This window comes from Parasteatoda tepidariorum, chromosome 6, assembly GCF_982258835.1.
Source record: "Parasteatoda tepidariorum strain Cologne lab strain chromosome 6, Ptep-v5.0, whole genome shotgun sequence".
NCBI classification, from domain to species: Eukaryota; Metazoa; Arthropoda; class Arachnida; order Araneae; family Theridiidae; genus Parasteatoda; species Parasteatoda tepidariorum.
The window spans coordinates 29,124,431-29,236,804 of NC_141760.1; the positions used below are offsets into that span (position 1 = coordinate 29,124,431).

General features: G+C 29.7%; 5 protein-coding genes and 1 long non-coding RNA gene across 7 annotated transcripts in view; 5 read left to right on the forward strand and 1 right to left on the reverse strand.

Annotated features, from left to right (window-relative positions):
* LOC107443203 (uncharacterized) overlaps nucleotides 1-3,707 on the forward strand; it is a 14,482-nt gene extending 10,775 nt beyond the window's left edge. Inside the window, exons 6-8 of the mRNA XM_043055400.3 lie at nucleotides 942-1,030; nucleotides 2,463-2,612; nucleotides 3,556-3,707. Coding sequence (XP_042911334.2) covers nucleotides 942-1,030; nucleotides 2,463-2,612; nucleotides 3,556-3,654 — 338 coding nt within the window. The 3' untranslated portion in view covers nucleotides 3,655-3,707. The remainder of the gene's footprint in view (nucleotides 1-941; nucleotides 1,031-2,462; nucleotides 2,613-3,555) is intronic.
* Nucleotides 3,708-24,061: 20,354 nt separating this feature from the next.
* Nucleotides 24,062-50,308, reverse strand: LOC107443197 (uncharacterized). Of its 2 annotated transcripts, none has more exons than XM_087166616.1 (7): nucleotides 50,215-50,308; nucleotides 32,408-32,548; nucleotides 30,626-30,962; nucleotides 29,284-29,409; nucleotides 28,457-29,203; nucleotides 26,053-26,223; nucleotides 24,062-24,706 (listed from the first exon to the last, which is right to left on the reverse strand). In XM_087166616.1, exons 2-7 carry the CDS (start codon nucleotides 32,510-32,512, stop codon nucleotides 24,204-24,206), a joined length of 1,989 nt encoding a protein of 662 aa, XP_087022742.1. In that variant the 5' UTR covers nucleotides 32,513-32,548; nucleotides 50,215-50,308; the 3' UTR covers nucleotides 24,062-24,203. The 2 variants fall into 2 exon arrangements, with proteins under 2 accessions (XP_087022742.1, XP_087022741.1); XM_087166615.1 differs by lacking the exon at nucleotides 50,215-50,308 and adding an exon at nucleotides 35,741-35,852.
* Nucleotides 50,309-53,611: 3,303 nt separating this feature from the next.
* LOC107443199 (chymotrypsin inhibitor) lies at nucleotides 53,612-59,786 on the forward strand. The gene is made up of 2 exons (XM_016056992.5): nucleotides 53,612-53,771; nucleotides 59,545-59,786. The coding sequence occupies exons 1-2, from the start codon at nucleotides 53,717-53,719 to the stop codon at nucleotides 59,736-59,738; spliced, it is 249 nt and encodes an 82-aa protein (XP_015912478.3). The 5' UTR covers nucleotides 53,612-53,716; the 3' UTR covers nucleotides 59,739-59,786.
* A 9,758-nt stretch (nucleotides 59,787-69,544) lies between these two features.
* Nucleotides 69,545-76,204, forward strand: LOC147807746 (chymotrypsin inhibitor-like). Its single transcript, XM_087165579.1, has 2 exons — nucleotides 69,545-69,754; nucleotides 75,967-76,204. The coding sequence occupies exons 1-2, from the start codon at nucleotides 69,700-69,702 to the stop codon at nucleotides 76,158-76,160; spliced, it is 249 nt and encodes an 82-aa protein (XP_087021705.1). The 5' UTR covers nucleotides 69,545-69,699; the 3' UTR covers nucleotides 76,161-76,204.
* Nucleotides 76,205-78,957: 2,753 nt separating this feature from the next.
* LOC107452548 (chymotrypsin inhibitor) lies at nucleotides 78,958-90,821 on the forward strand. The gene is made up of 2 exons (XM_043048570.3): nucleotides 78,958-79,059; nucleotides 90,591-90,821. The coding sequence occupies exons 1-2, from the start codon at nucleotides 79,005-79,007 to the stop codon at nucleotides 90,782-90,784; spliced, it is 249 nt and encodes an 82-aa protein (XP_042904504.2). The 5' UTR covers nucleotides 78,958-79,004; the 3' UTR covers nucleotides 90,785-90,821.
* Nucleotides 90,822-93,570: 2,749 nt separating this feature from the next.
* LOC139425319 (uncharacterized) lies at nucleotides 93,571-98,911 on the forward strand. The gene is made up of 2 exons (XR_015434566.1): nucleotides 93,571-93,795; nucleotides 98,675-98,911. It is a non-coding gene; the product is annotated as an uncharacterized LOC139425319 (long non-coding RNA).
* Nucleotides 98,912-112,374: the final 13,463 nt, after the last annotated feature.

A 112,374-nucleotide genomic window follows, 5' to 3' on the forward strand; every position in this document is an offset into this window, starting at 1 on the left:
TTTCAATGCAGTCAGATTCTGAGTTAATTCACAATGAAAAGTTCCTAACACCTGCAAAATTACTCTTCTATTACTGTACAATTTTTCTTCTATGTTCTAAATTGAACCATACAAAAAATGTCCCTTTTTTTGAATCTCCAATGTTGTCAGCTATGTACTAGTTTCTTGTTACATCAGAATCATTTGTGCTAGCGTCCTAATATTTGAACTGTGAATATATCCGGCAATTTTACACTTTGATCCTTAAGTTTAATTAGTTCTTTTTGGAGGGATGCGCTTAGCATTACCCAATGTTGCAAATTAAACTACAGACTATTCTGTTTCCCCCTAGTTATTTAAAAGAAAGGATTAGTAATGTTTAGTTGCTTATAGCTTTATATAATCAAAACTTTATTACATTGGGAGTTTACTGCACATTCTTCAGTAATTATTTTTTTTATTATGTCTTGTGACATTCATTAAGTAAAAAAAAATGGATGGTATTTTAGGGACAATTATTATTATGAAAACTATATCATTTGCCAATTTCATTTACAATTAAACTTTAGAAATACATTCAAAAGTTTAATTGGAATTATTCTTTTAAATAAGTTTTCGAAGTTATTCCAAAAACATACTTTTTAAATCTTATAAAATTATTAAGAAAGGTAACAAGAAATTTATATTTTAAAATTCTTAAATGTGTTAGTGTAATGCGCTAGTCTCATGTATGATTATGTAGTGTTAATTATTTACTATTTCTTAATTATTTACCATTATTCAAAGAATAAGTATTCGACTAATATTATGTTAATGCTTTTTATCACTGTTATAGTTATGCAATTATATTTTTTGGGACTGTAACATTTATCTATATTTCTCAAATATTTTATTTTTGTTATTTAGAAACTGCACTTCAAATGAACAATATATAATAAGTTTTTATTCAAATATTTTTTTAGGAAAGGACTTGTTTGAAGTTCAAACAGATGTCTCAACCATGATTGAAGGTAGACGTATTGTTGGACATGACCTAAAACATGATTTTAATGTAAGATATCCTGAAATTTTAATTCAATTAAAACATCTATTAATAAAATCTTGTTTAAATAATTATACTTATTTAAGCTTTGATGTGCTTTCTATAGCTTAATTTTGTAAAATTTTTGTTTTAGCAAAATTAATAAAATTACTGATAGCATTCAAAAGTTTAAAAAAGTTTTTTGTGAACACAAATTAGTGAAATAATGGTAGAGCTTCACTTTTATTTAACTTTTTAATTGTTTTACGCTGGGCTTGCTGCTTTAAATCAGTTTGATTTATAACAAATGGATTTTTTTTAAAAATCCGTGCTGTTTTTTTTTCTCTAAAAAGTAAAAAGTTTTCATTTTTGCGTAAAATTTTATATAACATGAATTTATTAAATTATTTATTTAAAATAAAGTTTGTGTCTATAAAATATATATATATTTTTTGAGGGAAAGGGAAGATAATTTCAAAATGCATAAGTTCAGTAGCCTCCTCCATGTATTTATTCTATTTAATAGCATCAGAATTGTTCTTTACATTTTTTATTATTGTCATAATGTTATCAAAATTACTCTTCACATTGTACAAAAAATAAATAAATAAATGAAAGAGTCAAAACATGTTCTTTCTTAACAACCAAGTGATATTAGTACTTTCATTTCCTATCTCATTTGATTGATCTACATTCTAGAGGTAAAAAAATTAAATAAATATTAAAAGAAAAGGGCTTTTAACTAATCTCTAAGCTGAAATATTCTAGTCATTTGATATCATTAGTTATGAAATTTATAGCTAGGCTAGATCCTTTATATATCTTTTTAATGAAATGTGTTGTATTTCAAGCATCTCCCATAGAATCATGAAACGCATAATTGAAATTTTTTTTTATTTTTAAGCAATAGTAGAAAATGCTCGTAAAATGTTGCCTATTTCTGCCTCTTTGAGAAGCTTCATGGTCTCTCCAAAATTTTTTCTTCAACACAAAGTCTACAGAAAAAGTTCTGTGCCTCCCAAAACTAGTCGCTATATAGTGGTGGTCTTTCCTGGAGGTTATAAATCAGTTTCTAAACTAAGAACAATGGCGCATAATTTTCCACAAAAATATAAATATTTGTAACTATTTATTATTTAAAAATATAATGATTTAGAGCATTTTAGAAGTATTCTTATCAGACTTAATTTAAAATACATTTATTTATTTTATAGCTATAAAATAGGTTAGGCAAACAGTCTGAAATTTTTATGCACTTTTTTCTCCCTTTTTTTGGAAATAAAACAAAATACTTATTGTTATTAACTATTAATAATACTTAAATTATTTTAATAACTATAATATATATTATAATATATATTATAATAACTATTAACGATACTTATTTATATTATTATTTGTGAAATATTTATTCACTATTTTATCATTATTTTAAAATTTTTGTCTTATTTTTTGTATTTAGGTCTTATTCATCAGCCACCCACGCTCATTAATCAGAGACACATCTAAGTATAAGCCTTTCCGAGAAATTAGTGGAGGGAAGACCCCATCATTAAGGAAATTGACTTCAATGATTCTTGGATGTAACATTCAAAGTGGAGAACATAGTTCAGTAAGTAACAGAGTGCCTTTATTTAGCTATTACAAAAAAGTACAACAGGACAAATTTATATTCTTATGTTTTATTTTATTGATCTACCCACCATTGGAAATTGAATATTTTTTTAATAAAAAGCATACAATGTAAATTCTTTCCTGATTGAAAACTTTATTCACTTCAGAAATAAGCAACCAAGAAATAATAGTCATCATGTTTCAAGCCCTTCAAAAATTGCCGCCCATCTTCAAGACTTGCTAGATGAGAATGTAAAGAAACAAAAATGATTTGAAATTAAAAACATTAAGTTCCCAACGAAAAATAAAGGTGAGAAACGAAACTAGAAAAACCACAGAAGCAGAGATAAAAAGAAGATTAAAAACAGAGCAGAAAAAATCTAATTGGTCAAAAGGCAAATCCGGGTAAAAAATGCATTTTTAAACGTTATGGGTAGAAACAAATGGGAATCAGCATTTAAGTGAATGAAACAAGATTCCAAGGCATCAAGATGAGCTGATGTAACTGGGGTGGAAATAATTTTAGCATTTTCGAAATGGAATTTATGTTTAAGATTCCAACCAAGTAAAGCAATTTATGAATTATTGATAACGGACATATCTGTCATGTTTCTGAAGTCTAAATTTTTATGACAGATTTATAGTGGATTGATTGCGCTACAAGCAAAGTGTTAATGAAAAGAACTAAGGATTTGGACTACAGTAGATTAATGCAAATTTATAGGATGGATACTTTACCTTATTAATAGTTCTTGATTACTTTTCCAAAAATCTACAAGCATTTTGGTCCTAAGTTTTTATTACCTCCTGTAAATAAATAAAATTTTGTATTGCAATTTATTTTAATTTTACATAGCATAATATTGAAAATGATTTATGATAATATTGTATTTTGTCTGATACTCCTCATTAATTAGGTGATTGTTTATTAATTTGTTTAGGTAGAAGATGCTCAAGCTGCTATGTTGCTTTATTTAAGGCATAAAAAAGACTGGGAACGCCAGATTAAAAATCTAAGGAAAAGAAAACCAGCGCAATAATGTAAAATGTATATGATGTCAATGAAATAAATATTTGTATATATTATACACAATTGTATTTTAGGATGTTTTATTTATATTTCTACTTCTCACTATTAAATATGTCACTATTCATGATATCTTCTTTACTTTGTCTTTGGTTTTTATGACGTACATTAGTTGTCATTAAATATCATTATTTTAAGACAGGTATCCTTAATTTAATACTCTGTTTATGTTTTTTCATTCTAGGACTTTTTTTTTTTTGATGAAAATTCGTAAATTGTAAACTTAGTTGCCTGAAAAAAATGTCAACAAAGCATTTTTGTTTGAATGAGTTCTTATATTTTTTAATTATTTATTATTAATAAATTAGTTTAAATGTGTATAAATTCCTATATTATAACTTATTATTTAAATGAGATGGAAAGAAAAAAAAGAGTTTTTGAGCTCTACCCAATGTTTGCACTGATAAACAAATTTCAAAATGTTGCGTTTATCTTAGTACCCTATACATTTTCGAAGATAAAATTTTCTAATTCTAAAATATGCAAACCATTTGTTTCTATCACCTGTCTCTTTTTAGGTATACTTCTTCAACCATTAATGTTTCACTAGAGCCAGTTACTGTTACAGTGAGTACTCATGAAAATATCATTAGCTAAGAAAACACTCACATTGCATATTTACTCTATCGAAATTTCTAGTTCAAAATATAGCACATAAATCTATACGATTGAAAATACATCCTTAATCTAAGGTATACTTCATTATTGTACATCTTTAGTGTGCAAACAGTAACTTAACAAGAAAAAAATGTTGACCTCACCCCCCCCCCCCCCCCCGCCAAAAAAAAAACTTTTGGAAATAATAATTTATTAAATACTAGAAAAAAAAACATCACTTTATTTAGTATTTAATCCATATAATTACAATTATCACTTTATTTATTATTTAATCCATATAATTATTTAACAATTATATAGATATATGTTCAATTTGATTTGGGCTGTTAAATAATTTAAAGTAATGAAATATTTAATCTTATAAAATGAGAATTATTTAAATATTAGGATTAATTTAAAATTCATGGAAAGAACTTTACGCACTTCATATTATTTAATCTTGGGAAACTTGTTAATTGATACATTATATGTATAATAATTGTATTGAGTATATAATGTTTTATTTTGTACAGTAAAAAAAAAAATTATAATATGCATTAAAACTTCTTTTCTCCAAGCTTCAAATTACACTTTGTAATATAATGAGTTTTTGTAAAAATATCAATTTACATTCAAATAATTAGTAGCCTGAATCATATCGGTCATTAATGTAGTGCTAAAGTATCAGTTGTTAAAATAGTCTTTTTTGGCGCGATGCTCTTTTTCCTTGTTTTCTCTTTTAGAGACTTTTTTCTCCAGTGCTTTTTACTGTGGTTTTGGTACAAAACGTCACTCATTGCAAAGAAATTTATCAATTTTCAGTGTAATATGTGGTATAGTTGTTAAAAATTTGTAGTTATACCTAGTGCAAGCAAGTTCCATTAAGATTTATAACTAAACTTAAAACAATATTTCATTAAAATTAACAATGTTTAAACAGTATTACTTTGAAAGTACTAAAATTTAAATAGTATTCTATTCTATGGAAATTAAACAGTGTTCCATGAAAACTAATTTTTGTCAATATCTTAAAAACCTGACGTGATAGAGCAAAACGGTTTTCAGATTTGAAATCAGCATAACAAACTACCATATTAAAGGTAAACACCACATCAGATATCTGTGTTGGTGGCAATGAGAGCAAGTTGAAATTATTTAACACTATTTTATTTTAGGATAATACTTATAGGCAGTTCTTAGAGGAAGGGAAATGTAATCCTGTCTCACTAAACAAAAGACTGGTTATTGATGATTTTAATCTCTTTGTTCTTTCTGACCTCAAACTAAATTAAGTGAAGAAAAAATAACAAAAATACTGTTGATATCTGACAAATCAGGATGAAGGAAACTGGGATTTATTATTTTTTCCCCTTATAGAATTCAGGTATTTAAAATTTGATGAATAGTTTCTACTGTACCTGTGAAAGGTTGATTGTTGTAACAACACGTTAGAATGTCCGAAATCCCCCTAAAAGTATTATGTTACACATTATATTTGGGTTCTGGAAATGCAAGTAAATTAATAAGAAGTTATTTTAGAAAGGAAGCTTATTGCTGCAACTTAACACTTTATTCATTCAATCATTCTTTATTCATTCAACCATTCATTTATTCATTCTTTATTTATTCATCTAAAAGTATTACTTTACATGCTAATCATGGTTCAGGGAATAAATAGCAGCAATAAATAAAAAGTTATCCCTGAAAAGAGGTTCATTGTTGTAATTTCTTAAAAAGTTTGAATGACAGAAAATCATCTAAAAGCAATATACTCTAATCATCTTAGCATTATAATAATCTGAATCATACTACAATTAAAATGGGGTCAGGAGATGCAATGAAACTCGAGGTGGTGTCTCCAATCAAAATTTAAATCTCTATTGCATCTTTTTTATTTATCAATGTGTTTTTTTTCCTTCCAAGAACTGTTAAATATGATATAAAATGTTAATTTATATCTGCACAAAAATTTAATTTTTGCAAGCACCGTGCTTCTCTGAATATAAAGACTATTTGCTCCAATCTGCTAAAAAAAAAATTTGCTCCAATCTGCTCAAAAAACCAAATTTATTTGTTCTAAAACCCATTTTTTCTGTTCCAATATAAGTATGCTGCTGTTCCATCTCTGAGTCAAATAAATTTTTCTAAGTTTTAATTAATTTTTTTTAACGTCAATTTAATTAAATACTTTTTTTTTTTTTTTAACTGACCACTCGTTCTTCGGCTTGGAAGAGCCGGAAGTGCTGCTATCGGGAGCGCACCTGTGAACCTGTCACATGGGCGAGGAGTATTACCCACGCCACATTGACGCAGATACCCGTTCATAGAGTGGGTCACATTCACACAACAGAGAACCCGTAACCATTGGTTTTGCAGTCAGGCATGCTGACCGCTGGGCCACCTGACTGGCTTTTTATTTCCTACCCGATTAACACTCGGCATTCAGGTATCAGTAGGGCAGATTTGTTGGCCACTTTTTCACGCGCACCATATTAGGTGGGTCAACGACAACGTTGCCCCCACTGTAAGGGCAGGTAGTACCAGAGAATGAAAGAACACCTATGCTTTGTCCGGGATTTAAACCCAGGACCTTTCTGATGTGAGGTCAGCTCTCTGACCTAAAAAGTGGATGGCACAGTTCGGTCGGCTTTCACATTTAAATCACTCAAACTGACGCTTTCTTTTTTTATTTTCCTAGACGAAGAGCTATTTTTAAAAAAATAATTATTTGATTAAATTAATTTGATTAGTCCCCTTTAAATAACGATCATTAAAATCAATTAACGATTTTCATTTTTTTTTTTTTTTTTGTTAGATCCAAACGTGCAGCGTTGGAATAAGTGTTAAAATCTCAAAAAGTTAGATCACATGCGCTATGCATATTTTATAGAAACAATAAAATCACATCACTTTTTATTTTCATAAAACACTAGTTTTTCTTCTAACTAATATTTCTTGGAGCCATTTTATTTTTAATTATTATAGAGAGAACTCATTGGCTAAAGATTCGTAAAACTGAACCTTAATAGTCAGGAATTGTAATTGCTAACTCGAGATAGCAATAAATATAAAAAAAACTACACGTTTTTAAGTGGAACTTAAAATGAGATAATCATTCGTTTTTTTTTTATTTTTCATATCAAAAACGAAAAAAGTGAAGTTTATTACTTTCGATTAAGATGAAATCTGTTACGAAGTTTATTATGCGGTTTCTTTTGTTTGTTTAAGATGTGATTAAAAGCGAATTTTTAAAGTTTCTGTTTATTTTAGTTTTTTGTGTCAGCCAGTTTTTGTCGGAAAATGGTTGAATTTTCGGCAATAAAATGGAGACACATAATGCCTTTTGCTTGCGATATTTAGAAAATTATTTTAATTTAACAAAGAGCTGTAGTTGAGATTTCGTCACTCTAGCTAGCCTGGATATGAATGTAATTTTTTTTTCGTCGATAAATTCTACTTACAGCGGTCTGGAAACTTGATACGTCATCATATCTCAGATCACGTAGTAAGATTTCATTCTAGACTTGTCAGTTAATGTTTCTTGATTTTGGATTATTCCCATTGGCTATAATATGAATATTCTGCTTGAAGTTATCAGAAAACGATTGAAACTTATGAGGCTATACAGTATAAACTTCAAAAATGTAATGATACATTGCATTTTGGAGATACATTCTTTCATCTATTTGGCGCAAAAAACATTGAATCCTTTATTATCATACACCACAGTGCTTCCACAGAGATTTAAGAATTCTAGTTAGCCACAATTTCGATTGGCGGTAAATTTTTTACGGTTACAATAACACCGCAAATTCTGCTGGTAGCGGTCTGGAAACAATTGAAATATGCATTGTCATCAAGTGAAAAGTTTTAGTAGAGATTTGAGTGTTCTTGCTAGTCGTAAGACGTCGAAATTATATTATTGAAAGATTCCACCCTCACACACACACGAAAGCGAATTAATAAAAGCGTAGTGAAATAGCATATTATTTAAAAGTGAGATTTCATAAAATAGTGTATAAGAGGGGGGGGGGGGTCCATCTATTTAAATTTTCTGCAAGGATTTTCAATGGATGAAGAATTTTTCCTTGGTGTTTTCTCAAGCATTCAGAAAAAATTTTGCTGGAGAATAAATACAAAATATTTGTATTTTTATCATACATAATGTATATGACAAAAATACAAAGGAAAAATATGTTGTTAATGTTTTTAAAAAAGGAAGAGAAACTATTAAAAATTAAATTTTTTTCAGAGACAATTGAAGAAATTAAAATCTTACACTATTGTATTGAAATTATTTGCTTTGACTACATTAAGACAATATTAGGAAGTACTCTAATTTGCGGATGTAATCGTGTAAGCTGACGACGACATTATAATCTTTCCATTATTTTTATTCTAACCTTTTTAATTTTTTAAACATTTTTTTAATAAAAAAAATTAATTTTTTATAATTTTCCTTTTTTTTAAAAATATTTTTCCTTCTTATCTTTATATTTTTATCTTATTTTATGGATTCTATGTACTTGCCGCTTATGCGCAGTTCATAAATTTCATATTTGTTAATTTTCTTCATTAATGTCTCTTTTCTTTACTCCTTTTTGCCTCTTTATTGTTATATATATTTGTTAATTTTTAATACTATTACTCTTTTCAACATATTAGTTTTATTTTATATTTATTATTTAAAATATTAAAATATGTTTCATTAATTACATGTTAGTTAATTATTTTTTTCATTTTCTCCATATAACCCTCAACAATGAAAATAAAAATAATAATATAACTTCTCTTAAGTAGTCTATTTTTGACCTATTATGATAATTAACCCATTTAGATTATCGGCAATATAGTTTTATGAGAATAAGTTAGTGACCAAAATCCGAAGAATAATTACGCAAAGGAAAAGTAAAAACATAGATTTCTTTGCAATTCATCCGGCCGTTAAATTGTTAGAAAGTATAATATAAGTCTCTAATGGTACCGGATGGTCAATAGGGGGCAAGTCCAGACAATTAAAACCTGTTATTAGTGAGCGGTGGCAGTAGTATGTTTCACGCTCTGTTAATAAATAATACAGTTCCCTTCGTCCCCGAGGCGCTCGTTACAAAAGTCACTAATTTGACATTAATAGGTTTTAGAGGGGTAATATAAAAGATATTTCTGCCATTAAATGGATATAAGTTGAAGTTACAGTTTTGTTTGGGGGACATTAAATATTTATACTTGTTTGAAAATATTCAGGTTTGGAGGAGAGGTTTCCTTGTTATGTGTAGTATTTTTCTTCTTCTAAATTTGCGACTGTTTCTATGAAGGATGTTCTGCAATCATTGCTTTTAATTTATATTTTTAGAAACCTTGTCAGAAATGAAGCTAAAATTAAAGATAGGTGATCAATTTACAGGGTGTTCCAAAATTATCTTTACAACTTCAAAAATTCATAACTTCGAACATAAACAAGATATTTATATTCTGTCTTTTGCAACTAATAAAGTTTTTTTTAAATAGGCTGAAAAGTTATAAGTGAGGATGTGGACACCACAACAGAAAGCTCAATGCGTCTCATGGCCGTATTCGCTCCACATTTTCTGGACTTGTGCTGGGACGTCCGGCTCCACTTTTATGCAATACTGATTCGGTGCTCATGAAGCTTGTGTGCCATGCACGGATGGAGGGTCTGGATTGTATTGGGTCTCTTTGGAAATTTGTCCTGAAGTTCCGTTGAACCTGTGTATCTGATTTCGTCTCTATGAACCATGAGACGCATTGAGCTTTCTGTTGTGGTGTCCACATTCTCACTTATAACTTTTCAGCCTATTGAAAAAAAAAACTTTATTAGTTGCAGTAATACATGCAAAAGACAGAATATAAATATCGTGTTTATGTTCGAAGTTATGAATTTTTGAAGTTGTAAAGATAATTTTGGAACACCCTGTATATTTAAAGCGTTTCAAAAACAAAAACGTTATAGTAATTATGCGAACCACATTCGAGGAAGGCGGTGTTAAAGACGTTGAAAAATGTATGATTGTCCGAAGAAACAGCAGGGAGTTGAAAATTGATTATTGGAAACTCTTGCAAGTTTCATCAATTAATCAACAGCTTTAATGTTTTCACTCTTGTTTTCTTCAAGAGTCATTCATCGTATTTCGAAGACGTAATTCTTTTTTCTTGCTTAAACTGTGGGTCCTTTTGCGCATTAATTTTTGCTTTATTTTTAGCAAGGATTCTAAAAATGTATATTATTGTTGGGGAATACAGAAAACCCTGTTTACGGCATGGGCAATTGGAATGGATGTTGTAATTCTTCCTTCTATGGACAAGCTTATCTCATCAGCCTTTCGCCTTTTGCAATTAATTTGCAAAAGGCTTCTGTTGGTGTTTGTTTAAAAAGAAGGTGTAGCTCATTGACAATAAGGCGCTTGTTCGTCGAGAAGGAGCGCCTAACTTTTGGCAATAGAGCGCCGCAAGGGTGAAAGGACGCTTTAGCTCAGAACCCCACGGATAGATGGTAGCCCTACTCATTCGTGAGGCCACTTCCTCAATTCAAACCTAGGAAAATTTCTTCAGATATCTGCACCCAAGGCTCTGCGAAAGACCACCGGACATTGAATTAAACAAATTTTATGTGCACTTATATTGCACGAACTCGTTGAGTCTTGGTGGAAGGATCGAACCCCAGCACCTCTGGACTGGAGTCTAACCTTCGAGCAATCACTGCCCTTTCTAGGTATTATTTACTCCATAGATTCTTTCTCTGTGTCGGGTGGTGTCTCCTTATATTTGTTTTTTTCAGTCTGGTAGGCTTCGAATGATTATGTTAAGTATTCTAAATTATTCAGAAACACATCGTCCTTTGTGTTAAGAGGATGCTATACCACTGGAGAAACCCTTCTCGACAAATTCTCTTTCACCTCCATAAGTAATTAAAAAATTTAAGTTTAAAAAAAGTGAATTCAAACATACATAGTTTATAGAGTAAGCGATGGAGTTTCAATCTGTGAAATTTTTTCTTCAAAATATCGAAATGCGAATAAATTATGAGAAAATTACTTAGGATTATGTTGGGGAAAGTTTTCCTCCAATAATTTGTATTTGTCCAATAATTATTAATATTTTGAGAATATATTTTTTCAGCATTTTGAAGTCTTATGGCTTACTCTAGGTATGTCTGAATTCAGCTTTTTCTTAACTTTAAATTTTAATACACAAATGGAAATCAAACAGAATTTGCGAGCTCTTAATTTTTGAATATTCTTCTTATCTAATACAAATTTAAAATCGAACCATTTTACATTTGTATTTCTTCCATATGGTCGAATTTAAGGTTTTAATTTCAAAGTGCTTAAAATGAAACAAAATTAACTTGTTATTTTAAGTGACGATGATTTTTCGCATGTTCAAATAGGTTTTACATTATTAATTAAATTATATAATGACAATTGTATTTCAATTTCAGAAAAGCTCTTTATGCTACAGAAAGTAACCCCTGTAAAATATTGTTTTTCTTTCCTCGAAATAATAATGACAAGCATCGAAGAAAAGCATTTAACTATATTTCCCTTAATAAGGTATTATTAAAGGACATTAGATGTTTATTTAATTTTGAAATCTAAATTATCTTTTAGTAAGCAGTTTCATATAAAAGGTTAAGAACAGATTTTTATTTTTCTTCGATCACCAGAAACTAAAGCACGCCATCTTTTCACTGAACAGAACGAAAATAAAACCTTTATAATTTTCTTTCCTTTATAAAAAGTTCTTGAATTGATCCAAAATTCCCTGGCAACATAAATAATTTAATATTTTTTTACGGTGTAATTCAAATAACTATTAATTAAAGGGCATTTTAATCAAAAATGAAGTACCTTGGGACAAGATATAAATATTAATTTTAGAATGCCAAAATTAAATTTTAAAATGCCAACGAATTTCTGTAGGCTAATCAGTGGCCTATAAGTTTAGATTTTGTACAAACAGTACAATCCCTCAGCTAATAATTTCTTTACGTGAAATCCCAATCGCCTGAAAGGGCGTGGTCATTGACAAACTACTTTCAAAAATGGTGTTTAAAACGTTCTTCTAAATGGCATTAATGAGGTTTATATTAGATGATGATGGAAGCCTTGGTCGTACCTCGTTAGGGATTACGCATGCATGAAATCTGCTTGTCCAATCATCTTTTTTCCAGATCACGCGACTGAAGAGAAAATAGCTTTGAGAATATCAAACCATGAATAAAAAACGCTTTTTAGCCACAAGAAAATTAACTCTATATTATTAGTACTTCATTTAAATAATTGGTCCTGATTTCTTTGAAGTGACACTTCTTTAGTCCATGCAATTGTCTGATTGAAAATGCTCAGGTGAATTTGTTGAACTCATTATTGTTCAAACAACTGTGCTCGCCAATTCTCGGAACTGCGGATTGCTATGCATTTCGAGCTCGCGCATTAAGTACTTATTTATATTTTAGTCTAGCTTTGCTTGTATGCTGGTACTCTTTTTAAAATGGAGTTCTGAAAATATCCAACATAAACATCGCGTGATTTATAAACATTTCATTCAATTTTTATGCTTTGCGATTTGATTTATACACATTTTATTCAAATTATATGCATTACGAATTGATTTATATACATGTCAAAGTTACTTGAATATCACATTTGGAATAAGCATATCTTAAATTTTTTTTTTATACATAACAGGATCCGCGCTAAGGACTTCAAACTATTTTCCAGTAAATTAGCCAGATATCAAAAGTATCTGCTAAATTCTAAAATTCTTAGCCAAAAGCAAATCTCAACAGTTTTTTATGATTGATTTTTTCCCGTAGAAAACTACGAATCAGAATACAAATTTACTATAAATTAAATTATTTTGTATATTGCAATTTATAAATTCGCAAGCGAATTAAAATCAAGAGTCATTTTGCAGTTGGGAAGGAGTAAATGAGCAATAAATGGGAGAGAGAGGAGGAAAATGTTGTTTTATCGTCTTTGAGGAAAAGGAATGGGAATAGGTTGGGGTTAATTTTTGATAACTTCAGACTAGAACAATAATATAAACATAAACCTGAATCTACATTACGCTATTGTCCCGAGAAAACTTATTTTTTACAAAAATAGTTGAATGATAGTTTGCAACTTGCTACCACTTAATCTGTTTGATTGAAACAAACTGTAGAAAAGATCGCGATATCGTGTGATCCGGCAATAAACTTGGTCATCTGTATTTTACAGTAGTTTACATCATGCTTACATAATTTCTCTTGTTGCTTACATTATCTGAACTTAATATAATTCTAATTGGTGATACGACGTATCTAACCGAAATTATTGCATCCGAATAAAAAATACCGGATTTGTTCAGAAAAATTCATTTGCCCTTTTGTTTTCAGTCTGGAGGTGATTATATATTTTCTCTTCATTAGAAAAAACCGTTCTCCAATACTTTCACCCAAACACAGTGTTTTTCGCAGAATTTACGATTTTATCGCATTTGCCGAGGGGGGGGGGACGAATGCTTAGCACGCATCCTGCATTATTATAAATTTTATTGTTTGGAGACGCAATAGTTAGAAATTCTCTATTCTAACATAACTTCATAATATGTATAAACCTCCCCCCCCCCAAAAAAAAAAGAAGACATAGTAATGAAGTTTATTGTGAATTTATGAACAACGTTTCAATGAGGCCGATAAAACGCATATCTCTCTTAAGATCTCTCTGATTATTTAGCCCTATCAAAATTAAATGTAGTCGTTCTAAGTTATTATATGCCTGATGAAATTAATAAGCATAGTTAAAACTAAAATATAAAACTGTCTGTATGTTCATTTTTAACCTTTCATTTCATCTCTTAAATTTCAAAGTCTTATTATATGTTGTTTTTATGACTTACTCATAACTGCTCATTCGCTTGAAATTTCAGTTTTTCGTTGCCGACGCAAAAATAAATTTTATCTATTCTATTTTTATTTAATTTTTTTTTCACTAAAAACTTTCACTGATTGATGTCAGTGACCGACAAACATCATTCCAGTCACTGACCTTAAAATTAAATTTATGTCAGAAAAGCTATCATGACCACAAATATGCAAGTCTCCCCGTAAATTTCTTTCTGTCAATTTTGTGGTCACTTAACTGATAGAATCAAGACGAAATAGTATAGTGCTACCATCTGTCGACGAGTGAGGGATTGGAGTGTTCATTGTTTAATGGGCACCAATGTAGGAGGAGGGTAAGAGAGATGTTCTTTGGCTCCAACTGAGTGTGAACCAGGGACCTTTTTGTCCGTAGCCTGTTGCTGTAACCACCATGAAAATCCCCGAATTGAGTTAGGAAGCTTTCTATAATAATCTCATAAATTAACGGTTTGCTCTTGTAATTATGTTTCAGTACATTACAATTACGGGTATTGTTGTTTTTTCCCCTCACAGAAGAGAATTCTAGAAAAATGCAATATAAGCATCGCCGCGAGAAAATTTTGATTTATTAACTTTTCATTCAATTTTCACGCATTATGATTTGATTTATATAAATGTTATTAAATTTATATACATTACGAATTGATTTATATACATTTCAAAGTTACTTGATAATATATTTAATCAATCAGTCTTATATATTACATTTCAATCGGTGGAATTTTTAAATTGGTGTAATTTGAAATTAATTTTCCACGTAGAATATTTTGTCTTGAAAGAATAAATGAAGCTGTGAGAGTCACCTGTTATAACCATTTGATTTTCTCACAATTTTTTTTTATAAAGAGTTTGAGGATTTACTGCTAAAACAGTTTTGTTGAAGAATATCCTAAATTGGTAAAATTTTAAACATATTCATTATTGAAATAGTGTGTTTTAAGAAAATTAAAGAATATTAACTTTTTTCACTATATGCTTCAACTTATGTCATTTTTTTTCATTGAAAGCAACAAAAAACTGACTTAAAAAGGATTTTATTGAATAAAGATTGTTTGAGGAACTCTAAAAGGGATCAAATGAAACATTCATTAACTGTTGCGGTTTTAGGTCTTTCTGGCTTAATTCGGTTTGAGAAAGTGAAAGTAGTCAGGATAAGGAAATAAGATTTACGGACCATTGTCAAAGAATACAGGGTGGTCCCGAATTCATGGTATAAACTTTTAGGGTAGGTACAGGACATTATAACAATAATTTATTATGTAGGAATGTGTGGGCTCAAGTGAAGCTGTGAGGCGCAAACACAAAAAATAAGAAACGAGTGTTCCTATTTTTTGCTTATTTAAAGCTTTTTGACAAGTGTAATGCTTACAATACCTGTTCAAAATTGCGTCCACCAGTAGCTATCTATATATGCTTGACAGCGTTGCTAGAGCGATTGGCGTACTCATTCAAAGATGCCAGGTATTTCACGCACATGTGCAGCAGCTTCGAATATTCGAGCATGAAGAAGGCTAGTTTTAATAGACATAATGTAAACCGGTTTCTCAAGAGTTGGTGTGGTCCTTCAATAGGAAGGAAAAAGTAAAATTTAGGGGCAAAGCAGCAGAGGCTTTTTAGGGGCACAGCAGCAGAGCAGAGTTTTGATCCTCCTCATCTCGGAACTACTACTGAGGTTGGGGGGATGAAAATTTTCTCTTTTTATTTATTGTTGGTTTGTTCTGCATTTATGCACTATTTATAAACAATACTGTTCTTTTAATTAAGATATTTCTTTGATAATACATCTGTGTTGATTAAATCTGCCAACATATTTTGAGATAGAAAGTAAGAATAAATTTAGTAAGAAGTTTGAGAGACAGCGTGCGCAACTATACACGTAGATGGTATAAACCGGCTCACAGCTGATGTACCTACTAACTGTCACTTTGCTTAGTATGTTCTGGATCCCTCCTATCTTTGAATAAGTTGTTTTTCTGGTATATCATACCGCACCTAGCAGTTGCCCGCATCAGTTAAGTATTCGAAGAGTTGGACTTTTATTTTTTTTTTTTTACAAAACGAACAAACATCTGAAACATTTGAGAGTAATCAACTTATTTAAGAACTGAATTATTTTAAAATTTTAAATGCTATTGTTAAAACGAATAGAAAATGATTAGGTTTGTTTGTATCATACAACTTTTAAAATTTTCATTTCTGTATTCAGGTATTCTATAAATAATGGTCAAAAGCTGTAATTATTAATAGTTTTAAAAATGATCATAAAATAATTTATAATATACCTAAAAAGTAAACAAAAATATAGTTAGTTTTTCTGAATTTTTACTGTGGTTCTTTTATTTATTTATTCACAATACTTCTATTCTCAGTATAACAGAACGGCTTAATGTGGATGTTAGAGAGATCTTTTAAAGAAACCGATTTCTTTTATATAACTCCACAGTTCGCACATACATAAATATTCTACTAGAATAATTCTAAATTCAAATTTATATGCAACAACTTTATGATAATCCATAACAGTTAAATTTCAAATTCAAGCTTTATACTAGATATTTCGTGCCGATATTTTCTTTTGAATCGAAAAAAGGAATGGTTAACAATTCTATTAATTTTAACTTAAATAAATTTTCTAGTATCTATTATACTTGTCTTTGTTTTGATTTTATACTTAATTGAATTTATAAATTTCAAAATGAAAAAATAAAAGATAATTGGATACATTAAAGACTATGCATTTTATTTTTCTACAGATTGGTACGAAATTTTTTCATGATATATTTCAGAAGTAGTAATATATTATAATCCGACATTTAATGTCCAATATAGAGACCGCACCTTTTCAGAGTTACTCGTGACCGTAACATCAGTCTCAGATTAGAAGCCAGCGGCAGTATGAAAAAAATCATGTCACCAAAATGAAAACTGATTACGACTTCCGTAACAACTTCCACAAGAAGTTCATTATCGAAGTTGTCGGGGCTTCGAATTAGAATTATTACTGCCTTTGCGTGTCACTGATTTTGTTAATAACAGAAGCTGGGTTGTGGTGTTTGATGTCCGAGGAAAAAAAAAGTAATTTTGTTATGCGTGCTACAGAAAAATGGAAAAAATTACATATTTTCATTATCAATATATTCTCGCAGACGATTGGAAAATTGAATTTGTTGGTAGAATCGTTTTCATCATTCATCGTAATCGTTTTACTATTTACTTTTTAGAATTTCGTTTCAGACACGGAAACCAGGCTTCAATTTATCTATCATACGGAATGAAATCGGTGTAATTTGTTGAAATGAATACTTGATTGAATAATAGTAGAGCATTTTTTGTGCCAAATTTTTAGTGTTTTCCAGAATTAAATTTGTTTTAGTATTTTCTTTTTATTTTTGTACTTAGATTGATTCCATGAACATGAAAAGTTTGAGAGTAATAATTTACTTGAACAAGAATGTTATTATTAATCTTTAATAATACTTTTCATTGAAGCGTTGTTAGTGTTAATGTTCTGTTTTTCTATTGTATATTAAACTACAATCCTTTTCGCTTGGAAACGAAAACACTTTTTTTTTTTCATTAAGCGAATTTCAATAGTGACACATTTTAATATTACCTTTCTCTTTAATTTTTTCTAAAAGCCGATGATTGTTTTTCTTTACACTTCAACTCAAAACCTTTGCCGAATAAATAAATAAAAATAAAAACATTTCATTCCTTTATTATTTGCACTTTGAATGTTAGCATACATCGATCGATTTATTTGATTTGCTTCAAAAATATTTTTTTAAAAAAGAAGCAGTACATTTCATGGATGTAATTGGTTGACTTATTGAATAGTTGTAATAAAGAATTTTTATATTGATTTTTTGTGTCTTCTATTATCAAATTTGTTATTTATTTATTTATTTTTGTACTAAGGGACTTGATTCCACGAATATAAAAATTTCTAGAGCAATAATTTATTCGAACTATTATTAATCCTTGATAACACTTTTTATTGTACGATGTTAATGTTCTTTTTTTCATTGTGTATCAAATTAAAATCATATTTCGATAGGAAGAAAAAAACGTTTTTTTTTTTCTTCACTAAGCAAATTTAATCGTGAGATACTTTAATATTCCATTGATTTCAATTTATGCTAAAAATCGATTATTATTTTCTTTTACACTTTAAACAGTGAGACTTTGTCAAATAAAAAAAAAGTTGAATTTTTTGAAGATTATTTGCAATCGGATTGTTAGCATATATCAAACTAATTATTAGTTTCAATTATTTTTAAGCAAGATCAAAATTCGACTTCGTATTTTAGACTGAAGAATGCATATAGTTGTTTTTTTTTTTTACTTAAATTATAAAAACAAAGATAAATAATTAAATTTTTACTATTTAAGAAGACTGATTAATATTTTTCTTTTTATCGAGATATATAGTTATTTAAAATCCTTGAATACATGATCATACTATAAAATCTGAGGTTGACAGTTAATACTGAATAGAATTAATAAATATACATTTTATAATTATGATTGAAATTATGAATTTAGTATAATTTCAATGCTATAGTTTGAATCATATCCTAATATAACATCCTATTGTATTCAATAAAACTTGAAATATATTTGTATTAACAGAAGCTAGTACAAGTGTAGAAACTAGTACAAGTATTCTCATGAGGTAGAGAAAGCAATCAAGAAAAATGCCTATGGCTACATTCCTCTCAATAGATGGATTTAAAAATCGGTCTATGTATTTTATGTAGAAACTTCAAAGTTATCAAAAAATGAAGAAAAAAATATCAGTCGAAGACAGAAAAGGTTCATAATATCCAATTTCCTCTCATCTTTTGATTCACTATATCCACAAAAAATAATATTATATATATTTAGCAAGGCACGGGAGCGAACAATTTGTTCATTTTATCCTGCAGTTCACTATAAATCATGTTCACTATAACTGGGTTTGACTGTATTTTGTATGTCATTTCCTGTTAAAGTATTTTGGATTTACATTATTGTGGTAATCTATTCGGTAACTTATTTTGTTTTATTTCACCTAAAATTTTTCAAATATATTTTTTTCTTAATATATTCTTCCAGTTTTGGCGTTAAAAGCTTGGTGCTGTCAGGATTAGGAATTGTGTGTTTTGTACTTTTTCTCTCCAAACCGTTATAAAGTCTAAAAATATTAAAAAATAATTGGCTAGCAAAAGCATGAATAAAAGTAAAAATATTAAAAAAATAACGGGCTGGCTAAAGCATGAATAAAATAAACTAAACACATAAAGAGATAAATAAAATAAAAAAATAGTGCGCGGAGCCCCTCCGCGCGGAAGAAGTTAAACTTTGCAACCTGCGACGTTAATTGTTGAAGAATCAGCAGTCGTAGAAGGATCACTAGTTCTATTCAAAGACTCTTTTTCCCGCTCCGCTTGCTTCCGTGCTCTGTAATCACGGTAATATTGTGCATTTTTCCCTCGTCGACCTCTTGAACCAGTGGAAGTGCTTGTGGTTGCCTCATCGTCTCGCCCTGGAAAATGTATTTGTATTAATAATGTATGTGAATGCGTCATAATGTAATTTCAGAAGAGAAAACCTAACAATCAATTGATATTCACAAGAGACGTACCTTGACATAACCTTAAATCCGTCGCATTGTCCGTGGGATTATTTTCACTCATTTCTTACAATTGTTATCCACTAAATTTGAAAATAAAAAATACTACCCTATTAAAATATACGGGTATCAAAACAAACTAAAAAAAATATTTATAGAAAAACAATTCGCGATCGCAACGCTCGAGTACGCCGTCTAGCGGTAGCCTGTAAATATCGGACATTAATTTATCACGTTTTCATTTAGTTCCATCAAAGTCATTGACTGAATCAGACGCCATTTTTTAGCAGCAAATAAGAAACAAAATTTCCCTAAGGAAAAGGCCGAAGAACTTGAAAAAAATCTCCAGAATATTAGTAAATCTTTCAGGAACAGAACACGCCAAACATTTGAAGAAAAATTCCTCAATAATTTTTTATTTCTATTATCAACAAACTTGCAACTGATGACTTCCGATTTCGGATACTGTTACAGATGTGTGTATTAAGGTAAAATGCATTTCTTCTGTCTTCAATTCATTACGAATTAAAGTGCAGTCAACATTGCTTTCGTCATTCCAGTGAATAAATATGAATTCAGAACATACAGAATTGTAATAGTTATAGCATATTCTTCTTCGTTATAGAATAGTATATATTTCTGTATCCATATAATTCGGAAAACAACAATAAAAAATTATCCAAGTTACTTGAAATAGTGCCATTTGTGCTGATTCTTAATTAATTTAAATCGTTTTCTTGGTAAGTTTTTTTTAATTTTGAAAGAATAAGTTCAACTAGAATTCAGCTATTCTGTTTTTAGCTACATATTCAAATTCATATCAATTATAAAATTTTGCTGTGTAGTATGTTATCTAAAAGTAATGAAGGTATAAACTATGTATCTATTATTTGAGAATAAAGTTTTCAAACAAGGAACTTATCATTTTGGAATTCTCCGGGAATCATAAATCAGGTAAATGCAATGATTTTTACAATAAAAAATTTGCTTGTAAATATTTTTTTTTCATTTGATGATGGTTCTCTACAGAATGGTTTTTTACGTCTGATTAAGAACTATAAGAATAATAAAAAAAGAAACAATATGAAAGTTTTTATTTCAATGTTAATAATTCTTAAAATCGTTTTTTTTATCCTAAGAATTCTTTATTTTCTGTTTTTTAGTTTATAATTTTTTGATAAAAATTGTTCTCAAAATACTTTTGAAAAATTAAATGGTATAACATTATGTGTTTATGTATACTTCTTGTATATTCCAATGTTTGAAATAATATGATTCAGAAAAGTATGGAATAAAAATTCGGTACTTACGACGTATTAACGCCACCGCCGCTACAGATTTGGCGGTTTTTAAGTGCCGCCAATCTACACTTAAAATTTTTGCGACAGTTCATAAAATAAAACACTTTATTTAAAATCAAAATAGTTAATTGGATTTCGGTGGAAAATGAGCCGATATAGAGTTTAGCATAGATTCAAAACAATCATATCGCCATATGAACTCTGATGAATAAGATTCCAAATGAAATAACATTTCCAAAACGTACGTTTGCCAAGATAAAGTTTTATGTTGTGGGAATTGGTACATTTTCGTTTTTTCGGTAAAATATTTCCCTCCTGAAGAAATAAAATTGCATCTTGTTTTGTTTTTGGCAAATCCCAAAGACGAATATTCGTAGCACTAAAAATGGCGACAAAAAAGAATTGTTTTTTTTTTTTTTTTTTGTTTTTGTTTCGTCAGCATTCTTTATTTTACGTTTCTTAGTTTCTAAATAATGATTTTTATTGAAACTTGAAATTTTTTGATAAAAATTGTTGTCAAAAAACGTTGTTTACAAAATTAAATTTCATAAAATTATGAGGCTTATGTATACTTTTTGTTCATTTTAATTTTTGAACTAATATGATTCTTAAAACTATAGAATGTAAAGTTTAAATGGGCCTTTCATGTTATATCATTAAATTTAGTAATACTATTTCTCGGGCATTAGGTTTTAACTCTTATAAGAATATACATATTTTTTTCTGTTAATGTACAAATATTTTTCCGATGTGTTTTGGATATTCCTTCTCTAATAAAAAGAGATACCATTTTGTTTTCGGTTGTACAAGAAAGAAGATCAAGCATTTTTCTTTTTTAAATTTAATAAGCCACATTAAAGAAGGAACGTTGCAATGCTACACGCTACATTAACGACGTCTCCAGAGTAACTGAATGACGGTTCATATGGAAATCGCAGGTAAGCGTCTCATACAACAACGCCCCCTATAGTTCGTTGCGATCGCGAATACTTTTATGACTTTTATTATTCTTATGCTAGTGAGAACCAAAACAATATGGAAATGAATGAGGGAAAACTGGATCCTACCACGTGATTTCCCGGCCAATAAAAATGTAGCGTTAAACGTTTAACGCAACCTTGTTGGAAGTCGCATAAGAAGTATAACTTCAAAAATAAAAGCAAGCAATAATTAAGCCCAAATGAGACATTTGTAGAACAACAGAGATTTTTTTTTTTTTTTTTTTTTTTTTTTTTTTTTAGGGATTAGTTTTGTTTTGGATTTTGAGTTTTCTTATAACCCGTTACGGGTTTTTCTAGTTTGTTTTACAAGATTCTAACTATTCGGTAAAAATATACTTGAGGGTGCCTTTTGGCGAAACTGGCGACTTATGTTTGGCGGAACACCGTGGTAACAGGAATGGCGGCCAAAACATAATGATATTTCAATAAAACATTGGAAAATTTCAACAAAACATTGGTCAAAACTCTATAAAATTGCAATGAACCCAATATAAGCAAAATTAATAAGCCCAATAAAATGCATTTTGAATCGAAGCAAAAATTATTGGAGTAAGCACAGAAAGAAATGGAAAAAAACAACAACAAAAAAACAACTCACTTCTTCATTAAGCTTGAATATCCTCAGATTTAAGTGCACAGAATTCTCCAATAGCAGTTAGATACTGACTAAATTTATCATGAATAGAATCTGTGTACCTCCATCGCCACATAAATTCGGCGAAATACGAATCGAAAATGGCGTCTGTGGTACCGAACTGGCGGTGACATTTTTTTTCTAAAGTCCTTTTTTATGACTGCCCACATACCTTCGATCTTATTGAGCAGAAGCAAAAGAAACCTTACCAGGTGGTATCCAACGTAGAACTAACGGACCTCTGAAATTACATGTACCGTTGAACATTTAAAAATAACGCTAAAATCTAAACTAAACAGAATCATGATTGGGTTTCAACATCGCCCAGCATCGCTCCGGCGATCAACAGCGAGCACAACTTGGCGAGAATCAAGGAGCACCCTCAAATATAGTCTACCCAACTATCCCGTTACGGGTACTTTATATATGTTACTGTTTGTGTTGCTTGTGAATAAAAGTTTTTTTTTAAATAAGAAACAAAACTGTTATTTGTATAGCTTGATACGTTACACCGCCATCTCCTGTTTTACTAACAAAACACTAAAACCAAATTAAAGTTGAAGCTCTGATATGCATGGCAGCTGCCATAGCCTGTTTTGGTACTCTCAAGGTAATATTATGTATGTTATTTCCTGTTGAAGTTACCCGATTACCCTTTCAGTTCTCTTACGAGGTAATAACTTATTTTGTTTTATTTCACCTTAAAAAAAATGTCTTAATATATTCTTCCACTTTTGACATTATCAGCTTGGTGCTGTCGCCACTTGGAATTCTGTATTTTACACTTTTTCTCTCCAATTACTCAATATTATCGTGTATAATTAATGTAAAAAAAAAAAAAAGGCCCGAGTCTGAGGCCTTATTTTACGAACCCAGGTTTTTTGTTGCAGATTAGAGAGAACTGTTCCTTAAATGTATTGAGGATATTCTTAGTTTAAGTGGACTATCGCTTCGATATTTAAATCGTGAATAATATAAATACAGTGTTAAATAAATAAATAAAAATCGTTATAAGTTACTGAGTACTGAGATTTAAACTAGGGATAGAACCAAAAAATAGACACCCAAATTCTTTGATAGAACTATCGACCTTGTATTTTCTCTAATGTATAATTCATAAACAATGTATTATTCATTAGCTTTTTTAAGCTAAATAATATTTTTTCAACTGGCAATAAATAAATTTTTAAACTTTTTTGACACCATCTTTGCCAGACATATTAATCATAGAAAAGTACATATTTAATTCTCAATATAGTATATATTGAAATTTGAAATGAAATGGATTAAGCAGTTTATTTTAAATCACTACAGATTAATTTATAAATAACTTTAAATGCTCCTAATTATTTAAAAATTTTAATTGTAATTAGTGATTATTGTTATGAGATATTTAGCCCAATTTCTTGTTTTGACAATATCCGGCTTTACATATGCTTATGACTATAAGATTTCTCTATTTGCTTTATGAAATGTTCTCTAGGATATGATGGTATTGGCTTTATATCATCCCTGAAGCAAAGGCATTTTCCGTATCTCCTTTGGAATTCTCGTAAAGCATCGTTATTCACCATGTTCTTCATGATGAACATAGATTGTAATTCGTCTTCTGGAGACATGTACGAATTTACATTTTGAATAGATCCACGAGTAACAGCAACTCGATGACGTTCTTTGTTGCGTTGGTGGCATTCTGCAAAGCATTCCATATCTACTTTGGCTGGATATTCATTGTGTTTTGGCTGTGATTTTGGATGGTACTTTTTGTCCCTGCATTTCTTAGTATGATGGCAATGCCTCAAGACTTCGTCGATTTCTGAGCAGTTTAGGTTTTTTCTTTGAGATTTTTTGCTTTTAGATTTGTTAAAATTATGAAAAAGACCAACATTTGGCAAAGATTCCTGTCGCTCTGTGATTTTCTTTCTTTCACCTAAAAAGAATAAATTAAGATATAATGCTTAATAGTTAACTCACTCACATATATAGAATGCAATAATTAGATTTTTTAAGAGATAAATTGTTTTTCCTCAACGAAAACTATAATTTATCAATCTTAAAATAGATTAAAAAACAATTATAAACGATAATACTTCAGGCATTACGTGACTTTATTTAAAAATTTTCTCACCATAGTGGTCCCCTGTGCCCTCTTTTAATATAAAAAGGAAATGATTAGTTGACAGTATAGATTTGAAGGGTTTGCAATGGTTTATAATTTAGTGTCTGTATCAATTTTTTTTTTTTACTTCTTTACGATTGTATTTGTTGTGTGAATTAATAATACCGCATTGAGGTTTATGGTTCTAAAGTTGAGTTTTTCATATAATTTCAATAGAAGGTAGTGAATAAAAATCAGACTGCGTGAATTTGTGTGAGTATTTTTTTTTTCATATTGAGCATTTATGTATGAACATAAGATTTTCTTCTCAATTCCAAATATTTTATCTTAAATTTTAGTTTTACTATTCGTAAAAGCGTTTTTAACCTTTTTATTTACTCCTGTTTATTTCATCAAAAAAAAACCTGTTTATCACCTGTTTCACTCAAGGAAAGAAAAGAAAAAATTTAAAATAATAAAACTTTTCCTAGTTTTCTTTCTCCTTGAATTTAAAGAGATTAATGCATGTCATCCATATTAATATGTAATTTATTCAGCATTGCAATAAACTTGAGAACAAGAAAAATAGTAAGAAATGGAAATATTTAAAATAAATCATAATTTACTTTTGTCTTCATTAACGCGCAGCTTCTTCAAAGAGCCTGTTTGGTAAGGCGTTGGACTCGTGTTAGTGAGAACGGGAGTTTGAATCCAGCCGGACGAAGAATACCCGCATATTAAATGGTGACTGATGCATGTTAAATCTTTCGGGGTCACAAAGTCCTCCAAGTTCCCATACCAAATCAATACCTCTGGGGGTACTGATCCAGAAGTTCCTTTGTTTTCTGGATTGGGTTCAAAATTACAAAGCTACTGAGTTGAACATTAGTAGTCGTAAACACAAAATTGGGTCGGCTGTTCAACGACGGTAATAAAATAATAAAATTAAATATATTTCTCTATGGAAACAACCAAAGCAATGACTAAGTTTCCTATAATTTATCTTTAAATGATACTTTCTGACTTACTAATATAATTTTCGGACTGAGTTTGGATTAATTTTATATTGTAGGATTGAAATGACTTTACGAATGCGAAAGTGAGTATAACTCACTGTTCTAATAAGTACGATTGGACTACTATTCAAATAATTTTTAAAACGAAAAAAACTTAATCACCTGATTTTCTTTTCTCGTGATAACAGTGCGTTTGATTTTCAAAATCGGAATTTATTCTAAAAGTAGGCGAAGTCCTCTTGGTGTATTCACTCTCACAGTCATAATATATGGTGCAGATACTAGTATTTGAATCACTTGAATATACTTCATTGTCGCCAAGAAAAATGTCACCTGAAACAGAGGTAGCTTAATTAATATTACGATTTAATTTGCATATCTGTATGACTAAAAATAGAGACTTGTGGTAATTATTTGGTAGAAAATTTAACAATTTGCTACGACGAAATGTTTTGTTTCATTTATTGACAGAGGTTCACCTATTTTTTTTGGATCGTTTCTGAGAAAAATCTATCTGTAATTTATGTACTGATAGTAGTTCCTTTTACACGGAATAGAAACTGGTTAATCTCTCAATCTATTCTTAAAAATATATCTATATTTAGTGATTTAAAAAAATGAATATTTAGAGCATGTAAACCACTTAAGGAAGTATATACTAAATATGGGTTGCGTGCAATAAATATGATACTACTCATCACTTATGTAATACCTGTTTCATCACTTAATCGACGTTTATTTTAATGATAGGTAAAAGACCTGTTAGTGTACTCTCATTTTTTAAATATATCTAATAACTTACCTAACGCATATTTTTCTATGATCATCCGCTATTTCTATAGTCTATATATATCGCTAAATATCTGAAATTTTCTTGTAAAATTTCCTTTTGCAATTAGCAAAAGTGACGATGTACTGTTTACTTTGTAGTGTGAAACACCGCAAAGTATAAGCAGTTCATCTTCATTAAACTTATAATGCTACTTAAAATGATACAACATAAAATTATGAGGTGAAGATACAATATAGATATAATATTTTCCCCCTAAAAAAGGTGAAATATAATACTGAAGTATTACTCAAGTTGAAAATAAAATGCTGAAAAATATAATGCTTTCTTGAGGTGAAAATATAATGCTGAAAAACATAATGCTTTCTCAAGGCGAAAATATAATGCTGAAAAATATAATGCTTTCTCAAGGTGAAAATATAATGGTGAAAGATATAATGCTTTCTCAAGGTGAAAATATAATGGTGAAAGATATAATGCTTTCTCAAGGTGAAAATATAATGCTGAAAAATATAATGCTTTCTCAAGGTGAAAATATAATGCTGAAAAATATTATGCTTTCTCAAGGTGAAAATATAATGCTGAAAAATATTATGCTTTCTCAAGGTGAAAATATAATGCTTTCTCAAGGTGAAAATATAATGCTGAAAAATATAATGCTTTCTCAAGGTGAAAATATAATGCTTTCTCAAGGTGAAAATATAATGCTGAAAAATATAATGCTTTCTCAAGGTGAAAATATAATGCTGAAAAATATAATGCTTTCTCAAAGTGAAAATATAATGCTCAGTGTATCACTCTTTTTCAAAGTAAAATCATTCCAGAATGGGTTGATCTAGCTAACAGAAACGAACAGTAAGGTGTGCCAGATGGTAAAGATTTGAATTTTTCTTGAAAGGGTTTATTTAGCTAGCAGAAAAGAACAGTATGGTGTGCCACTTGCTAAAGATTATAATTTTTCTTGAATGGGTTTATTTAGCTAGCAGAAAGGAACAGTATGGTGTGCCAGTTATTAACGATTTGAACGAAGGGTAGTCAAAAGTCAAGCTAAGATATCGTAGTCTCTTTTTAAAAACGTTGGACTTAAAATAATTTTGTTTATAATTAAGATTTGGTTAACTTGCGATCATCAATTGAGATACAAGTCACTGATACACTGATAAATATGTATTTGTAGTCGATAATCACCAACCTCAATTTATTTGTTTAAAATCCTATTAAAAATTAGATAAAAAAAAAACATACATACTGGAAGTCGCAACAGAAAAAGCCGGAAAACAAATCATGATAAGTTAGGGGGAAAAATTCCTACTAATCTGACGAATCATAACTAGAAAAGTAAGATTGTTATGAAGTAATGTAATAAGAGAGTAAATAATATGAGAAGCAATGAAAAAAGCTAAAACAATGTGAAAAAAGCACAGATAATGTCACCAAAATTTTTTTTCATAAATTCATCATTTCGATGTTCACTTTATTCACGCACTGTACAAAGTTGACCCTTCCTTAATCTAAATAACAAACAGTGAAAAAAACAGTTAAACTAAAAAGTAAGCACAAATTATGGCCCAAAAACAGATTTACTATAATTTCGGTTCTATAAGCAAAAACCTTCCTCAACACCAAAACACAGACTGTGTTTCGTAGAACCGAAACTGTCTGCTTTTGTGCTTTATTTATGTTGTTCAGCTTTATTTCTATGGAGCTGATATATTTTGGGCTACATTATATTGCACAGAATATACATTATCATCATTTGAATAAACAATACCTTACCTTCGGCACAACAATGGCTAAATACACGAGGGACTGGTGACACTCTTTTAGTTCTATCTGAATGTGGTTTATGAGTTTCATGGCGAGGCTTGTGACTTTCAGCATGAGATTCGAGAGTTTCAGTATACCTAGCACCTTCTTCATTTGTCTCTAAATGGGAGTGATGAAATTTTGATTGCCGATTTAGTTCTTTATCACGTACATTGTAGGGATAGCGGCACTTCTGCCCTTTCAGTCTTTCAGGCCATTCGTTTTCACAAGCCACAGCATGCCGTTGATATATACGCGGGTAATCAGACGATTCAGATGATTCATCCTGCAGGCATAGTTCTTTAATTGTCGACCGCGAATACTTTCTACTGGCTTGAAGTTGGTCAGTTCTTATGGACTTATGCTCTCTCGGTGATTGTAAGACTTTTAAATTTGTGGCATCCTTTAATGATTGCTCCATTGTGAACCGAACTGTTTTGGAAGGCGATTTTTGTGGAGATCTTTGTCGCCAAGCAGCGTGATATATTTTCTTACCGACTGGTTTTTGCTCTGGAACATCTTGTACTTCATGCTGCCAATGGTCTTTAATGCTAGCCTCCTCTTTTACATAGCGATCACTTTTGAAATCACGCGACTCTTCAAAATATTTTTCTATTCGTTGGTTTCTCAAATCATTATCGTACGTAGTTTCTTTCTTTTCACAGTAACATCCTGGTTTGATCAGCGGCTCTCGATGTAACAATATCTTATCCTTCTCTAGAAAATGTAAAAGACTTAAGAAACGTGTTAATCTTTAATATGTTAGTAAAATTTTATCAAAATTAAAAATTGCTTACTTAAAGTCTTTCCATAACGTTTAAGTGTTTGTTCTCTGTCCAAATCTGACAGCATGTCCATAAGTGATTTTTTCTTTGAAACATGTGAGATGTAAGACGGAGGCTTTACTTCTACTTCTTCTTTATCTGAAAAATAAATATCGCATGTAAATCGCATAAAAATCGCACAATGATGAGATTTTAAAATAAGAAACGTAACTATCTGAACAGCGTTTGATTTAAGCACTCGAATTCCATATATTCATATTCAATTGTTTAAGGACATATACAACACTTTGGATATAATGATTGGTTTTTATATTCAATTTAAATTGTTTAAGTGGTAAAACTTCAAAATTATGTTCCCCTAATTTAAATCCACAGATTCGGATTTATCCCCAAAATGGCGTTGAGGTCTATTGCATTCTATTATCAGAAGCATATGCCCCTAAACGGTAAATTTAATTTTTAAATATTTCACCGTATGTCATAAACTGAAATCAAAAGATGTTTGCATACAATTACAAAATTCGTTTTTCCAATGAAAATTCTTCGCAAAATTTATCTATATCTATTGGTTTAAAAATGAACGAAACAGTTTTGAATATTTAGGAACATCAATACATTTTTGATATAATAAAATGGGTAATATTTAGTAACAGAATCTAACATTTAAACAGAATCTGTAGAATAGTTGTTTCGTTTTGATAATTTAAAAAGAAGAGTGTTTTTCAAGTTTTGTTGTTCAGAAACTGTTCGACCAATTTCTATCAAGCAAAATTTCAATTATCCTAAAGGTATATTCATTAAGTGATGCATCGTCTTATGCAACTTCTGCTCACCTGACCAAATTATTTTGACCATATTACCTAGATTGCGCGGCTACCCCTATATTTTGACTATAAAAAATCCAATTCCGTCGAAAAAAAAGTTGTGTTTATTCAGAGAAAGTACGTTTTTGTGTATAATTTCGTAATTTAAAATATCGTCTGCACAAATTAATTAGCATATCAGATATCACCCTTTTGAACCATTAAGATTAAGTCCTAGAACGTGAAAATCTGATCATTAGATTTTATATATTAAGCTAGTTTATATATATATATATATATATATATATATATATATATATATATCCACCCCTCCTGCATCGGACCAGTTTTGTAACATTGTGTATTTCCAATTACCCATTCAGTTGCAGTTATAAAGTTTTTAGTTGCATTGAATTGTGTTTAAAATGACCATGCTGCGTCAACTCGAATAGCTTAGGATACTAGAGGTAACGAAATCAAACGGTGTTATAAACTAAGATTGACGTAAAAAATGCAGAAAATGTTGAGTATGGCACTCACAGGAATATTACCTTTTATCATTTCAGGGGAACATTCTAGTTGCCACCGCTTGTTGAACTTTTCAACTTCCTCTGCCACTTGAGGTGCAACTTCCTGCGTTGTCGCATAAACCAACTTCCCGTTTCGAAACTTATGTGTTGAGGAAAAAAGTTTAACAAGGTCACCTAGGCGAGTTTCTTCTGTGTAAAATGTTACATCGATTTCAGATCCTGAACATTTCTTTGTATTTGAAGCTTTGTCTATGTTTAGAAGACCATGATTATGCAGCACTGATATAGGATCAGATTCACGTGTGTAGATCGTCGACCCTTTTTTCTTCTGGAGGTTTACTGGTGCGTTTGATATTACCTATAAATTTAAACATATTTTAGGAAGAGAAATGAAGCTTTTAAGCGTAGTTTCAAAACTTCGTAGACGGTATCCAAATTATTTTTCACTGCAAGAGAACACAATGGACGATATTTAAAATCTCTGGAATAATATCAGATATTAACTTTGAAAAGTTCATTTTATTTATTCAAACATCAACAATTTAAAAGCTCAATTTATACAATAATTCCTACCAAACATGATGTAATAAAAGTGCTTTTATTGATTGTAAAATAATTTGTTACCCAAAAAGTGCTTTAGTTCATTTTATTTTGTTTAAAACAATAAACTGGACGAAAAAATATATAAAAATTATACTTTTTGAACACGTGATTCAAAATTAGTGCATGATTGGAATGTTTTTCTAATTTTCTGTTTTTAATTCAATTAATTTTAGGTTTAAATTCGCTTTTAAATTTTCGGTTTAACTTATGTTTGATATCAGATAAATCGCAACACTTCTCGAACAAAAAACACATACTAGAACAGTAAGTTACGGAATCGTTGTGGCCTTATTGGAATCGTTTTATAATTTTCTGTTTTTACTTCAATTAATTTCATGTTTAAATTCTCTTTTAAATTTTCGATTTAACTTCTGTTTGATATCAGACATATCGCAACACTTCTCGAACAAAAAACACGTACTAGAACAGTAAGTTATGGAATCGTTGGGGCTTTATTGGAATCGTTTTCTAATTTTCTGTTTTTACTTCAATTAATTTTATGTTTAAATTCACTTTTAAATTTTCGGTTTAACTTCTGTTTGATATCAGACATATCGCAACACTTCTCGAACAAAAAACACATACTAGAACACTAAGTTATGGAATCGTTGTGGCCTTATTGGAATCGTTTTTTAATTTTCTGTCTTTATTTCAATTAATTTTATGTTTAAATTCGCTTTTAAATTTTCGGTTTAACTTCTGTTTGATATCAGATATATCGCAACACTTCTCGGAGAAAAAACACATACTAGAACAGTAAGTTATGGAATCGTTGTGGCCTTATTGAAATCGTTTCCTAATTTTCTGTTTTTACTTCAATTAATTTTATGTTCAAATTCGCTTTTACATTTTCGGTTGAACGTCTGTTTGATTTTAGATATATAGCAACACTTCTGGAACAAAAAAAACACATACTAGAACAGTAAGTTATGTTAAATTTATCTAATCTCACCATATCTGAACCATATGCAAATTTAATTAATCTTACAATATGCGCAATTAATTGATCTTATCATATTTGTAACATAACAAATGAATACAGAGGTGAATGCTTGTGTTTAACAATAGTAAAGCTTATCAAGTTTTAAGTTGAATAATTTACAAAAAATATATATACAAACTCATTGTGCCATATAAAGGAATCGTTTCATAGTCAGAATCGAACTACGATGAAAGTAACAGAATCCTGTAAACTATTACCTGATCAACGAATTCCGAAAATGTCTTGGGATCCTCATTCCTGGTAACTGAGATAAGGTGATCCTCGGTATTAGGATCTTTTATTAAAATCTTGGCTCTGTTCATTTCAGAAGGTAAATACCAAAGATTATTCTGAAAAGACTAATAATTTTTAACTTGATTAGTTTTTTATAAATAAATTACAGCTATATTAACTATTTATAAAATTAAGTTTGAAATGTACGTTCGTCATGAAAGAAAAATTTTGAGATATGATATCATTGTTGCATTGTAGGACGCATAACAAACATTTAATAATGATAAATAAGAAAAAAAGTAAAAACATTGTTGAGTCTAATTTACATTGCTATTTTAAATAAAATGTGAACATCAGAAACACATCTCTTGGAAATTGTTGAAAAAATATAAGAATAACTTCTTATAAGAATATATTTCAACATAAGAAAAAATATTAAAAAACATTTTTGAATTAAAAATATTAATTTATGATTTGGAACATTTGTTTCCAAATCACCTCCGACTACCCACAAATCCTGAAATTTTTCGCTTATTAATTAGATTATTAACGCCCGGTGGTTGAGTAATAGCACTTCTTGCTCTTGGTCCTGGGTTCAATCCTCGGGCCAGGCAAGGTTTCATCTCTTTAGTGGGTGGATAAAATGAGTACCAAGCATGCTTGTGGACTAAATACTGAGAGTTCAGCGTTCGGCTAATCACCCAACCGAAACATCTGCTCCTACAACCCAGAGCCCAAGGTCAAGAAAACTGAGATGGGTACAGTAGGCTTTGGTCCTCTATGGGCTGTCGCGCCACTGAGTTCAGTTTAATTAGGTTCATAAATTTGAAGGAAATATTAGTGATTTTTCAAACGTAGATTTGTTTAAAAATCAGATCAAAAATTCACAAATACCGAAGGTATTTGGAAAGCTCAAGGGTTTTTAAGCACCATTAGTGTGACGCATTAACTAATGGGTTAATCTCGTTTCGTGCAGGCAATATTTTTTCAACAAGTATTTTATAATAGAGGTGGGGCAAATATTTTTCTTTACACTGAATAAAAAAGTATGGTAAAAAATACCAGAATATGATAAAATTTATCGTGTTTCTGGTTCTAAGGGAAAACCAAAAAGCTGGGTAAGTTTTACCTTTTATAATGATTTTGGTAAAATTAACAGTAAACTAATGTTTCATAATATTTATTAAAATTTGGTAAATTTGATTATTTTATTATGATACCCTGCTTAGAGCATAGCATGAAGACCATTGAACCATTTAAGGTATTGTGCAAAAGATGAATTTGAGCAAAATTTTCGAAAATGAGTTTTTTTATAAATTGGTCCATGTACTCTTAGTTTTTCTCAAAATATTTTAATTTTGTTTGCACTACAAAGTAATAGCAGTCTTTGAGCAAGATGATAACACTGGATAGACTAATGATTTTAAGTCCTTAAATGCGTTTATCTCAAAATCAGATTCTTTTACATTTTACACCAGTTTAAACACGATATCTCATGTTACTTTAAATAATTTTTAAATAACCAATTTTTCAATGATAAATAAAAAAACAAACAATTTTTTGCTAGTTTTTTGAGTTATTGCAAATATTAAAACAAATAAACTAGTTTCGTAAAATTTCATATTAATAGTGAAAAAAAAATTTTGAAACTAGTTGGATACCTTGAATTTATTTATTGTTGCATTTTTTACTGAATGCTCTAAATAAAAACTATAATTTTGAAATTCAGAATTTCCGGTAAGCAGTTAACATACTTAACTAAGTAGTAAAAGTAACTAAGTAGTTTAAATATTGTATATTTTTATTTCAATAACCAGCATTATGATTTTTTTTACCAGAAACGTCATTATTATACAGTAGGATAATTTTATCAAAATTTACCCAGTCTGGCATTGTCTGTTCATTAGCAATCTTTTGATCTGTATGTATAGACTATCCTTAAAGTTTTCATTTGCATTTATCATTTAATCCTAATTACATACACATAATACATCAGTTATTCCTAATCCCTCACACCTCGATTGCGTATATTGTTTATTCGTATTATTCTTAACACATACATATCAAAATAGATTCTGGTTAAGATTTAGTTGGTGGAAAATTATGGATAAAATATTAATAGGACCGTCAGTTTTTTTACATATGAATTTAACTATTCCAGCTTACTTGAGTATAATGCTTTACATATTCTGAAAGTAAACATGCTAGATTTGAGCAAAACAAATCATTGAAGTTATTCATGTCTAAAAAATCAATTCAATTTACTTAGGCGAATTAAATCACTGATTCTAATCAATATGCATTAAATTATCTGATTAGTTCCTATGATTAAATACTTTTTATTTGTGATAAATTATTGTGTTTGATTGTACTTGAATAAATACGAAAATGCTGGTGATATAATTTTGCTTTCGGATGTGGATTTAGTTGAGAACGTTGAGCGGAAAATATTTATTTACAAAAATAAGTAAATAAATAAAAAAAATAAATTGAAATAAATAGGAAAATTTGTTTTTATGATGTTTTTTCACACGAGACTTTAGTAAAATTTGTTCCAAACGCTGCTAAGAAATTGAGATTTAAAAAAAAGCAACATAGTTTTCAGAAGTTTTTAATTTTAAGTTGCATAGCATTAAGTTAAAAAAATAATAATAATAAAACTAAACGGAAACAGTTGGAAATTATTACAATTTGAATATTCAATAAAATATTGAGACTTGAATTAATGAATCGACTGATTCAAAACATAAGAAAAATGGCTAAATCTTATAAAAGTAGAATTAGGTGATTCAAATCAATTTCGAAATGATGTATCGAATCATTGCTTCTTTGTTTTCAATCAATTTTAAAACGGTAATTCGAACCATTTATTAGGTGATTTGAGTCACTTTGAAAACAATATGATTCAGTTTCAAAATGAGGATTTGATCACGAATCATCACCCATCTCTAAGACCGATGTAAACAAAGGCGATGTTGTGCTTTGAAATTATGTTTCGTGAAATATTCAAAATTAAAGTAGTAAAATTATAATTATTATCAAAAGTATACGTGCTGCTTTTTTCCGTTTAAAAAACAAAATACTTTAATTAAATACTAAATTTAAAGTATGATCAAAATCCAATTTAATTTAAAATAATATTTAAAATACATTCCTTTTGAAAAGTTGGAGATCTTTAAAAGTTTTGAGCTAAACAATCAAACCATCAGAAAAAGTTTTGACGATTTATTAAAAAAAGAAATCGATTAAATAATGTATCATACTTTTTGCCTTCTACAGTTTTATCGAAAGTACAAGATATCAAGAATAAACATCACTTTTTATACGGTGGCTCAGGGACAGACAGCGCACTTCCTAATCAGATGACACTGGTTCAAATTCTAACGATGGTGATGATAGCTAGCGGCGAACATAGAGCTGTCATAAAATATGGGTTTTCGTGGTTACGGTGGATAATTTTAGTGGTTTTCTACTCCATGTAAAGCAAATGCGGGTCAGTTCCACCAAAAAGTTCCTCAATGCTTGAACCAGGAGTTTCCTTATCTTTTGGTTGGGTTCAAAATTCTAATTCTATGAAGTTGATTAGTTAGTGATCCAAAAATGGAATAGTTTGTTCCATGCCACTGATAAAATTTATTAAAATGAACATTACTCTTCAAATAACTAAAAGATTGGATAGTTATTCGTTTAGAATTCTGGGATTTTCATGTTTGCCAAAATGCTCTTGGAAGAAACTAAAACACCTGTCAAGTTTATAAATGGATTTTTATGACCACAATCATCAATACCAGTTTATTTTCCAGCGTTTCGGGTATATAAAAAAAGAATTCCTTTTTGGAAAGTTTTATTCCGTAAAATAATCGTCATAAAGCAAACAAAACATTTGAAATCTATCTCGGCCTAGCAATGTTGAATCGGAACTTGAAAAATGAAGCCGTTTTATTGGCCAACTGTATATCGAGAAATAAAAAGCTTACTTCGGGAGGGAACATATACTAAGTTCTTCCGGAATAAAAATCTAAACAATTTTAATTAAAAACATATATATTGGTTTTGGTTGCTACTTTTTTTTTAAATTTAATATTTTCAATAATATCAATTAATATTGCTTTTCCTTTCATTTTGTAATTTTACTTATACGTAATGAGCCATATTGCATTGCAGATTCTTTATTAAAAATGCAATAAAAAATTTACTTTATCATTGTTTTGTTGGAAATCCAAAATTATCTGATTATTGATAGAATACAACTTCACATAGGCTGTACAGGTTTATGTGTACTCAATTAGAAAATTGCATTCTAGAAAGAGTACTTTTTCAATGGTTTCCAGTTCAATTTAGAAGTTAATCGTTCTTAAAATGTCAAAAACTGTTAAAAATTATTATTCATTCTTTTAAAAATATTATAACAGTTAGAAATCAACTTTTACCAGCCAGTGCTAACATTTTTTATTAAATTCCATTTATTAATTGTGACTTTTACAACATAGGTTCTATTAACATGAAACAAATGGTTTCGAAAAAGTCACAAAATGCCTTTTAGTTTCGTTTTTAGACGCTTAAAGTATTTTTATAAATTCCAAAAACGTTTCTGTTTTGATATCAAAAACATAAAAATTATCAATAAAGTTTCTCAAAAAAAGCGAAAAATTTTTTTAATTAAAATTTTTTTATTTTATTTTCTGAAACGTTAAACGTTTTTCTGAAATAAAACAAAAATGTTTATTTATTACATGATGCCTTTTTTTTCTTCAAGATAGCATCATGAAATTTAATAAAATTATTTCTATTTCAATAAAATTAACTAATATTATTATAATTAATAATTTTAAATCTAATAAAATTGCTCTGTTTTAAATTTAATTCTGTTTAGGGAAGATTAAAACATTCTATTTTTAAACTGTTTGAAATTTTACGGAAAAAATTATTAAAGAACAATTCCTTTAAGTGTTATCTTACCATATTCAACCAAAGAAGTCAAATAAACATAAAAAAGGTGGTATTGAAACAGTTAAAACAGAGAAAAATCGTTTATTGACTGTTTTCATCTGATACGGATAAACAACCTGAATTTTTTTCCGCGCCAATTAGGCCCACAACCAATGAAAATCTAACTAGCGTATTTCGAGAGCTGGAAGCTAAGCTATATGATAGAGATTACGAATTCATATTTGTATTTTTCATCGTCGAATGCCTAACATAACAACGGATGCCCAATAATCTTAAAGTAATAAGTGTCATGTGAATGCCTTAAGAAGCTGCTGCTCTTTGCATAGCAACCGGCTGAACTGTGGATCGATTATCAGCGATGGCACTATAATACTTCCCCAATTCTTCATTTCATGAGGAACTTCAAGCGTCCTGCACTCCTCAATTAGTGACCCTGAAATATTGGAACAAAAAACCCTCATCACTCAGAGATCGCAGCACTATGGAGCTCTTTAACACAAAAGTCTAGAATTTCCCATCGCTGGAGATAGAGCGCACCACTAGATAAACTAACTGAGCCGCATTCCATTGTTTACTGGACAAAATACGACTTAACCACTACCTAACTCAAACAAACATTACTTAACGAGAAGTCTAACATAACCTAACTGCAATGTCCAGTCAAATTTAATTTTGACGGTCTTGAAACCATGCTATTTGTAAATAGTTGCAAAACCATATAGTTTTGTAATCACGGTTTTTTTTAACTTTACCATTTGCAAACGGTTTCAAACCCGAAAAGGTAAAGAAATATTTCGAACTATAAACTTAGCGGCTCTATGGATGGGCAGACTGCTGTTGGTTATTTTACCGTAATTTTAGAATAACAATTCTAACAGTGCATTCTATTTTTAGAAATATTCTATTTTTAAAAATATTCTATTTTTGGGAATCAAATATATTTCTGATTGTTTTCTGTTTTAGAAAGACTAAAAAGGTTTCTGCGAAGCAAAAATGGTTTATACTCTATTGGAACTGACCTCATTTTTTTTTTTTAGGATTTTGAGAATGCGCCGTTAGTCAATTAGTACGTGTTGTAAAAACAAATGAAATGATTATGAGTGATAAACAATAATAAAACAATTAAGATTTGAACTTTGTTGCTCGACTTCAAGTTAAGACATATAACTCAATAAATAATGAATGATTTAAAACGTGCGCATGAGAATGGTTTTTTTATTACAAAAATTGCATTTGTTTGCTACGTAATACTTTGTACGCTTAAAGTACTGTGTACGCTAATTGTACAGTACGCCTAAAGTAAGTATTGTTATATTTTTACTAAAAGTAAACGAGAGGAAATCCTATAAGCTATTTTGCTTTAAAATTATGGTAACTGATACGTATTTAATTAATCTTCACAAATACTTAACAAATAGTTTTCCAAAATTAAGTGATATGCATAGAAATAATAAAACCATAAACATCATAATACCGTAAATATTAGCAATTTCTGAATCTTCGCGATTTCTTTATTACTACAAAACACCCTATTTCCTTTCATCAGATATTATTTCTAATTTACGTAAACTGCCTTTCAAGGGGAGAAAAAGGGCAATTTTTAGGCAAATAATGGCCCCTTTCGTGAATTCTCTTTTCCGGAATTCTCAACTCCGGACTTAGTTCCGGCTCATTTTTCTCCGTTTTATACCGTCGTTGGTGGATGATGGAAAATTGCCTCTTCACGATGCGATTCTAAGGCAACCAATCGAAAAAGGGGGATTTCTAGACCAGCCCCCTATTTTTTCCTTCCCCCCATTTTCTATGCCAGTATCTATACATTTTGTTGTTTTCGATAAGACTCATTATAAAACCTTAGTCCCTGTTCGCCCGTTCTCGCCGACGCTTCCACTTTAATACTCGCTCTCTCTTTTCTCTGCTTGTCAACTGAGACTAATAGCTGGGCCCCGCTTCGAATGGTTGTCGCAAATTTTGGCGACAATTCCCAACTATCGCCAAAACAAAAATTATAAAACAATTCTGCTATAGAATGTTGATGTTTGTATTATGCATCGGTATTAACACAAGTCTTCTATTTCAGTTGAGAAAATAAAATGTATGCTAATAAAAGATAATAATAATTAAAAAAACTCTATAAAGGATTTGATTTTATTAAAAAAAACTCTTTCAAAGGGAATGTTTGATTTCATTTGATAAAAATTTAGGGTGTTCTGTAATCACTACTCTCAATACATTTTTGTAGAATCCTTTTAGAAAATAAAGTAAGAAAAGTATACACATAAAAATAGTATTTAGGGGAGAAAGAAATTAAAATGCTTTCGGGGAATTGCTAGTGGTGAAATCGGAATTAAAATTAAAAAAACTAGCTTGAATGTGTGATCATCCTTGGAAATGCTTCTAATAATCGCATAATAAACCTATCTTTTTCTTCTAGCAAACAAACAGGTTTTGATGATTTTAAACTTTCTTTTTTCATAAGTAATTCGTTAAATTTCTACAGAGTATTTTGTTTTTTTCTTCTTCCTAGTTTAAATATTATTTTATGACCTCTAATAAGTATTCTTTTTTTATTTCAATTGCGGCAAAGATTTCATGAATATATTATTAGAAATGGTTATTATAATGCACTCGGAATGAAAAAATAATTACTGATATAACGGATTAAAGAGATTTGGACTGATTGGTATAGTAATTGAATCTACTATTTTTTTCCGTAATAGTTTTTTTTATATATAACCATCGTTGAGCAGCAGACTCAACTTTTATGTTTACGACAACTTATGTTCAACTGAGAAGTCTTGTAATTTTGAACCCATTCCAGTAGACAAGGGAACTCCTGGATCAAGTATTGGGAGAAACTCGCTTTTGTGGAAAACTTTTTTGATGGAACTAACCCACATTCGCGTTACAAGGTGGGGAAAACTATGAAAATCTCCCACAGTTAGCCTGATGGAAAGGGAACTCTAGCCCATGATCCGTCTCTCTGAGGCTTTTACGTCAGCACTGTGATCGGTGCTAGTCATCGCTAGGATTGGAATCCGGTTTATCTCATTGGAAGGTGAACATTCTATCCCCTGAGCAATCACGACTCTCTTGTAATAGTTATAGAAATTTAACCAAGGTTGAAAATATACAATCTTTGAGTATAAATTGAAAACGGAGTAGTTTTGCGAAAGTTTAGTACAAGGCAGAGACGGAGTTAGGTTTTCATGAAAAAACAGATTTTGGAGTCGAACTTTTCAACTACCGACTTCTCAGCCCAAGTTTGGACTTTGTTTTATGATGGCAGGAAACGGGTTGTTTTACGATGCCATCAACAAAAGCTATTTTTGCATTTAAAAGAGGGCAGATTATGTTTAAACGAAAAAACTGTGTAAAAGTATATGACACTTTAAAACTACTTAATACATCAAACAGAAGCTTAATAAGGATAGATAAAGCATATTAGAGCCGCTGTGGGTCAGAGATTAGAGCATCTCATTGAAATATGACCTAAGGTCGTCGTCTACCAGCTATGGCCGGTCAATTCGTATACCAACACTGGCTGACTTAAAATATACCTAGTGTTTAACTGCTATTTTTATCTTCGGGTTACTCCTAGGAAGTTTTAGGAGATTTTTCTTAAAATGTAACGCTAATGCGAGTTATTTTTTTTATCAAAAAATCTTTTTCTGTGAAGTTTGTTCCAAAGCTTAAGTTAGGAGTTCCTGTGTCTTGTAACTTGGATTCAAAATTTCTAATTTGCTGGTTGAACATTCATAGCAACAAATTTGATCAAAAGTTTAATGATGGTGATAAAATTAAATAAAATGCACATTAAAGCTATTACGAATTGAGCATTTTTATGCTCGATTCGTAAAAAATAAATACATATATATTTTATGTCAAATTACTCAAATTGGTATACACTTTGGAGGTCCTCTCTGCATTAACTTTCGGCATTAGGAGTTAAATAGTTATCAACCTACACTTTGGGTTACGTTGGCTTAGCCTGACGATCTTAGGAATTGGAGAAAGCCACTGTGGTTAAGAAGATAGGGCGTTTGCCTCCCAATGAGGTGACCCAGTTTCAAATCCCTACGGTGGCTGGTTGATACGAATTTTGCTCCGGGTTCGCACTGAACAAAATGCTGGCTTAAAATATTCTCAGTGATAGATGGTTCATGGGTTAAAATCCCCTTGCTGTCAGAGTAACCATGGGAGGTTTTCGCGATTTTCTTCTCTATGTAACGCAAATGTGGATTAGTTCCAACAAAAAGTCCTCCACGAAGGCTAGTTTGTCCTAATGCTTGATCTACGAGTTCCTTTGCCTTTTGGGTTGGGTTCAAAATTATAAGGCTATGGAGTTGAACGTTGATAGTCATAAACTCTGAATTGGGTCTGCTATTCATCGCCGCTTCTATAATTAAGTAGAATCTGCGAAAACACCATAACTTAGTAACGGGGAATAATACTTAATTTGAAAGAGGAATTAAAATTAGAGTTGCATTTTTTCCATGCTTGTAGAAACCGCAATCGCTCCTCATATAAAGAGATAAAATTAAAATCAGGACATTTTATACCATAAAAAATTTTTTTTGCTGCTTTATTTTCAATAGAAGCTATTTTTCAAGAAGAAATTTTAGCCATACTATTAATGAGAATAAATACATTCTATGAAAAGTAAATTTAGCCATACTATATACATGGATGCCATATTACAAATTACTGTCTAGTAAACTTCTAATTATTTATTTACAAATTCAATCGCTTCTTATTAGCAACTTGACTTGGCCCAATTCCACTAACTTGGCCCGATTCAATAATACATTGATTTACTGATTCTCTCTTTAGCTTATTTGCTATTTTATAAATCCTAATTTGTTAATTTATTAATTATAATTTATAAATTTATTAATAATAATTGTAACATGGGCTTAATAATTGATTCGCTTCCCTTTATTGTTCGTTTAGTTCTCTCTTGTTTTTTTTCTTTAATTTATTGGTTATATCAAGCAACTTTCATAGTAACAGTTGACTTAGTAAATCTATATGTAAATCTACTCAAGAAAGTATTAAACTATAATTTATATTATCTAAAAGACGACCAGGACAAAAGTTTATGCTCAGTTTTCCAGACTATCATAAGATTGGAAACAGCATGAAGATTTATCACAACTTCTTAACTCCTGATGAACATGAATAATTATCTCTATAATTATTTTTTTTCTCGATATAAAAAATCGTAAGAGCTTTTTTTTTTCTCGATATAGAAAATCGTAGAATCCAGTGCTGCTACTTCTGCTTTGGGTGTTAAACTTTGCATATATTTTTTTCTCTCAAAATTTTTTTTAACATTCAATAGTTTGTTCACCATTTTTAACTCTTTAATTGGAAGCAAAAAATACCACGTGGGCCATTTTGTAGCCCACAGAAATGCAACTACAAAATTAAAATTTGACATGTTGATTTTTATTCATGAACGTAGCAAAATTTCTTTTTCAAAATTTTTAGTTTGTTATTGCTTTTTTTTAAAAAAATTTCACCTTTTAAAGAATGACTTTTTATCCATTGATTTAGAAAAATTTCTTCATCTCTCTCTCTCGAGATCTTTATTCTATAAGTATGCGCTTGAGCTCAAATCAAAAGTAACAAGAAATAAATAAATAAACAAAAGAGAAAGTGAGTGAATGAAAGATAATTAGATGTAGCTCGTAACATGTTATCATCTATATTGATATTTTTTAAAAAATATAAAACTTAAATCAAGAGGGTTAAAACTATTTTTTATTTTGTATCTGAACTGATGTAATTATATATAAGTCACGTTAACGAGTTAAATTACTTCTCTTTTAATTCTTATTATGTCACACATTTTTAAATCCCAGAAATCGAACATTTCGTTGCGATTCTTAATAAATGTTGTTACATAATTCATTTATGGAGCCAACATTCAGCTTAAGTCGCCAACATAGAGAACCAGCGTTTACGTTTAGTTCTCGAAAAGCCGTATTTTTATACACTAGAGATTATTTTACAAAAGTGAAGTAGAAATTGAAAATGGCAGCATCGGAAGTTACATTTTACAGTCCAAAACTTATTCTTCTATTTTCATTATCAAAAGTTATGACCAGATTTTCTTTTCAAAAATTTTTCTGCTTTAGTTTTTTTTTCTTTCTTTCTTACTTACAGTTCTCACTGAATAAAGAGAGAAGAATTCTTTATTTTCTGCTTTACCCCCAGAATGCTTTAAAACGGCATTTTTTACAAATCACAAATCATACCGCCCAGCTATTTATTTAAAGAAGATGTAGTAAACATTTATTCTACTTATATTTGGTGAAAATGAAGCACTTTTTATCATTATAAAAAGGAAGAAATCGCTATCTCAAGCCGATTTCTTTCAATGGAAGTAGAATAAATTACGAGCAATTTCATGAATTCAGCGCGCAATATTGAATGGCTCTTTTACATAAGTTGCTGCGTATAAAAATGGGCTTTTTATTGCAAGTATAATATGCGGAACTAGTTTATGGGGGTGTTAGAATGCTTCAGCTATAAAAGAAATGTTTATTTGAATGTCTAAGCCATTTATTTACTTTTTATGGTTTTAATTCAGACTATTTCGTTAATTATAGAGATTCAAATGAATTTAATTACACGCTTTTTACATTATTATGTTGATTTTAATGCATTTTCCTTATGCAGTTTAATGTAATAGCTTTAAAATTATAGAATTCTTTTTATCACTGCGGAATTTTCAAACACAATTATTTTTTGAAATATATTTAGATATTTTTATTTCATGGTGATTAATATTCTCTTTAATTGGTTAAAGTTGTTGTGAGGAAAATATTTTTTAATCTAATGGTTTCATGTAATAATTATCAAACATCTTTAAGTGATATTTTTACATAACATTTACCAACCGTTTACAGTTATTTTTTATAATATAATATTTCATCAACCGTCTATATTTAAAAATTTTTTGTAAAATTTTATTTATTAGTGGCTTTTAGCGTTTTTAGTTGATGTTTTTCATATTTAGTAACTATATTAAGCAAGTATGACTGCCACTTATGAAAAATAACATGTAACATTTACTGACCGGTTTTAGTTAATATTTTTCTGTAACATTTGCTGGCCATTTTAAAACTATAAACATAATCAAATTTTAAGAAAAAATTTCATTTGAGTTTAAATATTTTTTTTTATATAAAAGGTGTTAAATCTTTTCATTTAAACGTATAACCTTATTTACTTAAAAAAAATTGCAGGAATGGAAATATTTCTCACAGGAAAAAAAATATTTCTCCGTGATTAAATATTTTACATGAAAATTAATAACTGGTATTCTAACATTTACAAAATATTGGATATAATAAAAAATATTATCACCTATATCAGTTACTTTAAATTTTTCTAGAATATGAATGCTTTAGAATATAAAATACCATATTGTGGACATCTTGCACTATTATAAAAATAATATTTCGAACTATAAAATGATTATTTCATGCCATAAAAAAGAAACTTTACCCTATAAAATACTATACTGTAGAATACTATACACTATATATAATCAATACTTTCTATTATAATATAATTAATTTTCACAATCGAAAAATGATTTCAAACTTGAGACAGGAAATATATAATGTACAAGTAATTCTATTATTTGAAGTTTTACAACTTAACAGTCCTGACTTACAATCAATAGGGATTAAACGAATCCCGTAATTTAATACTTGTGAATTATCTTTGGTCAACACATTTTTAAAATAGGATTAGTACCATGAAGAATCAAATTATCGAGTCTTTAGAAAGAAGATTGTATTACCTAACATTCGATTAGAAAGAAGAATTATGATTTTTGCTTCGAAATATTTCTCTCTACAACATTCAATATTTCGCGCATATTTCTAAATTAAGGAGATTTCGAACCAAAACGGTCGTTCTGTTTAATTTTTAACCTAACTGCAGGTTTTAAAACTTTTTTAAAATTTTTTTGCATATTTACAACTTTCTAAAAGTTAATGCTATTTAAGATTCTTTCATACTATTTGTCGCAGTGAGCATAATTCGCAAATCCCTATCTTTTAGCAAAAATTTCAATTTCTCAATAAATCAATTTCATTTGATTTGAAAATGCGCGCCAAATGTTCGATTAATATTGAAATATTGTATTTAGGCATTACACGAGAAAGTTTATAACAGTCTATCTTAAATTCTACGCATTAAATATCCAATGCTTATGAAAAAACCTTTGAGTACCAAAAGTAATTAGGATTAAGGGATATGGAATACTCGCTATTTCATGTCTATGAAACAGGCTTTTTGCTTCAAAAATATATCATAGAAACATAAGGAAATACTTCAAAATATTTGAAAAACTACAACAGATAGCTTGTCAATATTGTCTGTATTAAGTTGTCAAGAAATTTTTTGTTTCTGTTCGGTAAATTCTAGCTCTCAGCATACGGATAACAATCAATGACTGTCATCCGTGTGTCGTAACTTTCTAAGCACTGTAGATATAGTAACTATAGTTCCCTAGAAACTAGAAGAGTTGCGGCTAATAAACATTTGTTGCAATTCTAAGAAGTTATTATCTACGATTTCCGATTAATGCAAAATTTAATTTTTGTAATTTACAGAATTCCTAGGATTCAAGTTCCGTTTGTTCTTAAAGTTTTAAAATTAAAAATATTCAATGAAGTGCTAGTCTGCTAGCTGAGTGTAACAGTTCGCGCTCCCGTGAAGCAGGTTCGGGGTTCTATCCTCAGACCGGGCAATGTTGACTGAGCTTTTCATTCCCTCAATGGTTTGATAAAATGAGTACCAAGCATGCTTGGAGACTAAACATTGGGGGTTCCACGCTCGACTGACCATCCAACTGCATCATCTGCTCCTGCACCCCAAAGTCCAAGGTCAAGAAAACTGGGATGGGCACAGTAGTGGCTCTCTAAGGCTTGTCGTGCCACTTAAATTTAATTTAATAGATAAATTAGAATAATTTAAAAACAATGCATTTATAAAATAAAGAATATTTTTTCCCTTTTTTTCACTTAATCAATGATTAATAGCATTTTCCATTTTTTTTAATTATAATCATGAACTAATTGCTATATATCATGAATATATATATTTTTTCATTCTTACATTATGCGCAATAAATTAATTATTCCCAATGTTAGGTTATAGTCATTATAGGTCTTTCCATAGTTCTTTTTAGTATATATAGCAGTAGGTTCCATTTGAACTTTACAGGTGATATATGAGATTTTTAGAATTTTTTTAATAAATTTTTCTGTGCATCTAAACGGGATAGAACTTTTGCAGTCATCTAATATATTTTCCTTAGGAATAAAATTTCCCCTGAGATTTGTCTTATGAAATAAAACACACAATCAAAATTTTCCTAATTTTGTAACCTATTCCCAATTAATACCTTGCATTTAACCCCAAAACTCAATAAATATAGAATATCAGAACTTTTTTTTCACTCCCAAATATTCTATAATTTGCTTAACTTTTTGCCCCAAATCGAATCATCCATCAAGATCATCGAAAAGTAACTTAACTTCGAAATGTAGCAAAAAAATAAGAAAACAAATTCCTCGCCACTTTTGATAGAAAGGACACCCAAGACACAGCCGAAAGACGTAATTGACTCAATATGTTATCAAATTATACCGCCTTTATGGGGATAACTTTGTTTGGTCCAAGACCTTTTCCGTGGCTGATTTTCCCAAGGGATTATCCCCAGCCCATGATAAAGTGGCCGAAGGGAAATCCTATTGGACGTAACCGTCTTACCCAGGATGTTAATCTTTGTTAAGTCTCTTGTCTTTGGAACTTCCTAACCATCGAAGAAAGATTGGTTGTAAGGTATCAAGTTCTTGGGAAAAGTGGATGACGTATACCATATTGATTAGAGTAACTTCTTGATGTGAGGGGGAAATAAGTTATTTGGAGATAAAATATGATTATGGGATGTAATAATTAAATTGCATTCAACTCAGTTAGCAAGGCGAAGTAATTAAATATTGACTTAATTTTATATTTTTATGGTTCAGCTTTGAAAATAAGTATCAATTTTTTCCCCTCTTTTTGATACCTTAAGTCTATTAAGTTATTTATCTATTGTTAAAGAGCTTAGTTTAGAAACACGTTGAGTGACATTTTGCAGTCAATTCAGTTACCATAAAAAATTTTCTTAATTAATTATTTTGATTTGGGGTGAAACGTGTCTGTTTCTTTTTGTGCAACATAAAGTAAGCAGAGAAACGTGTTTAATGGCCTTTTGTAGTTATCTTCGTTATTAAAACAAATTAATTAAATTAAATAAGTAAAAAATATTTTGATTTCATATTTTTTTCTAGTGAAATAAATTACTGGTCTTTTTATCTGTTTTTTTCCCATTGAGTTTAGCGGAAAAACAGGTTTAGAAATGATTCACAGTCAGTTCAGTTATCGAAACAAAATAACTATATCAAATTATTTCAATTTTTGGAGAATGTAGATAAATATGTTTCCTCTTTTTTACGAAACATATATGAGGTAAGAGACATGAAGTAAGAGAAAAAGCATGTTTAATGACTTTTTGCAGTTAACTCCGATATCAAAGCAATTAACAATATTATATAAGGGAAATTTTTGTTTTGTTTTCATGCTATGCTTTGTTAATGTAAAATAGTATACCAATTTTATTTAAACGAGCTTACTAGTAGAGAAACATGTTTAGTGACATTTTGCAATCAATTCAGTTATAATAGCAAAATAATTTTATTTAATTATCTTGATTTGTGGGGAAACATGTTTTTCACAAAACATTAAGTATTTGGAGTAACATGTTTAATGACATTTTGTAGCCAACTCCTTTATGAAAGCAAATTAATTAAATTAAATACGAAAAAAATTTTTTGATTATATATTTTTATGTTCTAATGTTGCTGTAAAATTAATGTTTAACAGCGTTTTGCCGTCAGTTCAGTTACTAAAAAAATAACTATATATTAAAATGTTTCGATTTTCGGAGAATGTTCTCCACATACTTCCCTTTTTTCAGAAATATTTATGAGATAAGAGATAAAGTAAAGGGAAAAACATGTTTAGTGACAAGTTAAGCTAACCCCAATGTCAAATCAAAGTATTATATTTATATATTATATAAGGAAAAATCTTTTGATTTTATATTTCTATGCTGTAGTAAAAATGTAAAATAGCCTACCAATTTTAATAGAAACATTTCGCATTTAATTCAGATACCAAAATTAAATATCAAATTACTTCGATTTAATTAAACATGAAGTAAAATCATAAACAAATTTAGTGTCATTTTGCAGTCGATTCAGTTATCAAAACAAAATAAAATTTTATTGATTTGTGGGGAAACATGTCTGCTTCTTTTCGCGAAGCATAATCTAAGAAGACAAACATGTTTATGGCATTTATAGTTAACTCCGTTATCAAAGCAAATTATTTAAATTAAATTGGGGAAATAATCTTTTGACACCAATTTTTTTAAGCTTAGGAGAGGAACATGTTTAGAGACATTTCGTAATCAATTCAGTTATCATAGCATAATAATTTTAATTAAGTATCTTAATCTAACCACATATATGAGTTAAGAGATGTGAATTAAGAGTTATGCATTAAGAGAAAAACATGCTTAGTGATATTATGCAGCTAACACAAATATCAAAGCAATATGATTACATTATATGAGGAAAAAATCTTTTGATTTTATACTTTTATGCTCAATTTTTAGTCTAAAATAGCCATCAATTTTTTTTAAGCGAGCTTAGTGGAGAAACATGTTTAATCACATTTTACATTCCATTCAGTTATCAAAATAAAATAACTGCATCAAATTATTTCCATTTAAAGGATGAAGAGAAGCATGCTTCTCTCTTTTTTATAAAACATGGAGTCAAAGGGAAAACATAGTTAACTCGGTTATCAAAGCAAATTAACTATATATATATATATATATATATATATATATATATATATATATATATATATATATATATATATATATATATATATATATATATATATATATATATATATATATATATATATATATATATATATATATATATATATATATATATATATATATATATATATATATCCTTCCTTCCTTCCTTCCATCCATCCTTCGATTTTGTACTTCCATAAACGCGAATTTCAAACATTTAAGAGACGGTTTTTAATGAAAACTCCCCGATTTTCTTATAGGTAATAAATTTTTTTTCATGCATTGTGTTAATATTTAGCGGAAATTTGGGAAGTTTTTACAGTACCTTTACGGAAACATTGCCATAGAAAAGTTTGAAGTTAAAATATCACCTTAGGAAAAGTGTGGCTAACAACCATATTGACCCAAGCTCTTCATACATGGAATTGACCTCTGTTTTGTCTCGAGTGCAAATAGTATTAGAATAATGGTATAGTTTTCCGACTAAGGAACTACTTCATTTCGGAGAGCCGTAAAATTATCACCTTATTATTATTGATCTTAATCAATTGTAATTACAGATACGTTGGTAATAGATACTTAATATACCAATATACATGAACTTTTGTGTTAATAGATTTTTACTCATCTCCAAAACAAAATAGTACAATATATACGAGAATTATTGAATAAAAATATTATTTCTGTACAATATTTTAATAATTTAGTTATTTTAAGCACAAATATTTTAGTAAGAAGTGAAGAAAAAAATGTGTATTTAAAAAGAATACACATTTTCAAATGTGTAAGCTATTTATTTTTTAAGTAAAAAATATTAGTTTTCACTTCCAGGATTTTAGAAATGCACAAAGTATTCTTTATAAAAGACGTTACCTTAGTCAGGAGTTGTTAAAGGGAAATTCTCGTAATTCTAATCAGAAGAATGAAATAAGTCCATTTGAAAATTGTCGTCTGCTTCATTTTGAGTCTATAAAAAATGTGTAAACAAAATAAGTATCTTTGTATGCTTTTAATGCCTTTCACTTCATTTCTCTCAGAGTGAAAAATTAAATATCGAAGTTAGATTTTGTGAGCTATAAGCAAACTTACATACGGACAGTATAATTTTTCAATTTGAACAAAATTAAATAGTAAATATTAGCCTGTCTCTTTCGTCATTTGAATATTCATACTACAAATAAATGTTATTCAAGATACTGTCTAGATGAGAATTGAAGCAATGTCAAGCATGGCAAGTATGAAGTCTGCTTCGAACGCAATATATTTTCCCATATTTTTAGATATGTAAGTTGAAGGTATAATTTAACGTTTACGTTAACCAAATATTTTACTTACAACGTCAAGACTAGCACCGCCACAAATCAGACACACGTAAACATAAGTACAAATCGTTGCTACGCGACAGATAAAGTTCCTGAAGATAAGTTTTAAGGCTGTTTTTGGAAAGCTTTATTGTTACCTGAAAGGAATCTTTTTTGCGAATAATATGCTATTTTCATATTTGTTATGAGTTTGTAGCAGTTGCTTATGACTATTAGGTCAAGTTTAACTTATCTTCAGTCAACGCCTTCTGTGCTTATTCTGAAAATGGCGTAAAATGTCAATAAAGAGAAAAGCCACAGTTTTAAAACATGAAAATCAGTTGTGGTTTAACTTTTTAATATTTTTATATTTTAAAGCTTACACCAATGCTACACTGTCTGGTTTCATAAAAATTGGAGAATACGGCATTGATTTTGATAATTTTATTCTAGAGGGAAAAATGTCGCCAAATTTGCGATTTTTAAAAATTGTTTAATAACTTTTAAAATATCTAAACTATTTGTCCATTCTAGAGCCCAGATAGTTCTTCACAATAAGATGGTATATACAGTTTGAAAATATAGCTTTGCTTGAAGTGTTAGGGACTTTCTGTTGCTTTTTTTTATTTTCTCTCGCTAAAGAGCTTCAAAAAACCATGTTCAAACTAGAGAATTGTGGCATAATTTACCATTGTTCATTAAATATGCGGAAGAATTTTCCTTCGCTAAAGACCTTCAAAAAACCATGTTCAAACTAGCGAATTGTGGCATAATTAACCATTGTTCATTAAATTTGTGGAAGAATTTAATATTTTTTTCTTCTAAAAATAAACTTATATGTTTTATTTAACGTACTCATGTGCAACAATAAATTTATTCGAATGTTTTTAATAATTACCACAATAATCATGAAATTGTAAATCCTAAAACATTTATTGGCATCAAATTACAAGCGCCATAAATGCTTTATACTGAATTAAATTTATCTTTAATGGACTGTCATTAAATTAATGATTGATAACTTTTGTTAATCTAATAAATAAATATAAAATTTTTTCTTAGCACTGCTTACATTCTTTTTTGTTGAGCGAAAAATTTATCATTCAACAAATAATAATAATAAAAAAATTTCGTCTCTGTAAACATTGTAACATATTCCGCAATAACACTTCTGAAACCTTTTTTAAAATATACTATTATTATCTTTCCTTACTATTGAAAAGAAAATCCTTTTTGATAAATCTTAAAATATTATCAAGTCGAATAAGTTTTTTAAGAGAATGCTAACCCCCTTTTTCATATCATTCCCCATAAAATACACATTACTCGACTTCCGAAACATCCTTATACTAGTGTGCATCATGCGAAAACGGATGTTCCATTGAAATTGGAACAAGCTATAGGTGTTATATGGCTGCATGGGTATTAAAGCACTCTTTTTAAGGTTGAATAATTTCTTTTACTTTAATGGTTTTTAAATGTAAATAAGGAGTGGAGGAGGCCCCCGTGAAGGTTTTGTTATTCGATGGGCTTGTTGTTGTTGGGTAATTTGTCATGAAAGTGCTTATCTCCCCTTCAGTCCTCTCATCCATTTAAAATATAGCTTTTTATGTTCACAATAAAAAAATCTTTCTGATATTTTCCTAATTGAATAATAGGGCGTATAAAAAGAATCTTTATTATTTCGAAATTCTAACAGACAGTAAGTTTTACCAAGGTCTCATATTTATCAATAAATAAACAAATAATTAAATATCGTCAAATTTAAAAATATTTAGGTTTCCCAGAATGAACTCAAAATATAATTTTTTGAGGGTTAAAAATGCAAAAAGTACTTAAAGAACATAAAAATAGAACGAATTTTTGTTAAGTTATACTAAAAAAATATTCAAAAACAAAATAACATTTAAGTTTCCGGAATCTAAACGGAAACCATAAATTTTAACAAATATGCATATTTCAAATTTTAATCTAATCTGTACGCTATCATATTACATAGATTCTAGGTTAGACTATTATTTATATAGATTTTCAGAAGACACAAATTTTAAATTTCATGAATAATTTTATATGAAAAAAAATTATATATGAAATGTAACATTTATGTTCTCAGAATATGAAAGAAAACCTTAGTTTTCATTAAAAAAATGTGCATGTTTCAATTTTTAAATTAATCGTTATGTTTTTGTATAGATTCCAGGTTAAATTAGTTTTCACGTCGATTTCAGGAGACACAAATGTTAAATGTCATGTATAATTTTAAAGGAAAAAAATATGTATGAGTTGTAAAAATATACAAGTTGTCCGGGGATATACAAGAAAGCCTTATTTTTCATTAACAAATGCATACATTTAAATTTTGAATTCAGTCTTTGCATTATGGTTACATAGATTCAGTGTTGGAGTCAAGTGGTTTTCATGTAGATTTCAGAAAACATAAGTGCTAAATCTCAGATATTTTTTTTACTGATAATTTACATTATGGATTTAAATGTTTTGAGCTTGCAAGCTTAAATTTGTATTATATATTTGCCCTTTTAAGAAAATGTACGTTTTTGAGGTAAAAAAAAAATGCCTTTCAAGCCCGTTTCGGAGATTTTTTTGGGCCTTTCTCTCAAAAAATATTAATTCGATACTATTTCATAGCGTGTCATACATTCATACTAGTCAATCAAGCAGACATGCCTATAAAAGTCGTATTAAATGATAGATTTTATTGTGAGCAAAGGTATTTCTAAATTACTCGAACTAACTCAACAAAAATGTGCAATATCCAACAACGAAAAGCTGTAATATCCTTGACAAATGGAAATAAAAATAAATATTTGAATCGATTTACGAAATATAACGATCTCTTCATAAGTAGTAACAACATTGAAGTGATAATGAAGAATTTATGAAATATAAAATAAACAGCCAGAGGCAATAACTTTTAGAATTAAAGTCACGTTTATCATTCCAGCTGTTTTTATTAGTTCTCACATCAAATCATAACATTAGTTACTACTTGAAATCCATATAAAACATTTTTGTTTAAAACAGATATTTCAGAATCTTTTATTCAAGTTTACAAGATGAAAGCTTTCTTTTTAATCGTTGCATTGGCTGTTTCTGTTGCAGTATGCCAAGGTAGGTTCAACCTTTTGAAGAAAACTTTGTAGAGACTTTTTGTAGATTTGATGTAAAACTTCCCTTTTCATTAACGGGTAAAATTCTTAACAATTTTAAACTTACAATGCGCGAAGAAATAAAAGGATCTCCCTAAATACTTCTAATCTAAAGATCACATCTTCACGTTTTTAATAGTTAAAGACTCAACTCAATCTGAATGGTTGAAGGGTGTGACCTTAAATGCGTTAATCAATTAATGCAGATGATATTTTAAGTTACGAAATCAGACACAGAAATGTATTGTCTCTGAATAAAACATAACTTTTTTTCGACTGATTCGTATTTATAATCTTGAAACATAGGAAGTAATCACAATCTGGGAAATATGATTCCAATAGTTTGGTCAAGAGGGCAGTTCAAATTTTTTTTGGACCCCTTAGTTCCAGAAAAATTAAATTTTGAAAAATTTTGAAAATTCAATTTCTCAAGAACTATTCTATTGATTTTGCTCAAGTTTTGTAACTTGCCATTTAAAATTGCATTCTTTAAAAGGATTAAAACTTGCATAACTTACAATTCAAAATTTATTTAGAATATTATTAAATAAAATAACAAAAAATAATAACTAATCACCAAATGTTAAATTTTGGACCTCTTTCCTGACAAAAATAGTGGAACCATATATGCCAGATTGCAGCTACCCTATATGCAGCTACCCTATATGATACCCCTAAAAATGCACGTTTATTTAAAGAAAGTACGTTTTCGTGCCTGATTTTGTAACTTAAAGTATCGTCTGCACTAATTAATTAGCATATTTGAGGTCACCCCCCTGTACGATTAAGATTATGTCCGAGAATGCGAAGATCCGATCATCGCATCAAAAGTTAGTCAGAGCAGTCTGTTTTTTATTTTGAGCGCTGTACACCACCACTCTTTCAGTTCATTCCTTATGCTTTCATTTTTAATTTTGTTGCAAATTCAACGCATAGTGTTTACGATAAAAAAAAATAATAACTAATTAAAAATATATACGAATAAGTGCGTGAACAATGAATATTAGCAGTAAATGCCAATCATCATTGTCAATTCATTAATCTCTAATTATTTATTGGCAAACAAATAGTAATATATTAAGGTACATACAACAAGGTAGGTATAGCATACTGTGCTAATTTTTAAATTTCGAAGTCTACCATGCGTCATTTATAAGTGGCAAGGATCAGGATGGTGTTATTTGTAAGTGTGATAATTTTACTTAATCTATATTCAATTCTTAAAAAAAAAAAAAATTCTCTTTCGGATCATAGTGGATAGGATAATACTACAATCGCAATATAATGCAATATAAATTCATAATAATAGCTCTCCGCTGCGCAGTTACTAAACATATCGCTCACTCTGCTAGTTGAGAGTTAAAGTTCGTGAATTCAATCCTTGCAGCCAATTAGAAATCTGGCGTGTACCATCAGCTAAGTGTGTGCTATTTCTATCGTAGCTGAAAGTTCCCTCGTTGGTTGTGATGCGAAAGTTAGGAGAAAGGGGGTACCAGCTCAGATACTATCCATGTCGTCTGACCGGGGTCCAGATTTCGCGGCATTCTCCACATGGCGGTAAAAAGATAAAGCCCTGAAAAACGGGGCGAGATGCTTGTCCTGGATGGTTGGTGTGAGGTAAGCCCGGTGTATTTTTACACAAATAAAAAATTTAAATATTTATTTTAACTATTTTAATTACTTAGACCACATGAGTTTGCAATCAGAGAACTGTTGAAATGTCAAATAACTCTAGACTATATACAAGTATATTGTTGAAACTAAATTACTAATTACTATGCTTCAGTATCAAAAGAACTAGGGAACTAAGCATGTATGATTAAGCGATTCAAAAGGCACTGTTCTGGGGATTGGTGAGCGATAGCGAGAGGGGGACCGTAGAATCCTAGTTCCTTACAAAGTTAAAAGTATGTCCTAACATTGTGCAGAATTTAATACAAAAAAATTATTTAAGAAATGTAACATCTATATTTCCGGAGTATACAAGAAAACTTTAGTTTTCATTAATAAATGTACAAGTTTTCAATTTTAATCTAATTTCAATGTTATGGTATTATAGAGATTCCGGGTTAGGTTAGTTTCCATGTAAATTTCAGGATATACAAGAGTTAAATGCTAAAAGTAACTAATGTTAAAGTTACTAATCCTTATTTTGGAGTAAATAATTTCCTCGTCATATTAAGATTATTCTTTAAATCGTAATTCGTATTCTTTCGATTCTACAATGTCTTTGTTATAATTTTCTTGTAAATTTTTTAAAATTTCTTTTACTGATTTTTTTCTAACATCCCATGCACAATCTATAATAATAATAAAATAAAGAGTTTGTTGTTCTTGGGTGCGTGTCTCCAGAACCATTTATACTATCCTTCTTAAATTTAGACAGCAGTCGCAAGAGGTAATTCCAGCCCACAATCCTAAAAATTTTCCTTAGATTGTTTGAGAGAACTATTTGAAAATTGGTATTTTACTATTGGTTAATTATTATCTATTGTTATAAATTAACCTGTAGATGAATATGTATCGTATATTTAAAAATGATATTTGCTAGCTTACAGCTGTGCTTAATCAAAAACGAAGTTTATTGCAAGTTCTTCAAAAAATAATTCATTTTTGAATCATTATGTCAGGTAAACTCAAACATCAACATGGATAACTATGTCACCGATTTAGTGTTTCTAAAATTATCTGAAACCGCATGTATATTTTGTTTTTGGTTTCGCTATTAAGCGGTGTTTCAATAAAAGTAAATAACTTAAAATCAATGAATGGTATTTGAAATTAAAAAAAAAGTTAATGGTATTGTGGTAACAGGCGCTGTTTTAATCAATGCTAAATATGTTAATATAAATACTAGAGTAGGAGATTTTTTAGGTTCCCAGACAGAGATAAGTACCTTAAAAATTTTCTTGGTTGCTGTAAATTCTGACAATAATGAATAAGCCGCTCCATGCTAAGAGAAACTGAATATAGTAAATATTTATTGAGATGAATTAAACTTATACGAGTACATACGTGTTTTGCTTAATCTAATAACCTAAATCCCCAAAAAAGCTGGATGTGCTTGTTTTGGAAAATTTTTCGGTTTTATGTATGATTTTGTAGTGCTAATTAATGCCAATTTATTGTGTATTTCTTTTCTGTATGAAGAACAGGTACTCAGAGAGTGTTCTATAAAAAGTAAAAAATTATTTGCTAGCAAACACCAACTTGTAAATACATGTAATAGGTAAATAAACTATACTAAACTATTGAGAACAATTTATTTAATGAATACCAATATATACATTTATAGTATAATATGCAGGCCTGAAAAAGTGTTTTTATTATAACATTTTATGTTGGAAAAACACTCTTTTCATATAGCATACTTATTTATAAATTTGCGCAAAATTCAAAATTTGAACCATTTTTTTAAAAATATATCCGTATTTAATAAATGCATTATTGACACCAATAATCACTGATTTCCTACCAACATTATTCTTGTTATTATTATTAAACATACAGAATCCTGAGACGGCTAAATTTCTTTGATAAGCAAATTATAAAAAGTTGCAGACATCTTGGTTTCCAATGCATTTTCTAAGACAATTGAGACATGATGATTCAAAATTTGGAAACTTGTCACTGCGTCGTAGATATATTCATTCAACCATATATATGTTTCACTAGTACAATTTACAGTGACAAGAGTACTTATTAAAAGGGCATTAACAATGACAAAAGTGAGAACAAGTCTGACATATATACTATAAAGAAATATCAATTTCAAGATATAACATATACACAAATTTCACACCTACGCAGTCCAGATGGTTGAGTGGTTAGCGTGCCTGACTGCGAAGCCAATGGCTTCGGGTTCGAATCTCGTTCATGGTATGGATGTTTCTCTCCGTGTGTTGTTCTCTATTGTGTGATGTGTGAGTGTGGCCCACCCTATAAACGGGTATCTGTGGCGGTGTGGCGTGGGCAATGTTGCTCGGCTGCGTGACTTAGGTTCACAGGTGCACACTGGGTAACGTTAAATGAGTAATACTTCTGGCATCTTCCTAGAACGTAACAATGCAGTGCCTGCAAATTAGAATTTTTTTTCCACACATACTGAAAAATTTCCTTAATCTAAAAGTGTATTTGCTTAGAATTTTTTAAGTAGTAGATTTGCGTTTATTCTTAGTATAGTATGTTTAGTATAGTTTAGTAAAGTATCCAACATTGATGTAGTCCATCGAAAGTGAAGTCAAGATGATTGTGTTCTGGAGGTTAATTATGAGAGGCATGTTGACACCCAACTGAATTGACACCCATTAATGAATGGACCCATTACATGGACAACTGACACCCATTAATGAATTTCTTCATAACGTATGCTTAGTCTTATAATTTCAAAGAAAGTCGGCTACAGTTGATTTTAATGCCACCAATGCATTTCTTTTTAGTATCATTCAGTAAGTTTTGGAATAAGTTATCAGAAATTACTTTCATTACTCGTGGTCCTACGAGCACACTTTCTTCCACTTTTGCATAACTCAACTCACTCAATTCTGGTATCAAAAGCATCGATTACGCATGTATGGAAAAGCATGAGTCTTTGTCTTATGCATTCACAGTTCCAACTTGATTATAACATTGTCAAACAACCAAAGGCACACGAAGGGCATATTTATTTTTTTGTCTGCATTATGATTCTAATTGGGTATAATATGAAAAAAACACAACTACTTCCACTTCGAAAATTTTACTAGGAATAACATTTACCTTTTAGTTTAATTAATAAGCTGAGTTTTAAATATGTTTACTAAATTCATAAACTTAGATAAAACAACAAAATAAATTATTTCAAAAAGAACTATACTAATACAATTTCAACCTGCCGAGTAGCGTCTTATAACAACACACTTCATTTAATGTTTACTTGTTGCTAGAAATCAGGTTCGCAGAAAATGCTGTTTACTAGTTAAATTTAGTAGGAATAACACGACCTGTGACGTAGGCTATAGTATACCCAATTGGCCAATTTTTCTTTGAGTCGCGGTTGTTTCTTTCTATACTCTCCCATACGCAGATGAAAAAAATAGTACTTGGTATAACCTATCTGCATTCCGATAAGAAAGGAGATAGCATTTAAATCTTCATAGACATCAATTAAATCATCACAGGCATCATTTACAGTCGAGATAGCGAGGTGACTCGTGTCTCTTTCACCTAGATCCAACCAGTTCTGCTGCATATTTGTTTCCATTGTGTAACAATGCTTTTTTCAAACTTGTTTGTCCCGGAGTGGACTGATCGTTAAGACACGGTTCCCAGCAGATCACTGAAGTCAAGCATCATTGGCTGTGGTCAGTGTGAGGGTGGGTGACCACTTGAATCAGTATGCGTAGGGACCGAGAGTGTGCGGTATTGGTCCTCGTTAAACTGTTCTACCGTGAAGCACTCGACTTCGCGTGCAGGTCGTCGGGCTACCGAAGTGGGGGTGCAATCCCCTCTGCAGAGGATCAAAATTGAGATGGCATGTCTTAGGATCATCCTCAGGGATGTTTCCCAGACCGTCGCCAATAGCCCATTGTGCAGATCTAGCGCGACGTAACTGAACTACAACAACAGCATTCAAACTTGTTTGTTGTCTTTGGTAAGTCATGTGAATATTTACAGGCGATGTAAAGTAACGAAATTTCTTTTTCTTGAAAAGAAGTATCTTTAATGAAATGCATTAAAAATACTTGTTTTTGCAGCTGGACAAGAGGATTGTGATGAAAGCAAAGGTGAAAAATTTGGTACCTGTTACACAGCTTGTCCTAAGACTTGTTCCAACTACAAAGATGAAGGTGGTATCTGCACCTTGCAGTGCATCATAGGATGTGGATGTCCAACTGGGACAGTTAGAAGAGAATCTGATCAACATTGTGTTAAACCTGAAGACTGCTAAAATTTGCATTGTCTGATGTTTCTTAATAAAACAATTTATTGTAGCTAATCTGTGTTTGGTTCCGTTTTTACCCTACTTAAAGTTGTTATTAGTATATTTTTGTTTTAATCAAAAAGATTTCTGTTATTCCTCGAATGAATAGAATGGTTGTTTCTAAAAATATTAGGTGAATACCCGTTCTTCTTACTGGATTAAAAAAAAACAATAAACAATCAATAAGTCAGAGTTAATCAACACTACGAAATTATTCACTGCACTGAAAAACGCATTTATAACTTCCATCACGAGCTGGCGTATGAGAAATAAGTGCACCATTAAAATTTATTTCTGTGATTCAGGGGAAGAAGGTAAAGAAAATCTGAGCGAACGTGAAAGAAAGGAAATAGGAAAAGGAGTAGAGATTGTTTATTTGGCTGATGGTAGAAAATAGATGAATTAAAATCTAACTTATTTCCTATCAAAATGAACTAAATTGAAAAGCATTGAAAGGTATGCTAATTTATAATTCTCACCGAAAGAAATGCACTCATACTTAGTGCGCTTTTATCTTCTCCACCTGGGAAAAAATAAATTCCTCTGCTAAGCTCTCCAACTTGTTGTGGTTGAATAATACCAAAACAGTTATTAAATCTAAATTTTGTTGTTTATTAATAATTTTGGTCTACCTGGTGACTTTACGTTATAGTTTATTCTTATCTCGCCCCGCCCTATTTTAGGGCATACGAGAGTTGATACATACACAAATGATACATTAAAAATAGGTAAATCTCTAAAAGTTACATCAACAGTGAATATAAAAATCTGAATATCTAAAATAATGTTCAGTACAATTCTATAAAACAAGTTAAAACCAAATAAAATAATAAAGTAGTAAAAAGGTTAAATAAAAAAAAAAAAAAAAAAAAAATCATCCAAAAACCAATAAATGTTAAAACTTTGCAGGAACCTGCAAAACAGTGATAAAATATAGAAGTTAATATTCGATAAAGAGGTTAAAAGGCAGAACAAGTTAAGATTCAAAACAATCAGTTAAAAGTTGATAAAAACAATGCTTGTTAAATTAAAAATTTATAAAAACTATAGAAGTTAAAACGTAGAGAAGTTTAAAATGAAATTAGATAGATACACAAGACACCAGCAATAGTGTTCGCAGGCTCCGAGCATAGTTAAATGCGGTTCAGAGTGTCCTCCAATGTTACCTTTATAATTTGTTTAACTATGTTTCTACAGACCAACTTAGCAAAGCATTGGTGCAAATTTTGTCCTGCAAAATGGTTTCCACGGAGTGTCTGGAAGTGTGGGCAGTTCAAGATCAAGTGTTCGATTGTCTGATTGTCCCCACAGTAGGTACAATTTGGGTTTTTATTGAAAAGTCTATTTTGGTATTCTCCAAACACCCCGTGTCCAGTAAGCAATTGGTTTAGGTAAAAGTTGGCCTGTAGTCGTTTGGTGGAAGGGTCTTTAAAAAAATATAGGTTTGTCGACCTCTCTCGGAGCTCTGCCATTCTGTTTTCCATCTATTTAGGTTGTTGGACTTGATGATTGTTTTGATCTGGGCCTTGGAACTTGGGACCTCTAAATTGATTTGGCTGAGACTGACGGCTTCCTTGGCTGCCTGATCCGCCTCCTCGTTGCCTAGGATACCAATGTGCGCCCTGACCCAGTGACTTTACGTTATAAGAAACTTTTTTTGATGGAACAAAACACTTGTGCAGGTGTGAAAATAAATATTATCTTATGAAAATAAATATTAATTATATTCGGTATCATTTGGCGATTGCTGACGGTCTTCTTATGATAGTCAAACTTTGCCACAATCAACTATTTTATTCTTTACTTATTACCTTTTAAGGTCTATATTAAAACTAATGCTACAGTACCTTTTTTACTAAGTATCTGCATTAATATAATTGGTACATACCTATCAAAACATCAAATATTACCACAATACCTATATTATTGATTAACAAAATGAATACGGAATTGTTGGCGTTAATAATAGTTTGGAAATTTTTACAGTTCTGCTTAATAAACGAGCACTTTTTCACCATTCATTTTGAGTTTGATTTTAATTTCTTTTATTTACATAGTTAAATTTCGATTTCAATTTATTTAATTTGATAGAAATATGTTTTAAAAGCATAATTATAAATGAAAATTGCGTGGTTTCAGACAACTTTGTAGAAGTTCTAATTTCGTGACTTATCTCTCTCATATCATTCACGTTGATTAATAATTGATATTTAATGTAAAGAATAAGAAATAATTGAATATTAAAGAGCGTAGAAAACTCCCTTTTTTGATTAAATAGAGCAGTAAGCTATCAAACAACACTGATATTATCTTTTAAGTACTTGACAACTAAAATCATCTACAGTAAATTTTTATTAATGGCTAATGCTAAACTAATAATTGTTCAAACATCTCGCATGAACAATCTAACAGAAATTTGTGAATGATTATTAGAATAGGGGCTAAATTTTTTCTTTTCATCTGAGGTTCAAATTTCAGGACGACTGCACAATCAGTTTTGGAGTTATAAGAGAGACATACAGACTCACAAAATCTCTCTTTTTTTATCTTGCTATCAAATTATTAAACAGATAATAGTTTCTAATGAAAAATAATACTTAGCATGTACTTAATAAATACTTAGCACGTTAAGGTTAGTAGATGCTTATCATTTTTGCTGAGTACATGCTTATTATCTCAGCATTAATAAATATTTATTATTCATTAGGTATGTAGGTACTTGTTATTTTAGCGTTAATAAGCATCCATTATCTAGGCGTTGACTCTCATTTTTATAAGAGTTCTTAAAAACTTATTAGATATTTGCGTTAACACTTACTTTTGATCTTAGCGTAAGTAGAGACTTATTATTTTAGCGTTAAGAACACTAATTTAACAATTTTATTGCGCATATTTGATGCAACTTTAAAAGGAAATTTCAGCCATACCTCCGTACCTAAACATATTTTAAACCTAAACCTGCATCCTACCTGATTCAGCTAGGGATTCTAAATATTGAGCAAACAAATTTGCTGGGATTTTAGCACTACTAGGCTGAAGAAAATTTAAACGAGACCGTATGTTTCAGAACTCACTAATGTTTTACTGCCGAAAGAAAATTCGAATTGAAGAAATGCCAATAGTAATCGATCGAAGCCGTGATTTCTCAGGGGATAGAGCATTCGCCTTCCAATCGGGCGAACCGGGTTCAAATCCCAGTCGATACGAATTTCGCATCCGGCTTGCACCGACCCCATGAAATATCCTCAGTGGTAGACAGATCATAGGTTAGAGTCCCCTTGCCGTCTACCACTGAGAGGTAGACGGCAACCGTCTACCACGAGAACCGTGGGAGGTTGTCGTGGTCCTGCTCTCCATGTGACGCAAATGCAGGTTAGCTCCATCAAAAAAAAAGTCCTCCACGAAGGCAAATTTTTCTCTCAATACTCGGTCCATGAGTTCCCTTGTCTTCTGAATTGGGTTCAAAATTACAAGGCTACGGACTTGAGTATTAGTAGTCGCAAACTCATAAGATTGGGTCGGCTGTTCAACGACGGTTATAAAATATAAAATAAAATAGTAATTGATCAGAACATGCTAATTACGTTATCTAACTTCAATCTTAAAATACAGGATGTACGCCTTTAGTAAAATACGAGTGGTCAAGTGCAAATTTTTATTAAATCTTCATAGTTGTGCTTGAACATAAACTGTCAAAAGTAGTGACGCGTAATGAATCATAATATCATGCGTATTTACTTCAACTATACTTTGTTGTTACTCATCCTCCTGGTCTACACCAGGTCCTAAAGACCCCGTCCCCTGAGAACATTGAAAATCTTCGCTTGCTCAACCAACAGCTCCCCTCCAGGAGGCTCCTAAGCAGTTAAGCAGGACTTGCGGAAAGGGACCAGGAGCAACGAGAAGAAATCTTTTTCCCATTCTGAAATTTCATGCATTTCAAGTGACCACTCCTGATTCTTGCCAAGACTGATTGTAGAGTCCTGGGACGTCTGCATAACAGAGAGAGACCTGGACTCTTTGCAGCGCACCAGTTATGAACTGGTAAGAGGCTCCAAGTTGGAAGTAAATTACTTTTGTAGAGAGAGTGGATTTCCGAAGGAGTTAGCTCCAAGTTCTGAGTCGCATGGACTGTACTTTGCATCACTTATTCGCTTCTCAGTGGAGTTTGCGGCTGGTTTTGTTTTGATCGCCTTTTTGATGCTGTTAGAGTAACTGTATTAAATATTAATGAAAAAAGTAATTAAATAGCTACCATATCTAGTTTTAATAGACGTATTTGCGCTTTTATAAACTTTATAAATCTTATATCCCAGATGTTGCCAGTTTAAAAAATACTTTCTCTAACATTTAAGAAAGAATGTCTGTTTGTCAGTATGATTATGTCTCTCTTTTAATGAGTGATGCTTTTAGAAGTTTGCTTTGATGTTTTAAGTAAAAACCAAATAAGTAATGGACTACTGGTTCAAATGAGCAGTAATCCAAAACTGTAAAAATTAGAAAACCGGAAGCTTATCAAAATCATAAAATACTGTTTCTATTGGTTATGTTCTGTAAGATCAAGAAATACTGTTTCTATTGGTTATGTTCTGTAAGATCAAGAAATACTCCTGTAAATGGAGTATTACTACACAGAAATCAAAAGAGCTTTCTGAAAATCTGGGTCATAACACTTCAAAACATCAAATGGTTGTTTGAACAAATCGAAACAAGGACACGACATAGTTTCAAGGCCATTCGTGATAAAGAAAAATCAGTAGATGCGCAATAAAAATACAAAACTCTGTTGCTAATATCATACATTTGTGTAAAAAATAGATTTTTTGATTAGGAACTTTAAATTTTTATTTACTTCAGATAAATACCTGTGATTAACCCACTTACTTGCATGTTATTTATTTTAATCTTAATGCGACTTAAATTTATGATTAACTTACATTTTAAAATTTTTAAGTAATTTCTGAATAAAGTAGCTTTTTTAAAGATACAAATGTTTTGGTCCTGCTGGTGTCCCCTAATAAGAGGTACTACTGAATATATTAAACAATACTCAATTTAGCTCTCGAGATATACCTGGGGAAATAATACAACACGTAATGTAGTGTTGAGATGAGTTTTCTATCTTATCTTACGACAGAGATGAAGATAATTTTAATATTTCGTCTCCCTATTCTTCTAAAATGTCCTGAACTCATACTTATAGTGTGATTTAATGGCCACCGGTCTGGTTTTAAATTACAACTGAAATTCAATAAACAGAAAAATATAACAATATCGAAGACATTGTTTATTGAATTCAAAAATTCTCTGTTTATTGAATTCAAAAATTCATTATTTTTTAATTCCATCTCCTGCTGAATACAAAAATTTAAGCTTGAACTTTAAATTTTGAGAAAAATTTGCGAATTTAAATTTAAAACTAAAAATTTGCAACTTAAGACTTATATAACACATCCTAATGAATAAAGTGAAGCAATACTTGCCCAAAAATATTGATTAGTTACTGAGTAAAGAAGAAATCCCGGATATATGATTTACCACAGGTTGACATGGAGAAAGTAAAATCCTTTCTCTATCTGATTGGAACCATTAGTTTTCTTGGTCAATGAATATTAATTTTCAGAATTCTAAAGATCCTACAATGCAATACAGAGCTATTGCAATAGCCACGCCCAGGACAGGTTAACTCAATGCTGCATTTTAAGTACTAAGTAAATAAAAACTGAATGAAATGCATGGTGTCCAATAAAGTAATTTTTAATTTGCATTTACGATAACCGACGATTGAAGTATGTTATCCACTTCAAAAGTAATTCGATTGTAAGTAATTTTAAATTTTTAGCTTTGATAAACTTTTAAAATCTTAAAAATAAAAGATCGAAATTTAAAATTCGAAGATTAAGCAATTTTAATGAATAAAACGAATTAATAAGTATTCAAAAATATTGATTAGTTACTAAGTTAAATCCTTAAGGGCCTGGTTTCTTAGGACAGGACGCCGTCAGCTGGAAATCAGCGCTAACCTCTGATTGGTCCATTTGTGAGTTTGATAGTATACGTCATCGAACGCTCATCTTGAACTACAATTGACGTCCAACTCAACTGCAGTTGGATTACAACGTGACGTCAACCACAGAAGCAATGGCGGACAACATCCAACAGCACATTGAAATCAGCCAAGATTTTGATTTTGACATTAAATATAGCTTCTTCATTAAACATAGAACTCTTCATTTAGCTCAGCTATAATGTGTTTTTTCTTGGACAGAGTCATTATTTGTTCTCTAAAACGCTGGTCGACAATAACAAAATCAATACAAATTCAAAATAAATATTTGTTTACGTTATTAACGCATGCGCAATGAGAGATTATGTCTGCATTGGACAGACTGCTCACGCTGAGCTAGCAAAAAAGTATTTTTTTGGCGTCAGCTCTACGTCAACTTTCCGCTGACGCCCAGATAAGGCGCTTGTCCTAAGAAACCAGACCTTCAGAAGAAGACTCCAGATGTATAACTTCTAGCAGGTTGACATGGAAATAGTAAAATCCTTTTTTTTAAAGGGACCCTTAATGTCTCGTCAAACACTTGGTCAATGAATATTGAATTGTTAAAATTTTACAAATCCTATAATGATGCGGAATATGTCTGTACCCAGGGCGAGTAAATTTAGTGTTGTGTACTTAGTACTAAGTAAATGTTTATACATGCTTCAAAAACTGAATAAACTGCATGGTATTTAATAAAATAGTTTTTAATTTGCAGCGGATCCGCCTACATGTGATGCTAGTAAAGGTGAAAAGTTTAACAAATGCTATTCACCATGTCCTCTTACTTGTTCTAATTACAAAGAATATATAGTTTGTGGAGAAGTATGTGTCCCTAAATGTGATTGTCCAAGAGGAACAGTTCGAAGAGAGTCTGATCAACATTGTGTTGAGCCTAAGGATTGCTAAATTTTCCATAATTTGATATCCTACAATAAAAAACATTTTTAAAATTATCGCAATTAATTTTTTTCTACTAGTTCTACCTTTTTTATAATATTACTTCATGTTGAACCAGATAATTGAACAATAATATGGAGCAATATATATTCATATCTTTCAATAAAACAATTTTCAAAATCGTGTATGTTGAGAAATAAATGGTGTGCTATATGAACTGATATTTTTCTGTAAAATTCTTTTCAAATTTGCCGTGGTGAAAATTTTCTTTCTCATTCAATATGTATTTTTACGTTGAAGTTTATTAAACAAAACATGAGCCAATCAAACAAATAGTTCAGAATCTGTAAGATTTTCGATACAAGCTGCCACACGGCGTGGCATAGACCGATAAAGCTCCCGGATGGTCTCTTGCGGTATTTCCTGCCAAATTCGATCCAATTGTCGAACGAGGTCATCAACATTCCGTGCCAGATGCAACAGCTTTCCCATCATATCCCAGACATGCTCGATGGGAGAGAGATCTGGTGACCTGGCAGGCCAAGGAAGAGTTTGACAAGCTTGCAGATAGTTCATAGCAACACGTGCTGTATGTGGTCTGGCATTGTCTTGCTGAAAAACCAGCCCAGGGAGCTGCAAAAGGAACGGTAGCAAAACAGGTCATAGGATGTCGTCGACGTACCACTGTGCAGTAAGTGTACCTCTAATGACGACCAAGGGGGTTCGGCTGTCAAAGGAAATGGCACCCCAGACCATAATGCCTTGTTGAGGGCCAGTGTAGTGTGCAATAATGAAGGCAGGGTCCCCCCTCTACCCTGTGCGCCTCCAAACACGTCTTCGTTAATCGTCAGGACACAGTTGGATGCGGGATTCGTCCGTAAAGACTATGCGTCCCCAGTCGGCATCATTCCAGCCTGATCGAGCGTCGATTTTGCGCGTCTTAGTACGTTCTTGGTGTGACGATTTTTTTGTTATAGAGTGTATTTATGCATTTCATACTGCTATCTAGAAAATTTGCCCGTAGGTAAATATAGAAAATTTTTCTAGATGGCAATATGAAATGCATAAATGGGTAAAAATTAAAATTTCTACCTTTTAGACATAAAATAATGCTAACGTCCAAACTGTTATTTCCATCACCTCAAAATTAGTCACATTCGATTCAATGTAGAAGGAAAATCGGTAATAAACAATACCTTATTTGTCTTGTTACGCTAATTTTCTTCTCTCCATTTACCTCAATTTCACTGTCTTGCCGAAACCCTAAGTTTTTAATCTGAAAATATAGATCATCAAGACTTCTTGGTATGGAATATAGGTAAAGTGGAATGCGTAAACTGGGTTTATTTTTACACAAAAGGGAAATATTGATTTTTGTTTTAACTGTTGTGTGTTCTTAATGTACAAAATTTTTATTAACTTACTGGGTAATGGATTCGATTGAAGTTTGTTACCCTCTTCAAATGTTTAATATTATAAGTAATTTTAAAACTTCAGCTTTGATAAACTTTCCAAAACTTGAAGAAAAAAAATTCGAAATTTAAAATTCGAATTTAATTTGAAGCATGTCTAAGGTTAAGACATAAACCATTAAGATTGAGTCCGAATAAGCCGGAAAAAAAAATAGATCAAAAGTTATTCAGGGTGTTCACTTTTTTATTTTGCGCATTGCACAAAGTTAAAAAAAATAGTAAAAACTATGGCTGTTTGCAAAATTTTAATCACCAGTTTGATTCTTTTCGAATTGTTCCTATCACTATAATTTCAACAATAGCCGTTGAGCGCTTTAATTATTTTTTTAAATGCAAGGAGAGTGCTATATAAATGTCGCAATTAGTATTTTTTGTATAATCACTGATATTTCATTTAATGATTAGTAAATTAACCAAAATAGGCAATTTAATTGTTATAATTTCATTAGTGATTGTTGTAATCGGTTGTAATTATTTATATTGAGCTTGAATTGTGAGTGGTTTCTTAAAAATTAGAAATTCGGGCAAAGTGAAATCTTCGTAAGTTGTCCATTGAGAGTACATTACTTGGTCAACCTTGATAGGTTGTATGACAGGTTATAGAAAGGATGAATAAATGCTTTTATTATTTCTTACGAGTATATAATTGTATTTATCTTACCAATAAAATTATATACATATAAAATAAACATTTTTATTTATAAAGCACTAAAATATGACATTTATCAGAATGAATTACAATTTATTACATAAATTTAATATTCAATTACTTTGTTAAAATAAATATTGGGTACATTGTTTTATGGTATTAAGTCCCCTTTAAACATAATTATTTTTTCTTTCAAAATTTCAGAGTGGCTTTACTACTTCAGTGTCTTCAACAAAAATTATTTTAGCAGACATCTAAAAATGAAAATTTCAATCAAGGACAACAAAAGGTCGAATATAAATAAGAATGAAATATATTATTAATACGTAAATGTTGCTTGAACAAATAGAATAAATAAATTTCTTATAGAAAAATTAAATCTGATTCAATGCATTTTTAAAGACTCTTCTGATATTAAAAAAACTAATAAAATATTATACTTTTATGTAGAATGGCATAACTTTATTCAAATCAACTAATCAGAAATGTCTGTAATATAGTATGAAATGATCGATCGTAAGTAAAGGTATTTGTAAATAAACACAAGAAAAAAAATACAAAAAATTAGTGGAATGAACTCAACAATATAATAGTCATAAAAAGGGAAGAAAAACTTTTTTAAACAACTCACAAAATCTAACGATCCCATAAAACTTTGTAATAATAATGAACACATTATAAAGAATTGATGATATAAAACAGAGAGTAAATTCAATAATCTTTGAATCAAGGTCACGTACGTTTTTCCAGCTGTTTTTAATAGTTTTTATTCCAAATATAAGCATAATTTACTGTAGAATTCCTTGTAAAACATTTCTGAATAGAAAAGAAACTTCAGAATCTCTTTTTAAAATTTACAAGATGAAAGCTTTCTTTTTATTCGTCACATTGGCTGTTGCTGTTGCAGTATGCCGAGGTAAGCTAAACTTTTTATAAGAAACTCATGTAGAGATATCTTAAAGATTTGTTATAAAGCTGTCTTTATCGAAAATTAAAACCAAGTTCAAAGCAAATTTTAGAAATATTCTCTTGAGTTTTGTGTGTTGCTGTGTCATTTAATTAGTATACAAAATTTGTCCGTTTAAAGCAATTAAAAAAATTAAATATTAATTTTTGACATAACTGAAAATATTATGCTTTAATATCGACAATTTATTACTTTAATTTGTTTACTATTAGTTTTACTTTAAAAAAATTAAAAACAAAATATTTAATTTACTGAAAGCAAAGTAAGACGTATAAAATAATCATGTTTTTGAGACACGTTGCTCAGCTTGAGACGCGTTGCGTTAAAGCTTTGAAGCAATTCAAGTTTCAGCATACCTTGAGATTAAATAGGAGAAAAAATGAAGCTGTAAGTTTTATCTCGCCTTCTAATTCGGATACAAGCATAAATCTTAATTTTAACGAGAATTAATAGCATTACTTTTTTTTAAATAAAACACACACAAAAAAAGACCATGGTTCCTAGTTTTGATCATAATTCAAAATATACGCCTTTGAACAATTTTCTTTTAATATCTATTGCCTGCACTTCAATTTTGTTTTTAAAATCTAACGTAATTTGTGTTTGATTTCGCATCATTACCATATATTTCTGAATAATCCGAGAAGTTTTGGAAAGATTTCGAATCCTTAAATAGCTTATAATCGCTTTGTTAACTTTGCAAAGTATCACTGGTGTATCACTTAGAGGCTCATACAAATCATATATATATATATATATATATATATATATATATATATATATATATATATATATATATATATATATATATATATATATATATATATATATATATATATATATATATATATATATATATATATATATATATATATATATATATATATATATATATATATATATATATATAAAATGATAGTTGAAAATAAAATTATTAAAAATTAAAATTTAAAGGGAAACTCATATAAAGAACAATAAAGAAAGGTATATTTTCTGAAAAATGATTTTTGATCTCTCATTTTCTTTATGAAATACCAAAAGAAATCCTTTCTACTATACGTTCAAACCTTCAGAATACGGTTAGGTTCCGCTATTTGCATGTGATTCGCTTTGGCCAATTTGAACTGCTGATGACGTAAATACGGATTGGTATAGTTTGTCTAAAGTAAGAACTCCCCTAGCCATTCGTCTGGATCCGTGGCGGTGACTATGGTAACGATGTATAACTACTTAACGTAAGGGTGTGGGATCGCTGTTTAGGAGGCTCGGGGATGCGAGAGAAAGATAATCTTTTTCTCCGGTCTATTGTGTTGGCCCTAGAGTGAAGTGAAGCTACCCTTCCTGAAATGCGCTATTCTTGTTTTCATAGCAGCAGATGGCCTGAGACTTCATGGCGAGGGGAGTTCTTACCGTAGACAAACTAGGTTGAAAGGCGTGAGAGAAAAAGAAGGGAACAAACAAAGGAAATAATAAAAGAATCGGTGGGACACTCAATGAGTTTTCATTTTTAAACAAAAGATAAACAAATAAACTAAGATAGCTGGATATTCAAAAATGGAAGTTGCTTGTCTATTTTTTTAAGTCACTTAGCATTTGAATTTTAGGCAAATTTTCAAAAACTCAAAACAAAATATGTTTGATTGTCTAAAGAAATTAAAAGGAATTTAATGTAGACTATTTGGAACACCGCAAATTTTCATTCGGCAATTAAACTAGATTGTATGTTTAAATTCTATTTTCCTCAATAGTGATTCAACAGATTTTGGCAGCAGTTTTGTTTTTTCCTCTTTAAATCTTAATTTTTTAATTTTCCTTCTAATCTGAACATTTTTCTTAAAATTTTTTTAGAAGGATTTGGAAAATATGTACGGCATGCACTATATATAAATAAACTAAACTAAAGAAAATAAGCTTCCTGTAACATATAGGAACTTTTCTTTGTAAAAAATAATTACTCCTGAAAAGTTTTTTTGTTTATTTTATTACATGCTACCTGTCTCATGTAAACAGCTGGTACAAATTTTTAAATAAGCAGCTTTTCAAGTATTTCATAATTGAAAATCGTAGAGTCAATATTTAAAAAAATGTAAATAGACATTTCGTTACGTTACGCTAACTTGCGTTTTTATTTCAGCATTTAAACTATTAGCTTCACGAGATTTAATTAGGCAATTCCTTTTCTCTCGCTATATCGTCTGCATTTATTTTTTAAACATTTCGTAACGATGCTGCTTTCATCCTATCATAAGCTGAAACAATAAAAAACACATTTTTTCTAAAATTGCACGCAAACAACTCAAAGAGAGGTTTGAAAAATATAGCAATATAATCTCAAAAATATAAGCAAACTGTAACAAAAAATGCATTGCCAATCAGTGAAACCATTCAAAAGATATCAAAGAAAATTTAATTATTAACAACGGGTCTCAGCAAGGGATTTTTGAATTTTCGATTTTACGCCCGAATTACATGCCGCTGGAAAGTGGGGATCATTTTCAAGCCAGCGTATAAAAATTTGCAAGCTATCGAGAAAAAAAACACGATCCAAATCTGCGTTCCAATTCTTAAGTTATTAGAGAATATACTTACAGACAAACTTTCGCTTGTCTAGCCGAGATGCATACCTGCCAACTTTTAATCCCTTCCATTATTATTTTTTCCGCTGGTATTAAAATGGAATTAAAACTTCAACTTTAAGCAAACAAGTACGTTGTATTTGAGAAAACTTAAGTTGACAACCATGATAGTAACGCATATTAATATATGTGCTTAATTTTTGTAAGAATAGTGGTGATCAATATCAATTAAAAATTAAGATTATAAAAGAAAAAATAGTATATAATTATTACCACTTTAAATATGAAAATAAAATCTTCCGGAAAATCCGGAAGAGTTGGCAGGTATGGAGATGGCTCAGGGGATTGAGCGTTTTCCTTCCAATACGGTGCCTCGGGTTCGAATTCCAACAATGGTTGGTCAATATGAATATCGCGACTGGTTCACACCGACCACAGTGCTGGCGTAAAATATCCTCAGTGGTAGACGGATCATGGATTAGAGTCCTCCAGCTGTCAGGTTAACCGTGGGAGGTCTTCGTGGTTTTCGTGATTACAAAGATGAGGAGATGAACATTTGCAGTCGTAAACCTAAACTCGGATCAGCTGTGCAGCGACGGCTATGAACTAAAATTAAATAGCCAGACAGCGGAAGTTGTAATTGTCTATTTAGAACGCATTAGAGCTGCACTATGGGCTTATGGTGGAGATCTGGAAAGCATCCTTAAGGACGTTTGAAAGACATACCATCACAATTTTGATTCACTGCGTAGCTCCCTCGCCTTGATAGCCCAACGACCTGTGAGCGAAGTCGAGCACTTTGCGATAGAAGAGTTTTAGTGAGGACTAATACCGTGCACCCTCGGTCCATTCAAAGCCTGATCAAAGTGGTCACCCACCAGCACCCTGACTTCAGCCAGTAATACTTGACTTTGGGTTTCTACTGGGAACCGTGTCTTATCTTACGATTAGTCATCTGTGAGAAACAAGAAAAAAATTTCTGGTGAAATTACCATACAGTGTGGGAATGATATTTCATGTAAAAGAACATAATTCCAGTAATAAAAACCAAAAAAAAAAACGGTATATAAACCATTAATTTGGGAATTTTCCCATATGGTAATTAATGATTTATCAGAAATTCTGGTTTCAAATTCATAGTTCTTATTACCACACATTTAGTAAAAAGAACAAAACTGAAAAGTAAATTTTACCGAATAAATTGTTTTTATGCCATGCTCTACGGTATCATGGTAAAATTACCTAATTTTTCCATTAATGATGAATTTTATCGCAGATTATAAAACCATATTTTATTGTTAATTCTACCAAAGTCACTACCAAAGCGCTTCGGCAAAAATTACCGATATTTTTGGTGTTCCCATAGAGCCAGAAACACGGTGAATTTTACCATAATCTGGTAGTTTTGACTATACTTTTCTTCTTGGTGAACAGCCAGCTAACGATTTCTGCCTTTCTGATCGCATTAATTATTATTTAATATTAGGCGCACAGCCCTTTGCTCGATTCACTCAATCAAGCTCCATGATTGACACGCAGTCATTTTTGTATACTGTTAATGCAGAACTGTTCTATCAAAATTAGAAATTACTCAATTAAAAGATCCCTTATTTTTCATTGTTTAAACATATATTTAGTTCCATTTTTCCATTCCTAATAAATTTTGTCGGTTATCAGGGCAACTTGCTTTTTTTTTGCTTTTTTTTTTAAATTCGCATTTAATTTTTGATTCAGTAAGTTAATCGGTTAATTAATATTTTCGCTTCTGATCTTATTCATCAACAGAAGTGAAATTCCGAACAATGCACGTAGAAAAATAATTCCTAACAATGAAACAGAATTTTAAATATAGTTACTTTTTATATGCATTATTTGAATTGCATATGCTGACTAGACGCAGTTTTACGTAAACTTTATAATGAAAGTAAACGTAATTTATTTAACGTATAATAACTGTAAAAAGGCAATTTAATATGCTTATCAAAAAGTTATACATAATGCGGTAGTATGATTAGATTAATATATAATATAATAAAAGACAATCACTTTCAGTTTAAAGCCTTTAATTTGGAGCAATAATGAAAAACAAAAGGGTTAGAATAGCAGAGAATAATATTAATAAGGTAAGGTTAATTAATATCACTGGTGCACCATTAAAAACGAGTTAAATAAATAATTTGAAATTAAATAACTTTATAGCTTTTATTAATTTTAAGATGATGAGAATCAAAGTTATTTGTATTTTCTTTGTTTACTAACAACCATAATATGCTATTTTTCTGTCTTATACGAATGTGCGAAATGACGAGATGATAATTATCTTTTTTACAATGTCTTGAAAAAACTTAAATTGATTGTCGCATTTATATTTTATTTTTACTAAATTTGTATTTGATATTTTAATTGAGCATAAGGCTACATTTTTTTTTAATTTACAGAAGTAAATTTCGAATATAGGCTTATTTCTTTGGTTAGCACAATATGAAGTTAAAGATTCAACATGATTTAAGAATTTATAACAGTTTTTATACATTCCTATAATTCTCTTAATTCTTTAAATTAAAATCATTTTAAAAGATCATACACTTAACTGGCATCTATTGAAGATACATTTGCTTTATTGAATGATTGAGTAAGTGATGATCATTGAAAATGAATAATAATAGGCATTCAATAACTTTTACCTATTCATCAACAGCTTTCCTCAGAATTAGTTTACACTCCTCTTCCATAATTTCTTTAAGTCCAATCCTTCAATTTTCCAAATACTGTAAGGCATTTCTGATCAAATTACAGTTTTGAGTACCGGCACTTTGGATACCCGAAAAATGCATTTTTACCGCAAAATATTATACCGTAAATTTTGCAGTAATATATATTTAATTAGAGTGATTCAGTGATTTTATGGTAATTATTACAGTAAAAGTTACGGTATATACGATTTTTTGTTTCATACATGTTCCGGTAAAAATTAATTTCCCTGATACTTTTTATCGTAATTTGATCCGAAATGTTTTACAATGACGAAATGCAATCCATATTAGTAACTTTTTTACTTTTTGTACGTAGGGGGAAGTGGGGGAAGCATATAATGTATTATTTATCTTTTTCTTAATTACATCTTTTAAAACTTGAGGAAATAGCAAATTCCATTTATTCAGAAGAGATTTTATTTATAAGACAAATTACTTACAAAAAATTTATTTTACAAACTTTCAAGTATAATTTTATCGAATCATAAGATAGTTTTAGCAGGTTTTGGTGATTCCGTTCCTTCAGTTTTGGTATTAAAAAGCGACTGATTTCGTAATCAAGTGATTTTATTAACGGTAGTCACTGAATTATTTTATTTTATTAAAAATTAAAATAATTAATCGTTATAGAACAGCACGCAAGGTGAGTTGGCTAACTTTTAGAAAATTACTTTTACCATATAGGTTGCGATTGGGTATTCTGTAAGTCATTCAGAAATAGAGTTACATTTAGCGTTCTAAATGAAAACGTTTTTTTCTTCTTCTTCTTATTATTATTATTTTAATGAAACGATGTTAATTCTCTAAGTCATATGAAAAATTATTATTTCAGCTGAAAAACCGAAATGTGATGAAAGCAAGGGTGAAGAGTTTGGCACCTGTTACTCAGCCTGTCCTGATACTTGTTCCAACTACAAAGATCAAGGTCGTGTCTGCACCTTGCAGTGCATCATAGGATGTGGATGTCCGAGTGGAACAGTTCGAAGAGAGTCTGATCAACATTGTGTTAAACCTGAAGAATGCTAAATTTTGCATTGTCTGAAGGTTTTTCAATAAAACTTTTCAACTTATCTGTGTTTAATTTCATTCATACACAATTTAGTTCTTAATGCAGGATGCATTCAGAAAAAAAACGTGGGCAAACAGTTCTTAATATAACTTTGATGAAAATGAATAAATTAACAAAATATAACAAAGAGTAATAACTCTAGGCTTTTACTAATAAATACATTTAAGTGCTTTGAAAGTGGTCGTCTTTTGCGGCGATGCAGAGGTGCAAATGCCATGTGAAATCTTTAGAAATGGGCAGCAAGTTCTTTACTTTTAATCTATCTCATTCCCACTGTAACGATTGTTTAAAAAACTCCAAATTTTGTGTACAGATCAAATGACAGATTTCCTTGCGTGAACAACTCTAAAATAGCAGGTGTCTTTTGCTTGACATTCTATAATTTTTAAAACAGTCCAATTTTGAGTTTAGGACTACCGATTTCCAACTCCATGGTCATGTAACTTTGAACCCAATCCAGAAGACAAGGAAATTCCTGTATCAAGTATTGGGAGAAATCCGTCTTCGTGGAGGACTTTTTGATGGAACTAACCAACATTTGCGTTACATGGAGAGGAAAACCACGAAAACTTAACACAGCTCACCTGACGGCAATGGAACTGTAACCCATGACCCATCTAGCACTGAGGGGGTTTTACGTTAGTTACGTGGTCGATGCGAGGTATATGCGGAATCTGCGTCGACCAGCAATCGCTTGGATTCGAACCCGATTCCGTACATACATGAACTAAATTCGATTTTTGAAAAAAAGAAATTAATTCAGACGGATGGTCACCTTGACAGGTTTTACTATACTTAAATATTTTTGCTCTTACAACTTCCGTACATTGTTTGTGGTACAAAATTTTTTTCAAAGACACTTTTCAGAAATTTTTTTCTTTCAAAATTTGAAAGTCGTTTTACCGCTGAAGGTACCCAAATACCTTCGGAAAAAAATTTTTAAATTTTTTTATTTAGAAATGTTTTATTTAGATTAATGTGTGTAATATTAGTTAACTATGACATAGGTTCAAAATATAAAAAAAATTAAAACAAAATTTAATTGGAAAACTGGTAAAAAAAACTAAAAATATAATCTTTTTTCAAAATTTCTTACTTTGCTAAAATTGATTACTTTTTCATTATTTATTTTTATAATACTCATACAAACCTCAATTTAAGGAATAAATACGATTATACAGATTACGCATTAGATATGATATAATAATTTAGATATTTTACAGATACATGTTTTAGAAATACCATCAATACTTTTAGGAATTCGGTCAACTTTCAAGGAAGATATAAAATCTACTGCAGCAGAAGTTGTATATGTTACAACACTAAAACTTTACAGGGGAATTTTTTGTCCACCAGAAGTACCAACAGAATTTATTTCAAGCTTAAAAAGTCCATGGAAAAACTAAAGGCAATACAAGAATCAAAAAAATTCACAACTTGCAATATTTGTTCAAAAAGATTTAAAAAATTGCAGTCACGTATTTGTTCGAATTAACAAAATTAAACCAGCTTTACATTATCCGTTTGAAGGATCATACGTTATCAAAGAGCGATTTACAAAATTTTACAAATTATTCATTTAAGGTCAAGATGTCAATGTGTGTTTAAAAAGGTTAAAGCCTACATTTATGGAACACCTGCGTCTTAATAACAATACTTCAGCTATCACAGCAGTTAAACTTACACCACCTAAACCTAAAGTAGATCATACCTGAAGTAAACCTAACGTAAACCTAAAAGTGAAATAGAATGTTTGTAGATCTCCAGTAAGATTGCAACCTATGTCTAGTTTCCTGTAAAGGGGGTGTAGCGTCTGATCACATAGATCAAAAATTATTAGAACTTATTTAACTTATTTTGAGAAATTTTTCAACTAAACTTTTAGATTAAAAAGTCTCACTAGACTGAATTCTTTTTTTACTTTCTGACCATTTTTTGATGTATTTGCTTCTACAAAAAATCTTAATCTTAAATTGCTTTGTAAATAAAAAAATGGGTATTTTTCTGATATGTATCATTGAATCAACTAAAGAAATACACTTTACTTTTAGCAAAGTTCTCTTCTAAATTCACCTGATTACTAGACCCATAGTTACATAGAGTTCGGATTAGAGAAAAGTGATTTTCATATAGATTTCAAGAAACACAAATGGTAAATCTCTCAGGTGATTTTTTTGCTGATAATTTACATTCTAAATTTAAAATTTTTGAACTTTGAAGCTAAAATTTGTTTTACAGATTTCCTCTTTTTTAAAAAAATATGTGTTTTTGATAAAAAAAAATTTAGACTCTTTTTTTAAAAAAAAAGGAAATTAATAAAAAATTATACTATTTCATATCGTTTCATAACTTTATACAATCGAATTAATTAGATATGCTTATAAAAATGGTAGCTAATGATAGATTTTATTGTAAGCGAAGACATTTCTCATTGAGATTACATGAGATAAATAAAAATTAGTTGAGCTAACACTACGAAATATCCTTAAAACGCAGCAAATATCCTTAACACAACAAATATCCCTAAAAGGAAGAAAAAATAAATATTTGAAACGACCTACGAAATATAACAATCGCTAAAAGGTATAACATTAAAGTGATAATGAAAAATTAATGAAACATAAAATTAACAGCAGAGTCAATAATTTTTAGGCTCTAAATCGCTCTTGTCCTTACAGCAAATACATATTTTTATAGTCCTTTAGCTTTTATAGTCCTATAGCTTTTTTATAGTCCTTTTACTAGAAATCCTTATAAAAATTTTAAAAACAACTTCAGAATCTCTTATTCAAGTTTGCAAGATGAAAGCTTTCTTTTTATTCATCACATTGTCTGTTGCTGTTGCAGTGTGCCAAGGTAAGTTTAACTTTTTAAAGAAAACTTAGGTGAAACTTTTTATTTCATGTACAGGGTGTCCCAAAAACATACGTTTAGGGTTTATTGATGTCACTAAGTATCTCTCTTATTGTGTCAGCTGTTACGAGTATCCAGGTAAATGGGTCTTCAGCAGAATCTAAGAGACCATTTTATTTCAGAACTGTCATTGAACAGCAGACCCATTTATGAGTTTACGACTGACAATGTTCATATACTTAGCCTTGTAATTTTGAACCCAATCCGAAAGAAAAATCAAACTCCTGGATCAAGTATTAGGAGAAATTCATCTTCGTGGAGGACTTTTTGATGGAACTCACTCGCATTTGTGTTTCATGGAGAGGAAAACGCGAAAACCAACCAGGATTAGCCAGACGGCAAGACAACTCTAACCCATGATCCGCCTACCACTGAGGATATTTTATGTCAGCACTGTGGTCGGTGCTAGCCGGGTGAGGAATTCGTATCACACAGCCATTACTGGTATTCAAATCCGGGATCCAGATCACATTATTGGGAGGAGAGCGCTCTATCCCCTAAATCACTTCAGCTTGACCTATGGAACCATTTTATTTTACATTAAAATCGTCATGGAACAGCCAAACTAATTTTTGAGTTTACGACTACTTGTCCAGACATAGAAGAATAGTCTGCTTCCTCCAGCACATTACAACTTGCGTTTGATTCATGGATTGTATGGTGATGTGATTTGTACCTGTCTAATTGTCTACTATCACCCTCTAACTCATGTACTATGAGTTAGAGGGTACCTTGTATTACTCTTCTCTTAAATAACGGGAGAAACTTTGAACAAACAATATTTTATACGTACACTACCGTTCATTCATTTTACTGTATCCATTGTGTTTTCATTTTTCATTGTCTTGCAACCTATTGTGCTTCAAATTCAAAGTATAGCGTCCATAATGGAACAAAAACTAAATTAAAAAAATAAAAACCTATAAAAATAAGTGGGTGAACTATGAATATTAGTAGTAAATACCAATAATTAATGCCAGTTAATTAATTTTTATCTATTTATTGATAAAAAAATATGAAGGACAATTATAATATACTGTGCCAATAAATCTATCATGTGTTAGTTTTAAGAGACAAAGATCATTATGGTGTTACTATTTGCAAGTGTGATATTTTTGGTAATTGATTCAAATTCAATTCTTTGGGAAATAAAAGGATTCGTAGATATTTTCAGAATCATGTCGAATAGGATATAATACTATTACAATAAAAATATAATACTATTACAATAAAAATATAATACTATTACAATAAAAATATAATACTATTACAATAAAAATATAATACAATATAACTTCATAATAATTGAGCTCCGGTGTTGCAGTTGGTAAAAATGTCAGTTTGGATATTAATTTTACTTTTTGCGTATTTCGCAATATCTCGAGAGCTTTTTCAGCTAACTGAAAAATGTTTGCCTACAATTATGAAATTCCCTTATCCAAAAATAATTACCTGCAAAGAAAACGTATAGTAAATAACTTTTTCTATGCTAGTCTAAAAAATTATAAAATTAAACAATAAGTTTAATTTCATAATTTTTATATCATATTTAAGAATGTAATTTTACTTGACAAAATATAAAAGTTAAGCGGTCAATTAGCTCCTGAGAAATCGAATTTTAAAACAGCTGTTTACATAAACTTCAATTTTTCAGGAACTATTCGATCAAATTTGGTCAGGTTTTATATTTTGCCGCAAATCGTCGGCCTTGCCTGACTACAAATGGTTTGACGCCGCTGCCCTGTGGGATCGGACTCTCGATTCATTCATTCCTCCTCCTCCTTTGCTCATCGACTGAGACATGTGGTGCCATTACATTTGCATGACTCGGGGCCTTGTGCCAATCGAGTCCCATGGTGGTCTATCGTGCTGCGTGGATTGCTTGAACATAGCGAGGCATCATAAATTTGGCGTATGGGCCAAATTGGCCTGGGTCGCGTCTTAACTCTCCTACCCTCCCTAAAATGCGTTATTCTTGTTTCGGTAGCAACAGACGACCTCCAATTTTGTGGTGAGGGGAGTTCTTGCCATAGACAAACTATATAACTTCCCGCAAGTTAACATGGAAACAGTAAAATAATTTTTTCTCTAAAAGAGACCCTTAATGTCTCGTCATACCCTTGGTCAATGAATATTGAATTGCTAAAATTTTTCAGATCCTATAATGATGCGTGATATGTCTAAGCTCGGGCCACGTAAACTTAGTGCTGTGTACTTAGCACTAAGTAAATGCTTATACATGCTTTAAAAATCGAATAAACTGCATTAAAATAACTTTTAATTTACAGCTGATCCATCTACGTGCGATGCTAGCAAAGGGGAAGAATATAGCACATGCCATTCACCCTGTCCTCTTACTTGTTCTAATTATAATGATCCTGGAGGTTGTATAGCATCATGTGCCGCAAATTGTGACTGTCCAAGAGGAACAGTTCGAAGAGAATCTGATCAACACTGTGTTGATCCTAAGGATTGCTAAATTTGATATATTTTATTATCCTTTAATAAAATCATCTTCAAAATCATCGTACTTAATTTTTTTTCTTACTTACTCAACCTCCTTTACCACCAACCTTACTCAACCTCTCTAGTAAAATAAATTACCCTAGTAAAATTACTGTAATGTATAGTTCTGACATAACTACTAAAAAAAAAGAACCATAATTTTGGGATTAAAAATCAAAATATACGGTATATTCAAACCATTCATTTGGTAATTTTTCCGTTCATTTGAAATTCGAATGGACTTTAATTTTAGCCAATCAGTGACTTTATGTTCGTGTTATGAGTCTTTTCAGCTTAAAAAATGTTTTAAAAAATGTTTATACACGGTCAGGAAATCTGATACTTTGTCACGTCAAGTCACTTTATTTGTCATGTATGCAAGCGATGTCACGTGGGGGTCAGCAGATTACGGCGCTTGATGGTATCCAATTAAATCTGGTTTGAAAATTGATTCAGATTTATGATAAACAATCTTTAGGATTGTAACGTTAACGTGCCATGTACAACCACGTAATTAGACAGAACCATACATGCTTAACAATACTTTTACTTCGTTACTTGTTACGGAAGCAAAAGTAAAAAGTACATGTACTTAGTTACTTTTTTAATTCAGTACTTTTACTTGTTTTTTCGTTACTTTTTCCGGGAAAGTACAAGTATTTGTAACGAAAATGTCGAAAAAATCCTAAATTTTTTCTGATTTTTTTTAAAGACTTTCTTCAAAATATTTTTTCTTTTTTTTCGAAATCCTTAAATTTTGTTCCCCAGACAAATCGCAATTTTCTCTTCCAACAACCTATGCTAAAAGTCAAGGTCACCAAGCATATGCTTCTCTTGGGGGGGGGGGAGCATGAAAAAAATCGGAAAAAATAGCGATTTTCGGTGTGAAACCGGTGTGAAAGTGCGAAGGTCATCGGATGTCTCCAGCCCAATGTCCAGCTATGACCACACTTATCTTTTGATATGTTTGTTTAACTTTCATTTAATCATTTGTGACAATATCTTTGATAAAACGTTTTCTGAATCTGTAGAATATATATAACCCCTAATGTAATTTGGCGGGAAGGAAAAATAACGCATATCCCTTCACAACCCTGAGAGGAATTCCTGTAATAAGTACTGAAAAAAATAAGGGAGACGCCACTGACTTGCTTAATGCCTAATTTAACCCAAATAAACAATTTAAGATTAAATAAACCCACTTCTGCTCTGAAAAATAAAAACTGATGAAAAATGTGTGTTTAAAGATGAGATGTATGGTAAGATAGGTTGAACTCCGACCCACCCCAGGACGGAGATAAAAGTTAAATTATTACATTAAAAAATTTCTCTAAAAACTAAAATTACAGTAAAATTTTGCCAAATGACAGTGGTGGTGATCAGTTAAAAGTGGATTAACTATAACATTTGACAATTAAAAACATATTTTAAAGGCAATGAAATCCAATAGCACCTGTGTAAATGTCGAGAATTAAATTATTATAATAATAGGAAACAAGAGACAAAAAATATCTGACTAGAAGTCTATGAAGTCTAAAATCAAAAGTAGATAAAATTTCAAAATGTAATGCTAAAAGTTGATTAGTATAAATTAACGATGACATGCTCTATTGTTGGTTCATGACGGGGGTCAGTTGATCTGGGGCTAAAATGTCCTCGAGGTTTTTTTTAATAATTTGAGTCATAATTTTCCTGCAGGTTAATATAGCAACGAATTGGTTAAGTTGAAAGTTGAGATGCATGTAGTACCTGTCTAAATATTTTGAAAATAAAAAAAAAGGATTTTTGTTTCCAATTCGATGTTGAAAAGCAATAATGACTGTAAGTAATTATTTTCTAAATATTTAAATAAGTAAATTGAATCATATCCAAATTTCTTTACATCCGTCAAATAAATATGATAAAATTTGTTACTACTGACTATGATATGGCATCAAAGTAGGGATTTGAAAGAAACATTCTAATTATATTTTGTGATTTTTAAATGTTACTTTTTTCATTTTCATTAACTTAAAATTTGCGTTTCTTAAAATATTAATACTTAAGAAAAACAAGTTTTTTTTCAGTGGCGTATACTATATTTAGTTGAAAGTATTATGATTTTTTTTAATTTTTTATTTATTTTTTTAAAAGTTCAAGTTGAAATAATATGAAAAAACTGAATTTCATACTAAAAAACTTTGGTTTAGTAGATTTGAACAAATTATTAAAATTGTATTTGAAAATTAAGGATTACACAAAAATTTTAAAAAAATTACCCGATTTTTGAAATATTTTAATGAACTATTCGCAATTTGTCCCTGAAAATATTTTGTGGATATCCTTGGTTACTAGTACAGCATGCATGTTGGGATTTTAATCACTAATTTGGCTTAAAAATTATATCCTATCACAATTATTTTTAAATTTGGGCATTGGTAAATCAAAAATAAATATTACTACTAAATATTTTCAATGTTCATTGTATTGCTATTGAAATTAAATACGTGCCTTAATGAAATTTCAATAATTCCATTTAAAGCATTGAAATTTCTCGATAAAGTATTTTAAAGTAGTTTCGTGTTTATTACATTGGCCCTGTTATTAGTGCTAAGAAGAATTTATTTTCGTTCCATACATGAAGTTATAGATTTCAAACTTTATCACTACTATTTATTATTATAATTATTTTTGAAAGCTTAAGAAGAAATGCATCCTCAAACATTCACATTGGTTATCCTTACATTAAGTCACAGAAATATTCATCAAAACCTCTTTATCTTAAAGTTATATCCTACAAACGTATATTCAAAATTTGATTTATCGGAAACTATTCGACCGATTACGTTCGAATTTTTTATTTCGTCATTTAAAATGTCATACTTTAAAATTAGTAAGAATTTCTTATGCCGAACAAATCACATTTTTTAGTCTTTGCTTAAAAAAATAATAAATATTTTTCAAGCATTATTTTTTTACAGAATTATCTTCCGATAATTAAATTTTATAACCGTGAGTAAAAATTTCGCGTATCTAGTTCTCGATGTTTGTCGAAATACGCAGACATTTAACATTACGTTGTTCAAACTTTTTCTAGCTCTCCTGCTTAAACTATTGGGATTATATTTCTCAGATTACTACTAACTCATATTTCGAATTTCAGAAATACAGACCCGTCAAAAAAAAGAATATATAGTCAGAGAAAGTACGTTTTTATACCTAATTTCGTAACTTCAAAAATCGTGTCTGCACTAATTAGCTAGCACAATTAAGGTTAAGACATAAACCACCGATTGTGAGGAGTTTCTTAAAAATAAGAAATTCAGACTAAGTGAAACCTTCGTAAATTGACCATTGGGAATACGTTACGTTTGTGGTCATTTTTGACAGGTAGTCTAATAATAGAAAGGATGAGTCAATGTTTTTATTATTTCTTACGAGTATATAATTGTATTCATCTTACCAATAAAAGTATATACATATAAAATTAAATTTTGTAACATGGCTTGTTTGTGGCATTAATATATGACAATTATCAGAATTGATTGCAATTTGTTACATACATTTAATATTAAACTGTTTTTCTAAAAGAAATGTTGGGTACATTGTTTTATAGAATTAAGGCACCCTTAAAAAAAAAATTTCAGTGTTTTAAAAAAAAATTTTTTAATAGATATTTGAAAATGAAAATTTCAATCAAAGATAATCAAAGGTCAAAAATAAATAAGAATAGAATATATTAATACGCAAATGTTGCTTGAGCAAATAGAGTAATAAATTTTTTTTAGAAAAATTAAGTGACATTTGATGCATTTTTTATAAACTCTTTTGATATTAAAAAAAAATAAAATTTTATGCTTCAATGCAGAATGTTATACTTTTTATTTCACCCAACCAATCAGAAATATCTATAAAATAGAACTAAATGATTGATCGCAAGTAAAGGTATTTGTAAGTAAACATAAGAAATAAAAAAAAAGTTATTGAAATGAACTCAACAATATGATTGCCATAAAAAATCGAAGAAAAACTTTTTGAAACAACTCACGAAATCCAACGATCTCATAAAAAGTTGTAATGACAAAGAATTGATGAAATATAAAGCAGAGAGCAGAGTCAATAATTTTTTTTTAAATCAAGGTTACGTACGTTTTTCCAGCTGTTTTCAATAGTTTTTATACCAAATATAAGCATAATTTTTCATGCAAAATATTTCCGATTAAAAAATAAACTTCAAACTTATCATCAACTCCAAAACTTAACAAGATGAAAGCTTTCGTTTTTTTCTTCACATTGGCTGTTGCTGCTGCAGTATGCCAAGGTAAGCTAAACTTTTCATTAAAAAAAAAAATCATGTAGAAATTTATTAAAGATTGGTTATAAAACTATTTATTTAAAGTTCGAAACAAAGTTTTGAAACATTCTCTTGAGTTTTGCGTGTTTTTATAACGTTTATAAGAAAAAAAATATTGTGTTTGAATATTGACAATTTATTACGTTAATTTACTTACTATTAGTTTTGCATTTAAAAAAATTTAAAAATTAAAATTGAAAACAAAATATTCAATTTACTTAAAACAAAGTAAGATGTATAAAATGAGTATATTGAGATTTTATGTTTTTGTTTTTTAGACACGTTTCTTTTTTAAAGCTTTGAAGTATTTCAAGTTTCAGCATAACTTGAAATTAAATGGGAGGGAAAAAAATGAAGCTGAAGTTTTTATTTCGCCTTCAAATTCGGATACAAACCAACCTACCCCACTTTTTTTTTAATGAAGAGCAAAAAAAGACCATTATCGTATATTTCTGAATAGGCAGGGAAGTTTTGGATGATGTTGGAATCCTTAAGTGGCTTATAATCGGTTTGTTAACTTTACACTCACATAAGGGCTCATACAAATCAAATAGATATATAAAATGATAGTTGAAAACAAATCTATTAAAAATTAAATTTAAAGGGAAACTCATAAAAAGGACAATAAGAACGGTATATTTTCTTAAAGATGTTTTTTGACCTCTCATTTTCTTTATAAAACACCAAACGAGCAGAATTTTTCTGCTATACATTCAAACCTTCAGAATTCGGCGGTCAGCTTCCGCTATTGGTACGTGATTTGAGTAGGCGTTTTACCAATTGGAACAGTTGATGACGTGAATCGGGACTGGTGAGTTAAGAAGCGTGAGAGGAAGAGAGGGGAAAAACAAAGGTAACAATAAAAGAATTCGCGATCGCAACGAACTATAGGGGACATTGTTGCTTGAGACGAATACTTGCGATTTCCATACGAACAATCATTCAGAACAATCGAACAATCTCTGGAAATGTCCTCAATGTAGCATCGTAACGTTCCCTCTTTATTGTGACTTATTACATTTAAAAAAGAAAAAAATTTTCAATTCTTTCTAATGCAAACGAAAACAAAATCGTATATCTCTTTTTTTTTTTTTGAATTTTTTTCTTTTTTTAGAAAAGGAACATCCAAAAGACTAATCATATTGCTTTAACCATTAAAATACGCAAAAACACATAATGTTATACCATTTAATTTTGCAAAATTTAAAAATTTGGAACAATTTTTATCAAAAAATTATAAACCAAAAAACGCAAAATAAAGAATGCTTACGATAAAAAAAAAACGATTCTAAAAATTCCTCATATTGAAATAAAAAACGTACACATTGTTTCTTCTTCTTTTTTTTTAGTCTTAAAGAATCAGACGTAAAAAATCATTCTGTACAGAATTATCATCAAATTGGAAAAAAAATTATTTGTAAGTAAATTTTTCAAAAAATCATAACACTTACTTGCTTTGTAAATCCGGAGAATTCCAAATAAAATGGTCTTCGTTTGAGAATTTTATTCTCAAATAATAAATACATAGATTATCCCTTCATTACTTTTTGATGACATACCAGTACCACACAGCAAAATTTTATAATTGTAAAATCGCGATATGAATTTCAATATGTAACTTACAAGTAGAATAGCTGAATTCTAGCTGAAATTATTCATTCAAAATTAAAGAAAAAATACTTACCAAGAAAACGATAAAAATTTATTAATAACCAACACAAAAGATACTATTTCAAGTAGTTCGGATGATTCCTTACTGTTGTTTTTCGAATTATATAGATACAAAAATATATACTACACTATAGAGTAGAGGAATATTCTATAACAATTGCAGTTCTGCACGTTCTGAAATCATATTTATTCATTGGAATAAAGTAAGCAATGTTGACTTCACTTTTATTTGTAATGAATTGACACAAAAAAGGAAATATATTTTACCGTAATACACACATCTGAAACAATATACGATCGCGAAATCGGAAGTTATCAGTTGCAAGTTTGATAATAGAAGTTAAAAAGTATTGAAAAATTGTTCATCAAATGCTTGGCTTGTTCTGTTTCAGAAAGATTTACCCATGTTCTGTGCAGTTTTTTCAAGTTCTGCCCTTTCCTTAAGAAAATTTTGTTCTTATTTGTTGCTAAAAAAATGGCATCTTACTCTGTCAATGATTCTGATTGAACTAAATGAAAATTTAATAATTAGAAGCCTGAAAATAAAATAAACTCTAGGAAGCGTACTCGAGCGTTGCGATTGCGAATCGGTGGGACACTTAATGAGCTTTCACTTTTAAACAAAAGATAAACCAGTAAACTATGATAGCTGGATGTTCTAAAAAGCAAGTTCCAGTTTTTCACAAAGATTGCTTGTCGATTATTTTTTTACGTCGATATGTTAGTTTCAAATTTGGATAAATTTTCAAAAATTCAAAAAAAAAAATGTGTTTGAAGACCTAAAAAAATTAAAATGAGTTTAATGTCAACTATTTGAAACAACGTAAATTTTCAATCTGCAATAAAACTAGATTGGATGTTTAAATTTCACTTTCCTCAATAGAGATTCCACAGATTTTGGTAAGAGTTTTGTTTTTCCCTCTTTAAATCTTAATTTTTCAATTATTTTTTTAATCTGGACAATTTTTTAAACTTTTTTTAGAGGTATTCAGAATATATATACCGCATACATTATCCTATACATATAATAAAATAAAAGAGTGTGTTTGTGCGCCTGTACACCGGATTGCGGGTAAACGGTGGACTCTAACAATACGAAATTTCAACGTGAGGCTGAATGAGTATAATTGCAAACTTTTTATGAAGTCGATTCTTGATTATCTAGTCTTGATTGTCGAGTTTAAGATTTTTAAATTCGGACAAGTTTAAGAATTGGAATTATCTCATTGGCTTAGCGGAAGCCATTGTTCCAAAGTAAGGCATAGACGATTCAGTTTTATCAAATATTTTAATATTTATATATTTAACAAAAACACTGCAAACATTTCTTTATCAATTTACGGTAAAAAGTACTGGCACACTGAGTGCAGCATCTGTGAAATCTATTTAACCGTAAAATTCATTTTCCTGTAAAATGTTTTATTCTGTTTCTAAATTTTATTTTTTTCATTTATAGTAAAATTTTATTAAATTAAAAATTTTATATTTTATAATTAAATTCAGTAAAATTTTATTCCGTATTTTTTACAGTAATATTCATTTAATTACAAAGATACAATAATTTGACAATAAATATTATTGTAAAAATTATGCTACTTCTGGTTTTTATTCCGTAAAACTTTACGGTAAAAATTGAATTTACGCTAAAAAGTACTGAATAACCTAGCCTGGCGATATTTTTATCGTATTTTGATAGAGGATTTTTATAGTGTACACATTATAAACTTTAAAAATATGCTTATTGATTGCTGCATTTAGATTTTATTTTTACTGAGTTTGCATTTGATATTTTAATTAAACATAGGGATTATTTAATTAATTAACTGAAATTTTTAATTAACAGAAGAAATTATTTGTTTGATTAGCACAATATGAAATTAAAGATTCAACATGATTTAAGAATTTATAACAGTTTTTATACATACCTATAATTCTTTTAATTTTTTTATTAAATTCATTTTAAAAGATCATACACTTAGATCATACACATCTATTGAAGATAGATTTGCTTTATTCAATGATTAAGTAAGTGATGATCATTGAAAATGAATAATAATAGGCATTCTATAACTTTTACCTATTCATCAACAGTTTTCATCAGAATTACTTTACACTCCCCTTTCATAATTTCTTTAACTCCAATCTTTCAATTTTCCAAACACTGTAAGACATTTCTGATCAAATTACGGTTTCAAGTACTGACACTCTGGGTGCATCATCTGAAATATGCAAATTTACCTAAAATTATGCATCGTAAATTTTACAGTAATATTTATTTAATTAGAATGATTCAGTGATTTTATGAAAATTATTACTGTAAAAGTTTCGGTATATTAGATTTTTTTGTCTCGCAACATGTTTCGGTAAAAATACATTTTACGGTAAAAAGTATTGGCACACTTAGCACCGGTACTCTTTATGGTTACTTGATCCAAAAATATTTACAATGACGAAACAATCCATAATAGTAACTTTTGTACTTAAAGGAAAGTATAAAATATATTATTTATAAGGTATACATCTTTTAAAAATGATAAACTACGTTCATTCTATTTATTTTTAAAATAAATTGCTTACAAAAATTTTATTTACTAACTTTCAAGTATAATTTTATCACAACAAAAGATAGTTTCAGCAGGTTTTAGTGATTCCATTCTTTCAGTTTCGGTTTTAAAAAGTGACTGATTTTATGATCAAGTGATTTTATTAACGGTAATTACTGCATTATTTTATTTTATTAAAAATTAAAATAATTAATCGTTATAGAACAGCACACACGGTGAGTCGGTTAACTTTTAGAAAATTACTTTTACCATACAGATTGTGATTATGTATTCTATAAGTCATTCAGAAATAGAGCTACATTTAGCGTTCTAAATGAAAATGTTTTTTTTTAATTATTATTATTATTAATTTAACAAAACGATGTTAATTCTCTAAGTTATATGAAAAATTATTATTGCAGCTGAAAAACAGAAATGTGATGAAAGCAAGGGTGAAGAATTTGGCACCTGTTACTCAGCTTGTCCTAAGACTTGTTCCAACTACGAAGATGAACTTCATAGCTGTACTATGCAATGCGTCATAGGATGTGAATGTCCGAGTGGAACAGTTCGAAGAGAATCTGATCAACATTGTGTTAAACCTGAAGAATGCTAATGTTTGCATATTCTGATGCTCTTCAATAAAACTTGTCAACTTATCTGTGTTTAATTTCATTCATACACAATTTAGTTCTTAATGCAGGATGCAGCGAGAAAAAAAAAAACTTGGCAAGCAGTTTTTAATGTAACTTTATTGAAAAATAAATAAATTAACAAAATATTACAATAACATTAGGCTTTTACTAAAAAATAAATTTAATTGCTTAAGGGGTCGGCTTTTGCATCGATGCAGAGGTGCAAATGCTTATTGAAATCTTCAGCAATGGACCTCAAGTCTTTTATTTTTAATCCAAATTTTTGTGTACAGAGCAAATGACCGATTTCCTTGTGCAAACAACTCTAAAATGGCAGGTGTCTTTTGGTTGACATTTTATAATTTTAAAAGCTTCGTTGAACAGTCGAACTAATTTCGAGTTTAGGACTACCGGTGTTCAACTCCGTAGTCTTGTAATTTTGAACTCAATCCAGAAGACAAGAAAATTCCTGGATCAAGTATTTGGAGAAATTCGCTTTCGTGGAGGACTTTTTGATTTCATTTGCGTTGGATGGAGAGGAAAACCACGAAGACCTACCACAGCTCACCTGACGGCAAGGCGACTCTAACCATGTCCCATCTACCACTGAGGATGTTTTACGTCAGCATTGTGGTCGGTGCGAGGCAGGTACGAAATTTGTATCGAACAGCCATTGCTTGGATTCGAATCCGGGATACCTCATTAGGAGGCAAGTGCTCTATCCCCTGAGCCATCAAAGCTCTGTTCTGTTTGACATTGCAAAAAAGTAAAAAACAATACTAAGAGAATAAACTAACTAAGAGAATAACAATACTAAGAGAATAAAAGAGAGTAAACTAAGAGATAGATTATAAAGTGTTTTACAGTTAAAGTGTTAGACAAAAAAATAAACGCATAAATTAAAAAGAAATTAGTTAATTTTTATTCTATTATGCAAGAACTTTGTCCAAGTTTTTTTTGCCATGCTCTGTGATGAGAATTCCTACTCTATTTAGATCTCCTTTTTTTAAATATAATTTTTATTTTATATTGAATTTATAGAAGATATATTTTTAAAATAGAACATGATGATAAAAAGATAATATTTTCTTAGGAACACTAACGTAAAAATGATTTATAATCTAAAAAAGAAATATTTTAGGGCTTATACATACTTGTTGTCGTAGTGTTAACAGGGGCTTATAGTCTTAGTGTTAATATATACTTAATATCTTACAAGCTATTATTATTATCTCAGCGTTAAAATATAATTTATAATTTAATCTTGCGTATTTGGTGCTATTTTTGTATGGGATGTAAAACCATATTTTCTTTTAAGACGAGTTTTAGTATAGTGTAATCAAATGTAAGAATATGAAATTTACACGTTAACATAAGTCAGCATTAATATTTGTTTGGGAAATTTTTTTAACAGGATTGAAGTTATATCAATTTTACATTGTTACTAAGAATTGAAAAATCTTATTCTTAAAAAGACATTAGTAGTCAAGAACGAAATTTTCTTAAATAAGGAACCACATAACAAAAATCTTCATGGAGGCATTAAAACACTACTTACTTACCGTATAAAATATTAACGCATTGAGAATCATAAGATAACGTCAATTTGTTTTAACCTTTCATTGCACTCAAGGCACTTGTTGTGATGAGTTTCTTAACTACCTAATAAAAAAAACAGTATTTAAACCAAAAATAATAATAATAATTATTTAAGTAAACATTTAGATACTCAGGAATTTACGATAAAGGAGTCTTAAAACATGGATTTTGAATAATTTCTTCCCTCATGGATTAAACTTACTTGGAATATTGAGCGATGTATTTATTCGAAAGATTACTTGAAAGAGCAAAAATTTTAAAACAATACCTTTTATCAGAATACTTAAAAAAAAGCTTCTTTTAGCCGACCAAAAACAAGAAAGGTTGAATGAATAATTTTTTCAAGTTTGAAAATCCATCACTCCCAAAATCTTTTAAAAGTAACGCTCCAAACGATTTACGTTTTAGGTCTAAAAAATATAATTATTTATTATTTTAAAACTATTTGAAACGTTTTTTAATTATTTATTTAAATGTAATTTTCTTAAATTTTTTTCTTTCTACTTTTTAGTTTTGTGCCCATTTGTTTGTTTATACTCAAAAATAGCCAACATTTCCAAGAAAAGTACTTCATTGAGAGTCTGATTAACGTTGTGTTGATATAAATGATAACTATGCTTGACATATTTTGACATCTTTCAATAAAACCATTTTAAAATTGTCGTAACTAATGTTTTTTCTACTTACTACTCTACTAAATATGAAAATTTCAATCATGGATAATTAAAGGTCAGAAATAAATAAGAATAGAATATATTAATACGCAAATGTTGCTTGAGCAAATAGAGTAATTAAATTTCGTATAGAAAAATTAAGTGACATTTGATTCATTTTTTATAAACTCTTTTTATATTAAAAAAAATAAATTATGCTTTAATGTAGAATGTTATACTTTTTATTCCACCCAACCAATCAGTAATAACTATGGAATAGAACTGAATGATTAATTGTAAGTAAAGGTATTTGTAAGTAAATATAAGAAAATAAATAAAAATTAGCGATATGAACTCAACAATATAATAGACATAAAGAAACTGAAGAGAAACTTTTTGTAAACAGCTCACGAAATCTAAATCACAAATCTAAATCACGAATCTAATCACGAATCTCACGATCCCATAAAAAGTTGTAACAACAATAAATACATTATAAAGAATTGATGAAATATAAAACAGAGAGCAGTGTCAATAATTTTTCTTTGAATTAAGGTTACGTGTGTTTTTCCAGCTGTTTTTAATAGTTTTTATACCAAATATAAGAATAATTTACTGTAGAATTTCATGTAAAACATTTCCGATTAAAAAATAAACTTCGGAATCTCTTCTTAAACTTAACAAGATGAAAGTTTTCGTTTTTTTCTTCACATTGGCTGTTGCTGTTGCAGTATGCCAAGGTAAGCTGAACTTTTTATAAAAAAAACTCATGTAGAAATTTATTGAAGATTGGTTATAAAACTATTTATTTAAAGATCGAAACAACTTTTTGAAACCTTCTCTTGAGTTTTGTGTGCTTTTATAACATTTATAAGAAGAAAACAAATATCGTGTTTGAATATTAACAATTTATTACGTTAATTTGTTTACTATTAGTTTTACATTTAAAAAAAAATTAAAAATCAAAATTAAAAACAAAATATTCAATTTACTTAAAACAAAGTAAGATGTATAAAATAAGTATATTGAGTTTTTCTGCTTTTGTTTCTGAGACATGTTTCTTTTTTTGAAATTGTAAGTTTTATCTTGCCTTCTAATTCGGATACTAACATACCCCCCCCCCCCCCCATTTGAACGAGAATTTATACTTTTTTAAATGAAGCACAAAAAGGGCCATGGTGCGATAGTTTTGATCGTAGTTCAAAATCTATACCTTTGAACTATTTTCTTTTAATATCTATCGCCTGCATTTCGATTTCGTTTTTAAAATTTAACTTAAATTGATTTTGATTTTGGATTATTATCGTATATTTCTGAATAGGCAGAGAAGTTTTGGAAAAAGTTCGAATCCTTAAGTGGCTTATATTCGGGTTGTCAACTTTGCACTCACATAAAAGCTCGTGCAAATCATATAAATCTATAAAATGATAGTTGAAAATAAATCGAATAAAAATTAAAAGGAAGGTTATAAAAAAGGACAATAAGAAAGGTATATTTTCTTAAAGATGTTTTTTGACCGCTCATTTTCTTTATGAAATACCAAACGTGCAGAATTTTTCCGTTATACAATCGAACCTTCAGAATTCGGTTAGCTTCCGCTATTGGTATGTGATTTGCGTTGACGTTTTGCCAATTTGAACTGCTGATGACGCAAGCCTGCATTTCGATTTCGTATTTTCGTATTCGTATTTCGTATTTTGTATCCGAATATGACAAATATAACAAGTTGAAAAGCGTGAGAGGGAAAAAACAAAGGTAACAATAAGAGAATTCGCGATCGCAACGAACTATAGGGGACGTTGTTGTTTGAGACGAATACTTGCGATTTCTATACGAACAGTCATTCAGTTGCTTTGGAGTTGTCTTCAATGTAGCATTGTAACGTTCCTTCTTTATTGTGGTTTATTAAATTTAAAAAAGAAAAATGTTTGATATTCTTTCTTATGCAAGCGAAAACAAAATGGTATCTCTTTTTTTTTTAGAGAGAAGGAACAGTCAAAACACATCGGAAAAATATTTGTAAATAAACAGGAAAAAAATTTGTATCTCCTTAGTTAGAGTTAAAACCTAATGCCTGTGAAATCGTTTTACTAAATTTAATGATATAACAAGAAAGACCTATTTAAACTTTACATTCCATACTTTTCCAATTATATTGTTTCAACCATTGAAATATGCAAAAAGTATGCATAAACACGTAATGTGATACCATTTAATTTTGCAAAAAAAAAAAAAAAAAAAAGAGAATTGAAACAATTTTTATCAAAAAATTATAAACTAAAAAACGCAAAATAAAGAATGCTTACGATAGAAAAAAAAACGATTCTAAAAATTCCTCATAGTGAAATAAAAAACTTTCATACTGTTTCTTTTTCTTTTTTTTTAGCGTTAAAAAATCAGATGTAAAAACCATTCTGTAGAGAACTATCATCAAATTAAAAAAAAAAATTACTTACAAGTAAATTTTTTAAAAAAAATCATAACACTTACTTGCTTTATAAATCCGGAGAGTTCCAAATAAAATGATCTTCGTTTGAAAATTTTATTATCAAATAATAAATGCATAGATTATCCCCTCATTACTTTTAGACGACATACCACACAGCAAAATTTTATAATTGTTAGATCGCGATATGAATTTCAATATGTAACTTACAAACAGAATAGCTGAATTCTGGTTGAAATAATTTATTCAAAATTAAAAAAAAATACTTACTAAGAAAAGGATAAAAACTTATTAATAATCAACATAAATGATATTATTTGAAGTAATTTGGATGATTTTTTATTGTTGTTTTCCGAATTACATAGATTCAGAAATATATATTATTCTATAACTATTACAGTTCTGCACGTTCTGAAATCATATTTATTCATTGGAGTAAAGTAAGCAATGTTGACTTCACTTTAATTTGTAATGAATTGAAGGCAAAGAAAGAAATGTATTTTACCGTAATACACACATCTTTAACAGTATACGATCATGAAATTGGAAGTTATCAGTTGCAAGCTTGATAATAGAAGTTAAAAAGTATTTAAAAATTGTTCTTCAAATGCTTGGCTTGTTCAGTTTCAGAAAGATTTACCAATGTTTTAGGTAGTTTTTTCAAGTTCTTCTGTCTTTTCCTTAGAGAAATTTTGTTCTTATTTGCTGCCAAAAAAAATGGCGTCTTACTCTGTCAATGATTCTGATAGAACTAAATGAAAACTTAATAATTAAAAGCCTGAAAATAAACTAACCTCTAGAGGGTGTACTCGAGAGTTGTGATTGCGAATCGGTGGGACACTTAATGAGTTTTCATTTTTAAACAAAAGATAAACCAGTAATCAAAGATAGCTGGATATTCCGAAAAGGAAGTTCTAGTTCTTCTCAAAAATTGCTTGTCGATTTCTTTTTACGTCGAGTATCATGTTAGTTTCAAATTTGGATAAATTTTCAAAAATTCAAAAAAAAAAAAAATGTGTTTAAAGACTTAAATAAACTAAAAGGAGTTTAATGTCAATTATTTGAAACAACGTAGTTTCAATTGGCAGTTAAACTAGATTGGATGTTTAAATTTCACTTTCCTCAATAGAGATTTCACAGATTTAGGCAATAGTTTTGTTTTTCACTCTTTAAATCTTAATTTTTAATTACTTTTTTAATCTGGACATTTTTTTAAACTTTTTTGGGGGGATTCTGAAAATATATACGGCATACATTATCCTATACATATAATAAAATAAAAGAGTATGTTTGTGTGTCTATATACCGGATTGTGGGTAAACGCTAGACTCTAAGAATACGAAATTCAACATGAGGCTGAATGAGTACAATTGCAAACTTTTTACGAAGTCGATTCCTGATTTTTAATAAGATTTTTAAATTCGGACAAATTTAAGAAATGAAATTTTCTCATTGGTTTAGCTGAAGCCATTGTTCCAAAATAAGCCATAGACGATTCAGTTTTGTCAAATATTTTAATATATATGTATTTAACCAAAATATCTACACTGTAAAAAATTCTTTTTCAATTTACGGTAAAAAGTACTGGCACACTGAGTGCAGCATCTGTAAAATTCCTTTTCCTGTAAAATGTTTTATTTTGTTATTAAATTTTTTTTTTCATTTATAGTAAAATTTTATTAAATTAAAAATTTTATATTTTGTAATTAAATCCAGTAAAATTTTATTCCTTATTTTTTAAGTAATATTCATTTAATTACAAGGATACAGTAATTTCACAATAAATATTAAAGTAAAACTTACGCTACATCAGGTTTTTATTCCGTAAAACTTTACGATAAAAATAGATTTTACGCTAAAAAGTACTGAAACCCAGACTAGCGATATTTTCATCGTATTTTAATAGAGGATTTTTATAGTCTACACATTTTAAATTTTACAAATATGCTTATTGATTGCTACATTTAGGTTTTATTTTTACTAAGTTTGCATTTGATATTTTAATTAAACATAAGGCTATAATTTTTAATTAACAGAAGAAATTTCGAATATAGGTCTTATCTGTTTGGTTAGCACAATATGGAGTTAAAGATTCATTATGATTTAAGAATTTATAGTAGTTTTGAAACATTCCTATAATTCTCTTAATTTTTTTTATTAAATACATTTTAAAAGAACATACACTTTGGCATATATTGAAGATAAGTTTGCTTTGTTGAGTGATTGAGTAAGTGATGATCATTGACAATTAATAATAATAGGCATTCTATAACTTTTACCTATTCATCTACAGTTTTCATCAGAATTCTTTTACTTCCCCTTTCTTTTATTCCCCGTTCATAATTTCTCTAACTCCTATCTTTCAATTTTCCAAATACTGTAAGACATTTCTGATCAAATTACTGTTTCAAGTACCGACACTCTGGATGCATCAACTGTAATATTCAAATTTACCAAATATTATAAATCGTAAATTTTACAGTAATATTTATTTAATTAGAGTGATTCAGTGATTTTATGAAAATTATTACTGTAAAAGTTACGGTATATTAGATTTTTTTGTTTTGTAACATGTTTCGGTAAAAATGCATTTTACGGTAAAAAGTATTGGCACACTTAACACTGGTACACTTTATCGTTATTTGATCCAAAAGTATTTACAATGACGAAGCAATCCACATTAGTAACTTTTGTACTTAAAGAAAAGTACAAAATATATTATTTATAAGGAATACATCTTTTAAAACTTGAGAAAATTATAAACTCCGATCATTCTATTTATTTTTAAAATAAGTTGCTTACAAAAAATTTTATCTACTAGTTTTCAAGTATAATTTTATCACATCAAAAAATGATTTCAGCAGGTTTTGGTGATAACATTCTTTCAGTTTTGGTTTCAAAAAGTGACTGATTTTATAATCAAGTGATTTTATTCACGGTAGTCACTGAATTATTTTATTTTATTAAAAATTGAAATAATTAATCGTTATAGAACAGCACGCAAGGTGAGTCGGCTAATTTTAAGAAAATTACTTTTACCATATAGATTGTGATTGGGTATTCTATAAGTCATTCAGAAATAGAGTTATATTAAGAGTTCTAAATGAAAATGTCTTTTTTTTAATGAAATGATATTAATTTTCTAAGCTGCATAAAAAAACTTGTTGTTCCAGCTGGAAAACAGAAATGTGATGAAAGCAAAGGTGAAGAGTTTGGCACCTGTTACTCAGCCTGTCCTGATACTTGTTCAACTACAAAGATGAAGGTCGTCCCTGCACCTTGCAATGCGTCATAGGATGTGGATGCCCAAGAGTAACAGTTAGAAGAGAATCTGATCAACATTGTGTTAAACCTGAAGAATGCTAAGGTTTGCATTGTCTGAATGTTTTGCAATAAAACTTTTCAACTTATATGTATTTAATTTCATTCTTACATAATTTAGTTCTTAATGCAGGATGCATCAAGAAAAAAAACTTGGGCAAACAGCTTTTAATATAACTTTGATGAAAATAAATAAATTAACAAAATAACAAATAATAATAATATTAGGCTTTTACTAATAAATAAATTTAAGTGCTTCCAAAGTGGTCGTCATTTCCAGCGATGCAGAGGTGTAAATACTTATTGAAATCTTCGGCAATGGGCAGCAAGTCTTTTACTTTTAATCTATCTCATTCCCACTGTAACGATTGTTTTACAAACTCCAAATTTTGTGTACAGAGCAAACGACAGATTTCCTTGCGTGAGCAACTCTAAAATAGCAGGTGTCTTTTGCTTGACATTTTATAATTTTTAAAACCATCGTTGAACAGTCGAACCAATTTTGAGTTTAGGACTACCGATGTTCAACTCCGTAGTCTTGTAACTTTGAACCTAATCCAGAAGACAAGGAAATTCCTGGATCAAGTATTGGGAGAAATTCGTCTTCGTGGAGAACTTTTGGATGGAACTAACCACATTTGCGTTACATGGAGAGGATAACCACGAAAACTTAACACAGCTCACCTGACGGCAAGGGAACTTTAACCCATGATCCATCTATCACTGAGGGTGTTTTACGTCAGTTACGTGGTCGGTGCGAGGTATGAGCGGAATCAGTGTCGACCAGCCATCACTTGGATTCGAACCCGGGATACGTCATTAGGAGGCGAGTGCTCTATCCCTTGAGCCTCAAAAGCTCTGTTCTGCTTGACATGGTAAAAAAGTAAAAACAATACTTAGAGATATATTATAAAGAGTTTCACAATTAAAGTGTTAGACGAGAAAATGAATACGCAAATTAAAAAGAAATTAGTCAATTTCTATTCCATTATGCAAGAACTTTGTCCGAGTATATTTTTTCGCCATGCCCTGTAATGAGAATGCCTACTCGATTTGGAACTCATTTTTAATACAATTTTTATTTCATTTTGAATTTATGGAAGGGATATTTTTAAAATTATACATGATGATAAAAAGATAATGTTTTCTAATGAACACTAACGTAAAAATGATTCATAATCAGGAAAGAAATATTTTAGTGTTTATACATACTTGCTGTCGTAGTGTTAACAGGGGCTTATTGTCTTAGTGTTAATAAATACTTAATATCTTAGAAGCTATTATTATCATCTCAGCATTAAAAGATAATTTCTAATTTAATCATGCGTATTTGGTGCGATTTTTGCATGGGATGTTAAACCATATTTTCTTTTAAGCTGAGTTTTAGTAAAGTGCAATCAAATGTAAGAATATCAAATTTACACGTTACCATGAATCAGCATTAATATTTATTTAGGAAAATTTTTTTATAGGATTGAAGTTACGTCAAATTAGATTGAGAACTAAAGTTACGTCAATTTTACAATGCTACTAAAATTAAAAAATCTTATTCTTAAAAAGTCATAAGTAGTCAAGAACAAAGTTTTCTTAAATATGGAACCACAAAACAAAAATCTTCATGGAAGCATTAAAACAGGCCAATTTGTGTCAACCTTACATTGCACCCAGCTCTATAAGGCACTTGTTGTAATGAGTTTCATTGCTACCTGACAAAAAAACAATATTTGAACCAAAAAAAAAAACTTAATTTACGCAATCATTTAGATAATCATGAAGTTACGATAAAGGAGTTTTAAAACAATGATTTTGGATAATTTCTTCCTCCATGGATTAAATTAACTTGGAATATTGAATGACGTATTTATTCAAAAGATTACTTGAAACAGCAAAAATTGAAATTTTTCTTTTGAAACAAAATGTTTATTCAGAATACTAAAAAGAAGAAGAAGAAAATTATTTTAGCAGATCTGAAACAAGAAATGTTGAATGAATGATTTTTTCAACTTCGAAAAATCTGCCAAAATCTTTCAAAAGTAACGCACCAAACGATTTTCGTTTTAGGTCTGAAAAATATAATTAAGGTGTCCGACTATCCAAAAATCGCGATTTTTATCAAAAATTGACAAATTGAGTTTCATGTTTTACATTTTTTATCATTTCATTAGCTTCAAGAAAATATTTAGTTTTTTATTTTCTGATCACTAGAAACGAAATTACAGCTGTTTTAGCGAGAGCTAATCAGACAGCTTTCGTCTGCAAGCAGCGTTTCGAAACCGAAACTAAAAGTTTATCATCTTCTTCCTATTTTTCTAACTATTTACTCAGAATTCGCTGCTCCCGTTCTTTTTTAAAATGCTACTTTAAAGCCTCAAATAATATTTCATGAAAAATTCATATATCTGACCCTGGCAACGCTGTTAAATTTATGTTTGTTTACATCTTTTTCAAATTGACGCACGCTTTTCTATTCGCTTTTATTACTCAATATTTGTTATATTTGTTACATAAGTTGTTTTGTTTTTAATTAAATTTTTGTTTTATTGTTATTTCTTAATAAATTTTCTTATTAAAATGGGACACGGACGAAAGTTTCGTCAGAAAAAGCGAAAGTTTACTGTAAATCAGTTCACTGCTCCTGTTATAGGTGACACTGAAGGAATGCTACTGATCCCACACAAAATGCCAGTTCATCTAAAATTGGAAAAGGGTTGACCGATATTTCCTTAAAAGATGATTTTGAAACCCTTTCTGGAAATAGAATGTTTGATATTCAAGTACTGATGTCAATATTCATGCTACTTTCTTGCCCATCTTGTTTGAAGCAAGGACTGTTGTTGAACGAAGACTCCAGGTATGGCCTCCAATCAAACTTCTCTCTGAAATGCAAGGACTGTTCTTTTGTGAAGGGATTCACTTCCACTTCAAAAATTGACAAGGGTAACACTCTCAATCTTCTTGTCGTATTTGGAATGAGAATTATTGGCAAAGGATTTTCAGCAGCACAGAAGCTATTCAGCTAACTTGATGTAATTGCACCAATTAACCAAAACTTCATACAGGGTGCAAGAGATAAAACTGTCAGTGGGTGCATATAAAGCAGCACAATCTTCCATGTTACAAGCTTCAAAGTTAATTTCCACTCATAAAAACGAATGTGGTGTAACAGTTGATGGAACATGGCAGAAACGAGGTTGTTCATCTCTAAATGGATGCGCAGCTGTTCTTTCTGTGGACACGGGAAAAGTTTTGGACATAGAAGTGCTTAGTCAATTCTGTAGGATTTGCAACAAGCATGCAAAAGAATCTAGCACATCAAGTAGCTCTCTTGTCTAACGTGTGTGCCAAAACCACAAAGGTTCAGCGGGAAGTATGGAAACTGTAGGTGTTCGACGGATTTTTGAACGTTCTCAATCTGAAAGTAGTTTAAAATATACTTCGTACTATGGAGATGGGGATTCCAAAGCCTTTAATAATGTTAAAGATGTCTATTTCCCTAATAGTGCTTCGAGATTAGAATGCATAGGACATGTACAGAAAAGAGTTGGTTCCTGCTTGAGAAGGTTGAAAAAAACTATCAAAGGATTAGGTAGTAAAGGTAGATTGACCGAAAAATTTATTGATATGCTCCAAAATTACTATGGTATTGCTATTCGTAGCAATGTTGGCAATTTACCTGGCATGCAAGTTGCAGTTATTGCAGCGTTTTACCACTGTTGCTCTACCGATGAAAAACCTATGCATGCACAATGCCCAACTGGTGCCAATTCTTGGTAGAAGTATCAGAAGGCCAAACATGAGGGAAAACAATATTTCCACCGTACAAAATGCTTACCCACTGCAAGCTTAAACAAAATTAGATCCACTTACTGGGACTTATGCGATAAGAAACTCTTGCAAAAATGTTTGCATGGGAAAACCCAAAATGCTAATGAGAGTTTTAACGGAGTCTTATGGAATGTAATTCCGAAAGAAACAATTGTTAAGCTTTTCACACTTAGATTGGGTACTTATATATCTATTTTACAGTTTAATGATGGTGCAAAAGGAATTCTTTCTGTACTAGGTACTTTAGGAATACCCAAAGGCACTTATACTATTAAAGGATTTTCAAAAGTGGATGAAATACGATTGATCGTTGCCAAGAGACATTCATCTCTCATTGGAAAAGGCAAAAGGAAAAGCTTGAAAGGAATGAAAAAAAGAAAAACTGTTCTATCTGTGAAAAATGAGGGTGCAATGTTCAAAGCTGGGGAGTTTTAATTCATTTGTACAAATAGATAAATGAACAAATTGATATCATTACTTTTCAATGCAGTTTTCTCAAAAGTTGTTTTTACTAACATTTTAAAGCGGGGGACGCAATAACTCAAAAAGTTTTATTAGTATTGCCTTGAAGTTTTTTGCACTTATTTTGAGCACTATTGGTGTTGAAATGACCCAAAATAAAAAGAAGTTTTCAAATATTAAAATTTTTATAGCCATTTTAGGAAAATATGACCTATGTTTTTGACGAAAATTTATAGTGAAACAAAGATTTAATGCTCTTTAATATGAAAAAATGCTGCTAGATCATATATTTTGAGTCATTTCAAAGATAAATGTCAAAATAATGTAAATATTTTTAAAAAATTAGATTTCATTCATAAACTTTTCTTTTAGAGTGTCCACCGTTTGGATTATTTTTGGTCAAATTGCACCAATTTTTTCTCTTTTTTAAAAAATAAAAAAAAATTCATTTATTCTTTTACAATTTTGCCTATTATTCAACCAAAATTAGTTAAAAATAATAGAAAATATATAAAAATAAAAAAATTTTAAAAAAAGTTGTCGAAGGTAGTCGGGAAATGAATTTTTAGATTGAAAAGTCTCACGAGGCTGAATTCTTTTTTCGCTTTAATCTGACCATTTTTTTGATGTATTTGCTTCTACAAAAAATCCTAATCTTAAATTGCTTTGTAAATAAAAAATGGCTATTTTTCTGATATGTATCATTGAATCAACTGAAGAAATACACTTTACTTTTAGCAAAGTTCTCTTCTAAATTCACCTGATAACTAGACCCATAGTTACATAGAGTTCGGGTTAGAGAAAAGTGGTTTTCATATAGATTTCAAGAAACACAAATGGTAAATCTCTCAGATGATATTTTTGCTGATAATTTACATTATAAATTTAAAATTTTTGAACTTTGAACCTAAAATTTGTTTTACAGATTTCCTCTTTTTTAAAAAAATATGAGTTTTTGATAAAATAAAAAAAAAATTTAGGCTCTTTTTTAAAAAAAGGAAATTAATAAAAAATGATACATTTCATAGCGTTTCATAATTTTATACAATCGAATTAATTAGATATGCTTATAAAAATGGTAGCTAATGATAGATTTTATTGTAAGCGAAGACATTTCTCATGAGATAAATAAAAATTAGTTGAGCTAACACTACAAAATATCCTTAAAACGCAACAAATATCCCTAAAATGAAGAAAAAATAAATATTTGAAACGACCTAAGAAATATAACGATCGCTAAAAAGTATAAAATTAAAGTGATAATGAAAAATTAATGAAACATAAAATTAACAGCAGAGTCAATAATTTTTAGGATCTAAATCGCTCTCGTCCTTACAGCAAATACATATTTTTATAGTCCTTTAGCTTTTATAGTGCTATAGCTTTTTTATAGTCCTTTTACTAGAAATCCTCATAAAAATTTAAAAATCAACAGCTTCAGAATCTCTTATTAAAGTTTACAAGATGAAAGCTTTCTTTTTATTCGTCACATTGGCTGTTGCTGTTGCAGTATGCCAAGGTAAGTTTAACTTTTGTGGAAAACTATGTATAAATTTTTTGTTTATTTCGTGTACAGGGTGTCCCGAAACTCATGGTACACACGTTAAGAGGTACAGTCAGCAGAAAAAAAAAGATATCCCCCTGAATAACTTTCGTTCTAATGATCGGATTTTCACGAACTAAGTGTCAATCTTAATGGTTCCTGGGTGTGACCTCAAATATGCTAATTAATTAGTGCTAATTATTAATTATGTTACGAAATCAGACACAAAAACGTACTTCCTCTGAATAAACATATATTTTTTTTTACATATTTAGATTGTTAACCTTCAAAATATAGGGAGTAGCCGCAATCTGGAAAATATGGTCCCCATAGTTTGGCCAGGAGAGCGATCCAAAGTTCGTACCCCTTAATGTTAATTTCACTTTTTACGTTTTTAGTCATATTTTTAAAACTAATCAAGCAATTCAAAGAAAATTTCACCCAGTCAAAAATCATTTATCCAAAGATAATTTCATGAAAAAAATAATTTTAATTTTATAATTTATTAATTTTTATTATCTATTATATATAATTCTCTTACGTGGCTCCCAAATTTTGGCTGTATTTCTTTTCCGCCGGTGGCAACGTTTGCTTTGTTTTGTTTACGTTTGGAAACATCAAAGCATTCTGCCTTTTAATGATGTGTTTCTGATCTAATATATATAATTCTCTTACATAGCTCCAAAATTTTGACTTTGTACAACTAAATAAGATTCTTTTCACAACACTTAAATATTTACTTTATTTTCTTCATATATCAGTCGGCAAAGAATTCTGTTAGGTTAAAAAACATTTCGCTAAAAAAATAACGAATTCTAAAAGAAATAAAAATAAACAACTTAAGAAATAAAAATGCTGCTGCCAGCCATAGAATTTTTTGAAAGTTAACTTAATAAATCAAAATGACATAGAAGCGCAACTAGATCAAAATTATGATACCTGAGCGCTTGACGTAACAAATCCTTCAATTCTATAAGTGTTGTATCGCCAAATGCCCAAATTAACAATTGTGTTTTTAAAGAAATTCTATAAAAAGTTTTAAATAAACAACCTACTTCTACAACTGCTTCTTGAAGAACTTGGCTCATTGATAAAAATATTGTTTTAATTTTACAGTACTAACTTTACTTCTACTTTCATTATTGCTATGACCCTCTTTCATTACATTTTACAACTTCATGCTAAATTTGAGGACTTTAATAAGTTGTTTTGTGGTTGAATATTGACATTTAGAAATGTGTACATAAAAAAGTAATATTTAGAGGTTAAGAGTTTGCCTCAGAAAAATTTGAATTGTTGACATTGAATTTAACAATGGAAACAATCGTTTTTGTGAAAAATTGAATTGTATTGTTGACATCAAAACTAAAAATATTGTGCTTCAACTATTGTGCTTATACTTTAGAATTGCCTCGGAGAAATTTGAATTGTTAGAAATGACTTAAACAAAAAGTTTTATTTTAACTGTCAAATACTATATTATAATTTTAACTTTTTCTATGACTATACTCATTTTCTTACTTTTTACTTTGTTTTTTATACATTTTATAATTTTGTGATAAAATAAAAAACTTATAGTTGTTCTGCTTCTGAACACTGATGAGAACACAAAATGATGGGCTTCATCAAGAATCAAAAATATATACGTTTAGTTTACAAATTCTATATTATTAGAGTGGCGCACTTCATAGAATTAAAAATGCAAAATTATCTTCATCGAAGCCGATGCTTTACATCCGGCATTCAGTGGCAGACTACTACAACACATGGCTTTAGCCCTCTGGTGGGAAAGACTTTGAAACAAAACTTACAACAGTTACTTTTCTCAACAACTGAAATTTAGAATAGTGTGATTAAGAAAAATATGTGAACTGTTTGCAATTTCAAATTAATATTGAAATGTACAGGTTTAGAATTTTCTACAGTGAAAAGTTTTCGGAACTTCAGTATTCAAAAAAGTATGCAAAAGCTAGACGTTAAGAACGTATCCAATGAGCGAGCAAAGCGAGCATTGGATTGCGAAGCAATCCGAAATGAACTGCGAAAGCAGTTCCGGGGGTTGGTGAGCGTTAGCGAGCAGGGGGCGAAGCCTCCTAGTTTAATTAAATTGAGGATGAAAAAATTTTGAATTATAAGGTAGGAATTTTTTTATACCATATTAATTTACATATTTTTCAATTGAAAAATCTAAAGTTTCAACTGTTTTTATCTATTAGAAGCTGAGAAAAATTAAAAATTAATTATTTAAAAAAAATTAATTTGGCGACCATAAAGAAATAATTAAATGGGGCGATTAATATTAAAATGTGATATATCTGTGAGGAACTTGACTTCGCGCTCGTCGCGTAAAATTTTATTCATATTTTTTTTCCGCTAATAATCATTTGCTAATCTTTTTATTTATATTTTTTTTAAACTATAAAATAGGATGATTTTTTTTTAGTTGTCTAAAAATCGATTTGCAATTTAGTAAAGAAATTCGAATAAAGCATTTTATTCAACGAATGTCGAGTTTTATAAAAGCATGCTTCTGATAGAATATGATTATACAACAGATTGTGCTTCTTTATTGTGATTATTTTTTATTTTTTAGTTTTTTTTTCTCTCAATAACTGATACAATTGCAATAATATACATACGTATGAATAAATGTGGAATAAAATATTTATCAATTTCTTGAATATATATTTTATAAATATTAATAAAAATACGTAGTCAACATTTTTAAGCATCTCTCACAACATCGCAAATTTCTCAACATCTTATAGGGTAAACTAACCAGTGAAGGAACACTTAAGCTTAGCTTGCCTTTAAAAAAAATCATAAAAATTTCAAAATTTGTAATTTTAGCTAAATGACAGTGTCGACGTATTTGTTATTAAATGCAAATTATGTAAAAAATTTTAGATAACTAACATAATATTGTTGTAAGCTTTTGGTGGTTTAAATAATGAGCGGTAAGATAACCAAGTGAAGGAACAGTTCTTACCAGTGACTAAACACTAAATTTTCCAGTGAATGAACACTTAATTTTGAGAATGTTTGATGCTCGTTAGGAATCCATAGGCCTCACAAATGTCTAAAAACAAGATTTTTCTTGGAATTAGTTAACGTGGAAATTGTTACTTTTTTTTCAGTCATGGAATGGAAAGTAAAATATGTTTGAATACACAATCAAAAAAAAATGTTTTTCATTTTTTTCTCACAGTTTTATAGTCCGTTCTAAATTATGAGCGTTTATCATTGTGTAAACCGATGATGTTTTTATTATTATTATAATTAGATCACTTTTTTGTTTACTCTTTTCCCTATATTTTTTAAGCTTTTTTTAAAATCCTTTTCAGTATTTTTTTTCTCTTCGTTATCTTTTCTGCTTTAACTTTTTTTTCAGCTCTTTCAATCTCTTTAAATTTTCGTTCTTTTTCTGAAATTAATGCAAAAAAGTAATTTATTTCTTTTTCTTTTAATTTAACCTTCTCTTTTTTCCAAATTTTTGGCCAATGTAAATGTATTTTCGAAATTTCTTTTGATTTTTCCAGTACCATTTCTAGAATTCCTCACTGGATAATAAATGAGAAAAAGGAGTTTCGAAGTTTGAGTAAAATCCATCTCTCATTGACTTATATCTAGTGGGTCTTCAGCAGTACTTACCATTTACTTATGGAACCAATTTTTTTTGTTACTAACAATGCCTCAAGAGGAATCATCTCAAAATCAGTTTTCAAGATGCATTCATTGTCAATGTTAGTTGTTTCATCTTCAGTGCCAAAATTTGATTAACCAAATGTTCTTTTTGAAATAAATTCTTCCATATTGAGAAAATGACAGGCTATTGGATATTTAGGAGATTAAGCTTTTCTGTCAATGTTCTTTTAAGAATTTGCAACATAACTTGAGAGATTTCCTTCTCAAACTTCTGAAGAAATAGTGCATCGTTTCTCTCGAAGCATGTGTTTTGTTGATAAGCTGTCTTGCTCATTAACTCTTGGTGTCTGTCTCCCATGCATTTGTTAAAGTAAACGTTTTCTTCATCAAATGGAAAAATATCGCATTTCATAAAAGCATTTTAACTTCATCAGTTGATGCCTCAAAATCTTATTTAAAAATGGATGAAAAATTTTCTCGACATATGTTTTACAATTCTTTTGTTTTCAAGATCTAATGGGAGATTTCCATGAATTAGGTAGAAAACTAAACCAGAATATTTGTTTTGATAAACAAAACTTGCTCAGTTTCAGATTGATATGAGATTTATACCAATCCAGAAGAAGCAAAATAGGGAATTTGATAGCATTTTTAATTAGCCATGGGTAGAAAAATTTGCAATATATTTGTAAAATGTTGCTGCGGTCATCGTTTCATTTCATGAATCGCTTTTTCCAATGAAATATATAGCAGTGACTGATTCTGTAATATCTCAAAGAATTCTTCAGTAAGGAAAAACTACCAATGGAGGTATTTTTTTTTCCCTAGGTACTTTAGAATATAAATCCTTGTAATTTTTAGGGCCAAAGATTTTTCCCGTTTAAGGGCAATATTCAACTCTTGTTTCGTTCGCATTGTAAATGCAATCACTTTCTAAAAGGATGACAGGGCTACTTCCCTCCTAAAGATTCTTTTAAAGGTCTTAAAACCAGTATTTCGAATATTATTCTCTAAGGGAAGTTTTGCCTTTTGAAATTATCTTCACATTGCACTGAGTCATCAGTGGATGTCGCCTTAAAAAAAACTTCACCCATTTTTCACCTAGATGATTGTCTTTAAATGGATTTTTCCTACCAGTTCCCGTCAGGACGTTAAAGACCGCAATAAGATAATAATTTAGCTAATTATTGGCACAAAAACCTGCAAAGAAATTTTCTGTTCAAGCTTTTATTATTATATTTAGTTGTTATATTTAGTCAGTAAACATAGTTTATTAAGGTGTCTAAGGTATGATGTAATAACTAATCACTACATTTATAAAGATAAATAATAAATACATTATTATTATAATTCTTTAAATAAATTTAGCAATTAAATTTGCATTTTGAAATGAAATTGTTATAGGAACTATTCATACAACATTTAACTGAATTTTAGGTGTCCTCTATACCTTAAAACTACTAATTATCCATGTAAAATCATATTTCACACATACTGTTCATTCACTGGGAAATCTATTCCCAGTGAAGGAACATGTCTGTTCCTTCACTGGTTAGAAGTTGATTTTTGTATTTTTAACATAATTTTGATGTATAATATGACTAAAGGTACTAGAAAATTAAAAATTTTCTTCTATTTTTATTAATTTGAAAAACTCCCAGTAAAGGAACACTTGTTTATTCATTGGTTCTTCATCGTTTGGTAATCCAGTTAATAAACACCCCCTAATCCCAGTACTTGCTTATGTTATGATGCTTAAAATAAATAAAACGTAACTTCAATTACCATATTTTGAATTCTCTTTTTCACAATGAGAAAAAAAGCCTTATTATATGCAATTAATTGTACTTAAAATGGATAACTACAAACACTGACCTTATAATTTTGTCAAAGAAACAAGGCGTTGAGCAGATACTAACAATTTCAAAACTTTTTCCAGAGAAGACTCTAAGACCAGGCGACTCAATGCATTGTTAGATGACTTCCTATTGTTAGGTAGTAAGCTACTGTTACCAATCAAAAGTAATTAAAACGTTTAAAATCTTATTTTTAAAAAATATCTATGAAATGTTCCTTTATTGGGGTGTGTTCCTTCACTGGTTGGTTTACCCTATATCGTCTTAATCTTAAAAGAAATTTCCGGAAGTGTTTCGCAGAACTATTTTACCAACTATTTAATTAAATTTTAACAATTTCAAAAATCTTATTCTTTACCCTTTTACTTTTATTATTTCCTCATTAATATACTAATCAATTTTTTTAGTACTTTAATTTAGGTTTTCTTTAAAGTAAAGTTTCTTTCTAAATTATAGTCAAGTTTTTTTTTAAAGACTTATATTGCTCTAAGGGACCTACTCAATAATTTCGCTATTTCCAGAATGAAATCTGTTTGATCGAAACATATTATTCCTTGAAAATTAAAACGAGGAAAAAATTAACTTTTATTATTTATCTAAGCTTATTCCATTTATTTAATGATAGCGGTATTAAGGTTAATGATATGCGATGGAAGCCCCGCTTACTATTATACTATAAATGCACTAAATCATGTAGCTTGAATAATTTATTTCAAGCAAATTATTTAATAATTTTAAGCAAATAAAGGTGCAAAAATAAACTTGATCGAAATATTCCGAAAGTATACCCTAAAATATATGTAGAATAAACTTTGAAATCGATATATAAAAAATACCTTTTCAAACAACTTCGAGTAGGACAGAAACGCTAACTTGTTTTAAATAGTTGTCCTTGTAACTATTTAATTTCGATTCCTGCTGCTGGGGGACATTCCATTTTCACATTCGACATTTGAAATTTCGGACGGAACGGACGTAAACGGAATTTTTTTATGTCCTTAAATTAAAATGTTAAGGCTTGCAGAAAAAAAAAAAATTGTACTGCATTGATTTTTTTACAAAGCAGTGAATTATTAATTTTAATCTGTGCCTCTAACGTATGTAAAACTTATTTTAATATCGAGTGAAATAATTTAATATGTTGTGTAACTAAATGGATAATCCCAAGAAACTGGATCGAAAATATAAAAATTTCATTGATTTAAAAAAATGATAGATGATAATAAAAATAGACATGTTTTGAGCGTACAATAATAAAAGTCTCAAGTTATTCAAGCCTGACAAGTCTTGAGAATGGGCGATTATATTTGAACGCTCGAAACTTGTCGACTTTTATTACCCTCTTCATATGTTTTGAAACCAGTTGACTTTTTATCGTCAATTATACTGTTTTACAGTTGAGTCTTGATCATTATTTTGATAAGGATTTTACACTCGTTAAAGTAAACATATGCATTTTAATATTTTAACAGGATTCATGTGGTCTTTAAAAACGTAAGAGCATCAATATTGTAAAAGTTATATTTAACTTAAAAATTAAAATTTTGAGACCAGATATTTTGTGTTAATGAAATTAAATATTTTATCTTTTAAGTTTTTGTGCCCCCATTTCAGTATCTTAAGGATCTTATGAGCTCTGTTTAAAAAGAGAGTATCAGATACATATAAGGAAACAAAAATAATCATAGTAGCAGTATTTGGTGGTAAATGTAGCTTATCGTAATTGAAGAATATGCTGTGCAACACTTTTATGGTGAATTTGCGAGCGTTCGTTTCAGAATGTATCGAAACATGAGGATGCTATTTTCTTATCATCTTTATCCAAAGAAAATCATGCAACCTAAATATCTAGCAGAATGAAGCGATTTTTTAAACAATTAATCATACAATATGCAACACATTATTCCAATATCTCATTCTTAAACATAACATATTTCAATGTTTTTAAAATGCCACTAAACATTCAGCAATTCCTTGAGTTATAGAAAAAAGAAATATCGTAAATTATAGAAAACTTTGTGAATGTGCATTAGAATTACTAAACAATCTACATTTTTCAAGCACTTTTATCCCCTTCAAACTTTCTTGCCTAGAAGACTCGACTAAAGCTGTAAAAATGATAATCCCTAAAATTTTGTATATAGCTATAATAAGTTATGTTAATTTGATTTTAGTATGAAATCCTTGAATAAATATAGCAAAAACAACATAATCTAAATAA

Excerpts from the sequence above, each read along its gene's own strand:
- LOC107443197 (XM_087166616.1), bottom strand. The coding sequence starts at position 32,512 with ATGAACAGAGCCAAGATTTTAATAAAAGATCCTAATACCGAGGATCAC. Across the intron at positions 29,204-29,283 it reads ACGTTATGGAAAGACTTTAA|AGAAGGATAAGATATTGTTA; the intron begins GTAAGCAATTTT and ends TACATTTTCTAG. Across the intron at positions 24,707-26,052 it reads TCACGAGAAAAGAAAATCAG|GTGAAAGAAAGAAAATCACA; the intron begins GTGATTAAGTTT and ends TATTCTTTTTAG.
- LOC107443199 (XM_016056992.5), top strand. The coding sequence starts at position 53,717 with ATGAAAGCTTTCTTTTTAATCGTTGCATTGGCTGTTTCTGTTGCAGTA. Across the intron at positions 53,772-59,544 it reads TTCTGTTGCAGTATGCCAAG|CTGGACAAGAGGATTGTGAT; the intron begins GTAGGTTCAACC and ends TTGTTTTTGCAG.
- LOC147807746 (XM_087165579.1), top strand. The coding sequence starts at position 69,700 with ATGAAAGCTTTCTTTTTATTCGTCACATTGGCTGTTGCTGTTGCAGTA. Across the intron at positions 69,755-75,966 it reads TGCTGTTGCAGTATGCCGAG|CTGAAAAACCGAAATGTGAT; the intron begins GTAAGCTAAACT and ends TTATTATTTCAG.
- LOC107452548 (XM_043048570.3), top strand. The coding sequence starts at position 79,005 with ATGAAAGCTTTCTTTTTATTCATCACATTGTCTGTTGCTGTTGCAGTG. Across the intron at positions 79,060-90,590 it reads TGCTGTTGCAGTGTGCCAAG|CTGAAAAACAGAAATGTGAT; the intron begins GTAAGTTTAACT and ends TTATTATTGCAG.